At 46.0% G+C, this 144,179-nt stretch overlaps 1 protein-coding gene across 1 annotated transcript; it reads left to right on the plus strand.

The window, feature by feature from the left end:
- The first annotated feature begins 2,163 nt into the window (after nucleotides 1-2,163).
- LOC138657956 (protein S100-A1-like) lies at nucleotides 2,164-98,609 on the plus strand. Its single transcript, XM_069745544.1, has 3 exons — nucleotides 2,164-2,260; nucleotides 3,067-3,240; nucleotides 98,398-98,609. The coding sequence occupies exons 1-3, from the start codon at nucleotides 2,171-2,173 to the stop codon at nucleotides 98,539-98,541; spliced, it is 408 nt and encodes a 135-aa protein (XP_069601645.1). The 5' UTR covers nucleotides 2,164-2,170; the 3' UTR covers nucleotides 98,542-98,609.
- The last annotated feature ends 45,570 nt before the right edge of the window (nucleotides 98,610-144,179 follow it).

The following is a 144,179-nucleotide window of genomic DNA, read 5'->3' on the forward strand; positions in this document are numbered from 1 at the left end:
ACCGCCTGATGTCCTGCAGGCCCAGGCCCGGACCCGCCATCCAAAACGCTGCCATCTGACGTCGCCACCCTAGAGGTTGCAGGCCCAGCCGCCGGTGCTGGAGGAGAATTGTGCCCCCTGGTCGTGTCCAGCAGCCCCGCTAGGTCTGGGGCGCTGCCCGCCGCTGCCGCTGGTATGCTCCCCCGCTGACTCACGGTGCCGCAAGAGGCAGGCCGCCTGGCCTGGTCATCGCCACGGCGACCCGCCGTGACATCGCTCCGGCCGTTAAGAGCTCTGGCGCGCATAGGCCCCGCCCCCCGGTGTGCTGGGGGAGAAGGCCTAACTGCTGCGGCAGGCCTCAGCGCAGCTGGCAGATTCCTCCCAGACCGCGGCCTGCTGGGGCGCTTCTGAGCAGGCACGCAGCCTGGAGGGTCCCCTGAGGGGCTCCTGCGCCGCCGCTGAGACACCGGGGTGACATCGGGGGATAAGCGCTGCGGGGGCCGCACTCGCCTGGACCGCCGCTCACCGGGCCCGACCGCCGGGGGATCCACACCGTCGCTGCCGCTGCCACCACCAAGGATGCCGAACACTTGAGCCTCCAGCCAGCCAGGAGGCTGTGACGCCGCTGCCGCCTGCAGCTGTGACAGGACTACTTCAATGGCTGCCATTGTAAGCTGCTGGTGCTTGGTGCTTCCTGCTCACAGGTCCTCAGAGCGGGAAGTGACCGGCTCCTACCCCCATTCACCCCATACCCTCTCCAGGCCAGCATTAACCCTCCTTTAAGAGTGAAACTCCCTGCCCCCTTTTTCCCTGCTCCAAACCCCCTGTCATGTCGGCTTTCACGTACGCCGCCTGGGGGAGGGGGTGGGGCGGCTCGCTCCAGCCTCATCTGGAGTGATGATCCACGTTCTCTTTCAGCGCTTCTAATGAGAAGCCTGACGTTGGTAATGGCAGGGGATATTACCTGCCGGATGGTGTATTCCTTAGTTTCAATAATATATAACCCTTACTTGGGGTTAGACATCTAAGGATTTGGAATAGACGTAATCTCCTGGATGAGTAATGTGCGTACATCCCAATGCTCAGCCATTATCCATGTAATAACTGTTATTGGTCCAGGGCCTCTGTCCTGCAGGTCTCCTTGTAGTACGGTAAGCTGGTCTATAACCAAGGCTTAACCTGAGCTCAGAAGGACTGATGAAGGAACAGTCCTGTGTTATAAGCACATGCAGCTTATTATTGGTCAGTACAGTCTTCATTGGGTGGTGGCTGTGACTTTCACCATATTTTGCTGGGCAATAAGGTTTTCTAACCCTATTCTGGGGCTGTGATGTCTATAAGTATCTATCACAATAAATAACTTGCTGTGGTTCATTATTGGTATTGGAGTACAATGGGTGTATTTCACTCTCTGCTTCTGATGCTTATTTCGTTTACCACATTGATACTGAAATTGGCCATTATAGATGTATATCAGACACTCACTACGGTGATTTTCTTTGTGGATCTCTTTAGATATCTATGGTTTTTCTGATCTTTCAGATCATTTATATATCTAGTCTGGTTTTTGACTGGGACTTTGATTCCTGGGCTTCTGTACCCACCCTGGGAGAGATGCTTTGGTATTCTCCATGGTGCTGTCCTGAGGGACATAATGGAAAAAGAGAATTAGACCTACCGGTAATTCGGTTTCCAGGTAGTCCCTCAGGACAGCACCCATAGTTCCCTCCCTTATGTTTCTCTTTTTAGGCTTGCACGGGATTAATCTACCGGCAGATCGTTCGTCCTTTGGGTCACCATGGCTCGAATTTAAGATGAAGCCGTTAAATGGTTTATTACACACGTGTTTGTAAGGCACGTTTAGACCATTTATTTCCATCCTTCTGTGGTACTTTGAAAAAACACTGGAGGGTGGAGGTGGAAGGGTCCTTTTAACCACTCTATGATCCTGTCCCGCTATAGGTCAAGGAAGGACGTCCTCCATGGTGCTGTCCTGAGGGACTACCTGGAAACCGAATTACCGGTAGGTTTAATTCCCTTTTTTGCACACATACATATGTAAGGTCTAGTTTCCGTGGTCTCCAGGGTGATACATCTAAGGTCCACAGTGATATATGGAAATGTGACTAATGATACCTGAGAGAAACAGAAGTCTTTGTTTCACATGTAATCAATCTAGTGGAGGCAGGAGATGAAAAGGACACCGACACTGGGAAAACAGACCAGTCTACACGGACCCGCTGTGGAGGAGTTATTGCTGCCACTGAGAGGTCACAGGCTGGTGAGATTCCTCAGTTATACCGAACCATTCCTGTTCTCCTCTTTGCATCATGACTTTCTTCTCAAAACTATTATCTGAGAGGTTATGATATTTTAACTTTCTGATAGCTCATTCTTACAGTTCATGTGCCTTTCCTTTAACCAAGAGACTCCATATCTGACACCCCATCCTACACAGACATAACTATTACTCAACCTTTGAATCAGAGACCATCACCTAACTTTAGCTGGCTAAATACATTAGATAGCAGTTGGTAAATTGCTTGTTCTGCTACGACCTATGCCTCTTGACACCCACCATAGGCTTGCATGCTCAGCAGAGATTAGCATACATTTGTTTAAAAGTGGAAATAGGGGTAAAGAGATGCCAAACCCCTTCAGCAGCAAGATATTTCCTTTGATGAGACATACAAATATCAAACAGTCAGGACAATCCACACACATTATAATGTCAGAGGAAAATATCCAGTTTGGTTGACATTCACCTAATGGCCATTTTCTCTCTTAACCAGCTGACAGAACATAGTAATCTCTTACTGATCTTTCTCTTTTACTTATATTAATTGCCAAGCAATTTTAATTTTTAGCCAAGGCTTTCCCACCCTCACTCATCTTATGCCGTCATAATATCTCCTAGTTAAAATCATGCACCAAGGTGTTTCCTTTGGCACCATCTCTTCTCTCACCTCCACTACCAAAACATTTTTATCGATTATCCATTTTTACTCTGAAGAAATCAGGTGCATTTACCCACCTTCAATCTCACCTGAGTTTCTATACTATTCTGCAATAATGTTCTCTTCTCAGAGTGTGCAGTTCACCAACCAGAATACTTCAGAGATGTCTTCGCAGCTTGAGGTAGCCATGGAGACCCTTATCAATGTTTTCCACACCTACTCTGCCCGGGAAGGTGATAAGTTCAAGTTGAGTCGAAGAGAGCTTAAAGATCTACTACAGAATGAACTTGGGGAGTATCTTGAGGTAAGAGACAACTTATCTTCATATGGAGGGTACATGGTAGTAGGATCAAGTTAGATGATGTCGGTGAAAGAAAAATTAATATTAATAATCTTTATTTATATATTGCCAACAAATTCAGCAGCGCTTTACAATTCAACAGTTCATATGCAAGTCATAATTAACAATTTTAAATACAATACAATACTTAAAGCAAAATAATGACGACTGTAAGAGCTGACAATCAACAATGAGGTGGGGGAGACACAAAGTAAAGGTGCCTTTATTTACAATGATGGCCTAGCTATCTTGAGGGAATGGGGGATAGATAAAGGTTGCATGAGGTAGTCACCAGCCAGTATTTGTGGTGCTTTTGGGTGTGGTGGAATTGGATAGAGAGTTATTTTCAAATAAATAGCGAATAGGCTATATATAAAAGGACTTCGATTAGGGAACGTGATAGGTCACCCTAAAAAAATGTGTTTTTACGGTGCGCCTAAAACTGTGTAAGTTGTGGTTAGTTCTAATTTCTTGGGGTAGATCATTCCAGAGTATTGGCGCAACTCGGGAGAAGTCTTGGAGCCGGGAGTGGGAGGTATGGATTAGTGCAGAGGTTAGTCAAAAGTCACTTGTGGAGCATAACGAGTGGGAAGGCTGATAAACAGAACTGAGAGAAGAGATAGAAGGGGGTCCCTGCACTGTGGAGAGCTTTGTGGGTGAGAACAAGCAGTTTATACTGGATCCTATGATGAATTGGCAGCCCGGAGCGGAGGCATCCGAGTACCAATTAGCCAGATGGACAACCCTGGCTGCTGCATTAAGGATGGAATGGAGAGGGCATTACAGTGGAATGGAATGGAGCATTACAGTAATCAATGTAGGAGTAGATCAGGGCAACAGTGAGGGTTTTTGCTGTTTCCATGGTGAGAAAGGGGCAAATTGTAGAGATGTTCTTTATATATAAGCGGAAAGAGCTGGAAAGAGATTGTATATGGGAGGTGAAAGAAAGATTGGTATCAAACATAACACCCAGACAGCACGCCTGCTGCCTAGCCCTAGCATGCGTACTGGGGGCCTAACCCATGCTTACTTTTTTTGCTATTATCTGCAAAATTACTTAAATTAGAATTTTGAAACTCCAGGTAATCCTCAAGTATGTCGTTGTTGGTAATATCCAGTTGTTCATATAATTTTTTTCATAGGCATTTTGGTGTAACAATGCTTTTTTGGTGAAAACCACATCTGTACGGATTGGGGGCCTTTTAGTGTTTTTGTCTCAAGTTACTTTATTTGTACTCAGTAATGCTGGTGGAGGGGCCAGGGTGTGGATAATGCCATATGAGAATGTCATGTGATTTTTGGAGGGAGAGATAAGGCCATGACATCATCTCAGGTCCTTCTGAACACAGTAATGAGCTGTTTCGAGAGTAATGAGGACAGTAAATGTACGGATGTGGAACACAAGAAGAGTCTGGGGGTGATTACCTTCTCTGCTCTATGCCTGGAACCATTGAGCTGTGCTACAGGTTCCCCAGGGGGCAGACTTAGAGACTGGGACAGGAAGGAAGCCAGGCAGAGAGCGGGAAAGGCACGTGCGCAAGGAGCAGAGCAGCGTGAGCAGCGGTCAGAGCAGGGCGCAGCTGCACTCCGGGAGAGAGAGAGGGCTCCCGGTCAGAGGACAAATGCAGGGAGATTGCCCAGAAAGACTGCATCTTGTCAGTACATGAAAGCGGACTCTGCTGTGACTGGAGAGGGGCGCCTTGACACCCATGCAGAGACAGTGGACCGTACAGAGACAGTGGCCCGTGCAGAGACTGTGAACCCTAGTACCCATGGTATCAGTGCAGAGCCCCTGATTCCTGTTAAGAGACTTAATAATAGACTGAGCATCATTCTCCTCCCGGGATAGGCTGTGCTGTTAAAGCTAAAGACTAAGAGCCCAGGGGACCCTGTTTGCCTAGCATCCCCTCTGACTATCACATTAACTCCTGAAACCCCCAGGCTGCGGGTTCCCAGAGACTACACAGCTCACGGACAACAGAGGGACGACAAGTGCCGCTGGTTCTCGGCGCCTACGTTGGAGAAGATGACCCTTCAAGCAAGTCCTAATCAGACTGATAAGTGTTCTTTTTCTCAAGAAATCCTGCTTCTCTTACACTGTTTGACTCCTATATTTTTGCACTGCTTTATTGTTAGTTATATCCTACTGCTTCCTCCCTGCGAGGAGAACCTGATTCCTGTTATTAAACCCTTCAACAGTTGGCCTGTCTGTTCCGTGGTGACATACTCAACCCTGCACTCTATTACACTTGACGTAGTCTGCAGGATGTCACACAGTAGCGCGGAAAGGGCAGACCAAGCAGTTGGAGGAGGCCCTAGGTCTAGCATCTCCCTGGGAGCCATGTTAGTTAACCTGCCAAAATTTTCGGGGAGCAATGTCATGTTGTGGAGTTGGATAGAGCGCATCCAAAGGATGATGCGGGTGCATCCTATGACGCCGGCTCTGCAGGCAGAAATAGCTGTGATGGCCCTAGAGGGGGATGCACGGGACTCGGTTATGCTCAGACCCCCCCCCAGGCAAGAGATACACTGGACAAAGTATTACGTATACTTGAGGAGATGCATGGGGACCCCACTGACGTAGGGGAGCTGCGCATTCGACTGTTCCACCGGGTACAAAGAGAGGCGGAGACCGTGACGCAATATATGAATGCCCTGCAGGAGCTTCATACTGCCATCATACGGAAGGATGGCGTAGGTGTGGGGTCAATTGACGTTGTGCTGCGAGACCAATTGGTGACAGGCTTGCGAGATGTGTTGATGAAACAGGCCCTGTGAGAGCGCATGCGTGTAAAGCCAGATATGACTTTCTCTGAGGTCGGGAGTGAGGCACGCACGCGCGAGCAAGAGCAAAGGGTGATAGTGCCAGTGGGGAAGGGCGGGAGCAGGGAGGTAACTGCCCCTCAATGGGTAGAAGACTTGAAGAAGGAGGTTAAGCGAGTCCGTGAGGAAGTGACTGAATATAAGAAGACCCCTGCTGCAGAGTACAGCCCTCCGATGCGAGAAAGAGAGACCGGCCCCCAAAGTGAGAATAGTGCCACTCGGCGAAGAAGACTGCCTACATGCTACAATTGCGGAGCACCCAGTCAAAATGAAGAGGAGGCGATGTGGACCAGAAATTCCCAGCTGATGTTAAGAATCTGGGAGGAGATTGAGAGTCTGTGGAAAGCCCTTACTGCCTTTTTGGGGACGAGTGGCATGCCCCGAGGTAACGTGCGGAAGCCACCAGAAAGAGATAGAGGAGAGGTGCATAGCATGAAGAAGGCTTCAGTGGTGGCCCCAGAGTGTAACTCCGTATTCTGGGGTGAAGAGCAACCGCAGATGAGAGATGTCTCCAGCCGAGGTCGACGATCCAGACTGAAGCGCCCTCCAGACAGACGCAGATGTGAGTGCTGGTCATGCAGAAGGGTGGGACACATGTCCAGAAATTGCCCTGCCCGAGAAGAGCGGTAGCAGAAATCCGCTCATCCCTTTGAGGGTCCTGCTAAGTGGAGGGAACATTGCCCCTGGAGAGAATGCGGCAAAACTAAGAAGAATAAGAAAAAGAAGAGGCCAGCAATTGTCGATGAAGTAGAGGAGGCATAGCTCAACCTGACTGATGAACAATTCCTAGACCATTTAGTTTGGCAGTATGTGCAAAGAAAAAAGGCAGTAGGGGATGCAGGAATTGCAGGAATCCGTCTCCCCTCAAAAGAGCAAAGAGAAGCACGAAGAGTTCACGCCTGTGGAATGTCAAGCTTTAAGAGAAGGGGAAGGTAAGGAGGTGGAACACAAGAAGAGTCCGGGGCGGTTACCTTCTCTGCGCTATGCTTGGAACCATTGAGCTCTGCTACAGGTTCCCCAGGGGGCAGACTTAGAGACTGGGACAGGAAGGAAGCCAGGCAGAGAGCGGGAAAGGCGTGCGTGCAAGGAGCAGAGCAGCGTGAGCAGCGGTCAGAGCAGGGTGCAGCTGCGCTCGAGAGAGAGAGAGGGCTCCCGGTCAGAGGACAAATGCAGGGAGATTGCCCAGAAAGACTGCATCTTGTCAGTACATGAAAGCGGACTCTGCTGTGACTGGAGAGGGGCATCTTGACACCCGTGCAGAGACAGTGGACCGTGCAGAGACTGTGACCCCTGGTACCGACGGTATCAGTGCAGAGCCCCTGATTCCTGTTAAGAGACTTAATAATAGACTGAGTATCATTCTCCCAGGATAGACTGTGCTGTTAAAGCTAAAGACTTAGAGCCCAGGGGACCCTGTTTGCCTAGCACCCCCTCTGTCTATCACATTAACTCCCAAAACCCCCAGGCTGCGGGTTCCCAGAGACTACACAGCTCACAGACAACAGGGGGACGACAAATGCCACTGTTTCTTGGCGCCTACATTGGAGAAGATGACCCTTCAAGCAAGTCCTCATCAGACTGATAAGTGTTCTTTCTCTCAAGAAATCCTGCTTACTTCTGTTACACTGTTTGACTCCCATATTTTTGCACTGTTTTATTGTTAGTTATTAGGGTTGAGTGAAACGGATCAAACAAATTCAAAAATCGCAGACTTTCGGCAAAGTCGGGTTTCGTGAAAACCGACCCGATCCTAGTGTGGGATCGGCCATGAGGTCGGCGATCTTCGTGCCAAAGTCGCGTTTCTTATGACGCTTTCAGCGCCATTTTTCAGCCAAAGAAGGAGGACGCAGAGTGTGGGCAGCGTGATTACATAGGTTTCGGTCCCCACCATGTTATTGAAGGGCATGACAGTGATTGGCTTGCTTTCTGCGGCGTCACAGGGGCTATAAAGGGGCGTGCACGCCGACCGCCATCTTACTTCTGCAGATCTTAGCATAGGGAGAGGTTGCTGCAGCTTCATCAGAAGGAGGGATATAGTTAGGGAGGGAAGATTAACCCCCGAAACTGCTTGTGCTGTAGCGATTTCCACTGTCCAACACCACCATTTGTTTGCAGGGACAGTGGAGGCTATATTTTTGTGCATCAGCTCTGTAGCTTATTAGGCTGCCTTATAAGGCTCCCTGATAGCTGCATTGCTGTTTGTACGCTGCTGTGCAAACCAACTGCTTTTTTAAAAGCAAAAATCCTGTTGCTCCTTTCTGCACAGTTATCTAGTTTATTTGTCCACACTTTTGTGTGCAGCAGTCCTTTTTATTAGTGTCATACTTTTCCTGAGATCATTGTAGGGAGATTGAAATTGTACTACAGTCCTTGTATTTTTTCATATATCTTCCAGCCACTTTCTGCCACTTACATTGTGTTGTTATCCCCTTCCCGACCTTTGACGCCACGTAGGCGTCATGAAAGTCGGTGCCAATGCGACCCATGACGCCTATGCGGCGTCATGGAAAGATCGCGTCCCTGCAGATCGGGTGAAAGGGTTAACTCCCATTTCACCCGATCTGCAGGGACAGGGGGAGTGGTAGTTTAGCCCAGGGGGGGTGGCTTCACCCCCTCGTGGCTACGATCGCTCTGATTGGCAGTTTCACTTTCAACAGCCAATCAGAGCGATTTGTAATATTTCACCCATTATAACGGGTGAAATATTACAATCCAGCCATGGCCGATGCTGAAATATCATCGGCCATGGCTGGAAATACTAGTGTGCCCCCACCCCACCCCTCCGATCGCCCCCCCACCCCCCCGATCTGGCCGGTACACTGCTCCGGCTCCCCTCCGCCCTGTGCTCCGCTCCCCCCCGTGCTCGTGTCCGCTCCCCCCGTGCTCCAATCACCCCCCCGTGCTCCAATCACCCCCCCTGCACTCCGATCCACCCCCCCCGTGCTCCGTTCCACCCCCCCGTGCTCCATTCCAGCCCCCCCGTGCTCCGTTCCACGCCCCCCGCGCTCCGTTCCACCCCTCCCGCGCTCCGATTCCCCCCCCCGTGCTCCGATCCCCCCCCCCGTGGTCCCCCCCCACCCTATCATACTTACCGATCCAGCCGTGGTCCCGTCCGCCTTCTCCCGGGCGCCGCCATCTTCCAAAATGGCGGGCGCATACGCAGTGCGCCCGCCGAATCTGCCGGCCGGCAGATTCGTTCCAAAGTGCATTTTGATCACTGAGATATAATCTATCTCAGTGATCAAAATAAAAAAAATAATAAATGACCCCCCCCCTTTGTCACCCCCATAGGTAGGGACAATAAAAAAATAAAGAAATTTTTTTTTTCCACTAATGTTAGAATAGGGTTAGGGTTAGGGGTAGGGTTAGGGTTAGGGGTAGGGTTAGGGGTAGGGTTAGGGGTAGGGCTAGGGGTAGGGTTAGGGTTAGGGGTAGGGTTAGGGGTAGGGTTAGGGTTAGGGGTAGGGTTAGGGCTAGGGTTAGGGGGTAGGGTTAGGGCTAGGGTTAGGGTTAGGAATGTGCACACGTATTCTGGTCCTCTGCGGATTTTTCCGCTGCGGATTTGATAAATCCGCAGTGCTAAACCGCTGCGGATTTATGGCGGATTTACCGCGTTTTTTTCTGCGCATTTCACTGCGGTTTTACAATTGCGATTTTCTATTGGAGCAGTTGTAAAACCGCTGCGGAATCCGCACAAAGAAGTGACATGCTGCGGAATGTAAACCGCTGCGTTTCCGTGCAGTTTTTCCGCAGCATGTGTACAGCGATTTTTGTTTCCCATAGGTTTACATTGAACTGTAAACTCATGGGAAACTGCTGCGGATCCGCAGCGTTTTCCGCAGCGTGTGCACATACCTTTAGAATTAGGCTATGTGCACACGGTGCGGATTTGGCTGCGGATTCGCAGCAGTGTTCAATCAGGTTTACAGTACCATGTAAACATATGAAAAACCAAATCCGCTGTGCCCATGGTGCGGAAAATACCGCGCGGAAACGCTGCGTTGTATTTTCCGCAGCATGTCAATTCTTTGTGCGGATTCCGCAGCGTTTTACACCTGTTCCTCAATAGGAATCCGCAGGTGAAATCCGCACAAAAAACACTGGAAATCCGCGGAAAATCCGCAGGTAAAACACAGTGCCTTTTACCCGCAGATTTTTCAAAAATGGTGCGGAAATATCTCACACGAATCCGCAACGTGGGCACATAGCCTTAGGGTTAGGGTTGGAATTAGGGTTGTGGTTAGGGTTAGGGGTGTGTTGGGGTTAGTGTTGTGGTTAGGGGTGTGTTGGGGTTAGGGTTGTGATTAGGATTATGGCTACAGTTGGGATTAGGGTTAGGGGTGTGTTGGGGTTAGTGTTGGAGTTAGAATTGAGGGGTTACCACTGTTTAGGCACATCAGGGGTCTCCAAACGCAACATGGCGCCACCATTGATTCCAGCCAATCTCGTATTCAAAAAGTCAAATGGTGCTCCCTCACTTCCGAGCCCTGACGTGTGCCCAAACAGTGGTTTACCCCCACATATGGGGTACCAGCATACTCAGGACAAACTGCGCAACAATTACTGGGGTCCAATTTCTCCTGTTACCCTTGTGAATCTAAAAAAATGCTTGCTAAAACATAATTTTTGAGGAAAGAAAAATGATTTTTTATTTTCACGGCTCTGCGTTGTAAACGTCTGTGAAGCACTTGGGGGTTCAAAGTGCTCACCACATATCTAGATAAGTTCCTTGGGGGGTCTAGTTTCTAAAATGGGGTCACTTGTGGGGGGTTTCTACTGTTTAGGCACACCAGGGGCTCTGCAAACGCAACGTGACACCCGCAGACCATTCCATCAAAGTCTGCATTTCAAAAGTCACTACTTCCCTTCTGAGCCCCGACGTGTGCCCAAACAGTGGTTTACCCCCACATATGGGGTATCAGCGTACTCAGGAGAAACTGGACAACAAATATTGGGGTCAAATTTCTCCTGTTACCCTTGGGAAAATTAAAAAATTCTGGGCTAAATAATTATTTTTGAGGAAAGAAAACGTATTTATTATTTTCACGGCTCTGCATTATAAACTTCTATGAAGCACTTGGGGGTTCAAAGTGCTCACCACACATCTAGATAAGTTCCTTTGGGGGTCTAGTTTCCAAAATGGGGTCACTTGTGGGGGGTTTCTACTGTTAAGCCACATCAGGGGCTCTGCAAACGCAACGTGACGCCCACAGAGCATTCCATCAAAGTCTGCATTTCAAAACGTCACTACTTCACTTCCGAGCCCCGGCATGTGCCCAAACAGTGATTTACCCCCACATATGGGGTATCAGCGTACTCAGGAGAAACTGGACAACAACTTTTGGGGTCAAATTTCTCCTGTTACCCTTGGGAAAATAAAAAATTGCAGGCTAAAAGATCATTTTTGAGAAAATAATTTTTTTTTTAATTTTCATGGCTCTGCGTTATAAACTTCTGTGAAGCACTTGGGGGTTCAAAGTCCTCACCACACATCTAGATTAGTTCCTTTGGGGGTCTAGTTTCTAAAATGGTGTCATTTCTGGGGGATCTCCAATGTTTAGGCACACAGGGGCTCTCCAAACGTGACATGGTGTCCGCTAATGATTGGAGCTAATTTTCCATTTAAAAAGCCAAATGGCGTGCCATCCCTTCCGAGCCCTGCCGTGCGCCCAAACAGTGGTTTACCCCCACATATGGGGTATCAGCGTACTCAGGACAAACTGGACAACAATATTTGGGGTCCAATTTCTCCTATTATCCTTGGCAAAATAGGAAATTCCAGGCTAAAAAATCATTTTTGAGGAAAGAAAAATTATTTTTTATTTTCATGGCTCTGCGTTATAAACTTCTGTGAAGCACCTGGGGGTTTAAAGTGCTCAATATGCATCTAGATAAGTTCCTTGGGGGGTCTAGTTTCCAAAATGGGGTCACTTGTGCGGGAGCTCCAATGTTTAGGCACACAGGGGCTCTCCAAACGCGACATGGTGTCCGCTAACAATTGGAGCTAATTTTCCATTCAAAAAGTCAAATGGCGCGCCTTCTCTTCCGAGCCCTGCCGAGTGCCCAAACAGTGGTTTACCCCCACATATGAGGTATCGGCGTACTCGGGAGAAATTGCCCAACAAATTTTATGATCCATTTTATCCTACTGCCCATGTGAAAATGAAAAAATTGAGGCGAAAAGAATTTTTTTGTGAAAAAAAATTACTTTTTCATTTTTACAGATCAATTTGTGAAGCACCTGAGGGTTTAAAGTGCTCACTAGGCATCTAAATTAGTTCCTTGGGGGGTCTAGTTTCCAAAATGGGGTCACTTGTGGGGGAGCGCCAATGTTTAGGCACACAGGAGCTATCCAAACGCGACATGGTGTCCGCTAACGATGGAAATAATTTTTCATTCAAAAAGTCAAATGGCGCTCCTTCCCTTCCGAGCCTTACCATGTGCCCAAACAGTGGTTTACCTCCACATGTGAGGTATTGGTGTACTCAGGAGAAATTGCCCAACACATTTTAGGATCCATTTTATCCTGTTGCCCATGTGAAAATGAAAAAATTGAGGCTAAAAGAATTTTTTTGTGAAAAAAAAGTACTTTTTCATTTTTACGGATCAATTTGTGAAGCACCTGGGGGTTCAAAGTGCTCACTATGCATCTAGATAAGTTCCTTGGGGCGTCTAGTTTCCAAAATGGGGTCACTTGTGGGGGAGCTCCAATTTTTAGGCACACGGGGAGTCTCCAAACGTGACATGGTGTCCGCTAAAGAGTGGAGCCAATTTTTGATTCAAAAAGTCAAATGGCGCTCCTTCCCTTCCAAGCCCTGCCGTGCGCCAAAACAGTGGTTTACCCCCACATATGAGGTATCAGCGTACTCAGGACAAATTGGACAACAACTTTCGTGGTTCAGTTTCTCCTTTTACCATTGGGAAAATAAAAAAATTGTTGCTAAAAGATAATTTTTGTGACTAAAAAGTTAAATGTTCATTTTTTCCTTCCATGTTGCTTCTGCTGCTGTGAAGCACCTGAAGGGTTAATAAACTTCTTGAATGTGGTTTTGAGTACCTTGAGGGGTGCAGTTTTTAGAATGGTGTCACTTTTGGGTATTTTCAGCCATATAGACCCCTCAAACTGACTTCAAATGTGAGGTGGTCCCTAAAAAAAATGGTTTTGTAAATTTCGTTGTAAAAATGACAAATCGCTGGTCGAATTTTAACCCTTATAACTTCCTAACAAAAAAAAATTTTGTTTCCAAAATTGTGCTGATGTAAAGTAAACATGTGGGAAATGTTATTTATTAACTATTTTGTGTCACATATCTCTCTGGTTTAACAGAATAAAAATTCAAAATGTGAAAATTGCGAAATTTTCAAAATTTTCGCTAAATTTCCGTGTGTATCACAAATAAATGCAGAATTTATTGACCTAAATTTACCACTAACATGAAGCCCAATATGTCACGAAAAAACAATCTCAGAACCGCTAGGATCCGTTGAAGCGTTCCTGAGTTATTACCTCATAAAGGGACACTGGTCAGAATTGCAAAAAACGGCAAGGTCTTTAAGGTCAAAATAGGCTGGGTCTTGAAGGGGTTATATACACTGGGCCTGATTTTTTGTTCAGTCTCCCAAAAAAAAGTGAGATTCAAATTCTCACAAAGTGGAAATACTTCAGTCCTGTTAGTTTATCGTATGTCAGCCAGCCACTTTCTGCCACTTAGATTGCATTGTTATATACACTGAGCCTAAGTTTTGGTTCAGTCTCCCCAAAAAAAAGTGAGATTGAAATTCTCACAAAGTGGATATACTTCTGTCCTATTAGTTTGTCGTATATCAGCCAGCCACTTTCTGCCACTTACATTGCATTGTTTTATGCACAGGGCCTGAGTTTTGGTTCAGTCTCTCAAAAAAAAGGGAGATTCAAATTCTCAACACGTTTATATACACCTTCTACCTTGTTTTACAGTACCATATAACGGTTGTTATTTTGGTTAGATTTTCCAAAAAATGAGGAAGTCTCGTGGAAGAGGGTTGTCCTTATTATGTATATATGTTCTCCCTATGTTTGAGGTTAGCAATTTGAGCACTCAATACCGTGTATGTTATATCAAAACTTCTTAAGTGCTGGAGGCTAATCACCTTCAGTGTAGTATTATACATTCTGATAACTCGGGGGACTGATTTTGAATAAGTTTATGTGACATTTGTGTATCCTGTTATTGTTACCATCACTATACTGTTTGTACAGCCCTAGGTTTGCTCTCACTAATATAGCAGGTGTGTGCACACTCATTTGGGATATGTTTCCCTTTAGTACTGCGAGCTGGGCCAGATATAAATTTGACTTCTTAGATTATTAATGTTATGATAGGCCAGCAGAATTATACTTGACCTTTTACCTATGTATTACTGTATTTTTGGCAACTATAGTAGCAGGAATATTTTAGGATACCTATTATTCCTCTACATGTCCAGCGGGTGGTTCCTTATTAGGAACCTTTGATGTCTTACTCTGTTTTTAAATGTTTTTAAGTGTTGTGTGCTGTTTTGTGTTTTTTTGGCTGACAAAATAAAGAATTTAAAAGTGACTTGTATACTATTGGTTTGGTGGTCCCCATTATATATAGTGTGACGTCTTTTTCTTGTCCCTGTGGAAGAGGTCATGGGCGGTGGTTGCCAGCTGGTACTGATGGTGGTGGTGGTGCATCTGGTGGTAGTGGCAAAAGCACAATAGCACCTAAGGCTGGAGGTGTTGAGCCAGCGTCATTGTCTGGCTACACAAGGCCTCGAAGGCTCCCTTATCTGGGAGTAGGAAAACAGCTTTTAAAGCCGGAGCAGCAGGAAAAGTTTTGGCTTTCCTTGCTGACTCAGCCTCCAGCTCTTTCGCCTCCTCTTCAGAAAGTTCCAAATATAAAAGCAGCGAGTCGTCAGTGTATGCTCCCAGTCAGTAACAAGACGTTTCCTTGTGTCCTTCACCCAAACCAAAAGTGAAGGCTGCGTCAGCGACACTACAGGTTACTCCATGGAGCTCTTTACACATAACGTGCCTGGGTTGGAAAGGGAAATTGTTAACTGCCCATTACAAGATGAATCAGACATGGAGTGCACTGATGCACAGCCACAGCTAGATTATTATGCTGTTCCATTGACTCAGATCACTACATTGCCCTCGCAGTGTACTGAGCCAGAATCTGACCCTGATGAGACTATGGTGCCCCGTCCAGAACGCTATAGCACCTTACACGGTGACACAGAGGAAGGTGCACATGACATTGAAGAGGAGGTGATAGATGACCCAGTTGTTGACCCAGATTGGCAGCCATTGGGGGAAGAGGGTGCCACTGCCAGTAGCTCAGAAGCGGAGGAGGATGATCCGCAGCAGCCATCTACATCGCAACAGCTGTCATCTGGCAGGCCCGTATCAGGCCAAAAACGTTTGTCAAAAACAAAACCAGTTTTAGGACAGCGTGGCCATCCGGTGAAAGTAGCACAGCATGCAATGCCTGAAAAGGTATTCCATAGTAGGAAGAGTTTAGTGTGGCAATTTTTTAACCAAGATCCGAATGATCAGTCAAAAGTCTGCAAGACATGCTCAAAGACCTTTAGCAGAGGGAAGAATCTTCAAAATTTAAGTACAACATGCATGCTTAGACATTTAACCAGCATGCACTTGCAAGCCTGGATTAACTACCAAACGTCCCGTACCGTTGGTCCACTTGCTCAGAATGAAGGTAGTCAGCAACGCTACATTTCTTCCCTCACTGTAAGCCCACAGGTTAGCACACCGCCAGCAGCAAATGTGGAGGTATCGTCGCAAGACCAAAGCAGTCAGGGAATCATAAGGTTTTTGGTAGGAAACACTGTATGTAGGCCAACATCAAGAATACCATCACCAACCCTCTCTCAATCTGCCATGTCCACCACCCCCACCGCTAGTTCCACCATATGTAGCTCTCCAGTCCAGTTCACCCTACAAGAGACTCTTGTTAGGAAAATAAATTACTCATCCTCTCATCTGCGTACACAGGGTTTGAACGCCCACATTGCTAGACTAATCTCGTTAGAGATGATGCCCTACCGGTTGGTTGAAAGCGAAGCTTTTAAAGACCTGATGGCCTACGCAATACCACACTATGACCTACCCAGTTGGCACTTCTTTGCCAGAAAAGCCATCCCAGCCCTCCACCAGCATGTCAAAGACCGCATTGTCCATGCACTGAGGCAATCAGTCAGTAGAAAGATGCACCTCACAACAGATGCATGGACCAGTAGGCATGGCCAGGGACATTACGTGTCCATCACGGCGCACTGGGTTAATGTAGTGGATGCAGGGTCCACAGGGGACAGCCATAGTGGGATAGTTCTGCCTAGCTCACAGTCTAGGAAACAGTTGGCTGTAAGCATTTGCCACCCCTTCTCCTCCTCCAAAAGCGAAAGCTCGTCCACAGAGCGCAGTTGCACGACCACTCCATCCCCAGCTGCCAGTGTTGCACACGAGGTGTCCCATTATCGAACAGCTAGTGGTAAGCGTCAGCAGGCTGTGCTACAAATGAAGTGTTTGGGTGACAACAGACACACCGCGGAAGTACTGGCCGAGTACTTGCAGCAACAAACTCAGTCATGGCTGGTCTGTGTACATCTTGAGGCAGGTAAGGTAGTCAGTGATAACGGAAGGAATTTTATGGCTGCCATAGCCCTTTCAGAACTTAAACACATACCTTGCCTGGCTCACACCTTGAACCTGGTGGAGCAGTGCTTCCTTAAAAATTATCCGTAGTTATAGCCCTGCTCCTGAAGGTGCGAAGACTTTGCTCGCACGTCCGCCGGTCGCCCGTACACTCCAGCTGTATGCTGAACCATCAGCGATCGCTGAATCTTCCCCAGCACTGCCTGATAATCGACATTGCAACAAGGTGGAACTCCACACTGCACATGGTTCAGAGGTTGTGCGAACAGAGGCATGCTGTGATTAATTTGTAGGGGGATACACATACACGGGCAGGCACTTTGATGGCAGACATGGAGTTGTCTGGTGTGCAGTGGTCGAAGCTATTTTGTTTTGAGGAATGCACACGGCTGGTAAGTGCAGACGACGCCATCATAACCATGAGCATCCCACATTAAGGAGCTGGTGTCGGCAGCCGAGGAGGAGGGAAGCCTTGATGACAGTCAGCCATTGTCTGCTAAGGGAACTCTCCTGGACGAGGTGGCGGACGAAAAGGAGGAGGAGGATGATGGTGATGAATATTTATGGGAGGAGATTGCTTCTCAGGGGGCAATAGAAACTGTTGGCGTTGCAAGGTCAGGTACAGGGTTTTTGCGGGACGCAAGTGATGTTGATTTGCAAGAAAGTGCTCCTCAACCCAGCACAAGCAGTGAATTCACACCTGGAACATTGGCCCACATGGCTGAGTATGCCATGCGTATCCTAAAAAGGGACCCCCGCATTATCAAAATGATGACCGATGATGATTACTGGATGGCCTGCCTCCTTGATCCACGATATAAAGGAAAATTACAAAATATCATGCCACATAAGAACCTTGAGCAAATATTGGCTACCAAACAAGCAACTCTTGTAGACCGTTTGGTTCAGGCATTCCCAGCACACAGCGGCGGTGATGGTTCTCACACGAGCCGTAGGGGTCATAATGGCAGAGGTGTTAGAGGTGCACAAATCCAAAGTGGCATTGGATAGAGGGGTTTTATGACCAGGTTGTGGAGTGATTTCGCAATGACAGCTGACACGACAGGTACTGCTGCATCGATTCAAAGTGACAGGAGACAGCATTTGTCCAGTATGGTTACGAACTACTTTTCCTCCCTTATCGATGTTCTCCCTCACAGGTCATTCCCCTTTGATTACTGGGCATCTAAAATGGACACCTGGCCTGAATAGGCAGAATATGCACTACAGGAGCTCGCTTGCCCTGCTTCTAGTGTACTATCAGAAAGAGTCTTCAGTGCTGCTGGTTCAATACTGACTGAAAAAAGGACACGTCTGGCTTCCCAAAATGTTGATGATCTAACCTTAATTAAAATTAACCAATCATGGATTTCAAATTATTTTGCCCTGCCTTCCCCTGCTGACACGTAGCTTGCCTGAAAAATTTCATGCTTTTGGCCTCCTCTTAATGATTTCTCTAATTCCTCCATTTGCAGCTGCAGAATGTCCACCATAGGCCATTGTTATACCTCCCTAAATGGGCTGACTCCCCCCCCACAGGGCCGTGGTCACCACCCTTGTGAGTGCCATTTGCCTGGACAGGTGGGTGCGCCCACTCTTGGGCGACGGCACTGGCACAGGGTCCCTCATAGTACAATGAAGTGTCTCTGACGGTGGTGGTGCACAACCAACGTCAGACACACCGTCGTAATATGAGGGGCCCAGTGCCAGTACCGCCGCCCCCGAGAGTGTTCCCCCCCAGCTCGAACAATGCTCTACTACTTACAATACTTACCTCTCCCTGCTCCACCACTGTGTAGTCTGTGCTGTTAAATCCTTCAATGGCACTGCCAATACAAAATTGTTGAAATTATACATGATAGTTAAAATATACAGGGGCCCTGACCTCCATTTAGACCAGTCAATACTTTGCGCCTACTACCACTGTCTGCTACTCAGCAGAGGAGCCAACCCCGGTACCTAGCTATGCAACCTGTTTATTTATCAACTATTTTTTGGCAGACATTTAGCCCACTTTATTATTTGGGCCTACCAACTGTGTCTGCCACTCATTACAGTTGTCCTCCACTGAACAAAGCAATGCCGCCTTTTTAGTCCTGTTACCAATTTTGAACTGCATTTAGCCTACTTTATCATTTGGGCCTACTAACTGTGTCTGTGTGTCTGCCACTCATTACAGTTGTCCTCCACTGAACAAAGCAATGCCGCCTGTTTAGTCCTGTTACCAATTTTGAACTGCATTTATGCATTTAGCCTACTTTATCATTTGGGCCTACCAACTGTGTCTGCCACTCATTACAGTTGTCCTCCACTGAACAAAGCAATGCCGCCTTTTTAGTCCTGTTACCATTTTTTAACTGCATTTAGCCCACTTTATTACTAACTGTGTCTGCCACAAGGTGCAGATGAAAGTGCAGGTACCTTCATCACGTGGGGGGCATACTCGTTGGCACTGGCACAGGGCCCCTCATAGTACGCAAAAATGTCTCTGGCAGTGGGAGGCGCCAGCCGCCGTCAAACACAATGCTGTACTATGAGGGGCCCTGTGCCAGTGCCAATGAGTGGGCCCACCTGCTTTCTCAGGATCACAGCACTTGCAAAGTTGAAATACTTATCTCCCTGCTCCCCCGCCGTGACGTATTACGCGTTTCCTGGGCCCACGCAAATCATGAGCCAGCACTACCCCCCCACAACTTTAGCCAAATGACCCCCAGTTTTCAATGCCTAACTATTATTATAAAGTAAATAAAGATTGACAAGCTTAAGTAATAAGAATTGATGTTTTTGGCATTAAAATGGGCACTGTAGGTGTTTTCCTGTCCTCCACTCACTGCCGACTTTGATTCCCCATTGACTTGCATTGGGTTTCGTGTTTCAGTCGGCCCCCGACTTTTCGCAATAATCGGCCGATTTCACCCGACCCGAGTTTTGACAAAGTCGGGTCTCGCGAAACCTGACCCGATCCTAAAAAAAAGTAAAAGTCGCTCAACTCTATTAGTTATATCCTACTGCTTCCTCCCTGCGAGGAGAACCTGATTCCCTTTATTAAACCCCTCAACAGTTGGTCTGTCTGTTCCTTGGTGACATACTCAACCCTGTACTTTATTACATATACACTGTGAGCTAATTGTGAAGGACCTGAGATAAGATAAGATGTTTCAGTTTCAGTTTCTCTGATTCTAAGAAGCCTGCAAAGAGTAAAGCTGTTGAGCTACAGACTATCTGTTATATCTGGAACATATTTATAATTGCACCAAACTTTACAATCCTAGTACTAATGTTACAGTAGATGAGCAGATTGTACCGTTCAGAGGACGCTGCAAGTTCATACAATACTTGCCCAGCAAGCCAGCCAAATATGGAATCAAAATCTTCTCGATGTGTGATTCTGCAAATTATTATGGCATAAATGGCGTAATCTACTGTGGCAAAGAGGTTGGTGCACCAGTACAGAAGGATCTAGGGTCTGAAATTGTCAAAACTCTTGCTGTTCCAATATTCAATTCAGGTAGAAACATTACCATGGACAATTATTTCACCAATGTTGAACTAGGCAATTTTCTGCTTCAAAAAGCTTACACTTGTTGGTACTATCAAGCCAAACCGATGAGAAATTCCAGAAGCACTGAAACACAATTGTCAGCGAGCACTTCATGAGAGTGTCTTTGGGATTCAATAAAAAAGCGACTTTGGTAACTTACAAAGCGTAGAAGGAGAAATCAGTTGTTAGGGCTGGCGGAACGCACCGAGTTAATTTGAGACATGTTATTTGGTGCGTTCGCAGCCCGGGGTCCACCGTGCAGGAGAGGACCTGCTGCTGGCAAATGGCGGACCTATATGGTGGTAGAAACGCACTCTGTTACATCTCAGAGACGCTGTGCCAGATCTCACTCTGACCCTCGGTGGGTTTTAAGCCCGCGCCAGAGGACGTCCCATGTCAGCAGCTGAGACCTTGGCAACTAAGAAATGCGGAACCCTGTTGACTTCACAGGAGTATCCAGCAACTGCCGAGCTGAAGGCAGTATGTGGCAAAACAAACATACAATCTCCTCACCGGAGGAGCAGGTATTCTAGGAGCTTATTTCAGCCGGGGCCCTAAATCCAAGATCTTACTCTGGGCATGCTCAGAATGAGAAAAGCAGGACTTAGTCCTAGAAGCGTCTGCGCGCCGCTGCCCAACACTGACTTCAATGGCAGAAGCAGGAAAAGCAGCACTAACCCTTTTGTACAGAGTCAGACTGAGCGAGACGCTGGGACTGACATCTCTGCTGAGCAGGTTCCACTGCGGCAGGAGAAGAATGGGAGACCGCAGCGGGGATGGCCTGAGATTCCCCCTGTGCAGATGTGGGAACTCGACCCCTAACATTAGTTATATTACTCAGTACCATGCATCACAATTGCAGTATTGACAGCAATGACAGAAAATTAAAACCAGAGATTCCCCCTGTGCAGAGGCGGGAACTTGACCCCTAACATTACCCCCCTCCTTGGGCCTCGCTACGCTCGAAGGCAGCAATGAGCTGCGGAGCCTGAATGTGCTCAGAAGGCTCCCAGGACCTGTCCTCAGGACCATAACCCTTCCAGTCCACCAAATAAAATTTTTTGCCACGTACCACCTTGCACCCCAAAATAGCGTTCACCTCGTAATCGTCCGTAGATGAACACGATGTCCCGGCAGATGACTCAGAAAACTGGGACATGTATACGGGCTTAAGGAGGGACACATGAAAGGTGTCGGTGATACCTAGGCGTGGAGGAAGGGCCAGACGGTACACCACAGGGTTAACCAAGGACCTTGAAGGGACCCAAGTAGCGAGGTGCAAACTTAGTGGACTCAACACGCAGCCTGATGTTACGGGCGGAGAGCCACACTAAGTCGCCAGGAGCAAAGGTTGGAGCAGGGCGCCGATGTGCATTGGCGGAGGACCTCCTTCTCTCCTTGGAGGCCCGGATGGCATCCTGAGTGCGGTCCCAAATGTCCCGTGCCTCCACTGCCCAGTCTGCCACCCTGGAGTCAGCAGAAGACACAGGCATAGGCACAGGAACCTGTGGATGCTGGCCGTAATTAAGGAGGAAAGGAGTCTGACCGGTGGAGTCGGCTACAGCATTGTTAAGCGCAAACTCTGCCCATGGTAGCAAGGATGCCCAGTCATCCTACCTGGCAGAAACAAAATGTCGTAAATATTTGACCAGGGTCTGATTGGCCCTCTCAACCAACCCATTCGTCTTGGGATGATATGCTGAGGAGAGATTCAACTCAATACTGAGTAGATGACAAAGCTCTCTCCAGAACCGAGACGCAAACTGGGGGCCCCGGTCACTGACAATTTTGTCTGGCATACCGTGTAGGTGAAAGATATGCTTGATGAACAATGCTGCCAGAGCCCGTGCAGAAGGTAGCCGTGGAAGAGGCACCAAGTGAACCATTTTGGAAAAATGGTCGGTGATCACCCAGATAATGGTGCAGCTACGAGACTTGGGTAAGCCCACCACAAAGTCCATCCCGACCATCTCCCAGGGCCTGTCCGCCACCGGCAGGGGGTAAAGCAACCCAGCTGGCCTTTACCGAGGAGACTTGTTCTTGGTGCAAGAGACACACGCCCGAACATAGTCCGCGACATCACGAGCCATATGCGGCCACCAGTATGTCCTCGCCAGTAACTCAGATGTCCTTTTGGAACCAAAATGTCCACCCACCCTGGACGAGTGAGCCCAAGAGAGAACCTCCAGACGCAAACTGGATGGTACAAAAGTCTTGCCCGGAGGCACAGATTCAAGCGAAACCGGGGTCACAGTTCTCAGGCTATCGGTGGGGACAATAAGCTGAGGCTCCTCTTCCTCCTCCTTAGATGATACAACGGAGCGAGAGAGAGCGTCGGCACGAATGTTCTTCTCCCCAGAAAGAAAATGGAGGGTGAAATGAAACCGGGAGAAGAACAAGGACCATCTGGCCTGGCGAGAATTTAACCGCTGGGCTGTCTGCAGGTACACCAAATTTTTGTGATCTGTGAAGACTTGGAAGGGAAAACGAGCTCCCTCCAAGAGATGTCTCCACTCCGAGAAAGCCAACTTCATGGCTAGCAACTCCCTGTCCCCGATGGAATAATTCCTCTCTGCTGGTGAGAAGGTCTTAGAAAAAAAGAAGCAAGGATGCTTCCGACCATGAGCATCCTTTTGGAAAAGGACTGCTCCAGCACCAACAGATGAGGCATCCACCTCTATTATAAATGGCTTATCTACATCGGGGCGATGTAAGATGGGAGCGCTAGCGAAGTGTGACTAAATGGAGTTAAAGGCCTTGGAGACTTCCTCAGACCACACTTTGGGATTTACTCCCTTCTTGGTGAGGGCAACCAAGGGCGCTACCAAAGTTGAGAAGTGTGGAATGAACTGGCGATAATAATTAATGAACCCCATAAAGAGCTGCACCTCTTTGAGAGAATGGGGTTCCTGCCAGTCCATCACAGCCTGTAGTTTGGCAGGATACATAGCCAATCCCTGGGCGGAGATGATATAGCCTAGGAAAGGTAAGGACTCCTGCTCGAACATACACTTCTCCAACTTGGCATAGAGGGAGTTTGCCCGTAGGAGGTCGAAGACTTTACAAACATCTCTCCGGTGGGAGTCAATATCTGTAGTGTAGATGAGAATATCATCCAGATAGTGTCACGCCGTAAGCGGCGTTAAAGGGGCAGGACGGCGTACTGGGACCCGCACCTGTCCCTACCACTTTAATGGGGCCCTGGCTTTCCCTTATCTCGGGGGTACCTATGAAGGTTAGGAGGCCCGAGCCGCCAGCGTATCCCTGTCTCCTGTACAGGCCCTATTAGTGGCCCCCTCTCCCCCCAAAGGAGGTGGACCACACCAGTGTAATTATACAACAAATAACAGGGTAAACAGACAAGGTAACTAAAAGATTCAAACTCACCAAATGCTCACACAACCACAGAGGAAACACAGAGAAGGGAAGAGAAGGAATAAACTTAGGAAGGAAAACAGGTTTAACATGCAACCAAAACTGCAGACACCAATCTCTGTAAATAAACCTCCAACATCAACACCTCTCTCCATCAACCTCCAAGCCAGGCAGTAGAACTGGTCACTGACACTAGCTGAAGTCAGGACTGGGTCTATATAGAGGATCAGATTACAAGATCCATTTCAGCTGAGAGACCCAGCTCTCAGCAACTCAGAAATAAGGGTTAACTCCTGCACTGCTGGCACAAAGCAGCTAGGTCAGAAAACAGATGAAGAGCTTCTGTTCACTGTGTGTGAACAAGGCCCAGAGCGCTGCGGTTCTCTGGAACCTCTCTGTCGCGGTAGCCCCGTGACAGATAGACTACGACTGAGGTGGAGAGCATATCCCGGAAGATGTCATTCACAAAGTCTTGGAAAATGGCTGGGGCATTACAGAGCCCGAAGGGCATCACTAGATATTCATAGTGCCCATCCCTGGTGTTAAAAGCCGTCTTCCATTCGTCCCCCTCATGGATGCGAATCAGGTTCTAAGCACCCCGCAGATCTAATTTAGTAAATACCCTTGCTCCCCGAAGCCTATCAAAGAGCTCAGATATCAGGGGCAAAGGATACTTATTCTTAACGGTGATGGCGTTAAGACCCCTGTAATCTATGCATGGACGTAGTTCCCCACTCTTCTTCTGCACGAAGAAGAACCCAGCCCCAGCAGGTGACACTGACTTTCTGATGAACCCTCTTGCCAGATTCTCTTGAATGTACTGAGACATTGCCTCCGTCTCCGGGAGAGATAACGGACAGACTCGACCCCGGGGAGGCTCAGCACCAGGCAAGAGATCAATAGGATAGTCATAGGGGCAGTAAGGCGGAAGGGTCTCCGCCGCCTTTTTTGGAGAACACGTCCGCATAGGGCCAATATTGCTTGGGGAGAGAGGATAGATCTGTGGGTACCTCAGTAGTAGCAACCTGAACGCATTACCTCTGACACCTACCCCCACAAGATTCACCCCATCCCAGAATTCTGCCTGAGGACCACTCGATATGAGGAGAGTGGTACCGTAGCCAAGGTATCCCCAACAGGACCTCATCAATTCCCTCAGGAATGACGAGCGGAGATATTATCTCCTGATGGGATGGCGACATGGACAGAGTAAAAGGGATGGTCTGGTGTGTTATCTGTGAGGGTAGTGTCGACCCATTCACCAGTCGTACCATTACTGGTTGAGCTAGCATTACCAGGGGTATTGCATGACGTTGGGCGAAAGCAGAAGACAAAATTGCCCTCCGCCCCAGAATCCACGCAGAGCTCTACCGAGTGGGTGAATGAGCCTATAGCAATTGTCCCCTTAAAGGACAATTTGGAGGCAAACTTCGCCGTGTCTAGTGTACCTCCACCTACTACCACTAGACGCTGATGTTTCCTCGACCGCTGGGAACATCTGGTGGCAAGATGTCCTGACTTCTGGCAAACATGACAGACCTTGAGTGCACATGCGGTCCGGGACTTAGATCCCGCTCGTGACACTTCCATGGCCTCATGTGACTCAGGGACCAGGACCGGAGATTCCAGAGGTTTGGCGAAGGTGGGTGCCAGCCGAAACCTCTGCCTACACTGGGCTTGCTCTAACCTCCGCTCGTTAAAAGGGAGGTCAATACGAGTAGAGACAGCTATTATCTCCACCAGTGTGGCGGGAATCTCCCTAGTGGCCAGAGCGTCCTTCACGTGGTCAGCCAGCCCCCTCCAAAATATGGGGATAAGGGCTTTATCCGACCACTCCAGCTCAGATGCTAGTGTACGGAAGTGGACGGCAAAATGGCTGACCAAGGACAAACCCTGAGTCAATGCCAGCAGTTGGAGTGCCGTGTCATGGGTGACTTGAGGTCCTAAAAAGACCTGTTTCAGAGTGCTCAGGAACAGCGGAGCACTCTGCACCACATGATCGCCACGCTCCCACAGCGGCGTAGCCCATTCCAGCACCCTGTCCGACAAGAGAGACACAATAAATCCCACCTTTGCCCGCTCTGTGCAGCCAGGAGCTCAAGGTATATAGAGCACTGACTCACGAAATCCCTACAAGATTTACTTTCTCCAGAAAATTTTTCTGGCAGCGGGAGGCGAGATAATGTCGGAACAGGGGTGGCAGTGGACAAGGTTGCTGCAGCCACGCTAGCAGCCTGAACAGCAACTGCGGTTACATCCACAGCTGAGGTTGTGCGTTCGAGAGCCCCCAAGCTACCCTCCAGCTGCTGGATGTACCACAAGGACTGCTGTATGTCCGCCATTTACTAGCCAGACCCTGGCGCTATTATTATGTTAGGGCTGGCGGAATGCACCGAGTTAATTTGAGAGATGTTATTTGGTGCGTTCGCAGTCCGGGGTCCACCGTGCAGGAGAGGACCTGCTGCTGGCAAATGGCGGACCTATATGGCGGTAGAAACGCACTCTGTTACTTCACAGAGACGCTGTGCCAGATCTCACTCTGACCCTCGGTGGCTTTTAAGCCCGCGCCAGAGGACGCCCCGAGTCAGCAGCTGAGACCTTGGCAACTAAGAAATGCGGAACCCTGTTGACTTCACAGGAGTATCCAGCAACTGCCGAGCTGAAGGCAGTATGTGGCAAAACAAACATACAATCTCCTCACTGGAGGAGCCGGTATTCTAGGGGCTTATTTCAGCCGAGTCCCTGAACACACATAAATGTGACCACACTGGCGCATGCACGTAACTGATTCAATACTAGCGCATGGCCGTGCGGTCATGAGAGCCTTAAATAGCTGCAGCAAGTACAGGACCTTCCAAGAAGGACCAATGAGAGGCTGCTACAGAGCCTGAGCACCTACAGGACCTTCCTAGAAGGACCAATGGATTTAGCTGCAGTATCTGAACAGGTGACCCTCGATCTCCACTGAGAGATCTCACTCTGGGCATGCTCAGAACGAGAAAAGCAGGACTTTGTCCTAGAAGCGTCTGCTCGCCGCTGCCCAACACTGACTTCAATGGCAGAAGCAGGAAAAGCAGCAGTAACCCTTTGTACAGAGTCAGACTGAGCGAGGCGCTAGGACTGACGTCTCTGCTGAGCAGGCTCCACTGCAGCAGGAGAAAAATGGGAGACCGCAGCGGAGATGGCCTGAGATTCCCCCTGTGCAGATGTGGGAACTCGACCCCTAACATTAGTTATATTACTCAGTACCATGCATCACAATTGCAGTATTGACAGCAATGACAGAAAATTAAAACCAGAAATCATACTGCATTACATTAAAACAAAAGGAGGTGTAGACAAAATGGATAAGATGGTGGGAGAATATTCATGCAAGAGGCAAACAAAACGATGGCCTGTAGTACTTTTTTCAAATATGCACTACTTTCAATTAACCTCCCAAGTTACCCCCCTCCCCCTGGGGCCCCTAATGAATTGTGAAATTACCTTCCATTGCAGTTTTCGCCTGTGAGCAGCACTATTCGGGCGGCTGAGTCCGGGTCACGGGACCCCCAGGCTGCAGCCGCCGCTTATTTCCGCCAACGTCACGTCAATTTCCAGACTCTGGAAATTGACGTGACGTCAGCAGCAGGCGTGACCCAGCCTCACAGTCAGCGGTCACTCATCAAGAGTGACTGGGCTGTGGGCGGTGCTGGGGGCTGCCTGCAGGGCTGTGCTTGGGGCGGGGCTGTGTGTGCTCAGTGCTGGGATCTGCATGCAGGCGGGCGGGGCTGTGCTGCGGACGCCGGGGGTCTGCGTGCCGGCGCCGGTATGTTCAGAACGGTGTCGGTGTCAGCGTGCCGGCGCCGGTGTCTGCGGGCCGGCACCGGGGGTCTGCGTGCCGGCGCCGGTGTTTGCCTGCCGGCACCGGTATGTGCTGGCCGGCGCTGGGGTCCGCTGCGGGGGGTGGTCGTGTGTGTGTGTGTGCAGGCATCGTAGCCCCATCGGGCTCTGCCTACTACACTGACAGTGAGTGACACATTAGCCAATGATGGGACAGTAGTAGTCCCATCATCCGGCTAATGTGTTGCATGTAAAGAAAAAACAAAACCACATACACAGTACATACAACACACACCATGTGACATGTGACATCATGCAGCACATGCACCATGCGGCGACATGCACCATGCGGTGACATGCGACATGCACCATGCGGCGACATGCACCATGCGACGACATGCGACATGCACCATGCGCCGACATGCACCATGCGCCGACATGGACCATGCGGCGACAAGCACCATGCGACGACATGCGCCATGCGACGACATGCGCCATGCGACAACATGCAACATGCGACATGCAACATGCACTATGCGGCAGCATGTGACGACATGCACCATGCAACGATATGCACCATGCGACGACATGCACCATGCGACGGCATGCACCATGCGACGGCATGCGACATGCATCATGCGACGACATGCGCCATACATCATTCGACGACATGCACCATACGGCGACATGCACCATGCGACATGCACCATGCGACAACATGCACCATACTACAACATGCACCATGCACCATGCGACGACATGCACCATGCCACGGCATGCACCATGCTATGACATGCACTGTTGTGAATTCTGCTCTTGGGTTCCCTCCAGTGGTTGTAGGTGGGAATGCAGTTGTCTCTGAGTCACAGACCTGGTCAGGTGTATCGGATGATTACAATTCTGACTGGGATATTTAAGTGGGCAGGATCCTTTAGCCCTTGCCAGTAGTCAATGTTCCTTGTGAAGTGTTGGATCACTTTCTGGCTTCTCCTGCTCGCTGCCTATTTCAGCAAAGATAAGTGTTTGGTTTTTGTTTCTGTGGCACACTGCCAGTGTGCTTGTTTCAGTTTTATTCCTGCTCTGATTGCAGGATTCAATGGAGTTGCAGATTTACGCTCCTACATCTTTTAGTAAAGATGTAGGAAGTTTTTGTATATTCTGCTGTGGATGTTTTGAAGGGTTTTTATACTGACCGCACAGAACTCTGTCCTATCCTGTCCTATCTAGCTAGAGTGGCCTCCTGTGCTAATCCTGTTTTTCTGCCTGTGTATGTTTTTTCCTCTTCTACTCACCGCCAATATTTGTGGGGGACTGTCTATCCTTTGGGGATTTTCTCTGAGGCAAGATAGTATTCCTATTTCCATCTTTAGGGGTATTTAGTTCTCCGGCTGTGACGAGGTGTCTAGGTGTGTTAGGTACACTCCACGGCTACTTCTAGTTGCGGTGTTAAGTTCAGGATTGCGGTCAGTACAGTGGCCACTTTCTCCAGTGAATGTTCTCATGCAGCTCCTAGGTCACCGGATCATAACAGTACTACTGGCCAACAATGAGTTAAATGCATCTCAGAAGAAATGAAGGAAGCTCTTGAGCCATTTTTTTTTCTCCAGTCTGTTTTGTCTTCTCCTCCCTCTTTATCTCTGGGTGCCTGAGGAGCCTGGTGCAAGCATGAATGTTCAGGAATTAGTTTCTCGTGTAGACCAGCTTGCTGCTAGGGTGCAAGGTATTTCTGATTATATTGTTCAAACTCCTGCTTTAGAACCGAAGATACCTATTCCTGATTTGTTTTCTGGTGACAGGTCTAAATTTTTGAGTTTTAAAAACAACTGTAAACTGTTTTTTTACCTGAGACCTCGATCCATTCAGCAGTTAAAAATCGTAATCTCCCTGCTGCGTGGCGACCCGCAGGATTGGGCGTTTTCCCTGGAATCTGGGAATCCGGCTTTGCTTAATATTGACTCCTTTTTTCAGGCTTTAGGACTATTATATAATGAACCTAATTCTGTGGATCAAGCTGAGAAAACCTTGTTGGCCCTGTCTCAGGGTCAAGAGGCGGCAGAATTGTATTGTCAGAAATTCAGAAAATGGTCGGTGTTGACTAAATGGAATAATGATGCTTTGGCGGCAATTTTCAGAAGGGGGCTTTCTGAATCCGTTAAAGATGTCATGGTGGGGTTTCCCACGCCTTCCGGTCTGAGTGATTCTATGTCTCTGGCCATTCAGATTGACCGACGCCTGCAGGAGCGCAGAACTGTGCGGGCTGTGGCGTTATCCACAGAGCAAATTTCTGAGCCTATGCAATGTGATAGAATTCTGTCTAGAACGGAACGACAAGGTTTCAGACGTCAAAATAGGTTGTGTTATTATTGTGGCGATGCTTCTCATATCATTTCTGTCTGCCATAAGCGGACAAAGAGGATTGCCAGTTCAATTACCATCAGTACTGTACAACCTAAATTTCTGTTATCTGTGTCCTTGATCTGCTCATTGTCATCATTTTCTGTCATGACGTTTGTGGATTCAGGCGCCGCCTTGAATTTAATGGATATTGAGTTTGCCAAGCGTTGTGGTTTTCCCTTGCAGCCTTTGCAGAACCCTATTCCTTTAAGAGGCATTGATGCTACACCCTTGGCTATAAATAAGCCCCAGTTTTGGACACAGGTGACCATGCATATGGCGCCAGCCCATCAGGAAGATTGTCGATTCCTGGTGTTGCATAACTTGCATGATGCTGTCGTGCTGGGTTTTCCATGGTTGCAGGTACATAATCCTTTGTTGGACTGGAAGTCCATGTCTGTGACTAGTTGGGGTTGTCAGGGGGTTCATAATGATGTTCCTTGATGTCAATCTCCTCTTCTTCACCTTCTGAAATTCCAGAGTATTTGTCTGATTTTCAGGATGTATTCGATGAGCCCAAGTCCAGTTTCCTTCCACCGCACAGGGACTGCGATTGTGCTATTGACTTGATTCCAGGCTGTAAGTATCCTAAGGGTCGACTTTTTAATCTATCTGTGCCTGAACATTCCGCCATGCGGAGCTATATTAAGGAGTCTTTGGAGAAAGGGCATATTCGGCCATCTTCTTCACCGTTGGGAGCGGGGTTCTTTTTTGTTGCTAAAAAAGATGGTTCCTTGAGACCCTGTATAGATTATCGCCTCTTGAATAAAATCACGGTCAAGTTTCAATACCCTTTACCTTTGCTTTCCGATTTGTTTGCTAGGATTAAGGGAGCTAGTTGGTTTACAAAGATTGACCTTCGGGGGGCATATAATCTTGTTCGTATTAAGCAGGGTGATGAATGGAAAACTGCATTTAATACGCCCGAAGGCCATTTTGAATACCTTGTGATGCCATTCAGACTCTCTAATGCTCCATCTGTTTTTCAGTCCTTCATGCATGATATCTTCCGGACTTATCTTGATAAATTCTTGATTGTATATTTGGACGATATTTTTATTTTTTCCGATGATTGGGAGTCTCATGTGCAACAGGTCAGGATGGTATTTCAGATCCTTCGTGACAATGCCCTGATTGTGAAAGGGTCTAAGTGTCTCTTTGGGGTGCAGAAAGTCTCTTTTTTGGGCTTCATTTTTTCTCCTTCGTCTATAGAGATGTATCCGGTTAAGGTTCAGGCCATTCATGATTGGATTCAGCCCACATCTGTGAAGAGCCTTCAGAAATTTTTGGGTTTTGCAAATTTTTATCGCCGTTTCATTGCTAATTTTTCCAGCGTGGTTAAACCCTTGACCGATTTGACGAAGAAAGGCGCTGATGTGGCGAATTGGTCCTCTGCGGCTGTCTCTGCCTTTCAGGAGCTTAAACATCGATTTACTTCTGCTCCAGTGTTGCGCCAACTGGATGTTTCTCTTCCGTTTCAGGTTGAGGTTGACGCTTCTGAGATTGGGGCAGGGGCCGTTTTGTCTCAGAAGGATCCTGTTGGTTCCTTAATGAAACCGTGTGCCTTCTTTTCCCGTAAGTTTTCGTCTGCTGAACACAATTATGATGTCGGCAATCGGGAGTTGTTGGCTATGAAGTGGGCGTTTGAGGAGTGGCGACATTGGCTTGAGGGAGCTAAGCACCGTATTGTGGTCTTGACCGATCATAAGAATTTGATTTACCTCGAGTCTGCTAAACGGCTGAATCCTAGACAGGCTCGATGGTCCTTGTTTTTTTCCCGTTTTGATTTCGTGGTCTCGTACCTTCCGGGTTCTAGGAATATTAAGGCTGATGCCCTCTCTAGGAGTTTTTTGCCTGATTCTCCTGAAATAATAGAACGAGCTCTGAGACGTGGGAACTCTGTAGACCGCAATTCCTGATCCTCTCCAAACACAACTAGAGGCAGCCGTGGATTGCGCCTGACGCTCCCTATGCAACTCGGCACAGCCTGAGAAACTAACTAGCCTGAAGATAGAAAAATAAGCCTACCTTGCCTCAGAGAAATACCCCAAAGGAAAAGGCAGCCCCCCACATATAATGACTGTGAGTAAGATGAAAAGACAAACGTAGGGATGAAATAGATTCAGCAAAGTGAGGCCCGATATTCTCGACAGAACGAGGATAGGAAAGATAACTTTGCGGTCTACACAAAACCCTAAAGAAAACCACGCAAAGGGGGCAAAAAGACCCTCCGTACCGAACTAACGGCACGGAGGTACACCCATTGCGTCCCAGAGCTTCCAGAAAAAATAGCAACAAATAGCAAAGAAGCACTTAGCTATGCAGAGCAGCAGGCCACAGGAATGATCCAGAGAAACACAAGTCCAACACTGGAACATTGACAGGAAGCATGGATCAAAGCATTAGGTGGGGTTAAGTAGAGAAGCAGCTAACGACCTCACCAGATCACCTGAGGGAGGAAACTCAGAAGCTGCAGTACCACTTTCCTCCACAAACGGAAGCTCCCAGAGAGAATCAGCCGAAGTACCACTTGTGACCACAGGAGTGAACTCTGCCACAGAATTCACAACAGTACCCCCCCCTTGAGGAGGGGTCACCGAACCCTCACCAGAGCCCCCAGGCCGACCAGGATGAGCCACATGAAAGGCACGAACAAGATCGGGAGCATGGACATCAGAGGCAAAAACCCAGGAATTATCTTCCTGAGCATAACCCTTCCATTTAACCAGATACTGGAGTTTCCGTCTTGAAACACGAGAATCCAAAATCTTCTCCACAATATACTCCAATTCCCCCTCCACCAAAACCGGGGCAGGAGGCTCAACAGATGGAACCATAGGTGCCACGTATCTCCGCAACAATGACCTATGGAATACGTTATGTATGGAAAAAGAATCTGGGAGGGTCAGACGAAAAGACACAGGATTAAGAACCTCAGAAATCCTATACGGACCAATTAAACGAGGTTCAAACTTAGGAGAGGAAACCTTCATAGGAATATGACGAGAAGATAACCAAACCAGATCCCCAACACGAAGTCGGGGACCCACACGGCGTCTGCGATTAGCGAAACGTTGAGCCTTCTCCTGGGACAAGGTCAAATTGTCCACTACCTGAGTCCAAATCTGCTGCAACCTGTCCACCACAGTATCCACACCAGGACAGTCCGAAGACTCAACCTGTCCTGAAGAGAAACGAGGATGGAACCCAGAATTGCAGAAAAATGGCGAAACCAAGGTAGCCGAGCTGGCCCGATTATTAAGGGCGAACTCAGCCAAAGGCAAAAAGGACACCCAGTCATCCTGATCAGCAGAAACAAAGCATCTCAGATATGTTTCCAAGGTCTGATTGGTTCATTCGGTCTGGCCATTAGTCTGAGGATGGAAAGCCGAGGAAAAAGACAAGTCAATGCCCATCCTACCACAAAAGGCTCGCCAAAACCTCGAAACAAAGTGGGAACCTCTGTCAGAAATAATATTCTCTGGAATGCCATGCAAACGAACCACATGCTGGAAGAACAAAGGCACCAAATCAGAGGAGGAAGGCAATTTAGACAAGGGTACCAGATGGACCATCTTAGAAAAGCGATCACAGACCACCCAAATGACTGACATCTTTTGAGAAACGGGAAGGTCAGAAATAAAATCCATAGAGATATGTGTCCAAGGCCTCTTCGGGACCGGCAAGGGCAAAAGCAACCCACTGGCACGAGAACAGCAGGGCTTAGCCCGAGCACAAATCCCACAGGACTGCACAAAAGTACGCACATCCCGCGACAGAGACGGCCACCAAAAGGATCTAGCCACTAACTCTCTGGTACCAAAGATTCCAGGATGACCAGCCAACACCGAACAATGAAGTTCAGAGATAACTCTATTCGTCCACCTATCAGGGACAAACAGTTTCTCCGCTGGGCAACGATCAGGTTTATTAGCCTGAAATTTTTGCAGCACCCGCCGCAAATCAGGGGAGATGGCAAACACAATTACTCCTTCCTTGAGGATACCCGCCGGCTCAGATAAACCCGGAGAGTCGGGCACAAAACTCCTAGACAGAGCATCCGCCTTCACATTTTTAGAGCCCGGAAGGTACGAAATCACAAAGTCAAAACGGGCAAAAAACAACGACCAACGAGCTTGTCTAGGATTCAAGCGCTTGGCAGACTCGAGATAAGTCAAGTTCTTATGATCAGTCAATACCACCACGCGATGCTTAGCTCCTTCAAGCCAATGACGCCACTCCTCGAATGCCCACTTCATGGCCAGCAACTCTCGGTTGCCCACATCATAATTTCGCTCAGCAGGCGAAAACTTCCTGGAAAAGAAGGCGCATGGTTTCATCACTGAGCAACCAGAACCTCTCTGCGACAAAACAGCCCTGCTCCAATCTCAGAAGCATCAACCTCGACCTGGAACGGAAGAGAAACATCCGGTTGACACAACACAGGGGCAGACGAAAAACGACGCTTCAACTCCTGAAAAGCTTCCACAGCAGCAGAAGACCAATTGACCAAATCAGCACCCTTCTTGGTCAAATCGGTCAATGGTTTGGCAACACTAGAAAAATTGCAGATGAAGCGATGATAAAAATTAGCAAAGCCCAGAAACTTTTGCAGACTTTTCAGAGATGTCGGCTGAGTCCAATCATGGATGGCTTGGACCTTAACCGGATCCATCTCGATAGTAGAAGGGGAAAAGATGAATCCCAAAAATGAAACCTTCTGCACACCAAAGAGACACTTTGATCCCTTCACAAACAAAGAATTAGCACGCAGGACCTGAAAAACCGTTCTGACCTGCTTCACATGAGACTCCCAATCATCCGAGAAGATCAAAATGTCATCCAAGTACACAATCAGGAATTTATCCAGGTACTCACGGAAGATGTCATGCATAAAGGATTGAAACACTGATGGAGCATTGGCAAGCCCGAACGGCATCACTAGATACTCAAAATGACCCTCGGGCGTATTAAATGCAGTTTTCCATTCATCGCCTTGCCTGATTCTCACCAGATTATACGCACCACGAAGATCTATCTTAGTGAACCAACTGGCCCCCTTAATCCGAGCAAACAAATCAGATAACAATGGCAAGAGGTACTGAAATTTAACAGTGATCTTATTAAGAAGGCGGTAATCTATACACGGTCTCAGCGAACCATCCTTCTTGGCTACAAAAAAGAACCCTGCTCCCAATGGCGACGATGACGGGCGAATATGCCCCTTCTCCAGGGATTCCTTCACATAACTGCGCATAGCGGTGTGCTCAGGCACGGATAAATTAAACAGTCGACCTTTTGGGAATTTACTACCAGGAATCAAATTGATAGCACAATCACAATCCCTATGCGGAGGTAGGGCATCGGACTTGGGCTCATCAAATACATCCCGGTAATCAGACAAGAACTCTGGAACCTCAGAAGGGGTGGATGACGAAATTGACAGAAATGGAACATCACCATGTACCCCCTGACAGCCCCAGCTGGACACCAACATGGAATTCCAATCCAATACTGGATTATGGGCTTGTAGCCATGGCAACCCCAACACGACCACATCATGCAGATTATGCAACACCAGAAAGCGAATAACTTCCTGATGTGCAGGAGCCATGCACATGGTCAGCTGGGTCCAGTATTGAGGCTTATTCTTGGCCAAAGGTGTAGCATCAATTCCTCTCAATGGAATAGGACACTGCAAGGGCTCCAAAAAAAACCCACAACGTTTAGCATAATCCAAGTCCATCAAATTCAGGGCAGCGCCTGAATCCACAAACGCCACGACAGAATACGATGACAAGGAGCATATCAAGGTAACGGACAGAAGAAATTTTGACTGTACAGTACCAATGGCGGCAGACCTAGCGAACCGCTTAGTGCGCTTAGGACAATCAGAGATAGCATGAGTGGAATCACCACAGTAGAAACACAGCCCATTCAGACGTCTGTGTTCTTGCCGTTCAACTCTGGTCATAGTCCTATCGCACTGCATAGGCTCAGGTTTAATCTCAGGTAATACCGCCAAATGGTGCACAGATTTACGCTCACGCAAGCGTCGACCGATCTGAATGGCCAAAGACATAGACTCATTCAAACCAGCGGGCATAGGAAATCCCACCATGACATCCTTAATGGCTTCAGAGAGACCCTTTCTGAAAATGGCTGCAAGCGCAGATTCATTCCATTGAGTGAGCACGGACCATTTTCTAAATTTCTGGCAATATAGCTCTATCTCATCCTGAGCCTGACAAAGAGCCAGCAAATTTTTTTCTGCCTGATCTACTGAATTAGGCTCATCATACAGCAATCCAAGCGCCAGGAAAAACGCATCGATATCACCCAATGCAGGATCTCCTGACGCAAGAGAAAATGCCCAGTCCTGAGGGTCGCCACGCAAAAATGAAATGACGATCCTAACCTGTTGCGCTGAGTCACCAGAAGAGCGAGGTTTCAAAGCCAGAAACAGTTTACAATTATTCTTGAAACTCAGAAACTTAGTTCTATCTCCAAAAAACAAATCTGGAATAGGAATTCTCGGTTCTAACAAAGAATTCTGAACCACAAAATCCTGAATATCTTGAACTCTTGCCGTGAGCTGATCTACACATGAAGACAGACCTTTAATGTCCATTGTAACACCTGTGTCCTGAACCACCCAAATGTCTAGGGGAAAAAAAAGACAAATCACAGTGCAAAGGAAAAAAATTGGTCTCAGAACTTCTTTTTTCCCTCTATTGAGAATCATTAGTACTTTTGGCTTCCTGTACTGTTATGATAGGCAATTCAGTAACACAATGTACATAGCGATCAGAGCACATACAGTGATCTGACAATAACCCAAAATAATAGAACGAGCTCTGAGACGTGGGAACTCTGTAGACCGCAATTCCTGATCCTCTCCAAACACAACTAGAGGCAGCCGTGGATTGCGCCTGACACTCCCTATGCAACTCGGCACAGCCTGAGAAACTAACTAGCCTGAAGATAGAAAAATAAGCCTACCTTGCCTCAGAGAAATACCCCAAAGGAAAAGGCAGCCCCCCACATATAATGACTGTGAGTAAGATGAAAAGACAAACGTAAGGATGAAATAGATTCAGCAAAGTGAGGCCCGATATTCTAGACAGAACGAGGATAGGAAAGATAACTTTGCGGTCTACACAAAACCCTAAAGAAAACCAAACAAAGGGGGCAAAAAGACCCTCCGTACCGAACTAACGGCACGAAGGTACTCCCTTTGCGTCCCAGAGCTTCCAGCAAAACAAATAGACAAGCTGGACAGAAAAAATAGCAACAAATAGCAAAGAAACACTTAGCTATGCAGAGCAGCAGGCCACAGGAATGATCCAGAGAAACACAAGTCCAACACTGGAACATTGACAGGAAGCATGGATCAAAGCATTAGGTGGGGTTAAGTAGAGAAGCAGCTAACGACCTCACCAGATCACCTGAGGGAGGAAACTCAGAAGCTGCAGTACCACTTTCCTCCACAAACGGAAGCTCCCAGAGAGAATCAGCCGAAGTACCACTTGTGACCACAGGAGTGAACTCTGCCACAGAATTCACAACACTTACCTAAATTGCCTTCCTCTTCAGATTTGGTTCCGTTGTTCTTTCGGCATGTGATTCGTTTGCATGGTATTCCGGAGAATATTGTGTCCGACAGAGGTTCCCAGTTTGTTTCTAGGTTTTGGCGGGCCTTTTGTGCTAGGCTGGGCATTGATTTGTCTTTTTCTTCTGTGTTTCATCCTCAGACAAATGGCCAGACCGAGCGAACTAATCAGACCTTGGAGACTTATTTGAGATGCTTTGTGTCTGCTGATCAGGATGATTGGGTGGCCTTCTTGCCATTGGCCGAGTTTGCCCTTAATAATCGGGCTAGTTCTGCTACCTTGGTTTCGCCTTTCTTTTGTAATTTTGGTTTTCATCCTCGTTTTTCTTCTGGGCAGGTTGAGCCTTCTGACTGTCCTGGTGTGGATTCTGTGGTGGACAGGTTGCAGCAGATTTGGGCTCATGTGGTGGATAAGTTGGTGTATTCTCAAGAGGAGGCTCAACGTTTTGCTAATCGTCGTCGGTGTGTTGGTTCCCGGCTTCGGGTTGGGGATCTGGTCTGGTTTTCTTCCCGTCATGTTCCTATGAAGGATTCTTCTCCTAAGTTTAAGCCTCGGTTTATTGGTCCTTATAGGATTTCTGAGATTATTAATCCGGTGTCTTTTCGACTGGCGCTTCCGGCCTCTTTTACTATCCATAATGTCTTCCATAGATCCTTGTTGCGGAAATATGTGGAGCCCGTTGTTCCCTCTGTTGATCCTCCGGCCCCTGTGTTGGTTGATGGGGAGTTGGAATATGTTGTTGAGAAGATTTTGGATTCCCGTTTTTCGAGGCGGAAGCTCCAGTACCTGGTCAAATGGAAGGGTTATGGCCAGGAGGATAATTCTTGGGTTTTTGCCTCTGATGTCCATGCTGCTGATTTGGTCCGTGCCTTTCATCTAGCTCGTCCTGATCGTCCTGGGGGCCCTGGTGAGGGTTCGGTGACCCCTCCTCAAGGGGGGGTACTGTTGTGAATTCTGCTCTTGGGTTCCCTCCAGTGGTTGTAGGTGGGAATGCAGTTGTCTCTGAGTCACAGACCTGGCCAGGTGTATCGGATGATTACAATTCTGACTGGGATATTTAAGTGGGCAGGATCCTTTAGCCCTTGCCAGTAGTCAATGTTCCTTGTGAAGTGTTGGATCACTTTCTGGCTTCTCCTGCTCGCTGCCTATTTCAGCAAAGATAAGTGTTTGGTTTTTGTTTCTGTGGCACACTGCCAGTGTGCTTGTTTCAGTTGTATTCCTGCTCTGATTGTAGGATTCACTGGAGTTGCAGATTTACGCTCCTACATCTTTTAGTAAAGATGTAGGAAGTTTTTGTATATTCTGCTGTGGATGTTTTGAAGGGTTTTTATACTGACCGCACAGAACTCTGTCCTATCCTGTCCTATCTAGCTAGAGTGGCCTCCTGTGCTAATCCTGTTTTTCTGCCTGAGTATGTATTTTCCTCTCCTACTCACCGCCAATATTTGTGGGGGGCTGTCTATCCTTTGGGGATTTTCTCTGAGGCAAGATAGTATTCCTATTTCCATCTTTAGGGGTATTTAGTAGGGTTGAGCAACCTTGACCTTTTTAGAGTCGAGCCGTGTTTCGCGAAACCCGACTATCTTAGAAGTCGAGTCGAGTGGAATCGGCCGATTATCGCGAAAAGTCGGGTATCGCCCGAAACACGAAACCCAATGCAAGTCAATGGGGGAGCATAGTCGGCAGTGAGTGGAGGCCAGGAAAACACCTACACTGCCCATTTTAATGGCAAAAACATCCATTCTTGTTAAAGAAGCTTGTCAATCGTAATTTACCTTATAATAATTGGAAGGCATTTGAAATTGGGGGTCATTTGGCTAAAGTTGTGGGGGGTAGGGCTGGTTCAAGTAATTAGTGGGCCCAGTAAATCTGGACCACGTCACGGCAGTGGAGCAGGGAGAGGTAAGTATTTCAACTTTGCAAGTGCTGTGATCCTGAGCAAGCAGGGGGGGCCCACTCGTTGGCATTGGCACTGGCACAGGGCCCCTCAAAGTACAGCGGTGTGTTTGCATGGCGGGGGCGCCTCCCACCGGCAGCAACACTTTTGCGTACTATGAGAGGCCCTGTGCCAGTGACGTCGCCAACTAGTATTCCTCCCCCCACCTGATGAAGGAACCTGCACTTTCATCTGCACCTTCCTCTTTGTCCCCGTGTAAGGTGGTATGGTATGCGGGAAGAGGAACCTGACTTTCAGCAGGGTCACAATCTTGCTGTGTAGCGTGCACGGGGAATTTTGCGTTATGGGTCAATGTACCAGCAGACTCATCTATCACTGGCTGGGCAATGGGCAGGATGAGGAGGAAACACAGATATAGGCCCAAAGAATAAAGTTGGCTAAATGCAGTTCAAAATTGGTAACACAGGACTAACCAGGGGGCATTGCAGTGGAGGACAACTGGAATGAGAGGCTGACACAGAGAGTAGGCCCAAATCAGTAAGTAGTCGAAATGCAGTTCAAAATTGGCAACCGTAGTAAACAGGCGGCACAGCTTTGTTCAGTGGAGGAGAACAGCAAGGAGTGGCAGACACCGATAGTAGGCCCCAACCCAACTAGTAGGCCAAATGCAGTCTAACATTAACAACTACTTAACGAGAGCCTGAAAATGGAATTTCAGGACAGGAAACCAGGAGAACAGCAAGGAGTGGCAGACACCGATAGTAGGCCCCAAACCAACTAGTACGCCAAATGCAGTTGTTCCGTTTAACCACAATTTAATGAGAGCCTGAAGATAGAAGTTCTGGAAAGGCAACCTGGAGAACACCTTGGAGTGGAACACACCATCTCTCTACACCCCATACCCAATTTGTAGGCCTAATGCAGCGTAGTTTCCAACAACTACTAAACGAGAGCCGGAAGATCGAAGCTCAGGAAAGGCAACCTGGAGAACACCTTGGAGTGGAACACACCATCTCTCTACACCCCATACCCAATTTGTAGGCCTAATGCAGTGTAGTTTCCAAGAACTACTAAAGGAGAGCCGGAAGATCGAAGCTCAGGTAAGGCAACCTGGAGAACACCTTGGAGTGGAACACACCATCTCTCTACACCCCATACCCAATTTGTAGGCCTAATGCAGTGTAGTTTCCAAGAACTACTAAACGAGAGCCGGAAGATCGAAGCTCAGGAAAGGCAACCTGGAGAACACCTTGGAGTGGAACACACCATCTCTCTACACCCCATACCCAATTTGTAGGCCTAATGCATTGTAGTTTCCAACAACTACTAAACGAGAGCATGAAGATCGAAGCATAGGCGAGGAAACCTGGGGAACACCTTGGAGTGGAACACACCATCTCTCTACACCCCATACCCAATTTGTAGGCCTAATGCAGCGTAGTTTCCAACAACTACTAAACGAGAGCCGGAAGATCGAAGCTCAGGAAAGGCAACCTGGAGAACACCTTGGAGTGGAACACACCATCTCTCTACACCCCATACCCAATTTGTAGGCCTAATGCAGTGTAGTTTCCAACAACTACTAAACGAGAGCCGGAAGATCGAAGCTCAGGAAAGGCAACCTGGAGAACACCTTGGAGTGGAACACACCATCTCTCTACACCCCATACCCAATTTGTAGGCCTAATGCAGTGTAGTTTCCAACAACTACTAAACGAGAGCATGAAGATCGAAGCATTGGCGAGGAAACCTGGGGAACACCTTGGAGTGGAACACACCATCTCTCTACACCCCATACCCAATTTGTAGGCCTAATGCAGCGTAGTTTCCAACAACTACTAAACGAGAGCCGGAAGATCGAAGCTCAGGAAAGGCAACCTGGAGAACACCTTGGAGTGGAACACACCATCTCTCTACACCCCATACCCAATTTGTAGGCCTAATGCAGTGTAGTTTCCAACAACTACTAAACGAGAGCCGGAAGATCGAAGCTCAGGAAAGGCAACCTGGAGAACACCTTGGAGTGGAACACACCATCTCTCTACACCCCATACCCAATTTGTAGGCCTAATGCAGTGTAGATTCCAACAACTACTAAACGAGAGCCGGAAGATCGAAGCTCAGGAAAGGCAACCTGGAGAACACCTTGGAGTGGAACACACCATCTCTCTACACCCCATACCCAATTTGTAGGCCTAATGCAGTGTAGTTTCCAAGAACTACTAAACGAGAGCCGAAAGATCGAAGCTCAGGAAAGGCAACCTGGAGAACACCTTGGAGTGGAACACACCATCTCTCTACACCCCATACCCAATTTGTAGGCCTAATGCAGTGTAGTTTCCAACAACTACTAAACGAGAGCATGAAGATCGAAGCATTGGCGAGGAAACCTGGGGAACACCTTGGAGTGGAACACACCATCTCTCTACACCCCATACCCAATTTGTAGGCCTAATGCAGCATAGTTTCCAACAACTACTAAACGAGAGCCGGAAGATCGAAGCTCAGGAAAGGCAACCTGGAGAACACCTTGGAGTGGAACACACCATCTCTCTACACCCCATACCCAATTTGTAGGCCTAATGCAGTGTAGTTTCCAACAACTACTAAACGAGAGCCGGAAGATCGAAGCTCAGGAAAGGCAACCTGGAGAACACCTTGGAGTGGAACACACCATCTCTCTACACCCCATACCCAATTTGTAGGCCTAATGCAGTGTAGATTCCAACAACTACTAAACGAGAGCCGGAAGATCGAAGCTCAGGAAAGGCAACCTGGAGAACACCTTGGAGTGGAACACACCATCTCTCTACACCCCGTACCCAATTTGTAGGCCTAATGCAGTGTAGTTTCCAAGAACTACTAAACGAGGGCCGGAAGATCGAAGCTCAGGAAAGGCAACCTGGAGAACACCTTGGAGTGGAACACACCATCTCTCTACACCCCATACCCAATTTGTAGGCCTAATGCAGTGTAGTTTCCAACAACTACTAAACGAGAGCATGAAGATCGAAGCATTGGCGAGGAAACCTGGGGAACACCTTGGAGTGGAACACACCATCTCTCTACACCCCATACCCAATTTGTAGGCCTAATGCAGCGTAGTTTCCAACAACTACTAAACAAGAGCAGGAAGATCGAAGCTCAGGAAAGGCAACCTGGAGAACACCTTGGAGTGGAACACACCATCTCTCTACACCCCATACCCAATTTGGAGGCCTAATGCAGTGTAGTTTCCAACAACTACTAAACGAGAGCATTAAGATCGAAGCAATGGCGAGGAAACCTGGGGCACACCTTGGGGAGGCAGACACCGTTAGTAGGCCCTACCAAAATTGTACCCCCAATGCAGTTTTAAAATTCCTAGAGGCTGTAAACAAGACTATTGACGCTCAGCTTTTTTCAAAGGAACACAGCTGAATTGAGTGGCGCAGACAGACACAGGTAGTAGGACTTAACCCAAAAATGTGGCTCACTGCAGCTTAAAAAAGTTACAGGGGTACACAAGCAGCAGTGCTCTGGGCAGTGGAGGACAATTTCAATAGTGGACCGCAGACAGACTTTGTACGCCTACTATTAAAAAAAGGATGCTCTATGCAATTAAAAATAGGTTCCAGGGGTCCACGGGCAGCAGTGGTGTGGTCAGTGGACGAGTATTGGAAGGAGGGACCGCAGACAGGCGTAGTAGGCCTAACATAACAAAATTAGGCTGTAGACACTGTAAAATTGGTTCCAGGGGTACACGGGCAGCAGTGGTGTGGTCAGCGGAGGAAAATTGGAATTAGGGACTGCAGACAGACTTTGTAGGCTGTCCCCTGTGGACCATGCATCCAACACATTAACCCAGTGCGCCGTAATGGACACGTAACTTTTTGTGGACATGCCTACTGGTCCATGCGTCTCTTGTCAGGTGCACCTTTCTACTGTTTGATTGCCTGAGTGCTATGACAATGCAGACTTTTTCATGCCGGTGGAGGGCTGGGATGGCTTTTCTCGCAAAAGAAATGTCGACTGGGTAGCTTGAACCGTTGCACAGCGTAGTTAATCTGGGCTTTCTAAATATAAAACAAAGAAAAAAAGGAGGCTACATGCACTTTCAGCTGGGTTCCAGGGGTACACGGCCAGCATTGGTCTGGTCAGTGGAGAACTATTGGAAGGAGTGACCGCAAACAGGCATCGAAGGCCTAACATAATAACACATTGCTGTTGGCAATTTTAAATTGGTTCCAGGGGAACACGGGCAGCAGTGGTGTGGTCAGTGGAGGCCTAGTGGAAGGAGTGACCGCAGACAGGCATCGAAGGCCTAAAATAAAAAAATTGGGCTGGCTGTAGGCAATTTTAAATTGGTTCCAGGGGTACACGGGCAGCAGTGGTGTGGTCAGTGGAGGCCTAGTGGAAGGAGTGACCGCAGACAGGCATCGAAGGCCTAAAATAATAACACATGGCTGTAGGCAATTTTAAATTGGTTCCAGGGGTACACGGGCAGCAGTGGCCTGGTCAGTGTAGTAGTAGTAGAAAGAATGGACCGCAGACAGGCCTCGAAGGCCTAAAATAAAAAAATTGGGCTGACTGTAGGCAATTTTAAATTGGTTCCAGGGGTACACGGGCAGCAGTGGTGTGGTCAGTGGAGGCCTAGTGGAAGGAGTGACCGCAGACAGGCATCGAAGGCCTAAAATAATAACACATGGCTGTAGGCAATTTTAAATTGGTTCCAGGGGTACACGGGCAGCAGTGGCCTGGTCAGTGTAGTAGTAGTAGAAAGAATGGACCGCAGACAGGCCTCGAAGGCCTAAAATAAAAAAATTGGGCTGACTGTAGGCAATTTTAAATTGGTTCCAGGGGTACACGGGCAGCAGTGGTGTGGTCAGTGGAGGCATAGTGGAAGGAGTGACCGCAGACAGGCTTCGAAGGCCTAACATAACAAAAATGTCAATACAATGGTATTGTCAGTGGCAGGCATTGAAGGATGTCAGCGCATAGACTAAACATTGGTGGAGCTGTGAGATAATTTTGCAAGTGGTAGAGCACTGTTTGAGCTGGGGGGGGGAACTGTCTTGTGGCCGGCGGTACAGGCCCAGGGCCCCTCATATTACAACGGTGTGTCTGACGTTGCGTGCGCACCACCACCGCCAGAGACACTTTATTGTACTAGGAGGGACCCAGTGGCAGTGCCGTCGACCAAAAGCGGGCACACCCACCTCTTCAGACAAACAGCACTCTCACGGGTGCTGTCGCCAAGTGTCGATACCACGGCCCCGTGTGGGGAGTTTGGCCATTTAGTGAGGTGTAAACATGTCGTATGCTGGACAATCAGGTGCAGAAAATTACGAGATTGGAAAAGGCATTCAGAATAGTCCACAGGCAAGACCTTTTCATAGGAAAGCTAGGTGTCAGCCGGGCAAGGTGGGGCAAAAGATTTCGAAATCCAGTTGTGGTTCATTTTAATGAAGGTTAGATCATCTACATTTTGGGTAGCCAGACGAGTCCTTTTTTCTGTTAGTATTGAACCTGCAGCACTGAATACTCTTTCTGATAGGACACTAGCTGCCGGGCAAGCAAGCTCCTGCAATGCATATTCTGCCAATTCTGGCCAGGTGTCTAATTTGGATGCCCAGTAATCAAATGGGAATGACGGTTGAGGGAGAACATCGATAAGGGATGAAAAATAGTTTGTAACCATACTGGACAAATGTTGTCTCCTGTCACTTTGAATTGATGCTGCAGTACCTGTCCTGTCTGCGGTCATAGCAAAATCACTCCACAACCTGGTCAGAAAACCCCTCTGGCCAACGCCACTTCTGATTTCTGCCCCTCTAACTCCTCTGGTCTGATGGCCCCTGCAGCTCGTGTGAGAACGATCACGGGCGCTGTGTGCAGGGAATGCCAGAAGCAAACGGTCAACAAGAGTTGATTGTTTGGTTGCTAATATTAGTTCCAAGTTCTCATGTGGCATTATATTTTGCAATTTGCCTTTATAGCGAGGATCAAGGAGGCAGGCCAACCAGTAATCGTCATCGTTCATCATTTTAGTTATGCGTGTGTCCCTTTTGAGGATACGTAAGGCATAATCCGCCATGTGGGCCAAAGTTCCAGTTCTCAAATCTGCGGTTGTGCTTGGTTGAGGGGCAGTTTCAGGCAAATCCACGTCACTTGTGTCCCTCCAAAAACCAGAACCCGGCCTTGCCGCGCCACCAATTTCCAGTGGCCCCGGAAAAGCTTCCTCATTAAAAATATAATCATCCCCATCATCCTCCTCGTCCTCCTCCTCCTCTACGCCCGCTAACTCGTCCTGTACACTGCCCTGGCCAGACAATGGCTGACTGTCATCAAGGCTTTCCTCTTCCTCAGCTGCAGACGCCTGATCCTTTATGTGCATCAAACTTTGCATCAGCAGACGCATTAGGGGGATGCTCATGCTTATTATGGCGTTGTCTGCACTAACCAGCCGTGTGCATTCCTCAAAACACTGAAGGACTTGACACATGTCTTGAATCTTCGACCACTGCACACCTGACAACTCCATGTCTGCCATCCTACTGCCTGCCCGTGTATGTGTATCCTCCCACAAAAACATAACAGCCCGCCTCTGTTCGCACAGTCTCTGAAGCATGTGCAGTGTTGAGTTCCACCTTGTTGCAACGTCTATGATTAGGCGATGCTGGGGAAGGTTCAAAGAACGCTGATAGGTCTGCATACGGCTGGAGTGTACGGGCGAACGGCGCATATGTGAGCAAAGTCCACGCACTTTGAGGAGCAGGTCGGATAACCCCGGATAACTTTTCAGGAAGCACTGCACCACCAGGTTTAAGGTGTGAGCCAGGCAAGGAATGTGTTTCAGTTGGGAAAGGGAGATGGCAGCCATGAAATTCCTTCCGTTATCACTCACTACCTTGCCTGCCTCAAGATCTACTGTGCCCAGCCACGACTGCGTTTCTTGCTGCAAGAACTCGGACAGAACTTCCGCGGTGTGTCTGTTGTCGCCCAAACACTTCATAGCCAATACAGCCTGCTGACGTTTGCCAGTAGCTGCCCCATAATGGGAGACCTGGTGTGCAACAGTGGCAGCTGCGGATGGAGTGGTTGTGCGACTGCGGTCTGTGGACGAGCTCTCGCTTCTGCAGGAGGACGAAGAGGAGGAGGAGGGGGTGCGAACGGCTACAGCCAACTGTTTCCTAGACCGTGGGCTAGGCAGAACTGTCCCAAACTTGCTGTCCCCTGTGGACCCTGCATCCACAACATTCACCCAGTGTGCCGTGATGGACACGTAACGTCCCTGGCCATGCCTACTGGTCCATGCATCTGTTGTCAGGTGCACCTTTGTGCTCACAGATTGCCTGAGTGCATGGACGATGCGCTCTTTAGCATGCTGGTGGAGGGCTGGGATGGCTTTTCTGGAAAAAAAAGTGTCGACTGGGTAGCTCGTAGCATGGTACAGCGTAGTCCGTCAGGGCTTTGAAAGCTTCGCTTTCAACTAACCGGTAGGGCATCATCTCTAACGAGATTAGTCTAGCTATGTGGGCGTTCAAACCCTGTGTATGCGGATGCGAGGCTAAGTACTTCCTTTTTCTAACCATAATCTCATGTAGGGTGAGCTGGACTGGAGAGCTGGAGATCGTGGAACTAGCGGGGGTGCCAGGGACATGGCAGACTGAGAGACGGTGGGAGATGGTATTGTTGCCGCCGGTGCCCTAGATGCAGTGTTTCCTACTACGAAACTGGTGATTCCCTGACCCTGACTGCTTTGGCCTGGCAAAGAAACCTGCACAGATACTGCAGGTGGTGCGGAAAATGGTGGCCCTACACTGCCGGAAGGGATGTTGCGTTGCTGACTAGCTTCATTGACCGAGGGTGCTACAACCTTAAGGGACGTTTGGTAGTTAGTCCAGGCTTGCAAATGCATGGTGGTTAAATGTCTATGCATGCAACTTGTATTGAGACTTTTCAGATTCTGACCTCTGCTTAAGGTAGTTGAACATTTTTGACAGATGACTTTGCGCTGATCAATTGGATGTTGTTTAAAAAAATGCCAGACTGCACTCTTTCTAGCATCGGATACCTTTTCAGGCATTTCAGACTGAGCTTTAACCGGATGGCCACGCTGTCCTCCAACAGGTTTTGGCTTTGCCACGCGTTTTGGGCAAGATACGGGCCCGGCAGATGGAACCTGTTGCGATGTTGATGCCTGCTGCGGCCCCTCGTCCTCCGCTTCAGAACTGCTGCCGCCTGCACCCCTTTCCCCCAATGGCTGCCAATCGTGGTCAAGAACTGGGTCATCTATTACCTCTTCTTGTAGCTCGTGTGCAACTTCGTCTGTGTCACCGTGTCGGTCGGTGGTATAGCGTTCGTGATGGGGCAACATAGTCTCATCAGGGTCTGATTCTTGATCATTACCCTGCGAGGGCAATGTTGTGGTCTGAGTCAAAGGACCAGCATAGTAGTCTGGCTGTGGCTGTGCATCAGTGCACTCCATGTCAGATTCAACTTGTAATGGGCATGGACTGTTAACTGCTTCACTTTCTAAGCCAGGGACGGTATGTGTAAAGAGCTCCATGGAGTAACCCGTTGTGTCGCCTGCTGCATTCTTCTCTGTTGTTGTTTTTGCTGAAGAGGACAAGGAAGCGACTTGTCCCTGACCGTGAACATCCACTAACGACGCGCTGCTTTGACATTTACCAGTTTCACGAGAGGAGGCAAAAGAGCTAGAGGCTGAGTCATCAAGATAAGCCAAAACTTGCTCTTGCTGCTCCGGCTTTAAAAGCGGTTTTCCTACTCCCAGAAAAGGGAGCGTTCGAGGCCTTGTGTAGCCAGACGACGAACCTGGCTCCACAGCTCCAGACTTAGGTGCAATATTTTTTTTCCCACGACCAGCTGATGCTCCACCACTACCACTACCCTCATTACTAGCTGACAATGAACGCCCCCGGCCACGACCTCTTCCACCAGACTTCCTCATTGTTTTAAAAACGTAAACAAACTAACGGTATTTGTTGCTGTCACACAACTTACACGGTGAGCTATAACTTCAGTATGATTTAGCTACCCCTTTACAGGTGAGTGAGACCACAACGAAAATCAGGCACAATGTTACACACTCTGTTGTTGGTGGCAACAAATGAGAGAGATGCCACACACGCTGGACTGTCACTGAAGCACAAATGTAAATATTAATCTCCCACTGATTTTTTTTTTTTTTTCAGGGAGACTTTAGGGAAAAAAAATAATAGAATAAAATGATTTTTTCAGGAAGAATTTAGAAACCAAATAAAATAAAATGATTTTTTCAGGGAGAATTTAGAAAACAAATAAAACAAAAAAAGGCTTTCTATGGCCCACTGAGTGAGAGATGACGCACACAGGAGTCAGGAGTGGCACACAAGCCCAGAGGCCAATATTTATCTCCCACTGATTGATGTAGTGATTTTTTCAGGTAGATTTTGGAACCCAAATCAAGCTAAAAAAATATTAGGCTTTCTATGGCCCACAATTGGAGAGAGAGAGAGAGAGAGATGGCACACCCAGGAGTCAAAACTGGCACACAAGCAGAAAGGGCAATATTAATCTCCCACTGATTTGTTTTTTGTTTTTTTTTCAGGGAGACTTTAGGAAAAAAAAATAATAGAATAAAATGATTTTTTCAGGAAGAATTTAGAAACCAAATAAAATAAAATGATTTTTTCAGGGAGAATTTAGAAAACAAATAAAACAAAAAAAGGCTTTCTATGGCCCACTGAGTGAGAGATGACGCACACAGGAGTCAGGAGTGGCACACAAGCCCAGAGGCCAATATTTATCTCCCACTGATTGATGTAGTGATTTTTTCAGGTAGATTTTGGAACCCAAATCAAGCTAAAAAAATATTAGGCTTTCTATGGCCCACAATTGGAGAGAGAGAGAGAGATGGCACACCCAGGAGTCAAGACTGGCACACAAGCAGAAAGGGCAATCTTAATCTCCCACTGATTTTTTTTTTTTTTTTTTTTCAGGGAGACTTTAGGAAAAAAAAATAATAGAATAAAATGATTAATTTTTCAGGAAGAATTTAGAAATCAAATAAAATAAAATGATTTTTTCAGGGAGAATTTAGAAAACAAATAAAACAAAAAAAGGCTTTCTATGGCCCACTGAGTGAGAGATGACGCACACAGGAGTCAGGAGTGGCACACAAGCCCAAAGGCCAATATTTATCTCCCACTGATTGATTTATTGATTTTTTCAGGTAGAATTTAGAACCCAAATCAACCAAAAACATAAATAGGCTTTCTAGGGCCCACTATTTGTGAGAGAGATGGCACGCTCAGGACTGGCACACAAGCCCAGAGGCCAATATTAATCTCTCACTTTTTATTTTTTTTCAGGGAAAATTTATAAACCCAATAAAAAAATAAATAAATAGGCTTTCTATGGCCCACTATCTGAGAGAGAGAGATGGCACGCTTAGGACTGGCACACAAGCCCAAAGGCCAATATTAATCTCCCTTTTTTTTTTCAGGGAGAATTTATAAAACCAAAAAAAAATAAATAAATAGGCTTTCTATGGCCCACTATTTGTGAGTGAGATGGCACGCTCAGGACTGGCACACAAGCCCAGAGGCCAATATTAATCTCCCACTTTTTTTTTTTTGTTCCAGGGAAAATTTATAAACCCAATAAAAAAAATAATAAATAGGCTTTCTATGGCCCACTATCTGAGAGAGAGAGATGGCACGCTTAGGACTGGCACACAAGCCCAAAGGCCAATATTAATCTCCCTTTTTTTTTTCAGGGAGAATTTATAAAACCAAAAAAAAATAAATAAATAGGCTTTCTATGGCCCACTATTTGTGAGAGAGATGGCACGCTCAGGACTGGCACACAAGCCCAGAGGCCAATATTAATCTCCCACTTTTTTTTTTTTTGTTCCAGGGAAAATTTATAAACCCAATAAAAAAAATAATAAATAGGCTTTGTATGGCCCACTATCTGAGAGAGAGAGATGGCACGCTTAGGACTGGCACACAAGCCCAAAGGCCAATATTAATCTCCCACTGATTGATTTATTGATTTTTTCAGGTAGAATTTAGAACCCAAATAAAGCAAAAAAAAAAAAAAAAGGGCTTTCTATGGCCCACTGAGTGAGTGATGATGCACACAGGAGTCAGGAGTGGCACACAAGCCCTGAGGCCAATATTTTTCTCCCACTGATTGATGTAGTGATTTTTTCAGGTAGATTTTAGAACCCAAATCAAGCAAAAAAATAAATAGGCTTTCTATGGCCCACTGAGTGAGAGATGGCACACACAGGGATGGCACTCTAGCAGAAATGTCAATCTTAATCTCCCACAAAAAAAAAACAAAAAAAACAGGGAGTGTCCAACAATTACTATCTCCCTGCAGTAATCTCAGCCAGGTATGGCAGGCAGCAATAAGGAGTGGACTGATGCACAAATTAAATAAAAAGTGTGGACAAACAAAAAAGATAGCTGTGCAGAAAGGAAGGAACAAGCGGATTTGTGCTTTGAAAAAAGCAGTTGGTTTGCACAGCGGCGTACACACAGCAATGCAGCTATCAGGGAGCCTTCTAGGGCAGCCCAATGAGCTACAGCGCTGAGGGGAAAAAAAAAAAATGTAGCTTCCACTGTCCCTGCACACCGAAGGTGGTGTTGGGCAGTGGAAATCGCTACAGCACAAGCGGTTTGGTGGTTAATGGACCCTGCCTAACGCTATCCCTGCTTCTGACGAAGCGGCAGCAACCTCTCCCTAAGCTCAGATCAGCAGCAGTAACATGGCGGTCGGCGGGAACGCCCCTTTATAGCCCCTGTGACGCCGCAGACAGCAAGCCAATCACTGCAATGCCCTTCTCTAAGATGGTGGGGACCAGGACCTATGTCATCACGCTGCCCACACTCTGCGTTTACCTTCATTGGCTGAGAAATGGCGCTTTTCGCGTCATTGAAACGCGACTTTGGCGCGAAAGTCGCGTACCACATGGCCGACCCCGCACAGGGGTCGGATCGGGTTTCATGAAACCCGACTTTGCCAAAAGTCGGCGACTTTTGAAAATGAACGACCCGTTTCGCTCAACCCTAGTATTTAGTTCTCCAGCTGTGACGAGGTGTCTAGGTGTGTTAGGTACACTCCACAGCTACGTCAGGTTGCGGTGTTAAGTTCAGGATTGCGGTCAGTGCAGTGGCCACTTTCTCCAGTGAATGTTCTCATGCAGCTCCTAGGTCACCGGATCATAACAATGCACCATGCGACGACATGCGACATACAGTACATACATACATACTACAAACATACAGTACATATAACATAGAGTACATACTCACCATCACTTGTCACTTTGTTCCCCGAAGCCATTGTCACCTGTAAAAAATATTAAAATAATAAACAAACATTATACTCCCTGATCCGCAGAAATCTAATTAAAACGAGTGTCCCACGATGATCTCCCGTGGAGAGCAGGAGCATCAGCTGATGCGACCGCTCTCCAGGGGTCCAGGAACACATTGATGGAAGGTATCCTTCCATCATGTATTCCTCACAAGGTATTCCTACGCCCCTGTGAGAAAATAGTCCCTAGTCTCACTATTGGCATTGCTGGGTGAGACATTTTCCCACGCAGCAAATGCCATAAAGTGAGACCAGTGGACTATAGTAACCTCAGTGATGCACTGCAGGAGCCATTGTCTCCTGTCAGTGTGTCACTGAGGGTCCTGTAGAGCAGTGACATCGCCCGATGTCACTGTTCTATAGGGGAGATCATAGTTACATAGTTATTAAGGTTGAAGGAAGACTATAAGTCCATCTAGTTCAACCCATAGCCTAACCTAACATGCCCTAACATGTTGATCCAGAGGAAGGCAAAAAAAAACCGTGTGGCAAGAGTAAGCTCCACATTGGGGAAAAAAATTCCTTCCTGACTCCACATATGGCAATCAGACTAGTTCCTTGGATCAACGCCCTATCAAGGAATCTAGTGTATGTACCCTGTAACATTATACTTTTCCAGAAAGGTATCCAGTCCCCTCTTAAATTTAAGTAATGAATCACTCATTACAACATCATACGGCAGAGAGTTCCATAGTCTCACTGCTCTTACAGTAAAGAATCTGCGTCTGTTATTATGCTTAAACCTTTTTTCCTCCAAATGCAGAGGATGCCCCCTTGTCCCTGTTTCAGGTCTATGATTAAAAAGATCATCAGAAAGGTCTTTGTACTGTCCCCTCATATATTTATACATTAACATAAGATCACCCCTTAGTCTTCGTTTTTCCAAACTAAATAGCCCCAAGTGTAATAACCTATCTTGGTACTGCAGACCCCCCAGTCCTCTAATAACCTTGGTCGCTCTTCTCTGCACCCACTCCAGTTCAGCTATGTCTTTCTTATACACCGGAGACCAGAACTGTGCACAGTATTCTAAGTGTGGTCAAACTAGTGACTTGTATAGAGGTAAAATTATGTTCTCCTCATGAGCATCTATGCCTCTTTTAATGCATCCCATTATTTTATTTGCCTTTGTAGCAGCTGCCTGACACTGGCCACTGAATATGAGTTTGTCATCCACCCATACACCCAGGTCTTTTTCATTGACGGTTTTGCCCAGAGTTTTAGAATTAAGCACATAATTATACATCTTATTACTTCTACCCAAGTGCATGACCTTACATTTATTCCCGTTAAAGCTCATTTGCCATTTATCAGCCCAAGCTTCTAGTTTACATAAATCATCCTGTAATATAAAATTGTCCTCCTCTGTATTGATTACCCTGCAGAGTTAAGTGTCATCTGCAAATATTGAAATTCTACTCTGAATGCCCCCTACAAGGTCATTAATAAATATGTTAAAAAGAAGAGGGCCCAATACTGACCCCTGTGGTACCCCACTGCTAACCACTACCCAGTCCGAGTGTGCTCCATTAATAACCACCCTTTGTTTCCTATCCCTGAGCCAGCTCTCAACCCACTTGCACATATTTTCCCTATCCCCATTGTTCTCATTTTATGTATCAACCTTTTGTGTGGCACCGTATCAAAAGCTTTTGAAAAGTCCATATACACTACGTCCACTGGGGTCCCTTGGTCCAATCCGGAACTTACCTCTTCATAGAAACTGATCAAATTAGTCTGACATGAACGGTCCCTAGTAAACCCGTGCAGATACTGGGTCATGAGGTTATTCCTCTTCAGATACTCCAGTATAGCATCCCTTAGAATGCCCTCCAGGATTTTTCCCACAGTAGAGGTTAAGCTTACTGGCCTATAATTTCCGAGTTCAGTTTTTGTCCCCTTTTTGAATATTGGCACCACATTTGCTATACGCCAGTCCTGTGGTACAGACCCTGTTATTATGGAGTCTTTGAAGATTAAAAATAATGGTCTATCAATGACTGTACTTAATTCCTGCAGTACTCGAGGGTGTATCCCATCCGGGCCCGGAGATTTATCAATTTTAGTGATTTTCAGACGACGACGCACTTCCTGCTGGGTTAAGCAGGTGACATTTAATTGGGAATTTATATCACTAGTCATTTTGTCTGCCATGGGATTTTCTTGTGTAAATACTGATGAAAAAAAGTCATTTAGCATATTGGCTTTTTCCTCATCCTCATCCACCATTTCACCCACACTATTTTTTAGGGGGCCAACACTATCATTTTTTAGTTTCTTACTATTTATGTAGTTAAAGAATATTTTAGGATTATTTTTACTCTCTATAGCAATGAATCTCTCTGTCTCAATCTTTGCTGCCTTGATTTGCTTTTTACAAAATTTATTTAATTCTTTGTATTTATTTAATGCCTCCTCACTACCTACTTCCTTTAATTCTCTAAATGCTATTTAGCCATATTTAGCCTATTTCTAGTATGTTTATTCCCATTCGGTATATACTGTGCACAGGTCCTATCCAGGATGCTAATAAATGTCTCCCATTTTCTTTGTGTATTTTTATGTCTCAGGATATCGTCCCAGTTAATTGCACCAAGATCCTCTCTCATCCGTTGGAAATTTGCCCTCCTGAAGTTTAGTGTCCTTGTAACCCCTCTATTACACATCTTATTAAAGGATACATGAAAACTTATTATTTTGTGATCGCTATTTCCCAAGTGACCCCCAACCCTTATATTTGATATGCGGTCTGGCCTGTTGGTTAATATTAGGTCTAGCAGTGCCCACCTTCTTGTTGGGTCCTGAACCAGTTGTGAAAGGTAATTGTCTCTCACAGTTGTCAAAAACCGATTACCTTTGCTGGAACTGCAGGTTTATGTTCCCCAATCTATTTCAGGGTAGTTGAAGTTCCCCATAATAATGACTTCTCCTTGAGTCGTAGCTTCATCTATTTGCTTTACCAGGATATTCTCCATTGCTTCCATTATTTTTGGAGATTTATAACAAACCCCTATCAATAATTTATTATTTTTCCTCCTCCCCTTATCTCCACCCACAGGGATTCTACATTTTCATTAAATTCACCTATATTATTACGCAGGATGGGTTTTAAGGATGATTTTACATATAGACACACCCCTCCCCCTCGCTTATCTGTACGGTCATTTCTGAACAGACTATAACCCTGCAAGTTAACAGCCCAGTCATGGCTCTCATCCAGCCACGTTTCAGATATCCCCACCATGTCATAATTATGCTCCAACAACATTAGTTCTAATTCGTCCATTTTGTTGGCGAAGCTTCTGGCATTAGTATACATGCACTTGATGTTCCTCTCTGTACCTCTATTTCTTAAATTATTAACTGTTCTAACCCCACCCCCCATGCCACCGCCACCCTTTTTTTTTTTTTTTTTTATCCAGGTTTCTGTCTGGTCTTAGAAAGAAGGGGAGTAAGGGGAGGGGTACTGTCATGGCCACTCCTTCCGCTCATTCTTACCCGCTGCGGTGCGCTCCTCCTGCAGGTGCGCGTCCTCTCCTTCATTCTCTGCTCTCTGCTTCTCGTCGGGTGCACGTGCGCACCACCCACTCCAGCACTTGCTCTTTCTGATTTGCAGGCGCTCTGTATCTCCTCTCTGTGATCCTGGAGGACCGTGACCTGGAAGTCCTCCAGCACTCCATGTATATAAGGTGATTCCTTCCTCTGCTCCTTGCCTGTCTGTCATTTGTGCTTCTGTGACTCAGGTCTACCATTGTCTTTGCTCTGCCTGTTCTGAGTCTCCGCTCTGTCCAGCTAGTTCAGCTTCTCTGCCTTCCCAGGCTTCCTTGTCTCCTCGTCCAGTCCAGTCCTCCCAGTGTCCTCTCTGTACTATGTAGTCTGGAGTTTCTGTCCTGTCCCGCTTCCTTTGTGTCTTCCCCTTCGCAGTTCTCCCTTGGTCTCACCGGTTCCCAGCTGTTACCTAACTGTACTTCATCTTGTCTCACTCTGTCCGTCCTGCGCCTAGCTTCTCTATCTTGTACTTCCTACTACCTGTCTCCGGGTTCCAGCTTCTGCGGCAATAGTCTCCCTTGGGTCTGCCCCTAACGCTCCCTGTATAGGGGTTGGTCTACCTGGTCAGCTCACCCTTGGGAGGTTCGTTGCTGTGGATCTGCGGGTCCACCCCAGGTATTCCAATAGGACTGCACTCGGATGACATCTGAGTGCAGTCTTATTCTCACACCTGCATCTCAATATGCAGATTCGATATTTAGAAAGCTAATCCAACACAACTGTTTTCCCAAAAGTGAATCATCAGACCGCAGCAGTGTTTGTGCATCCAAGCCTGCAGAGGAATATGCAGATTTTGGTGACAAATATGTCAGCTCAACAAAGCTCGTGCACTCCAGCGTTGCTGATAATAAAGATTGCCAAACACAAATATTAGGCTGCGGAAACTAGTCAATACATATTACCTGAATGCGTGGTGCTCCCTATTTTACAGCCGCATGGCATGCTAATCCTTGCCAGACCCCGACACGTGTTTTGCGACAGCTTCCTCCTGGGGGTGTGTCCATAGTGAGGCATCAGAGTTTTTAACCACCCCTAAACCAATCAAATCATAGTGGTGCGGGACTTGCTGTCATTACGTCATCTAGTACAGCCCACTGGTCTCCATAGTAACGATAGAAGCTAGCGCTATGTCGCAATATGCAGCTACAGGCTTATTACACTAGTAACGGGCAGCCTTATTTTCTTATCAGCATGCAAATTCAGTGAAATTACTGCTATTAATCTTGCAATACACCGCTACTCACATTTTAAGGCAAGTAATTGCAATTCAGTGCCGCTCTATCACCAGTCAGGACTAAATCAAATTATAATGGGGCGGGATTCACTGCCAAACAGTCATCTAATACAACTCATTAGTCTCCATAATAACCCTGAAAAGTAGCGCTGCATCGCATAAATACAAATACAGATTACTTACATGGGAAATAAGCCGCTCTTAACAGAGTGTAAACTCAGCGAAATGAATGCTGCTAACCTCATAATAAACAGCTATTTATGTCTTGAGGCAAATATACATATCCTTAAATGCCGTTAAATTTTACTTTTTTGTATGTATCATAATTTGCAATTCAATGCAACTCTGTCATCAGTAACGACTAAATGCCTCTACATCATTGAATAATAATTGTCTGATAATTTCATTAGTTTGTAGTGCCGGCTGTTCATACAACCTGAACTAGGTTGTATGAACAGCCGGCACTACAAACTAATGAAATAAGAGAATTTTTAAAAAAAAATTATCAATCACACATGATATAAATTTATGAATTCTGTGTTGAAAAAGTGCAGAGAAACACCCATGTGCAGAGTGCAACTAGCTGTTTTGAAATACGCGTGAATTAAGAAACTAATCTATTAATACCAAAGTCAGGACAGTAGGGAATGACTGGGGACTCTCCTGTAGGATGGGGTAACCAGCCAAAACCATAACTTCCCGCTAGGTAAAGTGAAATAACTAGAAAAGGACTCTTAAGTCCTGATAAAAGAAGACAAAGAGAAGTGATAACTATAAAAAGTGCCGGACATACAAATTATCCAATTACTTAGAAAAGAGGAAGTGAATAGAAAAGTAAAAATCTACTATATAAAGCTGAATGTGTGTGTGTGTGTATGTATGTGTGTGTGTGTGTGTGTGTATGTGTGTGTGTGTGTGTGTGTATGTCCGGGATTGGCATCTGTACCGTCGCAGCTACAGCCACAAAATTTTGGACAGTCACACGTCTGGACCCCAAGAGCGTCATAGGCTATATTGTGAGGCGAAATTTTAACCCCGCGCGTTCCAATTCACCAAACAATTTTGCCCCTATCTACATAATGGGGAAAAAAGTGAAAGGAAAAGTGTTGAAAGCGTCGCAGCTACAGCAACAAAATTTTGCACAGTCACACGTCTGGACCCTGAGAGCGTCATAGCCTACGTTGTGAGGTGAAATTTTAACCCCGCGCTTTCCAATTCACCAAACAATTTTGCCCCTATCTACATAATGGGGAAAAAGTGAAATGAAAAGTGTTGGAGGCGTCGCAGCTACAGCCACAAAATTTTGCACAGTCACACGTCTGGACCCTGAGAGCGTCATAGGCTATGTTGTGAGGTGAAATTTTAACTCCGCGCTTTCCAATTCACCAAACTATTTTTCCCCTATCTACATAATGGGGAAAAGTGAAAGGAAAAGTGTTGGAGGCAAATTGACAGCTGCCAGATGTGAACAAGGGGTACTTAAAGAGTGAGAGCGATGGCGCCAAAAAGTATATACCATACAGTTGCTAAGGTGGGACCCCGACATGGGATACTCACCACACACGGGGATATGAACACACACACAAAATGCGCCACACACTACCACGTGCTTGAACACATATACCACCCTCAGCACACATTTCACCACACATACACCAACCTCGCCACATAAAAGTCGAAACACAAAAGTCGCCGCTCAAAACTCACCACGCGCAAAACTCGCCACATGCAAAAAATAGGCTCACGCAAAACTCGCCACAAGTGCAAAACTCACCTCATGGAAAACTCGCCACACACAAAACTTGCACATGCGGAAAAATTGCCACATGCACAAAATTTGCAACACATGCAAAAGTTGCCTCACACAAAACTTGCACATACTCAAAAGGCACCAGACATAAAACTCACCATGCGCAAAACTCGCCATGCGCAAAACTTGCTGCACACAACTTGCTACACTAACCTGTCACATGCAACTCGACACACAAAAAGTTGCTACACGCATGTTGCCACACAAAACTCATCTCACAAAATTCGCTACATGCATGTCGCCACACACAACTCAACACACACAACTTGACAAACGAAACTCGCCCTAAAACACACACAAGTCTGGTATTAGCCTTCAAAAATAAAAATCTGATTAATAAGCAGACAAACTACAAGAGCAACACATGTACCATATAGGAAATATGGCAGCTGTCAGTCACATGACCTGTCTATTATGTGTATGTGTGAGCTAATATATACTGCCAGGGGGAGGGCTTCCTGTTGGCTAGGGATTTATCAGGCTGCCAATTTATCTTACAAATACTGAGGTAAAAATACTGAGCAAATAACGTGTGAACGATGTGTAATACAGGAGATCACACAGGTATATACTATATACAGGGGAGATGACACACAGATATATACTATATACAGGAGAGATGACACACAGGTATATACTATATAAAGGAGGAGATGACATACAGGTACATACTATATACAGGAGGAGATGACATACAGGTATATACTATATACAGGAGGAGATGACACACAGGTATATACTATATACAGGAGCAGATTACCTACAGGTATATACTATATACAGGAGGAGATGACATACAGGTATATGCTATATATAGAAGATGACATACAGTTATATACTATATACAGGAGGAGATGACACACAGATATATACTATATACAGGGGAGATGACACACAGGTATATACTATATACAGGAAGAGATGACATACAGGTATATACTATATATAGAAGGAGATGACATACAGGTATATACTATATATAGGAGGAGATGACATACAGGTATATACTATATATAGGAGGAGATGACATACAGGTATATACTATATATAGGAGGAGATGACATACAGGTATATACTATATACAGGGGAGATGACACACAGCAGGTATATACTATATACAGGGGAGATGACATACAGGGATATACTATATACAGGAGATGACATACAGGTGTATACTATATATAAGGGAGATGACAAACATGTGTATACTGAGGTGAAAATGAGAGGTGTGAGGTGAAAATGAAAAGGTGTTAGTGCAAAATGAGAGGAGTGAGGGAAAATAGTGTAGTGATCGGAAAATGACAGATGTGAGGTCGAAATGACAAGTGTTAGGCGGGAATGAGAGGAGTGAGGGAGAAAATGAGAGGTGTGAGGGAGAAAATGAGAGATGTGAGGGGGAAAATTAAAGATGTGATTGGGAAAATGAGAGGCATAATGGGAAAATAAGAGAAGTAACGTGCTATAACTAACCACAGATATTTACTATGCCCAGGGCACGCCGGGCTCTTCAGCTAGTTATGTATAAGATCGCAACAGAACAGCGAGGACCGACTGAGGGCTCACCTGCAGAATGAGGTCCCCGGTCGCTACCATCGCCACCGGCGCGATAGGAATAATAAGTGTACAGTGAAAGGCCTAATGAAGAGCCAAAATAAGAACCAAAACACCAGAAGACTGAATAAGTGCAAAATACTCATCATTAATTATATATATATATATATATATATATATATATATATATATATACGAAATAGTCACTTGAAGAGTGTTCACACTGCCCATATCGGACCATCAACCATCAGGTGTGAACTAACCACCAATCATATCTCTGGAAAGCCCTAATTTAAAAAACCCTACTTCATGATTGATATTATTTAAATTTGTTTTGGCTGATCTATTACAACAAACCTCATAAGCCTCATTTCCTGTTAACTTGAATCTAACATATCCAAGCGTTGGCTTTATAATTATTGCCCAAGAAGTCCAATTTGTATATGCACATATTTATATAGCATGGAATCCATGTTAGATCCATATTAATCCACTCAAAGAGTCACTCAAATGGGTTGTCCGAATCCAGTAATATTCCATTTTAATATTCTAATGGAAATAGTCCAATCTGTATATGTAGATCAAGGTAGATGACTCGAAATCCAGTTCATAATAAACTATACCATGTTCTAATATAAACTTTTCGAACATTCTGGTCCAATCTGTATATGTAGATCCAGGTAGATGGCTTATATTCATTACCAAGAGGAACCAGAATCCCAATTATAGGCAGATAAACGTATAACACGCGTTTGCCTGATGCAAACAAATCCCACGTGATAAAGCAATTTTCCAGATCCACAGTTAAAGATTGGTTTTTGCCTTATATCCATTACCAACACAAACCGGAATCCCGATGGTGAGCAGATAGACGCATGACACACATCACCCCATGATTTGGATGGAATAAAAACTCTATGAAAAAATAAAACTGAATTAAAACAAGCATAAAAAAATTAATTAAAACAACCTCAAAGACACAAAAATTAAAAAACATGACCGATGAAAAGCAAACAATAAGTACTTAAAGGAGAATCATATAAGTCATAGAAAAGCCCAAAGCCCAAATTCTCATTAAGGCCCTGAGGTGCTAAAGTCCCCAGGCGGTAGATCCATCTACTTTCGACTTGAGCCAATGCCATGGCCAAGTCCCTCCCTCTAGGTCCCATGTTGACAAGATCTATGGCTTTTACTTTCATAAATCTAGGGTCACAATTGTGGATTTTTTTATAATGCCTTGGAAGAGTTTTGAGGCTAGCAATATCTTTCACCATCTTTGCCTTTTCTATGTCTAAGAAATGCTCGCGAACTCGTATCCTCAGCTCTCTCGTCATGAGACCTATATAGAACTTACCATATGGACATGTTGAGTGATAAATCACTCCTTTTGATGTACAAGAAATACATTTTCTAATTTCATAGCTTTTTGATCCATCAAAATTGGTGAACTTTTTAGCTTTGACACAATTAGCGCAAGCCTTGCATCGACCACAAGGGAAGAATCCAATTAGGTCCTGATTTAACCCTTTGTTCTTTTTTGTCGGTTCATAATGGCTATGCACCAAAATATCACGGATATTTCTGGATCTTTTGGCCACTATAGATGGTTTCGAAGGCAAAATTTGTTTAAGGACCGGATCAGTCTGTAAAACAGACCAATGCTTTTCTATGATCTGTCTGAATTGGTACCATTTATTGTGGTACCCAGTGATCAATCGAACTTGATCTTTATTATCCTTATTCATCCAAGTGGCATTGTTATACAATAGAGCATTCCTCTGTGTCTTTTTTTGCCATCATCAAGCCTCTGTGTATTGTTTTTTCATTGTAACCTCGTTGCAAGAACCTTTCAGTCAGATCATCGGCCTGGGTCTTAAAATCATCATCCCTTGAACATATGCGTCTAACCCGCAGGAATTGCCCGATAGGTATCCCTCTGATTGTAGATGGCAGGTGAGCGGATTCTGCATGGAGCAGCGAATTGTTGGCTGTGGATTTGCGGAATACATTGGTAACTAAGTAACCTTCAGGCAGGGCACGTATCTGCAAGTCAAGAAAATCTACAGACCTACCATATTTGAAGGTCAATTTGATGTTTAAATCATTGTGATTAAGAGCAGCCATGAGGGCATCGAGATTTTCAATGCTCCCCTTCCATACAAACCAAATGTCATCAATATATCTCATCCTTACCTGGATGAGATGACTCTGGGGGATGGGGTTGCTCATAAAGATCTCCCTCTCCCAAGCCCCCAGACACAGGTTTGCATAGGAAGGGGCGCAACAAGCCCCCATCGCAGTACCCTGTAATTGCAGATACGTGCCCTGCCCAAATACGAAAACATTATGTGAAAGTACAAATTCCAATAGCAGCAAAACCAATTTCTTGTCTAGATTGCTTGACTTCAAATACCACGCCACAGCCTGAATCCCGTCCACATGTCTGATTGAGGTGTAGAGTGCTTCTACATCTGCAGTGACCATTATGCTATTAGGGCTCAATTGAAGATTGTCCAACCTCTGCAGAGCAGCAGTAGTGTCTTTTATAAATGATGGTAACTGACTTACCAGAGGTTTAAGATAAAAATCAAGGACTTGTGTAACTACCTCACACAGACCACCATTGCCTGACACTATAAGTCTACCAGGAGGATCAATGGGGTCTTTGTGTATTTTTGGAATGAGGTATAATGTCAGCATCCTGGGATGCATATTCCTGATAAGTTCCAACAATCTCTTTGGAATGATACCATCCAAGAAGGCCCTTTCTAAAATCTCACTTAATTCATCTTGGTAGGAATCCATGGGATTGGTACTTAATTTCTTGTAGCAGATTCTATTGTCCAACAATTTGTGTGCTTGTTTCTCATATAATGTACAAGGCCATATGACCAAGTTTCCGCCTTTATCAGCTGCTTTGAACACCACATCATCCCATTCTTTCAAGGATTCCAAAGCTTGTTTTTCAGATTGTCTAATATTAGAGGAACCAATGCCTTTAGATGAGAGTTCCTCAATATCTTTGGTCACCAACTTGGTGAACACCTCCACAGCAGGACACAAATTTAATGCTGGAAATTTCTTGGATTTACCTACCAAATGATTAGGGAATCCACTCACCTCAACCGGATTACTTTCAAGTGCTAATGCCTCCAAATTGGCTAAGGCCTCTCTCTCTTCATCTGTATCAAACATGTCATCTTTTTGTCCCGTATGGTGTAGTCTTTTTAAAATTAGTTTTCTTGAAAATAAATGCAAATCCTTCACTGATGTGAATGCATCTAAAGAATAGGAGGGACAAAAAGTGAGACCTTTTACAAGAATTGACGTCTGCTCATGAGACAATGTATAAACCAACAAATTAATCACCTTCATTTTGTCATTTCTTTGATATATCCTCTTCTTGAAAAAATCATTGGATTTAGAGTTTCCTCCATATCTGGTACGCTTGTTCCACGGAGTGACTTCAGTACCCTGATTAGATGTGCCTGCATCAGACATTGAAGATGCTGAGCTAAAGGATGCAGACCTAGCTTTGCGCTTCTCATCATTGGATCGTGGATTCTGGCATTTATAAACTTTATTGTTATCATAGTCTGTAACATCTCTCAAGTATTTTTTCGTTTTCATGGAACAAATATCTTTTTCCCATTTTTCAAGATCGTTGTCTATCTCTTTCAAAAACATTTCCAGTTGCTCCTTTTTATCATCTTTTTTGAAGGAAACTTCTAATCTATTAATTTCCTCTTCAATTTTCATTATGGACAGAATGTTACTTTCTAGAATTATTTGTAGAAATTCTAAGGAGCAAGCAGAAGCGGCTGTCATCCAACGGTCAACCAAATGTTGTTCCCCTAAATCAAAAGTAGGGTAAAGCTGAACCCGTAAGCCTCGTGGGATTATTTTCTGACTTACATAATTCTCCAGTGTTGTCTTAGTCCACCAAACTTTAGTTTTTTTGTGTATACAATTCTTATATTGTTTCATCACATCTCTCTCTGTATTTGAAGCATCGGTCATCGGTTGAGAGCCACTAGAGCAAAAAATACTTGAAGCTTTTTGTCGCCAGCTTAATTCTCTGGCTGAAAAATCCATTATTGGAAATTGGGTATACTGCCTATAGACAGAAACGCAATATGTAAACATATAACCCAGACCCATTACCTCACACTTGGGATGGGTAACACTCTACTAAATATATAAACATACTGACCAACAATGCAATTATTAAACTGCACGCTGAATCAAAGAAGTGTTGTTTCTTTTTTTGTTTAAAAAGTTATAACTTTATTGACACAAACATCATACATGTAATTAAAATAGTGCCTCTGAACCGCAAAAATCACAAACCGCCTCACTATGGACACGCCCCCAGGAGGAAGCTGTCGCGAAATGCGCGTCGGGGTCTGGCAAGGATTAGCGTGCCATTCGGCTGTAAAATAGGGAGCACCACGCATTCAGGTAATATGTATTGACTAGTTTCCGCAGCCTAATATTTGTGTTTGGCAATCTTTATTATCAGCAACGCTGGAGTGCACGAGCCTTGTTGAGCTGACATATTTGCCACCAAAATCTGCATATTCCAGTGCAGGCTTGGATGCACAAACATTGCTGCGGTCTGATGATTCACTTTTGGGAAAACATTTGTGTTGGATTAGCTTTCTAAATATCGAATCTGCATATTGAGATGCAGGTAGTATTACTAGACACGTTTTATTTAGTTAGCATTTAATTGTCTTTCGGATAAAGTGTATAGGATTGTTTATATTGAAATACCAGCATAGTCTATACTTGTAGATTGGATGCAGCTTTTTGTACATTTCACGGATTACTCTTGGGTACCAGTAATCTCTGATGTCTCTTTCTTGGTAGCAATTAAAAAATATAAAGATCAATAATTAAATGTTTTGCAAATAATCTAAGATAGCTGACCGGGTATAAGGATTGAGATATCCTCTTAGCATACTCCATTATTTTTTGGTATAAATTTATAAATATTAACAACCAAATGTTATGCAACCTTCTTGTTTGTGTTAGCTAGCGCTTTCCTGCCATTATTGTGATTTTTAGGCCATGTTCACACAGTGCGTTTTTTACTGCGGAACCGCAGCGGTATTGCCGCTGCGGTTCCGCAGCAGTTTTCCATGCAGGGTACATAACAATGTAACCCTATGGAAAACAGTCACTGCTGTGCACATGGTCCGTAATTTCGTTTAAAAAGCCGCGCAGAATAGCTGCGGCAAAAAAGAAGGAGCATGTCACTTCTTTTTCCTGAACCGCAGCGGTTCTGCACCCATAGACCTCCATTGTGAGGTCAAAATCGCAGTAAAACCCGCAGATCAAAAATATATCTGCGGGTTTTACTGCGATTTGATGTGCAGAACCGCTGCAGCAGGAAGTGCGGGGGAGCGGGCGGAAGTGCGTGGGCGGAGTGTGGCTGCCCCCCCGTGCTCCGATCCCGCCCCCCCGTGCTCCGATGCCCCCCCCCCCGTGCTCCGATGCCCCCCCCCCAGTGCTCCGATGCCCCCCCGTGCCCTAATCTCCCCCCCTTATACTTACCCGGCGTCCGTCCGGCCGTCTTCTCCCTGGGCGCCGCCATCTTGCAAAATGGCGGGCGCATGCGCAGTGCGCCCGCCGAATCTGCCGGCCGGCAGATTCGCTCCAAAGTGCATTTTGATCACTGAGATATAACCTATCTCAGTGATCAAAATAAAAAAATAGTAAATGACACCCCCCCCACTTTGTCACCCCCATTGGTAGGGACAATAAAAAAATTAAGAATTTTTTTTTTTTTTCACTAAGGTTAGAATATGGGTAGGGGTAGTTTTAGGGGTAGGGTTAGGGTTAGGGGTAGGGTTAGGGGTAGGGTTAGGGTTAGGGGTAGGGTTAGGGTTAGGGTTAGGGGTAGGGGTAGGGGTAGGGTTAGGGTTAGGGTTAGGGTTAGGGGTAGGGTTAGGGGTAGGGTTAGGGTTAGGGGTAGGGTTAGGGGTAGGGTTAGGGTTAGGGGTAGGGTTAGGGGTAGGGTTAGGGGTAGGGTTAGGGTTAGGGGTAGGGTTAGGGTATTTTCAGCCATTTTAGCCCTAAAAAGCTTCCTAGGAAACACACAGTCTCTGCATAGAAAACTGCATAAAAAAAGGATAAAAAAACGCATCAAAAAACGCATCAAAAAAGGACCAAAAAAGGACCAAAAAAAGGACCTGCGTTTTCTGCCAAGAGCTGCAGTTTTTTAAAAAAACTGTCCTGAAAAAAAAAGGATGGAAATCCTGAACGTGTGAACATACCCTTATGGTTCACAGGCACTATTTTAATTACATGTATGATGTTTGTGTCAATAAAGTTATAACTTTTTAAACAAAAAAAGAAACAACACTTCTTTGATTCAGCGCGCAGTTTAATAATTGCATTGTTGGTCAGTATGTTTCTTTACATAAATCATCCTGTAATATAAAATTGTCCTCCTCTGTATTGATTACCCTGCAGAGTTTAGTAACATAGTTATTAAGGTTGAAAGAAGACTTTAAGTCCATCTAGTTCAACCCATAGGCTAACCTAACATACTCTAACATGTTGATCCAGAGGAAGGCAAAAAACCCATGTGGCAAAGAGTAAGCTCCACATTGGGGAACAAAATGTCTTCCCGACTCTACATTCGGCAATCGGACTAGTTCCCTGGATCAACGCCCTATCAAGGATTCTAGTATATATACCCTGTAACATTATACTTTTAAAGAACGGTATCCAGTCGCCTCTTAAATTTAAGTTATGAATCACTCATTACAACATCATACGGCAGAGAGTTCCATAGTCTTACTGCTCTTACATTAAAGAATCCGCGTCTGTTATTATGCTTAAACCTTCTTTCCTCCAGACGTAGAGGATGCCCCCTTGTCCCTGTCTCAGGTCTATGATTGAAAAGATCATCAGAAAGGTCTTTGTACTGTCCCCTCATATATTTATACATTAATATAAGATCACCCCTTAGCCTTCGTTTTTCCAAACTAAATAGCCCCAAGTGTAATAACCTATCTTGGTATTGCAGACCCCCCCAGTCCTCTAATAACCTTGGTCGCTCTTCTCTGCACCCGCTCCAGTTCAGCTATGTCTTTCTTACACACCGGAGACCAGAACTGTGCACAGTATTCTAAGTGTGGTCGAACTAGTGACTTGTATAGAGGTAAAATTATGTTCTCCTCATGAGCATCTATGCCTCTTTTAATGCATCCCATTATTTTATTTGCCTTTGTAGCAGCTGCCTGACGCTGGCCACTGAATATGAGTTTGTCATCCACCCAGGTCTTTTTCATTGACGGTTTTGCCCAGAGTTTTAGAATTAAGCGCATAGTTATACATCTTATTACTTCTACCCAAGTGCATGACCTTACATTTATCCCCATAAAAGCTCATTTGCCATTTGTCAGCCCAAGCTTCTAGTTTATATAAATCGTCCTGTAATGTAAAATTGTCCTCCTCTGTATTGATAACCCTGCAGAGTTTAGTGTAATCTGCAAATATTGAAATTCCACTCTGTATGCCCCCTACAAGATCATTAATAAATATGTTAAAAAGAAGAGGGCCTAATACTGACCCCTGTGGTACCCCACTGCTAACCGCTACCCAGTCCGAGTGTGCTCTATTAATAACCACCCTTTGTTTCCTATGCCTGAGCCAGCTCTTAACCCACTTACACATATTTTCCCCTATCCCCATTATTCTCATTTTATGTATCAACCTTTTGTGTGGCACCATATCAAAAGCTTTTGAAAAGTCTTCAACTTACCTCTTCATAGAAATTGATGAGATTAGTCTGACATGAACGGTCCCTAGTAAACCCGTGCTGATACTGGTTCATGAGGTTATTCCTCTTCAGATACTCCAGTATAGCATCCCTTAGAATGCCCTCCAGGATTTTACCCACAGTAGAGGTTAAGCTTACTGGCCTATAATTTTCGAGTTCAGTTTTTGTCCCCTTTTTGAATATTGGCACCACATTTGCTATACGCCAGTCCTGTGGTACAGACCCTGTTATTATGGAGTCTTTAAAGATTACAAATAATAGTCTATCAATAACTGTACTTAGTTCCTGCTGTACTCGGGGGTGTATCCCATCTGGGCTTGGAGATTTGTAAATTTTAGTGATTTTTAGACGCCGCCGTACTTCCTGCTGGGTTAAGCAGGTGACATTTAATGGGGAATTTTTGTTATGCAAAAAAAAAGGGAAGAAGCCAGCACTGCTTATGGTCAGAACGCAATAACTGAAGTGCAATTGCACATAAATTCTAACTGTATTTCAAATATGAGACATTTAGCAAACAATTGATCAATTCTTTGAGCTACCCCGCCACTTCACGGCATTCTCATAATGGGGCAGTCCTAATCTACGTATTTTATTTACGTTGTGCCATTATGGCCTCCTGAATGTATAAAGAGTATTAAAAAAAAAAAAAAAAAAAAGGACCACATAACATGCGAACTGTACCTGGAGCATTTTCAGAATCACTCCCTTGGTGCCAGGAATTGCAAGCGCAGGTGAAGGCCGATTAGGTCCAGTGCGGACATTTCAGATCAGGCAATTGCACTTCAGTTATTGCGTTCTGACCGTAAGCAGTGCTGGCTTCTTCCCTTTTTTTTGCTTTGCATTGGTATGTGGCTGACCACCACTGTTGCCGTGCACGCTGGGTTATGTGCGCCATTCTTTCTGTTCTTTCTGTGTTCACTGTGATTGATAGGCTGCTGTACACACACACAGCAGCCCTGCCCTGCCTCAGGCTCCAGTTAATTGTGCACCTGTGTCTCAGCCTGTCTCACCCTTCATCTTTGGTGTGGGTTTGGCAGTGTGGAAGCCAGATCTGAAATGTCCGCACTGGACCTAATCGGCCTTCACCTGCGCTTGCCTTTCCTGGCACCAAGGGAGTGATTCTGAAAATGCTCCACGTACAGTTCGCATGTAATGTGGTCCTTTTTTTTTTTTTTTTTTTTAATACTCTTTATACATTCAGGAGGCCATAATGGCACAACGTAAATAAAATACGTAGATTAGGACTGCCCCATTATGAGAATGCCGTCAAGTGGCGGGGTAACTCAAAGAATTGATCAATTGTTTGCTAAATGTCTCATATTTGAAATACAGTTAGAATGTATGTGCAATTGCACTTCAGTTATTGCGTTCTGACCATAAGCAGTGCTGGCTTCTTCCCTTTTTTTTGCTTTGCATTGGAATTTTTGTTATCACTAATCATATTGTCTGCCATTGAATTTTCTTGTGTAAATACTGATGAAAAAAAGTCATTTAGCATATTGGCTTTTTCCTCATCCTCATCCACCATTTCACCCAGACTATTTTTAAGGGGGCCAACACTATCATTTTTTAGTTTCTTACTATTTACGTAGTTACAGTAAAGAATATTTTGGGATTATTTTTACTCTCTCTGGCAATGAGTTTCTCTGTCTCAATCTTTGCTGCCTTGATTTGCGTTTTACAGACTTTATTTCATTTTCTGTATTTATTTAATGCCTCATCACTACCTACTTCCTTTAATTCTCTAAATACTTTATTTTTATTACTTATTGCGCCCCTTACAGCTCTATTTAACCATATTGGTTTCCTCCTATTCCTAGTATGTTTATTCCCATACGGTATATGCTGTGCACATGTCTAATCCAAGATGCAGTGTCAACTGCAAAAATTGAAATTCTGCTCTGAATGCCCCCTACAAGGTCATTAAATATGTTAAAAAGAAGCTGTCCTAATACTGACCCCTGTGGTACCCCACTGCTAACCGCTACCCAGTCCGAGTTTGCTCCATTAATAACCACCCTTTGTTTCCTATCCCTGAGCCAGTTCTTAACCCATTAACCCCTTGAGCTTTTTTGTTTTTTTCATTTTTGTTTTTCGTTCCTCTTCTTTCCAGAGCCATAACTTTTTTATTTTTCTGTCAATATGGCCATATGGGGGCTTATTTTTTGCGGGACGAGTTGTACAGTACCATTTGTTTTACGATGTCATGTAACAGAGAACAGGAGAAAAATTCCAAGTGCGATGAAATTGCAAAAAAAAGTGCAATCCCAAACTTCTTTTTTGTTTGGCTTTTTTGCCTAGGTTCTCTTATCGAAGTGGTAGAAAAAAATTCCAAACTTTGCTAAAAAAAAAAAATTGCGCAATTTTTCCGATACCCGTAGCGTCTCCAATTTTTATGATCTAGGGTTGGGTGAGGGCTTATGTTTTGGGTGCTAAGCTTACGTTTTTAATTATACCACTTTTGTGCATATATGTTCTTTTGATGGCCCGTTATTGCATTTTAATTCAATGTCGCAGAGACAAAAAAATAATAATTTTGGTGTTTTTTTTTTTTTCTTGCTATGCCATTTAGCGATCAGGTTAATGCGTTTTTTATTGAAAGTTTGCGCAATTCTAAACACAGCGATACCAAATATGTGTAGGTTTTATTTTTTTTATTTTTTTTTATTTTGATTGGGGCAAAAGGGGTGTGATTTGAACTTTTATATTTGTTTTATATTTTTAAATCATTTTTTTTTTAATTTTGGCATTCTTCACTAGCCTCCATGGGAGGCTATAAGCATCCACTACTTGATCGCCTCTCCTACATAGAGGTAATGCACAGATCACCTCTATGTAGCTGAATTGCAGCATTGCTATGAGAGCTGACCACATGGTGGTGCTCATAGCAATCTATCACCAACAACAATAGAGGTCTTCAGGAGACCTCTTGTTGTGGTGGCAATGCACCGATGACCACCGTTCATGTGATGGGTGTCAGCGGTGCGCCTACTTCCGGCCGCACGGCAGGAAGCGCTTGTTAAAAGCCACTGTAAGAGTTTGACAGCGGCATTTAACTAGATAATGGGCATGGGCGGATTGTGATTCCGCTTTCGCCCATTGTGGGCACATGTCAGCTACTGAAAACAGCTGAAATGTCATGGCTTTGAGGTGGGCTCACCGCCGAAGCCCACCTCAAAGCGGGGGATACTGCTAGCTGATGTACTATTCTGTCAGCTGGCAGAAAGGGGTTAACTCTCTTACACCTACAGTGGGTACAGAAAGTATTCAGACCCCTTTAAATTTTTCACTCTTTGTTTCATTGCAGCCATTTGATAAATACAAAAACAGCTCATTTTTTTCTCACTAATGTACACTCTGCACCCCATCTTGACAAAAAAAAAAAACAAATGTAGAAATTTTTGCAAATGTATTAAAAAAGGTAGACTGAAATATCACAGGGTTATAAGTATTCAGATTCTTCGCCCAGTACTGAGTAGAAGCATCTGTGGCACCCTAGGAGTTCAGGTACCACAGTGGTAATGCCTTCCTCTTGGGGAGGGTGATGCTATGCCTGAAAATAAGGAGGATCCCTTTGACAGGTAATCTTACATGCAACACTTTCTGACTCCAGGCCAGAAGGGGGAGCTCTGAACCCAGTTTTCAGGGGAGCTTCCCTAGATAATATAAATTCTTGTCTGGAGGAGGAGTTAGTTAGTTTGGTGCAGACAAAGAATAGAGCAGGAGCACAGGAGAAGTCAGGACAGCTGCAAGTGGGCTCCCTCTAAGCTAGAGCACAGAAACCGGGCACCGGGAGCCCAAGGCTGTGTGGAACTACAAGTCCTACAGCAGAACTGGAGGGCAGGAAATTGGAAGTGACTTGTCCACATTGCACCTGTACAGCAACATCTAGAGCCCAGAGTCACCGTGGATAGAGACCCCAAGGAAGCGGCTCGAGTTTCCTACCGTGCAGGTTGTTGTGAATTCTGTTGTCGAACTCCCTCCTGTGGTCGTGAGTGGTACTTCGGCGAGTTCTGTCTATGGGCTTCCTCTGGTGGCTATGAGTGAAGCTGCTGCTTCTGAGGTTCCTTACACAGGTGACGTGGGTTGTCCTTTGGTTGGCTGCTCTATTTAACTCCTCAGATCGTTACTCCATGCAAGCTGTCAATGTTTTTGCATTTGTTCAGTTCGCTCCTGGATCTCTCTGGTGACCTGCCTTCTCCTGCAGAAGCTAAGTTCCTGATAGTCATTATTTGTTCACTGTTTTCTTGTCCAGCTGGTTTTCATGATTTTGTCTTGCTAGCTGGAAGCTCTGGGATGCAGAGTGGTCCCTCCGCACCGTGAGTCGGTGCGGAGGTCTTTTTTGCACACTCTGCGTCGTCTTTTGTAGGTTTTTGTGCTGATCGCAAAGTTACCTTTCCTATCCTCTGTCTATTTAGTAAGTCTGGCCTCCCTTTGTTGAAACCTGTTTCATCTCTGCGTTTGTGACTTTCATCTTTACTCACAGTCAATATATGTGGGGGGCTTCCTTTACCTTTGGGGAGTTTCTCTGAGGGAAGGTAGGCTTTATTTTCTATCTCTAGGGCTAGATAGTTCTTAGGCTGTGACGAGGCGCCTAGGTCTGGTCAGGAGCGCTCCACGGCTATTTTTAGTGTGTGTGAGGGCTTGCGGTCAGCAGAGCTCCCACATCCCAGAGCTCGTCCTGTATGAGGTTTAACTATCAGATCATTCCGGATGCTCCTAACCACCAGGTCATAACAGCAGGTACTGTCCCATGACAGGAGAGAAAGAGGACCTTGTCAGGAAGCCGCATGCAGCAAGGGACTAATATTCAGTGCAAAGTGGAAGGCTCCCAAGCTGACCTGACCAAGGGGGTTCAATTTGTTTCCAGGCTGCCTGGTCTCCACTGTCACCTGTTGCCGGTACCCTGGACTGAGACTGTCTACCAGCAGTAAACCAGGTAAAGAGACTGCAGCCATGTGTCCTCTGTTTATTTCTGGCACCACACCATCTTTGCCGAAACACATCGGGAGCCCTGCAGACCCAACTTCACCTGTGGGAAGCGATACCATCTTTGCTGCAGTGCTATCACCCCCAGAGGACCCCTTTAAGCAGTGTCGGTCACTCCTGACCGAGTACCACAGGTGGCATCACAAACTTTTTATTACTTTACAAATCCCTTTAAGGACTATCCCTTTTACTTCGGCTCTCAGGGCCATGGACCGGGTCGCTGCCACCGTAACCACCCGTTTAATAATGACCAGACCCAGTACCGAGTACCCCACGGACTTGGTGAGCGTTCCACATCATTTTGAGCTACCGTGTTTCCCCGATAGTAAGACACCCCCGAAAGTAAGACGTAGTGGGGGTTTTAGCGGGGTCAGCTAATGTAAGACGTACCCCGAAAGTAAGACGTAGTAAATAGTGTTGAGCATTCCGATACCGAGTTCCGATACTTTTGTGGTATCGTGAATCGGTATCGGGATCCATATTCATGTGTAAAATAAAGAATTAAAATAAAAAATATGGATATACTCACCTCTCCAGCGCCCCTGGACCTTACCGCTGTAACCGGCAGCCTCCGTTCCTAAGAATGAGGAGTTTAGGACCTTTGATGACGTCACGGCTGACGTCGCGGCTTGTGATTGGTCGCGTGAGCGGTCACATGAGCGCTCACGCGACCAATCACAAGCCGCGACGTCAGCCGCGACGTCATCAAAGGTCCTAAACTCCTCATTCTTAGGAACGGAGGCTGCCGGTTACAGCGCTAAGGTCCAGGGGCGCCGGAGAGGTGACTATATCCATATTTTTTATTTTAATTCTTTATTTTTTACATGAATATGGATCCCAGGGCCTGAAGGAGAGTTTCCTCTGCTTCAGATCCTGGGAACCATCCAGGGATACCTTCCGATACTTGTGTCCCATTGACTTGTATTGGTATCGGTATCGGCGATATCCGATATTTTTCGGGTATCGGCCGATACTATCCGATACCGATACTTTCAAGTATCGGATGGTATCGCTCAACACTAGTAGTAAACTGTACGTTGGGAAAAAAAACGCAGCTTTTTTTTTCCAATGTAAGACATACCCCGAAAGTAAGACATAGTGGGACTTTTGAGTGGTAAAAGAATGTAAGACACTGTCTTACTTTCGGGGAAACACGGTAGTACAGCCATGAGTCTTCTTGGGAATGATGCAACCAGTTTTTCACACCTGGATTTGATGATCCTCTACCATTCTTTCTTGCAGATTCTCTCCATTTTCATCAGGTTGGATGATGAATGTTGGTGGACAGCCATTTTCAGGTCTCTTCAGTGATGCTTAGTTGGGTTTAGGTCAGGGCTCTAGCTGAGCCAGTCAAGAATGGTAACAGAGTTGTTCTGAAGCCACTCTGTTATTTTAGCTGTGTGCTTAGGGTCATTGTCTTGTTGGAAGGTGAACCTTCGGCCAAGTCTGAGATCCAGAACACTCTGTAAGAGGTTTTCATCCAGGATATCTCTATACTTGGCTGCTTTCATGTTTCCTTCAGTGGAAAACAGTCATCCTATCCCTGCAGCTGAAAAACACCCCCATAGCATGATACTGCCACCACCATGTTTTATTGTTCGGATTGTATTGGGCAGGTTATGAACAGTGTCTGGTTTTCTCCACACATACCGCTTAGAATTATCACCAAAAAGGTCTATCTTCATCTCACCAGAACAGAGAATCTTATTTCTCATAGTCCGGGAGTCCTTCATATTTTTTTTTAGCAAACTCTATATGGGCTTTCATATGTCTTGCACTGAGGAGAGGCTTCAGTCGGGCCTCTCTGCTATAAAGGCCCGACTGAAAGAGGGTTGCAGTGATAGTTGACTTTGGGAAACTTTCTCCCATCTCCCTACTGCATTTGTGGAGCTCAGCCACAGTGATCTTGGGGTTCTTCTTCACCTTTCTCACCAAGGCTCTTCTTCCACTATTGCTCAGTTTGGCTGGATGGCCAAGTCTAGGAAGACTTCTGGTGGTCCCAAACTTCTTCCATTTAAGGATTAAGGAGGTTGCTGTGCTCTTAGGAACCTTGAATATTGCAGAAATTATTTTATAACACTGGCCAGATGTGTGCCTTGCCACAATTCTGTCTCTGAGCTCTTGGCCAGTTCATTTGACCTCATGATTGTCATTTGGTCTGAAATGCACTGTGAGCTGTGAGGTCTTATATAGACAGGTATTTGCCTTTACAAATCAAGTCCTATCAGTTTAATTTAACACAGCTGGATTCCAATGAAGGAGTAGAACCAGCTCAGGTAGGATGACAAGGAAATGGATAGCATGTGACTTAAATATGAGTGTCTGAGCAAAAGGGTCTGAATACTTATGACCATATGATATTTCAGTTTTTCTTTTTTAATACATTTGCAAAAATGTCCACAATTCTGTTTTTTTCAGTGAAGATGGGGTGTATATTTCTTAAATTATTAACTGCTCTAACCCTACCCCCCATGCCACCCTCAATTTCTTTATTTGTGCCCAGGTCACTATCTGCACTATCTTCCCCTCCTATAAAATGAATACACTCCCGCCCATCCCTAGTATAAACACTCCTCCAACCTTCTAGCCAATTTCTCCCCCAGCACAGCTGCACCTTCCCGATTGAGGCCCAGACTGTTCGTAGCATAGAACCTGTAGCTAAATGAGAAGTCGGCCCAATTATCCAGGAATTCAAACCCCTCCTTCCTACAACAATTCCTGACCCACTTATTTATTTCACTAATCTTCTGTTGCCTCTCTGGCGTGGCCCTTGGTACAGTCAGTATTTCAAAGAATACCACCTTTAAGGTCCTTGTTTTAAGCTTGCAGCCTAATTCCCTGAATCATCTTTAAGGACCCTCCACCTACCTCTAACTTTGTCATTTGTGCCAATGTGCACCATGACCGCTGGGTCCTCACCAGCCCCTCCCAGTAATCTGTCAATCTGATCAGTGATGTGCCGGACTCGCGCGCCAGGTAGGCAGTAAACTATTCGATGATCCCTGTCTTTGTGACAGATTGCCCTATCTGTTCCCCTAATAATTGAGTTCCCCACTACCAGCACCTGTCTGGCCTGTCCTGCTCTCCCATTTCACCCCTTACTGGAGCAGACACTCCTCCAGCTTTCAGAGGACATGCCTTGCTGCAGCAGTGCTACCTCTGTACTGGCACCCCGGTCATCTGTCAACTTGGCAAACTTATTTGGGTGTGCCAGATTAGGGCTAACCTCCCTGGCACTCTTCCCTCTACCCCACCTTCTAAATGTCACTCAGCTAGCTGCCTCACTTTCTTGCAGCTCCTAATTACCATCCTCCCCCACATCTATCCCATTGAGTGTCTATTCATTGAGCAGCAGATTCATTTCCATATTGTCAATGGATCTCAGTGTTGCCAGCTGCACATTTAGATCCAGAACCTGGGCTTCCAAATGCACAACAACGTGCTCACATCTCGCACAGCTCACCCTCGACCGACTGTTCATGGATTGCCTACATGTGGCAAGATGTGCACTGGATGGCATTGTCAATTATGGAGCTCATTTCCTAATGGGGATTGCACCAGAAAGAAAAGTTAAGCAAAAAGAAATGTATTAATGAAATGCAAACAGCAATTTGGTAATTCCTTCCTTGTAAACTCCATGAATCCAAAGTCACCAAATCACAAGTCACACACTTACTTCCATTCGCACTTATGCTTCGTTCACACTCGCTAAGGAAGAAGGTGACCCACAAACTTTATTTTTAACACAGAAAAAATAACCTTGATTTTTCATTCCTTCTCTGCAGCGAACGCTGTTGGGGATAAGGAATGAATGCCGGCTTCAGCACCACACGCAGGGGGGACAGCGCTTACTGTAGCGCTGTCTCTCCTGCAGGCGGTACATGCACACGGAGGAGAGTGCACACTGTTCTCCGTGTGCACGTGTGCGGGACATATTGCGGTACGTGCTGCCGGAGAAAAGCGGACATGTCTCCATGTTTTGCACACGGACACACGGTCCGTGAAAACACAGAGACATGTGCATAGACCCATTCATTTGAATGGGTCTACGTGTGTCAGTGTCTCCGGTACGTGAGAAAACTGTCAGTACACGTTATCGAAGACACTGACGTGTGAAAGAGGCCTAATAAACCCTTAATTATGAATCCCCACCCTTAATTAACCCCTTGTAAGTAGTGCTACACCTCAGTATTTAAGTGCAATGTAGTTAACCCTTAACCACACAGTAAAATAAGAAACAGGTATGAAAACACACAGCAATTCACACAGGTATTTGCTACAGGATTCCCATATACCTCTTCACCAAATCACAAGTCACACACTTACTTCCATTCGCACTTACGCTACGGTCACACGCAGCTCGTTCATACTCACTAAAGTAACAAGATTTAGGCTGTGTGCACACATTGCTGATTTTTCACTTTTTTTTGCGGATTTTCGCTATAAAAACGCTATAAAACCACAAAAAAAAAAACAGGATACATTTTGCATCTCATCATTTAAAATGAATTCCGCAATTTTTGTGCACATGATGCATTTTTTTCCGCAAAAAAAAAAGCATCGCGGTAAAAAACGCAGCATGTGCATTAATTTTGCGGATTTCCCACTATATAATGCATTGGGAAATGTCCGGAAAAATCTGCAAAAAAAAAAACGCACCAAAAACGCGGTAAAAAAGCGCAAAAAACGCATGCAGATTTCTTGCAGAAAATTTCAGGTTTTTCTCAGGAAATTTCTGCACGAAATCCTGAATGTGTGCACATAGCCTTAAAGAGATTTTTTTTTTTACTTTAGCACCAACCCAACCAACAGCTCAATGCATTTCCAAAAAACTCAAGTGGTCACTTGCAATCCGGTATCAACTAGACAGCAAACAGCTCGTCCATTCATCTCAGCCCATATGAGGGGACTCATGGAAGTTAAACTTCCGGGAGTACCTTCTCTCCTTCTTGGCCTCTCAGGCTCCGGGCGCCGTCCCACAGAAACGGAGCCCACTAGTTTAATAGACATTATTACTATCTTATTGTTATTTTATTATTTTTTTTTATTATTTTGAGTTTGGACAATTGACTATATAGGAGATACTTAGGGTTGGATAGCCAGCAAGAAATCGGAACCACACTTTTGGTGGTAAGTTGGCCCATTCCTCCATGCAGATCTCCTCTAGAGCAGTGATGTTTTCGGCCTGTAGCTGGGCAACACAGACTTTCTACTCCCTCCCAATGTTTTCTATGGGGCTGAGATCTGGAGATTGGCTAGGCCACTCCAGGACCTTCATATGCTTTAACTTTTTTGTTAAGTATATAATTCTGCATGTGTTAATTCATAGTTTTGATGCGTTCAGTGTGAATGTACAATTTTCATAGTCATGAAAATACAGAAAAATCTTTAAATAAGAAGGTGTGTCCAAACTTTTAGTCTGTACTGTATATGGTTTAAATATTGAACCAAAAATAGTTATCTCCCTGCTGAACGGACATTTCAACTTCTGTGGCATTTCCAATGCTTGCTTCACGATATGTGAGGGTAATCCTATTTGACATGATTTTTGGATGTATATTATTATGTCAATACAGTGGGGAAAAAGTATTTAGTCAGCGACCAATTGTGCAAGTTCTCCCTCTTAAAAATATGAGAGACCTGTAATGGACATCATAAGTAGACCACAACTATGAGAGTCAAAATGAGAAAACAAATCCAGAAAATCACCGTCTGATTTGACAAGATTTATTTGGCAAATTATGGTGGAAAATAAGTATTTGGTCACCTAAAAACACGCAAGATTTCTGGTTCTCACAGACCTGTAACTTCTTCTTTAAGAGGCTCCTCTGTCCTCCACTCATTACCAGTAGTAATGGCACCTGTTTGAACTTGTTATCAGTATAAAAGACACCTGTCCATAACCTTAAACAGTCACACTCCAAACTCCACTATGTGAAGACCAAAGAGCTGTCAAATGACACCAGAAACAAAATTGTAGCTTTCCACCAGGCTGGGAAGACTGAATCTGCGATAGGCAAGAAGCTTGGTGTGATGAAATCGACTGGGGAGCAATAATAAGAAAATGGAAGACATAAAACTGATAATCTCCCCCGATCTGGGGCTCCACGCCAGATCTCACCCCGTGGACTCAAAATGATCACAAGAACGGTGAGCAAAAATCCCAGAAATTACACAGGGGGCCTAGTGAATGACCTGCATAGAGCTGGGACCATCGTAACAAAGGCTACCATTAGTAGCACACTACGCCGCCAGGGACTCAGATACTGCAGTGCCAGACGTGTCTCCCTTCTTACGCCAGTACATGTCCGGGCTCGTCTAAAGTTTGCTAGAGAGCATTTGGATTATCCAGAAGAGTATTGGGAGAATGTCATATGGTCTGATGAAACCAAAGTAGAACTGTTTGGTAGAAACAAAACTCGTCGTATTTGGAGGAGACAGAATGCTGCATCCAAAGAACATCATACCTACTGTGAAGCATGGGGTGGCAACATCATGCTTTGGGGCTGTTTCTCTGCAAAGGAACCAGGATGACTGATCTGTGTACATAAAAGAGTGAATGGGGCCATGTATTGTGAGATTTTGAGTGCAAACCTCTTTCAATCAGCATGGGCATTGAAGATGAAACGTGGCTGGGTCTTTCAGCATGATAATGATCCCAAGCACACCGCCAGGGCAACGAAGGAGTGGCTTTGTAAGAAGCATATGAAGGTCCTGGAGTGGCCTAGCCAGTCTCCAGATCTCAACCCCATAGAAAACCTTTGGAGGGAGTTGAAAGTCTGTGTTGCCCAGCGACAGGCCGAAAACATCACTGCTCTAGAGGAGATCTTCATGGACGAATGGGCCAACATACCACCAACAGTGTGTGCTAACCTTGTGAAGACTTACAGAAAATGTTTGACCTTTGTCAATGCCAACAAAAGATATATAACTTTTGTTAGTGACCAAATACTTATTTTCCACCATAATTTGCCAAATAAATCTTGCCAAATCAGACGAGGTGATTTTCCGGATTTGTTTTCTCATTTTGACTCTCATGGTTGTGGTCTACCTATGATGTGAATTACAGGCCTCTCATCTTTTTAAGTGGGAGAACTTGCCCAGTTGGTGGCTGTCTAAATACTTTTTTCCCTCATTGTATATACCACAAACAAATAAGTATTCTCCTCCTTTTAAGTTGTCAATGAAGGTCTCATATTCTATCCCCTTTCCCTCATTCTTGTTGGGCAACTCAGACTCTTCCCCCAATTAATACCCTGTGTCATTTACGTATACTGTTGCCATCATGAATGACTGCAACGATTTTTGGAGCTATCTTTTGCACACCTTGAATATATGTAAATCTCCTGGTGCTTGAACTATGGTGGACCCTCCCAAATGAATAGATAACACTATTGATAGATTGATAGGACCTTGAAAATATCTACCAGTTACCTTTTTTACCCTCTGGTGTAAGCCTCACTCTCCTATTTTTAACACCACTATCCTTATAATTATTTGCATTAATGTTTGTATCTAGGTTTGTAAATACCGGTATGCTTTTCCCATCCTCCTCATATGGGAATATAAAATGATTAATATATCCCGAGTGCTCAATATTTGATTACATAGCACGGATGATTTCTATCTACTATATAAAGCTGAATGTGTGTGTGTGTGTGTATGTGTGTGTGTATGTCCGGGATTGGCATCTGCACCGTCGCAGCTACAGCCACAAAATTTTGCACAGTCACACGTCTGGACCCTGCGAGCGTCATAGGCTACGTTGTGAGGTGAAATTTTAACCCCGCGCTTTCCAATTCACCAAACAATTTTGCCCCTATCTACATAATGGGGAAAAAAGTGAAAGGAAAAGTGTTGGAGGCGTCGCAGCTACAGAAACAAAATTTTGCACAGTCACACGTCTGGACCCCGAGAGCGTCATAGGCTATATTGTGAGGCGAAATTTTAACCCCGCGCGTTCCAATTCACCAAACAATTTTGCCCCTATCTACATAATGGGGAAAAAAGTGAAATGAAAAGTGTTGGAGGCGTCGCAGCTACAGCCACAAAATTTTGCACAGTCACACGTCTGGACCCCAAGAGCGTCATAGGCTATATTGTGAGGCGAAATTTTAACTCCACGCTTTCCAATTCACCAAACAATTTTGCCCCTATCTACATAATGGGGAAAAGTGAAAGGAAAAGTGTAGGAGGCAAATTGACAGCTGCCAGATGTGAACAAGGGGGACTTAAAGAATGAGAGCGATGGCGCCAAAGAGTATATACCGTACAGTTGCTAAGGTGGGGCCCCGACATGAGATACTCACCACACATGGGGATATGAACACACACACAAAATGCGCCACACACTACCATGTGCTTGAACACATATACCACCCTCAGCACACATTTCACCACACATACACCAACCTCGCCACATAAAAGTCGAAACACAAAAGTCGCCGCTCAAAACTCACCACGCGCAAAACTCGCCACATGCAAAAACTAGGCTCACGCAAAACGCTCCACAAGTGCAAAACTCACCTCATGGAAAACTCGCCACACGCAAAACTTGCACACGCGGAAAAATTGCCACATGCACAAAATTTGCAACACATGCAAAAGTTGCCTCACACAAAACTTGCACATACTCAAAAGGCACCAGACATAAAACTCACCACGCGCAAAACTCGCCATGCGCAAAAATTGCTGCACACAACTTGCTACACTAACCTGTCACATGCAACTCGACACTCAAAAAGTTGCTACACGCATGTTGCCACACAAAACTCATCTCACAAAAGTCGCTACATGCATGTCGCCACACACAACTCAACACACACAACTTGACAAACGAAACTCGCCCTAAAACAAACACAAGTCTGGTATTAGCCTTCAAAAATAAAAATCTGATTAATAAGCAGACAAACTACAAGAGCAACAAATGTACCATATAGGAAATACGGCAGCTGTCAGTCACATGACCTGTCTATTATGTGTATGTGTGAGCTAATATATACTGCCAGGGGGGAGGGCTTCCTGTTGGCTGGGGATCAGGCTGCCAATTTATCTTACAAATACTGAGGTAAAAATACTGAGCAAATAACGTGTGAACGAGGTCTAACACAGGAGATCACACAGGTATATACTATATACAGGGGAGATGACACACAGATATATACTATATACAGGAGAGATGACACACAGGTATATACTATATAGAGGAGGAGATGACATACAGGTACATACTATATACAGGAGGAGATGACATACAGGTATATACTATATACAGGAGGAGATGACACACAGGTATATACTATATACAGGAGCAGATTACCTACAGGTATATACTATATACAGGAGGAGATGACATACAGGTATATGCTATATATAGAAGATGACATACAGGTATATACTATATACAGGAGGAGATGACACACATATATACTATATACAGGGGAGATGACACACAGGTATATACTATATACAGGAGGAGATGACATACAGGTATATACTATATATAGAAGGAGATGACATACAGGTATATACTATATATAGGAGGAGATGACATTCAGGTATATACTATATATAGGAGGAGATGACATACAGGTATATACTATATATAGGAGGAGATGACATACAGGTATATACTATATACAGGGGAGATGACACACAGCAGGTATATACTATATACAGGGGAGATGACATACAGGTATATACTATATACAGGAGATGACATACAGGTGTATACTATATATAAGGGAGATGACAAACATGTATATACTGAGGTGAAAATGACAGGGTGTGAGGTGAAAATGAAAAGGTGTGAGTGCAAAATGAGAGGAGTGAGGGAAAATAGTGTAGTGATCGGAAAATGACAGATGTGAGGTCGAAATGACAAGTGTTAGGCGGGAATGAGAGGAGTGAGGGAGAAAATGAGAGGTGTGAGGGAGAAAATGAGAGATGTGAGGGGGAAAATTAAAGATGTGATTGGGAAAATGAGAGGCGTGATGGGAAAATAAGAGAAGTGACGTGCTATAACTAACCACAGATATTTACTATGCCCAGGCAACGCCGGGCTCTTCAGCTAGTTGCTAATAAAATTGTTGTGATTCTTATACCCAGAATCTGGAAATTTTGACTTTCAATTCTTGCTTCATTTAGGATTCTGGAAAACAAGAACTAGAGCGGCATCAAATTCTTATCAGTTATATCCTTTTACATTGATCTTCATGAACCCACTTCTCCATATCCCTCCTTTCCATGCATTTGACACCTTTGTTGTCTACTCTTTTGACTATTACCAACTGCTCACTCAGCGTCATTGTTACCATGTAAGGTCTTGTCCAATTTGAATCCCATGATGATTTTGGTATGAAGTTTTTTACCATCACCCTGTCCCCTAGTTGTAGTTTTATTGGGCGCTTGCCAGATTCTTCCTTTGCTTTTGGAGTCATATTGCCAGCTGCAAAGTGCAATTATTTCTGTACCTGGTCCTGTAACTGTTAAGAATTTTTACTTCTCTGCACTTTCTCTCATGGGTGAACTAAGTTTGGTATCTGCAGGACAGCAAAGGTTCATTACTCTACCAGTTATTAATTGATATGGGGTGATTGCCATGTCCTTTGCATCTGTTCCCCTTATTGCCATTAGAATTGCTGTCAGGTGACATAGCCAACTGTTTGCGAATTGCAAGACCATTTTCTTTAGTTTCTCCTTTAAAAGTCCTGTTCATTCTTTCTACTATCCCAGATGACTGAGCATGATAAGGGACATTAAATTTCTGTTCTACGGTCAACATTTCACACATATCAGTCATGACTTTTCCTTTGAAATGTGTGCCTCTGTCTGATTCAATAACCTTTGGAAATCCCCACCTTGAGATAACCCCCTGTTATGATCTGGTGGCCTTGGAGCAGCATGAGACTTAATCTGGAGCATGTAGTACCTGTACTGACCGCAAACCCTGAACTAGCAGCGCAACTAGAAGTAGCCGTGGGGGGTACCTAACACTCCCTAGACCCCTCGACACAGCCTAAGAACTAACTACCCCTAAAGACAGAAACAGGAAACCTATCTTGCCTCAGAGAAAATCCCCAAAGGATAGACAGCCCCCCACAAATATTGACTGTGAGAGGAGAGGGAAATAACATACGCAGACATGAAATCAGGATTTAGCATAGGAGGCCATACTAGCTAAAAAGAAAGAATAGAACAGAGTACTATGCGGTCAGTATTAAAACACTAGAAAATATCCACCACAGAAAATACAAATCACCACATCTGACTAAAGACATGGAGGGTATATCTGCATCACTCAACTGAGTCTGCCCTGACCAAAATCACTAACGACCTACGTGCCGCCAAAGCTACTGGACAATACTCTGTACTCCTCCTTCTAGACCTGTCCTCTGCTTTCGACACAGTTGACCACTGCCTCCTACTACAGATCCTCTCCTCCTTTGGCATCAAAGACCTCGCCCTATCCTGGATCGCCTCGTACCTTTCCAACCGCACATTCAGCGTTTCCCACTCCCATACTACCTCCTCATCCCACCCTCTCTCTGTTGGAGTCCCCCAAGCCTCTGTTCTAGGACCCCTACTCTTCTCAATCTATACACTTGGCTTGGGACAACTCATAAAGTCCCATGGATTCCAGTACCACCTCTATGCTGACGACACTCAGATCTACCTCTCTGGCCCAGACATCACCGCTCTGCTGTCCAGAATCCCAGAGTGCCTATCAGCCATATCCTCCTTCTTCTCCTCTCGCTTCCTCAAACGCAATGTGGACAAATCTGAACTCATCATCTTTCCTCCATCCCACAAATCTTCCTTACTTGACCTATCTATCGCAGTCAATGACATCATGCTTTCCCCTGTACCCGAAGTCCGCTGCCTCGGAGTAACCTTCGACTCTGCCCTGTCCTTCAAACCACACATCCAAGCTCTTTCCACCTCCTGTCGCCTCCAGCTCAAAAATATCTCCAGGATCCGTCCTTTCCTCAACCCCCAATCTACTAAAATGCTTGTGCACGCCCTCATCATTTCCCGCCTTGACTACTGCAACATCCTTTTCTGTGGCCTCCCTGCTAACACCCTTGCACCTCTCCAGTCCATCCTTAACTCTGCTGCCCGACTAATCCATCTCTCTCCTCGCTACTCCTCCGCTTCCCCCCTCTGCACATCTCTTCACTGGCTCCCATTCCCTCAGCGTATCCAGTTCAAATTGCTAATACTGACCTACAAAGCCATCCACAACCTGTCTCCTCCATATATCTCTGAACTAATCTCTCGATATCTTCCCTCACGTGACCTCCGGTCCTCCCAAGACCTCCTTCTCTCCTCCACACTTATTCACTCCTCATCCAATCGCCTCCAAGACTTCTCCCGAATATCCCCCATCCTCTGGAACTCTCTGCCCCAACACGTCCGACTAACAACCACAGTCGGATCCTTCAGACGGAACCTGAAAACTCATCTCTTCAGGAAAGCCTACAGCCTGCACTGACACCGCTGCTGCCTCATCACCAACGAAGCTACGGCCTCACCAACACCGGAGCTACCGCCTCACCAACACCGGAGCTCCTGCAACCCTCAACCTACTGTCTCCTTCCCCATAATCCTGTAGAATGTAAGCCCGCAAGGGCAGGGTCCTCGCCCCTCTGTATCAGTCCGTCATTGTTAGTTTGTTTACTGTATGTGATATTTGTAACTTGTATGTAACCCCTTCTCATGTACAGCACCATGGAATCAATGGTGCTATATAAATAAATAATAATAATAATAATAATAATCTCCAGAGACACAGCTTGGCTGCAAAAAATCCTTCACAGACAAAGCTGGACAAGACAAAACATGAAAATGCACAGGACTATAAGGTCCACAGCAGGTGGACAGCAAACACAAAGCCAGGACTTATCTTTGAAGGAAAGCACAGCAAACAGGAGAGACCAGAAGGGATGTGAATCCTCCAAAACAATGGACAACTGGCAATGGCTAAAGGATCAAGCAGGACTAAATAGCTGAGTCCAAATTGAACACACCTGATAAATTCTGCGATCCACAGACAGCAGCACTACCACTCATAACCACCAGAGGGAGCCCAAGAGCAGAATTCACAACAACCCCCCTCCATAATGCTGCTGCGGTCCTTCTTTATGGGCAAGGCTTCTACCCATTTGGAAAAAATATCAACTGCCACAAGCAGGTACCGATAACCTCCTGGAGCACTTGGTACGGGACCAAGAAAGTCAATTTGTAATCGCTCCCATGGCCTTTCAGCCAAAGGTATCCGGGAAAGCACAAGGATTTTGACCCTTTGGCCTAGGATTCATTTGGGCACATATCAAACATTCTTAGATGATTTCTGCAATGGTATTTTTCATGTTCTCCCACCAATATTTTGTCTGAATAAACTTAAAGTACCCTCAATGCCCATGTGTCCTGCATGTATATGATTTTCTTTAGATATGTCCTTTTGGTATTGATATGGCACTTCAAATTTAAGGCCTTCTAAAGTTTCTCTTAGCAATAGATCATCCTACAGAATATATTTTAGGGGCTTTTCTGTTGATTTCTCCCTAATTCTGCATTTAATTTGAAGCAAAATGTAGTTCTTACTACTGCTGCCAAACATGGTGTAGGTACTTTAACAACAGGGACACATTCTAGTTCAAGTTCTTTTTTGTTGTTGTCATTAACCCCTTTCTGACATCCGACATACTATCCCGTCCATGTGGGCTGGGCCCGTATGACCATGGACTGGATAGTACATCGAAGCCGATCGATGCCGGGTGTCAGCTGATTCTCACAGCTGATACCCGGTACTAAATGCCAGGAGCAGTCACGGACTGCTCCGGGCACTTCAACCCCTAAGAACCCTGCGATCAAACAAGATTGCAGCGTTCCGGTGGCATAGAGAAGCATCGTGCTTGGAGGGGGCTCCCTGCGTGCTTCTCTGAGACCCTCAGAACAACGCGATGAGATTGCGTTGTTCCGAGGGTCTCCTCCCTGCAGGCCCCCCGGATGCAAGATGGCTGCAGGGTCCTTCCATGTCCTGCAGGGAGGTGGCTTCTCAGTGCCTGCTAAGAGCAAGCCAGTGCTGTGCAAAGTGTCAGATCAGCGATCTGACTTTATACAGTGATGTCCCATCCTGGGACAATATTAAAAAGGAAAAAAAAATATTATACTGTGTAAAAATATTTTTAAAAACATTCCTAAATAAAGAAAATAAATAAATAAATATTGTTCAAATAAATACATTTCTTTATGTAAATAAAAAAACAATAAAAGTACACATATTTAGTATTGCTGCGTCTGTAACAACCCGACATATAAAACTATCCCACTAGTTAATCCTTTCAGTAAGCACCATAAAAAAAAGAGGCAAAAAACAATGCTTTATCATCATACCACCGAACAAAAAGTGGAATAACTTGCGATCAAAAAGACGGATATAAATAAACATGGTACTACTGAAAACATCATCTTGTCCCACAAAAAACGAGCCACCATACAGCATCATCATCAAAAAAATAAAAGTTATAGCTCTCAGAATAAAGCGATGCAAAAACAATTATTTTTTATATAAAATTGTTTTTATTATATAAAAGTGCCAAAATATTAAAAAATGATATAATTGAGGTATCAGGAACACGTGGGCTACTTGCACAGTGAACAAGTCTGTAGGAACATGCTCACACACCACCAAGAAACTTGAAGACACAAAAGAGCATAGTAGAACCAAAAATACTCAGTTTCAAAAAATCACAGTAATCCGCAAGTGCTAGTAAAAAGATGTAAAAAGAGTGTATTTGGTTGATACATTTTTTGCAAAAAATGTATACTAAGCTGCTCCACCAAACGTCAAGGTATACCCATATCAGAGCAGTCCTAACTGATGTATGCAATCCCTATCTGAGTCCATGTGGACATGCTGAGTGGAACAGCTTTTGTGCACCCTGTTTACACAGGTAATATACAGATGATCAGGTTTTTAAATAGCAGCTTAGTATACATTTTTTGCAAAAAACGTATCAACCAAATACCCTCTTTTACATCTTTTTACTAGCACTTGCGGATTACTGTGATTTTTTGAAACTGAGTGTTTTTGGTTCTACTATGCTCTTTTGTGTCTTATAATTGAGGTATCTCTGTAATTGTACTGACCCAAACAATAAAACTCCTTTATCAATTTTACCACATGCAGAATGGTGTAAGCGCCCCACCCAAAAGAAATTCATGAATTGCTGGTTTTTGTTCATTCTGCCCTCCCAAAATTGTAATAAAAAGCGATCAAAAAATGTCATGTGCTCAAAAATGGTACTAATAAAAACGTCAACTCGTCCTGCAAAAAACAAGACCTCGCATGACTCTGTGGGCCAAAATATGGAAAAATTATAGCTCTTAAAATGTGGTGATGCAAAAATTATCTTTTACAATAAAAAGCATCTTTTAGTGTGTGACAGCTGACAAACATAAAAACCCGATATAAAAACCTGCTATAAATAGTAAAGCAAACCCCCCATTTATCACCCCCTTAGTTAGAGTAAAATAATAAAATTAAAATTTTTTATTTATTTCCATTTTCCTATTAGAGTTAGGGTTGGGGCTAAAGTTAGAGCTAGGATTGGGGCTAAAGTTAGGGATAGGGTTTTGGCTAAAGTTAGGGTTGGAGTTAGAATTGGGGGCTTCCACTGTTTAGGCACATTAGGGGTTCTCCAAGCGTGACATGGCATCCAATCTCAATTTCAGCCAATTCTGCAATGAAAAAGTGAAACGGTGCTCCTTTCCTTCCGAGCTCTGCTGTGCACCCAAACAGTGATTTACCCCCACATATAGGGTATCAGCGTACTCGGGACAAATTGGAAAACAACTATTAGGGTCCAATTTCTTCTGTTACCCTTGTTAAAATAAAAAATTGGGGGCAAAGAGATTATTTTTGTGAAAAAATATGATTTTTTATTTTTAAGGCTCTACGTTATAAGCTGCTGTGAAGCACTAGGGGGTTCAAAGTGCTCACAACACATTTATATAATTTCCTTAGGGTGTCTAGTTTCCAAAATAGGGTCACTTGTGGGGGATTCCCACAGTTTAGGCATATCAAGGGCTCACCAAACGCGACATGGCATCCGATCTCAGTTCCAGCCAATTTTAGTTTGAAAAAGTCAAACACCGCTCCTTCCCTTCCGAGCGCTGCTGTGCGCCCAAATAGTGGTTCCCCCCACATATGCAGTATCAGAGTACTCAGGACAACAACTTTTGGGGTCCATTATCTCCTTTTACCCTTGGGAAAATAAAAAAAATTGTTGCTGAAAGATTATTTTTGTAACTGAAAAGTTAAATGTTCAGTTTTTCCTTCCACGTTGCTTCTGCTCCTGTGAAACACCAGAAGGGTTAATAAACTTCTTGAATGTGGTTTTGAGTACTTTGAGGGGTGCAGTTTTTATAATGGTGTCACTTTTGGGTATTTTCTGTCATATAGACCCTTCAAAGTGACTTCAAATGTGAAGTGGTCCCTAAAAAAATTGTTTTGTAAATGTTGTAAAAATGAGAAATCACTGGTTAACTTTTAACCCTTATAACTTCCTAACAAAAAAAATTTTGTTTCAAAATTGTTCTGATGTAAAGTAGACATGTGGGAAATGTTATTTCATAACTATTTTCATGGATTCGGGAGTGCCAGCCCACCTCATCTCTGGGCCTCTGTAATATTTCGAGTCTAAACCTCGGTAATTTTTTCCCCCACACAAGATCCCTAAATATAGAATTGATTGTACGGAACCAACGTTTAGATAACCATATGGCAGCCTGGGGTAACAGCACCATTTTAATGGTACTGCAGGTAGCAGGCGCTGGGCCTCTCTGACCCTTCCCTGCACCTGCGCACTGCAGTACTTTGCTCTGCCCTCAACAGGTACGCCTGCATCGGAGCTGCGGTGTGAAGACAAGAAGAGGACGTCATCGTAAGAAGATAGGTTGCCCCGGACCGGACCGCGACGTCCATTGGACCCGGACCGCAGTTGGACCGTCCCTGGGTGAGTATAATCTAACCTCTTTTTCTCATCTTTCAGGATACATCGGAGGCTTATCTACAGCATTTCACAGACAAAAATATTTGGGGTAAATCAGACTTAGCTCACAGAAAAAATCCCCAAAAGAGAATTTCAAGGATACCATAAAATGTAACCTTTATTTCAAGTATTATTAAAACCATATGTGTGCACTTGCAAAACCATCACCAGAAAACAAGCATACTACAGGAAAGGCCGGGACAGTGCCAAGCCCTACACTCACTGGATGCACCCTACCTGCCTGCGGAGGTTGGCACCCTGTGTCCTGCACCGTGGCGCCCCCGCTCCTCGTCGGCTCTCCCTACTATTCCTGTATAGCCCTGCTGGGATAGGGGACAGAAATATTCATATATACAGTGCGTAGATAGAGATAACTTGAGGAAATAGAGATAAATCAGTATGACTATCTAACTAAAACTAGTGTTCTAAACTAACTTGGTAAACTGTGTCCCTAGTTTCTCATGGTGGAGTGCTAGCCTTACTAATCACGATAATTACACAAAAAAAGACTAAAGTAGGCAAAGGTGCTCTAGTGTATCTTTGTAAGACTCTAGGACTAGATGTATACATTATCTCGGTTGGTTTTGCATATACTGGGGATATCTCTAAGGGTGCTGTTATAACAATAGAGAAGGGTACCTACTGTGATATCCAGTCATACATCACGTTGCCATACAATGTTTTAATATCAAGCCGCAACGTAAATACATTAGTAGGTACTTAGAACAGCCACACACTGCACCATTTGTAGGTGTAATAATAATATATTTACAACCCCTGTGTTGACCAAACCGTTAAACCACATTGCTCAAAATGTCCTATATCAAAAACCATATCCCCTTGGACTCAACGCGTTTCTCCTCTTCCAATTCTAAGAGGTTCATCAGGAGTACATCCAGATATCAAAGGGTTACTTAGCTTATCAATGTTTCCAGCATATCAGCGATGTAGACAGCTGCACCACCGGGCCGATCCCCTATCCATGTAGCGCTTTCCTGTAGTGCGCTTGTTTTTTGGTGATGGTTTTGCAAGTGCACACATATGGTTTTAATAATACTTGAAATAAAGGTTAAATTTTATCTACAGCATTACAGAATGCTGTAGATAAGCCCCTGATGCCGGTGGCCGCAGTTCATCTTTGATTTTTGGGGTGACAGGTTCCCTTTAATGCACCCCATCATCCTGTTTGCCTTGGCAGCCGCTGCCTGGCACTGGCTGCTCCAGGTAAGTTTATCATTAACTAGGATCCCCAAGTCCTTCTCCCTGTCAGATTTACCCAGTGTTTTCCCGTTCAGTGTGTAATGGTGATATTGATTCCTTCCTCCCATGTATATAACCTTACATTTATCATTGTTAAACCACATCTGCCACCTCTCGGCCCAAGTTTCCAACTTATCCAGATCCATCTGTAGCAGAATACTATCTTCTCTTGTATTGACTGCTTTACATAGTTTTGTATTGCAACACCCGCTAGGGCCGTGGGGTACTCGGAACCAGATTGCACGGCTCTTAAAGGGGTAGTCACGGCAGCAGTGACCCAGTCCGTAGCCCTGGGTGTGCAATAAAAATAAGAAAGGGGAAGTTCATAGGGCATTGTACGTGACGTCACCTGTGATGGTTGGCTATAAATGGCCGACGCAGCTTAAGGGGAGCCCTGGGGCCGATGGTGATGCAGCTGGGATGGTTCTGCTCCCCACAGGTGGAGCGGGGCCCCAGGGCTACTGGTACAGTTTTCTAAGGGACTTGTGACATTGGGGTGCAGGACTGAGGGTTCAGGAATAACTAGAGGACACAAGGGTTGCAGTTTCCTTTACCTTTAATCCCAGGCTGCAGGTGCAGTCTGGAGCACAATTTACAGCTGGTGTTGGAGATCCAGGCAGCCTGGAAGCAATTCAGAGCCCACCTAGCCAGGTGGGGTTGGAGGCCTTCCTGCTGCGCTATTCTCTGGGCACTTGGTGCTTTTAGTTCTCCTCCAGTCCCTGTCTTAGTCTGTCCACTAAGTGAAACACTATCCATATGGCAGGCAGCTTGAGCCTGTTCCAGGTGTCACTCCCTCGTGATTCCGGGCTCTAGTATGCTGCTGTACCTCCAGGTGTCGGCTGTGGCCAGGAGACCTGCAATCTCCTGTCCTCCAGATTTGGTTGCCGGGCCTGCAGTTCCCACACAACCATGAACTCCAGTGTCCAATCTTTGGCCCTCAGTCCTGGGGTGAGCTCAGTCACAGCTCCAATCCATCAGGTTCTCCTCATGTATTGCCTCCTTCTTTGTCTGCTCCCTCACACACATTAAGACTCACTAACTCCGCTTCCAGACCAGAACTTATGGAGGAAGCTCTCTTGAAAACCCAGGTTAGAGGTCAACCCTTCTGGTCTGAAGTCAGGAAAGGTGTTGGATGCGGACATCAGCTGGTAGAGGGACCCCTCTTTGCTTCCAGGCATGGCTTCACCCCCTGTGAGGAAGGCAATGCCACTGTGGCAACCGGACTCCTGGGGTGCCACAGTATCATCTGCAAATATCGATATTTTACTGTATAAACCTTCTACCAGATCATTAATAAATATGTTGAAGAGAATAGGTCACAACACCAATCCCTGCGGTACCCCACTGGTCACAGCTACCCAGTTAGAGAATATACCATTTATAACCACCCTCTGCTTTCTATCACTAAGTCATTTACTTACCCATTTACACACATTTTCACCCAGACCCAGCATTCTCATTTTGTGTACCAACCTCTTGTGTGATACGGTATCAAACGCTTTGGAAAAATCAAGATATAACACGTCCAATAAACCCATGCTGATATGGAGTTAAACAGTTATTCTCATTGAGATAATGCGTAATAATATCCCTCAGAAACCTTTCAAATATTTTACCAACAATAGAGGTTAGACTTATTGGCCTTTAGTTTCCAGGTTCACTTTTAGAGCCCTTCTTGAATATTGGTACCACATTTGCTATGTGCCAGTCCTGTGGAACAGACCCCATCGCTATAGAGTCCATAAATATAAGAAATAATTGTTTGTCTATTACATTACTTAGTTCTCTTAGTACTATCTATAGATTTATCTATTTTAATCTTATTTAGCTGGTTTTTCACCTAGTATTTTATTTTCCACCGTGAATACCGTAGAGAAGAAGGTGTTAAATATATTCGCTTTTTCCTCGTCATCTACATCCATTCTTTCCTCACAATTTTTTAAGGGGCCTACACTTTAAATTTTGGAAAATCCTACTATGTACTCTGCGGATAGTATTGTCCAATGCACTGCCAACAGATTCCTAAAGGTACCTTCACACTGAGCAACTTTACAACGAGAACGACAATGATCCGTGACGTTGCAGCGTCCTGAATAGCGATCTCGTTGTGTTTGACGCGCAGCAGCGATCAGGATCCTGCTGTGACATCGCTGGTCGTAGCTGAAAGTCCAGAACTTTATTTGGTCGTCAGGTCGGCGTGATTCGTCATGTTTGACAGCAAAAGCAACGATGCCTGCAATGTTTTTTCACAGAGCTAACAACCAGCGAGAACGATAAGTACGTCACTGGATCGCTCCTGCATCGTTCTGGAGTTGCTGTGTTTGGCATCTCTACAGCGACCTAACAGTGACGCTCCAGCGATCTAGTTTAGGTCGGATCGTTGTCTATATCGCTGGAGCGTCGCTAAATGTGACGGTACCTTAACACAATCGTCAAATCTTATTTCCACAGGGCTTAATAATCTTGATAGGTAACCAACAGGAACCCATTTTCCTTGCCTCTCCTGTAGCAACACAGCCGTTATTGCTATCACAGAAGCATGAACCTGTAACACAAAAGGTAGGTCTGGGTCTGGATTGCTTAGAGCAGGTGCTTGAGAGAGGCTGGTTTTTAGCCTGCTGAAAGCTCCTTCATGCTCTTCCATCCATTCCAGTGGGTCAGCTTCTCTTTTATCACCTTTTAGAAGTTCATAGAGGGGTTTTGCTTTCTCAGCTAATCCCTCAATGAAATCTCTCCTTATAGTTTCAAATACATCGTTATGTTGTCACAAAATATCAGCCAATGTTTCATCATCCGTTCTCAATAACATTGCAGGATCTAAGGATTCCGCACCCTTGATTGAATCAATGCCATAAATGTCAGTAACTTTTAAACAGCCTCTATACCTTGATCCTTTCCACAACAACCAGTTGCACAAATCAAAAAGGCCGGGTTCACATTAGCATATCTGTGCCTTGCTTACCTATCTGTAACATTGTGTACGCAGGGACATGTGTTGGCATCACTTTGGGTGCAGATGAGTCGCATGCTTTGCTTCACCGCACCCGCTGAACGCAACATGTTGCATTTTTTGTCACGTCAAATATCCGAAGGCATGCGCTTGCGGATGAGTGCATCAAAACAACGCATTACTGTCTATGGCAACGCATTGGTACGCAAGGACATGCGTATGCATGCGTTCGATGCACTTGCGTACTTCAGACTGCGCATGTCCAGGAACTGATTTAGTCCGCGCTGCTACAATACGGATTCGAATGTAATGAAAAACTCTGGTGGTTTATTCAACGTGCTTCAAGGTCTATCTGACCCCTTCATCAGGAAATTACCACAAAGATGTTTTCCTTAGCTCTTTCAAAAGTGGGCCAAATAATGTAACTTCAGGAAGAACTTGTTCCCCATTCATTGCATTATTTGGCTTTTAGTTTTGGTTTTGCATCCTAGTAATAAAAAGTCTACTATTGACAAATTTCTTATTACTTCTGTGTCCTTTCATAGAGTGGCACATTTAGGGTATGTTCACACGATGCTGATTTGCCTGTGGAATGTTCTGCATTGATTCTTCCTCTCTTGGCAGAAAACGCAGTTGAAAATCCACGTGGATTTGATGTGTTTTTATGTGGATTTGGTGCAGATTTTCATGCGTTTTTTTCATGTGGATTTGTGTGCATTTTTGAAAGCTAAATAAAGATCTATTATTTAACAAAAAAAAACGAATTGTGATATAATTTCTTTGTCCAACCTGTTACATATTCCATTGAATACCATAATATCATAACATACCATCTTCAAATATAATGTTTACACACACAAAAACAAATATAAGTGAATATCTATAGATAGATGGACAGATAGATAGCAAAGGTCCACATCCTGGACTGAAACATTGCACATGCGCCAATAAATTACACATATTTTTTCTATTGGAGTGCTGCCTTAGTTTTTCTGGATAATAGCATGAGGTTTTGTACATACCTGGAAGGATTTTTTGCATCCTTTGTTTTCTTTTGGTGCTGCTTTTTGTTTTCTTTTTCTAGATAGATAGATAGACTTAAGAATCCATACAGTCTGTTTACTGATAAGCGAATGAAGTGCTGGAATCCACACAGCATCATACGTGAATTAAGGCAGAACAGCCAGGGTCACACTTGAGAGAAACTCGCATGAGTCTCGCACCTCAGTACCTGGCACTGCCATCAGCATTCTGGCCAGAGCGTTCAGCTGCATAGTAATACATGCAACCGCAAGCTCTGGTTCCGAGTGCCAATCGCAGTGTCGGATACTGAGGTGCGAGACTCTTGCAAGTTTCTCGCAAGTGTGTCCCGGTCTTAAACGCAATAACGGTTTATTTATTTTTTAAAAAAAGGGAAAAAAATTATGTGGGCTCCTGTGCAATTTTCAAAACCAGAACAGGGAAAGCCAGCAACTGGGGTCCAATGTTTATAGCCTGGGAAGAGGGTAATACCCATGGTGTATTCTAGATTGTGAGCCCCATCGGGGACAGTGATGATAATGTGTGCAAAACTGTAAAGCGCTGCAGAATATGTTAGCGCTATATAAAAATAAAGATTATTATTATGGTGCTTCCCAGGCTATTAATATCAGCTCACAGCTATATATTCAGTCTTTACCAGGGCCGGACTGGCCATCAGGCATTGCTGGCAAATGCCAGAAGGGCCGGTCCCTGTAGTGGGCCGCTCGATCTGTCGCCCCCTTCACGTTGTCAGCCGGCGTTCTGATTTCTGCAGCCAGTACACTATTCAGCATCAGCTTGCCTTGTGCACAGGATCGCGCTTCACTTCTAAAATCACAGTGGCCACCATGCTAGACAGGATGAAGTTGATGGCCGCGTTCTGATGTTCTGAACACCAGCTGTGATGAGGTAACATAGACACGGGGCAGGGTGAAAGGCGCGCTCTGCTCTTCTGTGCTGCTAGGACCCTGCCACTTACTGCAGCCTGGGGTCAGGAATCAGGAAATCAGACGCCCACTTCCTCCTGTCCAGCGGCGGCAGGGACAGAAGGGATTTACGAGCTGCTAATAACTTTACCCTGAGTGCATGGAGCAGAAGCACAGAAAGCCCGGAGTTGTACCTGGAGCTAGCTAAGAGGCAAGCTCTAATAGAATTAAGAAAAAAAAGCTGTGTCCAATCTTCTTCCATGGCACTAGCTCAAAAAATCACCACACCTGTGGTGAACTATACTTCCAGCATGCCATAGCAGCTGCTGTACATGCTGAGAGTTATAGTTCTCAAAAGCAGGGAAAAAGTTATGTGCACACGTAGTTTTGATGGCTGCGGATTTCAGAAATCCCCAGGTAAAAGGCACTGCGTTTTACCTGCGGATTTACCGCGGATTTATCGCGGTTTTTATGCGGATTTTGTGCGGATTCCACCAGCGGAGGGTCGAAACGTTGGGTTTCTATCTGCACGTACCTTTGGTGGCAACTTTGTTTGTTAACACAATAAACTCATGTTATAATTTTTTGCATCATGCCAATTCTGAGTGTGTGGTAATTTTCTGGTATATGGCTGATATTAATAGACTAAGAAGGGCTCATAGTTATTGCCCACCCCCCGGCTACAAACACCAGCTGTCAGCAGCCCCAGAAATGGCGCATCTCTAAGATGCGACAATTTTGGCGCTTAGTATCTCTCTCTTCCCACTTGCCCTGTAGCAGTGGCAAGTGGGGTAATAGTTGTGGGGTATTTGTATTGTAAGGTGACATCAAGCTCATGGCTTAGTAATGGAGAAGCATCTATAAGACACATATCTATTACTCATCCCATAGTTGTTACATCTTAACTAGAGACACAGACAGAATAAAGTCTTTTAATGAAATAAAACACAACACAGTTTGCCATATTCATTATACGCCTAATTCCTGCGACGCCCTCGTTCTCTTGCAAAAAAAAGTAAAATAATAAACCAACTCAAATACTCCCTGTTCTGATGTAATCCATTTAATAATGAGTGTCCCACGACGATCTCCCATTTAGAGCTGTCACATTAGGAGATGTGACTGTTCTACAGGGCCTCCGATGACATAGTGACATGAGATAATACTCCTGCAGTGTAGTTTGTGCTCTCACTTTACGGTGCTACAGCTGCATGAGAATTTTCTCATGCAGCAGTGCCGCAAGTGACAGGATGAACTCTGGTGACCTCTAGGCAGCAGAGTGATAGTGTTGGAGGATACCTCCTGTCACTGTATTACCAGAGCCCCTGTAGAGCGGTCACATCTCCTGATGTGACAGCTCTAAATGGGAGATCATCATGGGACACTCGTTATTAAATGGATTACATCAGAACAGGGAGTATTTGTGTTATTTTACTATTTTGTAGGCGATCGAGGGCGTCGGGGATTAGCTGTTTGGTGAGTATGTACTGTATGTGTATATGTGTTGTTTTTTTTTACTATTCAACACAGTAGTTGGAATGATGGGACTACTCTCCCATCATTGGCTAATGCTGTCACTGTTCTTTGTGATAGCAGACATAGCCGGATGGGACTAGTAGTCCCATCGGACGATGCCCGGCAACACACAGACCCGCACACACACACAACCGTGCACACACCCGCAGACACACGCACACACACACAGATACACACAGACACGCACATCTTCTCTGCTCACACATAGTCTCCGCCTACACACTTTTCCTCCTTCTAACATCATTTCCTTTCTGCAGTGTTTTTCGCACGCAACTCCACAGCAAAACCGCAAATCTTTCTACACCTGCGGTTTTGCTGCAGATTTGACTCACTCAATGGAAGTCAATGGGTGCAGAAAACCTGCAGATCCGCAAAAAGAATTGACATGTTGCGAAAAATAGAACGCTGCGAATCCGAGCGGATTGTTCTGCAGCATGTGCACACCAATTCTGGATTTCCCATTGACTTACTTTGGTTGTGCACTACACTGCGGATTTGATGCAATTCCGTGCGTCCAAAAATGATCCGCATGAAAATCCGCAACGTGTGCATTTCCTGACAAATCTTACTTTGCCTTCTTTTTTGACTACCTCTGAGATTCTCTTTTGAGGTTTGTTGTCATGACTCATATTGTTAATCCAATCTTTTAATATATTTACAAAGGCTTGATAGGAGCTTGTGTTCCTCAAAGCAACCTTTGTTGGATAGTCAACAAAAATGCATTTGCTAGCCATTAAACATAGAAAGCTACTATCATCAGGAGACATGTCATGGCAGTTGTAGGTAGAATAAAATAGTGTCAAATACTCACTGCAAAAGATATTTGGATCATCATCTGTATTTAGTTTTGCATTTTTTAAGGAATTTGAACCTCTAGTATCCAACAATTACCATATCATTCTATTAACCACCCCTTGTTTTTTTTATAGACTCAGAAAGATGCAGGCACGGTGGACAAGATCATGAAGGAATTAGATGAAAATGGAGACGGGGAAGTGGACTTTCAAGAATTTGTCATTTTGGTGGCATCTTTGACCGTAGCATGTAACACCTTCTTCTGTGAGAGCAGTTGAACTTTCTGAAGTTAATCACTTGTTGTGTCAGATGTATAAACGTTTGTCTGATTAAACTTGTGAACTAAGTTCCACATAAGTCTATGTTCTTGTTAAATCAAATAAGTTGTCTTGGGGAAATTACTGTGATCTGGACTTCACACAATTTATCAAATAGATGTCATAAAATCAGATTCTTAAGTACAGATGAGCGAACCTTTCAAGGTTCAGTGAACGTCCCGATGTTCGCAGAACAGTTTGTAGAATGTACCCGACCCCATTAAATTCAAAGGGGGGGGGGGGGCAAAACCAAACATATACACAACACTGTTATGGACCTGGTGGTTAGGAGCACCCGGAACGACCTGATAGTTTAACTCACACAGGACAAGCTCTGGGAAGTGGGAGCTCTGCTGACCACAACCCCTAATCCTATCACAACAACTAGAAATAGCCGTGGAGCGTACCTGACTCTGCCTAGACGCCTCTTCACAGCCTGAGAGCTAACTAGCCCTAAAGAAAGAAAATAAAGCCTACCTTGCCTCAGAGAAATTCCCCAAAGGAAAAGGCAGCCCCCCACATATATTAACTGTGAGTTAAGATGAAAGTCACAAACACAGAAATGAAACAGGTTTCAGCAAAGGGAGGCCAGACTTACTAAACAGACAGAGGATAGGAAAGGTATCTTTGCGGTCAGCACAAAAAACTACAAAAAGACCACGCAGAGTGTGCAAAAAGACCTCCGCACCGACTCACGGTGCGGAGGTGCCACTCTGCATCCCAGAGCTTCCAGCTAGCAAGGCAAAATCATGATAGCAAGCTGGACAAGGAAACAATGAACAAATAATAAACTAGCAGGGACTTAGCTTCTGCTGGAGTAGACAGGTCACCAGAAAGATCCAAGAGCGAACTGAACCAGTACAAGAACATTGACAGCTGGCATGGAGTAACGATCTGAGTGGAGTTAAATAGAGCAGCCAGCCAAAGAACAAACTACGTCACCTGTGGAAGGAACCTCAGAAGCAGCAGCTCCACTCACAGCCACCAGAGGGAGTCCATGGACAGAACTCGCCGAAGTACCATTCATGACCACAGGGGGGAGTTCGATAACAGAATTCACAACACAACACCATATGACATGACAAAAAGCTACACAAACAGATCAAATTAGGGGCAGACACCATGAAAAGTGGCATCAATTGACCAACAGTAGAAATTTGCTAATGGTACAGCAGCCGTCAGCCATGGTCCATGCATGAGGTATCAGGGTCTGGGCCGGTATTTACAGCTTTGAAATAACATTTCAATTAAAACGTGATGGGTAATTGGGCAGTGTAAGCCATCTTTGCTGGGAAATCTGATACCTCATGGAACAGCTCATTTTTTTTCCCAGCCACACTCAGGTGGCACAATCATCAGTTTTGTAGACTACTATTAATAGAAAATGTGAGGATGGTGACATAGGTAGTTGATCCACAGTATAATATTTTATAATGGCACATAAGCAGTCAGCCATGGTGTGTGCATGAGGTATCCGGGTCTGGGCAAGCATTTACAGCTTTGAATTGAAGTTGCAGTTAAGACATGTGGGTAAGGGAGCCGTGTAATCTTTCTTTGCTGGAAGCCCTGATACCACATGCAACAGCTCAATTGTTTTCCCCAGCCACACTTTGGTGGCACAACAAACGTATCCCATACATTTCTTTTTGGACTTCCCTGGCTAAGGAATCATGAACCTACTCTAAACTGGCGAACTGGGGACGTTCTAAGTTGGGGACAGTCTTGTCTGAATAGATGCCTACTTCCCGTCAAGCCTGCTTGTTCCTCTCCGTCTGCACCTGAACTAGCGAATCTGCCCTCGGTTTATTCCTCATTTTCAGACGTCTTTAACAAGGAGGCAGAGGTTCTACCACCGCATTGCCCTTACGATTGCCCGATTGATCTTGTTCCTGGCTCTACTCCTCCCAGAGGTCACAAAAGAGCACAATGAGGCCAAAAATACACTGTTGTAAAAAAAATATCACAGTAATAAGCAAGTGCTAGTCAAAAGATGGAAAAAACAGGGTATTTAGTTGATACTATTTTTTGCAAAAAAAATGTATACTAGGCTGCTCCACCAATCGTCAAGGTATACCCATATAGAGCAGTCCTAACTAATGTATATAATCCCTATCTGATGTATTTAAAAACCTGATCATCTGTATAGTACCTGTATAAGCAGAGTTCAGAGAGGGAATATCCATGTGGACATGCTGGATGGAACAGCTTTAGTGCAAATGACCCATATGGAGTGGTGGACTCCCCAGTCTTGTAGAAACAAGAGAACAATTATAGAACCAGAAACAGAGGGGCTACTTGCACATTGGACAAGTCTGTAGGAACATGTTCACACACCACCAAGAAACTTGAAGCCACAAAAGAGCACAATGAGGCCAAAAATTCTCTGTTGTAAAAAAATCACAGTAATAAGCAAGTGCTAGTCAAAAGATGGAAAAAAAACAGGGTATTTAGTTGATACTTTTTTTTGCAAAACAATGTATACTAAGTTGCTCCACCAATCGTCAAGGGATACCCATATAGAGCAGTCCAAACTAATGTATGTAATCCCTATCTGATGTATTTTCACTTCCTCTTCCTCTTCTCCTCCCAGAGGTCACATATATCCTCTGTCTCCCTCTGAGACTCAAGCCATGTCCAAATATGTCTAGGAGAATTTGGCCAGAGGCTTTATTCGGAAGTCCTCCTCACCTGCAGGGGCTGGTTTTTCTTCGTCAAGAAGAAGGATGGTTCCCTTCATCCCTGCATTGATTATTGTAACAACTCTGCTGGCATCACGGCATGGCCTCATCTCTCACACTATCTTACCCACTGCTCCAGGTCATGTTGCGGTTTCTGTTTCTAGCCAGCGCCATATTCTGTGCCTCTGCCCACTGCATGCTTCCTGGCTGTGTGTATAGGGGGGCGGCGCCTGAACTGTCTGGTTCTTATAGGAATCAGGTGCACCTGTCTAATCTGTCCCTAACCAATTACCAAGAGGCCTCCAGTATTTAGTGCAGCTCCACCCTGTGGACTGGGCCTGTGCAATGTGTTAGCTCAGTTTGTGCTTAGCTTCTGAGTTTGCCAGGCCTTGCTCTGTGTTACTCCCTCTCTGGAGGCTTTTCTCCTTGCCTTGCCTTGATCTTGTTGTCCGCCCTCCAGGAGGCAGAATATCCTGATCCCTGTGTCTTTGTCCTTGTGTCTTGTTCCATTGCCTTGTCTGTACTTAAGGTATCATCACACTGAACGATATCATTAACGATATCGTTGCTTTTTGTGACGTAGAAACGATATTGTTAACTAAATCGTTCTGTGTGACAGCGACCAACGATCAGGCCCCTGCTGGGAGATCGTTGGTCACTGGGGAAAGTCCAGGACTTTATTTCGTCGCTGGATCTCCCGCTGACATCGCTGAATCGGCGTGTGTGACGCCGATTCAACGATGTCGTCACTGGTAACCAGGGTAAATATCGGGTTACTAAGCGCAGGGCCGCGCTTAGTAACCCGATGTTTACCCTGGTTACCATTGTAAATGTAAAAAAACCAACAGTACATACTTACATTCCCGGTGTCTGGTCATGTTCCTCGCTTTCAGCTTCCCGCACTGACTGGTGAGCGCCGGCCAGCCGTAAAGCACAGCACAGCGGTGACGTCACCGCTGTACTTTACGGCCGGTGCTCAGTCAGTGCTGGAAGCTGAAGGCGAGGGACCTGATCATACACCGGGAATGTAAGTATGTAGTGTTTGTTTTTTTACATTTACAATGGTAACCAGTGTAAACATCGGGTTACTAAGTGCGGCCCTGCGCTTAGTAACCCAAAGGTTACCCTGGTTACCCGGGGACTTCAGGATCGTTGGTCGCTGGAGAGCTGTCTGTGTGACAGCTCTCCAGCGACCAAACAGCGACGCTGCAGCGATCGACATCGTTGTCGGTATCGCTGCAGCGTCGCTTAGTGTGACGGTACCTTTAGTCTTATCTCGGTCTCCTTGTCTGTGGCTTCCTTCCTTGCTGTGTCTTTCCTTGTGTTCTCAGTCTGCTTTTGCTCCGCACTCTTGCGGCTCTGCCTGCTCTGTAGCCTTGTGGCTTTGCCTCTGCTCCGCACTCCTGCGGTTCTGCTCTGCTGCTGCAGTAATCTCTTGCTGCAACTCCTCTCCATATTTCTTGTGGTTCTGCTCTGCTTAGCTTTTATTGCTGCACTATCTCTTGCTGCTATACCGCTCCTGTCCGCAGCCTTGCGGTTCTCTTCCTGTGTGAACAGGTACCAACCTGTTCCTTCATTCTCCTTTCCTTCTGGCTTGTTTCCTTTCCTGCACCTCCTGTGTGAACAGGTTTCTACCTGTTCATTCATACTACATATCCATACCTGCACAGAGGCGTAGCTAGAGCTTTTGCCGCCCGGGGCTGTTCCCGAGTTTGGCGCCCCCCCCGGCTCAATACACACAAAGGTTACCAAAAACGGTTTTCCTGTTTTGTAGAACTTAAACTGGGCCTAATGGTGTCACCCCCACATGCTACACCTGTGACTTAATACCACCACACCATGACCAGGCCACATAGTGACCGAATAATACTACATACAAGGGACAAATACCACAACACCATTTCCAGACCACATATTACCACCACATAGTGACTGAATACTACAATACTGATCAGTAAAAAAAAAAAAACCACAATACTATCACCATAAGTGCCAGTATTCACAGGAGATCTGTACTTTGTATGCAGTGTCTGTGTAGAGGTAATACAGAGATCACTGGTGACATTATACACAGGACCTCTATATAGTATACAGTGTATAGTGTCAGTGTATAGGTAACACTGACTCACCAGTGACGTCTCTAGGTGAAGTCCTTCATCTTTCATCCAGCACAGACCGCCATCATTCCTTCCAGCCAGGAGTCGTTTCTGCAGGAAATAACACAGTTATCTCGAGCTCCGCTTGCAGAACACATTACTTAATTTTTCACAACTTCTACATTACATCACATGAAGAAAAAAAGGTGATATAGTGTCACTCTGCACAGTAACAGGACCGCCCCCCCATTTAAAACAGTATACTCAAAAAATAAAATAAATACATCACTGCAGTAATAATATCCCTTAATTAGCCCCTATGGTAATAATATTCCCCACCCTGGCCCCGTTTCTCATTCCTGGCTCCAGCCATATGTTCTCGCATCCTGCCCTCATGAGTATCCATTCTACCCCATATGATCTCCACATCCTGCCCCACCAGCCTCCATCGTATCCGTCCTGCCCCATGATCCAATCCTGCCCCGTGTCTCCAATCATGCCCCGTATCTACATTCTGCCCATGCCTCAAGTCCTGCCCCCAGTGTGTCCAGCATATTACCCCCATGTTGTCCAGCAATCTGCCCCAGTGTGTCCAGCATATTACCCCCATGTTGTCCAGCAATCTGCCCCAGTGTGTCCAGCATATTACCCCCAGTGTGTCCAGCAATCTGCCCCAGTATGTCCAGCACTGCCCCCAGTGTGTCCAGCAATCTGCCCCAGTGTCCAGCCTTTCCCCAGTGTGTCCAGCAGTCTGCCCCAGTGTGTCCAGCATATTACCCCCAGTGTCCAGCATTGCCCCAGTGTGTCCAGCATATTACCCCCAGTGTGTCCAGCAATCTGCCCCAGTGTCCAGCATTGCCCCAGTGTGTCCAGAAGTCTGCCCCAGGGTCTCCAGCATTGCCTCAATGTGTCCAGAAATCTGCCCCAGGGTCTCCAGTATTGCCCCAGTGTGTCCAGCAATCTGCCCCATGGTCTCCTGTATTGCCCCAGTGTGTCCAGCATTCTGCCCCATGGTCTCCAGTATTGCCCTGGTGTATCCAGCAATCTGCCCCATGGTCTCCTGTATTGCCCCAGTGTGTCCAGCATTCTGCCCCATGGTCTCCAGTATTGCCCCGGTGTGTCCAGCAATCTGCCCCATAGTCTCCAGTATTGCCCCAGTATGTCCAGAAGTCTGCCCAGGGTCTCCAGCATTGCCTCAATGTGTCCTGAAATCTGCCCCATGGTCTCCAGTATTCAGTGTGTCCAGCAATCTGCCCCATAGTCTCCTGTATTGCCCCAGTGTGTCCAGCATTCTGCCCCATGGTCTCCAGTATTTCCCCAGTGTGTCCAGCATTCTGCCCCATGGTCTCCAGTATTGCCCCAGTGTGTCCAGCAATCTGCCCCATGGTCTCCTGAATTGCCCCAGTGTGTCCAGCATTCTGCCCCATGGTCTCCTGTATTGCCCCAGTGTGTCCAGCAATCTGCCCCATGGTCTCCTGTATTGCCCCAGTGTGTCCAGCAATCTGCCCCATGGTCTCCTGTATTGCCCCAGTGTGTCCAGCAATCTGCCCCATGGTCTCCTGTATTGCCCCAGTGTGTCCAGCATTCTGCCACATGGTCTCCTGTATTGCCCCAGTGTGTCCAGCAATCTGCCCCATGGTCTCCTGTATTGCCCCAGTGTGTCCAGCAATCTGCCCCATGGTCTCCTGTATTGCCCCAGTGTGTCCAGCATTCTGCCACATGGTCTCCTGTATTGCCCCAGTGTGTCCAGCAATCTGCCCCATGGTCTCCTGTATTGCCCCAGTGTGTCCAGCAATCTGCCCCATGGTCTCCTGTATTGCCCCAGTGTGTCCAGCATTCTGCCCCATGGTCTCCAGTATTGCCCCAGTGTGTCCAGCAATCTGCCCCATGGTCTCCTGTATTGCCCCAGTGTGTCCAGCAATCTGCCCCATGGTCTCCTGTATTGCCCCAGTGTGTCCAGCATTCTGCCACATGGTCTCCTGTATTGCCCCAGTGTGTCCAGCAATCTGCCCCATGGTCTCCTGTATTGCCCCAGTGTGTCCAGCAATCTGCCCCATGGTCTCCTGTATTGCCCCAGTGTGTCCAGCATTCTGCCCCATGGTCTCCAGTATTGCCCCAGTGTGTCCAGCAATCTGCCCCATGGTCTCCTGTATTGCCCCAGTGTATCCAGCAATCTGCCCCATGGTCTCCTGTATTGCCCCAGTGTGTCCAGCATTCTGCCACATGGTCTCCTGTATTGCCCCAGTGTGTCCAGCAATCTGCCCCATGGTCTCCAGTATTGCCCCAGTGTGTCCAGCAATCTGCCCCATGGTCTCCAGTATTGCCCCAGTGTGTCCAGCAATCTGCCCCATAGTCTCCTGTATTGCCCCAGTGTGTCCAGCAATCTGCCCCATGGTCTCATGTATTGCCCCAGTGTGTCCAGCAATCTGCCCCATGGTCTCATGTATTGCCCCAGTGTGTCCAGCAATCTGCCCCATGGTCTCCAGTATTGCCCCAGTGTGTCCAGCATTCTGCCCCATGGTCTCCAGCATTGCCCCAGTGTGTCCAGCATTGCCCCAGCCCCAGACAGTCAGACATAAAGAAAAAAAAAAAAAGTAAAATCCTCACCTCTCCCGTTCCTAGCGCAGGTCCGGTGCAGTCAGCGTCTCTCCGGCTCTGCGACGCTCAGGACAGAGAGGCAGAGCGGCGCGCACAGTAGTGACGTCATCGCGCCCTCTGCTCTGAGACGTCGCAGAGTCAGAGGACGCTGCAGCTGCCGGCGCCGCAGGAACCAGGAGAGGTGAGTATAGAGCGGGGGGCGGGGTCCGGTGGTGGGGGGAGCTGGCCCTGGTCGTGGCGGCGGACGGCGCCGCCCGAAGATTTAAAGGGGCGTCTTTTTTTTTTTTTTTTCTTCTCCTGCAGCGCCGGCCGCCCCCCGCATTGTGCCGCCCGGGGCGGACCGCCCCCCCCGCACCCCCCTTCCTACGCCACTGTACCTGCACCTCCTGTGTGAACAGGTCCCTACCTGTTCCTTCATACACCACACCTTCATACACCGTTCCTGCCAGTCCTGTGTTCCTGCCGACCCTGCCAGCCCTGTGTTCTCTGACGTGTTCCTGCCAGCCCTGTGTTCTCTGCAGTGTTCCTGCCAGCCCTGTGTTCTCTGCCGTGTTCCTGCCAGCCCTGTGTTCTCTGCCATGTTCCTGCCAGTCCTGTGTTTTTTGCCGTGCCTGCCAGCCCTGAATTCTCTGCCAGCTCTGTGTCACAGCCGTGCCAGCCTACTCGTCTGAATCTCATTCGTGCTCATCTGCTAGTCCTGCCTGATGCCCGCACCAATCCTAGTGTTCCTGTCTCCCAAGTGGGATCAGCAGCCACAGCCAGACACCACCCTGGAGTAGCACCTGGCAGCTGCCTGCTGCACAAGCCTGACCTCACCATCAGAGGCTCCAGTGAAAACCCAGGCAGCTGTCAAAGTCACGCCCCTTCCAGGGTAGTCTGGTTTGTGGCACAGTGGGGCCACAAACCCCGAGAGCTCACGCCCACCAGTCAGGGCGTGAGCGTGACAATTATCATGGCCTCAATAATATCACGATTAAAAATAAGTATCCACTTCCTCTCATCCCGGAACTCTTCGATCGTCTACGGGGAGCACGCATCTTCACTAAACTGGATCTTAGAGGAGCTTATAATTTCATCCGAATTCGCTCGGGAGATGAATGGAAGACTGCGTTTAACACCTGAGACGGCCATTATGAGTATTTGGTGATGCCCTTCGGCTTATGTAATGCTCCTGCAGTCTTTCAAGAGTTGGTGAATGATGTTTTTCGGGACCTACTTTACACCTGTTTTGTGGTATATTTGGACAATATCCTTGTGTTTTCACTGGATCTGCTTTCTCATCGAAGAGATGTTCGGCAAGTTCTTCTACGTCTGAGAATTGTCTGTATGCAAAACTTGAAAAGTGTGCCTTTGAACAGTCGTCACTCCCATTCTTGGGTTTCATCATCTCCAATTCTGGTCTGCGTATGGATCCGGGTAAAGTTTTTGCCATACTCAATTGGCCACGTCCACTTGGAGTGAAGGCAATTCAGAGTTTTCTAGGATTCGCAAATTATTATCCTCCTTGTCGGCTCCCATCTCTTCTTTGATTAAAAAAGGTGCCAACCCTCATCATTGGCCAGCAGAGGCCGAAGAGGCTTTCCTGTCCCCCAAAGAAGCGTTCGCCTCTGTTCCTGTACTTCATCGCCCTGAAGCAAATAAACCTTTGTTACTAGAGGTTGACACCTCTGCTATCGGAGCTGGAGCTGTGCTTTCTCAGAGGTCCCCTTCTGGTCGCCTTGTGCCTTGTGGCTTCTTCTCCAAGATCTTCTCATCTTCTGAAAGAAATTATTCCATTGGCGACAGAGAACTTTTGGCCATCAAATTGGCACTGGAGGAGTGGAGGTATCTACCGGAGGGAGCCTGTGTCTACTACTCCGTGGCAACATATTGCAGTAGATTTTATTACTGATCTGCCTCGTTCTTCTGGTTGCACAGTCATTCTCGAGGTCATGGACCGTTTTTTTTAAAATAGCTCATTTCATTGCTCTTGGTTTACCTTTGGCTCCTGTGTTGGCGATTTTTGTTCAACATATTTTCCGCATTCATGGTCTACCACAGCATATCATTTCTGACCTAGAAGTCCAGTTCACTGCTCGATTCTGGAGGTCTCTCTGTAAGTTGATAAACATCTCACTTGACTTTTCTTTGGCCTATCATCCACAGTCCAACGGCCAAGTGGAGTGTACTAGTCAAATTCTGGTGACTTATCTCTGGCATTTCTCCAACGCTCATCAGAATGATTGGTCTGACTTACTACCGTGGGCCGAATTTTCTTATAATAATCATACCAGCAAAGCCTCTACCAAGTCTCCATTTTTTGTCATTTATGGACAACATCCTGGGCTTCCTCTACCGGTTACTCCTGTCTCTTCTATGCCAGTGGCAGATCTTCTGTCTAGGGAATTCTCCAGGGTCTGGCAGGAGACCAAGTCTGCTCTCGAACTTGCTAAGCATAGGATGAAGAGACATGCGGATAAAAGGCGTCTCAATTCTCCTGTATTCCATCCTGGGGATAAGGTCTGGCTTTCTTCTAAATTTATTCACCTTAAAATCCGTTTGCATAAACTGAGTCCTCGCTACATTGGTCCTTTCAAGGTTTTGGCACGTATTAACAATGTTTCTTACAAGCTTAAGTTACCTGCCTCTCTTCGTATTCCCAATTCCTTTCATGTTTCTTAAACCTGTAGTTTTTAATCAGTTTCATGACTCGATCTTGTGTTCACTTTCGCCTGTTTTTGCAGATAATGTTTTTGAGATAAAGGATATTTTGGCCATGAAAAGACTTAGAGGTAGAACTTTGTTTTTGGTGGACTGGAAGGGTTTCGGTCCTGAAGAGAAGTCCTGGGAGCCTCGAGAAAACATTTAGGCTCCTCAAATTTTAGCTAGGTTTCTTTCCAGCCTTAAGAGAAGGGAGGGACGTAAGGATGGGGGTACTGTTATGCCGCTGCCGCCTCCCATGCCCTGTCATACTCACCTAAAACCTGACTGGCACATCCAAACATAGACTAAGTGTGAACAGGTGCTGAACCTAGAGTCGCCAACTCGTATATAGTTAAGTAAATAAGGTAGCACACTGCAGAGCTAGAACATGCAAACTTGAAATACGAAATTTGAACTGCATTACTGCACTAGAAATATGAAAAATGAGAGCGTTTAGCACATAAAAACAGCCAATTTTATGTGTACCTGGTAGCCCCTTTACGGCATCTCTCTTATACCAGGTCCTACACTTGCCTTACCTCGCTGAGAATAACCGTCTCCATCTGAATGGGTGCATGTGAAACCTCTTCCTAGACTAAAATTCTCTCTCTCTGTGGAGGGGTATTGGACCTGCTGTAATAAAACACCTGTGGCTAGGAGGCGGAGTGCACGATCAGAAGGCTAAAGAATACATTTCAAAAACCTGACCGGCACATCCAAACATAGACTAAGTGTGAACAGGTGCTGATCCTAGAGTCACCAACTCGTATATAGTTAAGTAAATAAGGCAGCACACTGCAGCGCTAGAACATGCAAACTTGAAATACGAAATTTGAACTGCATTACTGCACTAGAAATATGAAAAATGAGAGCGTTTAGCGCATAAAAATGGCCAATTTTATGTGTACCTGGTAGCCCCTTTACGGCATCTCTCTTATACCAGGTCCTACACTTGCCTTACCTCGCTGAGAATAACCGTCTCCATCTGAATGGGTGCATGTGAAACCTCTTCCTAGACTAAAATTCTCTCTCTCTGTGGAGGGGTATTGGACCTGCTGTAATAAAACACCTGTGGCTAGGAGGCGGAGTGCACGATCAGAAGGCTAAAGAATACATTTCAAAAACCTGACCGGCACATCCAAACATAGACTAAGTGTGAACAGGTGCTGAACCTAGAGTCGCCAACTCGTATAGAGTTAAGTAAATAAGGCAGCACACTGCAGCGCTAGAACATGCAAACTTGAAATACGAAATTTGAACTGCATTACTGCACTAGAAATATGAAAAATGAGAGCGTTTAGAGCATAAAAATGGCCAATTTTATGTGTACCTGGTAGCCCCTTTACGGCATCTCTCTCATACCAGGTCCTACACTTGCCTTACCTCGCTGAGAATAACCGTCTCCATCTGAATGGGTGCATGTGAAACCTCTTCCTAGACTAAAATTCTCTCTCTCTGTGGAGGGGTATTGGACCTGCTGTAATAAAACACCTGTGGCTAGGAGGCGGAGTGCACGATCAGAAGGCTAAAGAATACATTTCAAAAACCTGACCGGCACATCCAAACATAGACTAAGTGTGAACAGGTGCTGAACCTAGAGTCGCCAACTCGTATATAGTTAAGTAAATAAGGCAGCACACTGCAGCGCTAGAACATGCAAACTTGAAATACGAAATTTGAACTGCATTACTGCACTAGAAATATGAAAAATGAGAGCGTTTAGCGCATAAAAATGGTCAATTTTATGTGTACCTGGTAGCCCCTTTATGGCATCTCTCTTATACCAGGTCCTACACTTGCCTTACCTCGCTGAGAATAACCGTCTCAATCTGAATGGGTACCTGTGAAACCTCTTCTTAGACTAAAATTCTCTCTCTCTGTGGAGGGGTATTGGACCTGCTGTAATTAAAACACCTGTGGCTAGGAGTCGGAGTGCTCGATCAGAAGGCTAAAGAATACATTTCAAAAACCTGACCGGCACATCCAAATATAGACTAAGTGTGAAACAAGTCAACACAAGCCTCAGAAGCAAACAGGAAGAATTCTGGAAAGACAACTGGACAGCAAGTGAGATAACTCACCTCCTGGAGATAAAAAGGGAAGGAGACATTACAGAAATCCTCAGACAACTACTCCCCTCATCATCTCACATACATAATCCTTCAAACAAACGAAGACAACAGGAAACATGTCTGCTGCTTCAGGGAGTAGAATATTGGGGATATCATTATGAGGGATGTGGGTACATGTACCTTATACACCTATGCAGTAGCTGATCTTGTGTATATATATATATATAGGATCATTATATCCTGGGAGATCTTTGTCCTCAGGGATTTCTATATGTTACTTGCTGCAAGGCAGATCCTCACCTGTGTCTCTGAGGCCTGGCTGCAGACATGGGTACATATATAGTAATAATAATATTATAGACTATGCTGTTACATTACAACCCCTAGCAAAAATTATGGATTCACCGGCCTTGGAGGATGTTAATTCAGTTGTTTTAATCTTGTAGAAAAAAGCAGATCACAGACATGGCACAAAACTAAACACTAAAAGAAATCAAGAACAAAAATGTGGTAGTCAGTAATGGTTACTTTTTTAACCAAGCATAGGGAAAAAATTATGGAGTCACTCAATTTTGAGGAAAAAATTATGGAATCATGAAAAACAAACAAACAAAAAAACTCCAAAACATCACTAGTATTTTGTTGCACCACCTCTGGCTTTTATAACAGCTTGCAGTCTCTGAGGCATGGACTTAGGCTACGTTCATATTAGCGTTTCCCGACGCAGTGTCGGGAAACGCTGCGGCGATGCATGCGTCATGCGCCCCTATATTTAACATGGGGGACGCATGGACATGCGTTGTGCTGCGTTGTGCGACGCATGTGTTTTTTTTGCCGCAAGCGTCGGGCGCAGAAAACGCAACAAGTTGCATTTTTCTTGGGTCCAAATTTCAGCAAAAAACGACGCATGCGTCGCAAAACGCAGCGTTTTTGCATGCGTTTTGGTGCGTTTTTATTTGCGTTGTGCGTTGCGTCACCAACGCAGCGGCGCACAACGCTAATGTGAACGTAGCCTTAATTAGTGTCAAATCGTACTGTTCGTCAATCTGGCTCTAACTCTCTGATTGCTGTTGCCAGATCAGCTTTGCAGGTTGGAGCCTTGTCATGGACCATTTTCTTCAACTTCCACCAAAGATTTTCAGTTGGATTGAGATCCGGACAATTTGCAGGCCATGACATTGACCTTATGTGTCTTTTTTCAAGGAACGTTGCACAGTTTTTGCTCTATGGCAGGATGCATTATCATCTTGAAAAATGATTTCATCATCCCCAAACATCTTTTCAATTGATGGGATAAGAAAAGTGTCCAAAATAACAACATAAACTTGTGCATTTATTGAAGATGTAATGACAGTCATCTCCCCAGTGCCTTTACCTGACATGCAGCCCCATATCGTCAATGACTGTGGAAATCTGCATGTTCTCTTCAGGCAGTCATCTTTATAAATCCCATTGGAACAGCACCAAATAAAAGTTCCAGCATCATCAACTTGCCTGTTATGATCTGGTGATTCAGAACCACAATGGGTCTAGTGGTCTAGCACACAAGGTGACCTGACAGTTACCAATAACAAGGACGAGCTCTGAGACGTAGGAACTCTGCTGACCGCAATCCCTAATCCTATCATACCACACTAGAGGTAGCCGTGGAGCGCTCCTGTCCAGGCCTAGGCGCCTCGAGCACAGCCTGAGAAACTAGCTAGCCCTAAGAGAGGAAAATAAGCCTACCTTGCCTCAGAGAAATTCCCCAAAGGAAAAGGCAGCCCCCCACATATAATGACTGTGAGTTGAGATGAAAGTACAAACACAGAGATGAAATAGATTTTAGCAAAGTGAGGCCCGACTGACTGAACAGACCGAAGAGAGGAAAGATTGCTTTGCGGTCAACACAAAACCCTACAAACAACCACGCAGAGGGCGCAAAAAGACCCTCCGCACCGACTAACGGTACGGAGGTACCCCCTCTGCGTCCCAGAGCTTCCAGCAAGCAAGAAAAACCAATATCGCAAGCTGGACAGAAAATATAGCAACAAAAGTAACACCAGCAAAACTTAGCTTATGCACGAAAGACAGGCCACAGGAACGATCCAGGAGAGAGCAAGATCCACACTAGAACATTGACTGGAGGCAATGAGCAAAGCACTAGGTGGAGTTAAATAGAGCAGCACCTAACGATTTCACCTCATCACCTGAGGAAGGAAACTTAGAAGCCGCAGTACCACTCACATCCACCAACGGAAGATCATAGACAGAATCAGCCAAAGTACCACTTGTGACCACAGGAGGGAGCTCGACCACAGAATTCACAACAGTACACCCCCCTTGAGGAGGGGTCACCGAACCCTCACCAGAGCCCCCGGACGAGCAGGATGAGCCATATGAAAGGCACGAACAAGATCGGCAGCATGGACATCAGAGGCAAAGACCCAGGAATTATCTTCCTGACCATAACCCTTCCACTTAACCAGATACTGGAGTTTCCGTCTCGAAACACGAGAATCCAAAATCTTCTCCACTATATACTCCAACTCCCCCTCCACCAAAACCGGGGCAGGAGGATCAACAGATGGAACCATAGGTGCCACGTATCTCCGCAACAATGACCTATGGAATACGTTATGGATGGAAAAAGAATCTGGAAGGGTCAAACGAAAAGACACAGGATTAAGAACCTCAGAAATCCTATACGGACCAATGAAACGAGGCTTAAACTTAGGAGAGGAAACCTTCATAGGAATATAACGAGATGACAACCAAACCAAATCCCCAACACGAAGTCGGGGACCCACACAGCGTCTGCGGTTAGCGAAATGTTGAGCCTTCTCCTGGGACAAGGTCAAATTGTCCACTACATGAGTCCAAATCTGCTGCAACCTGTCCACCACAGTATCCACACCAGGACAGTCCGAAGACTCAACCTGCCCTGAAGAGAAACGAGGATGGAACCCAGAATTGCAGAAAAACGGCGAAACCAAGGTAGCCGAGCTGGCCCGATTATTAAGGGCGAACTCAGCCAACGGCAAAAAGGACACCCAATCATCCTGATCAGCAGAAACAAAGCATCTCAGATATGTTTCCAAGGTCTGATTGGTTCGTTCAGTCTGGCCATTTGTCTGAGGATGGAAAGCCGAGGAAAAAGACAAATCAATGCCCATCCTAGCACAAAAGGCTCGCCAAAACCTCGAAACAAACTGGGAACCTCTGTCAGAAACGATGTTCTCTGGAATGCCATGTAAACGAACCACATGCTGGAAGAACAATGGCACCAAATCAGAGGAGGAAGGTAATTTAGACAAGGGTACCAAATGGATCATCTTAGAGAAGCGATCACAAACCACCCAAATGACCGACATTTTTTGAGAGACGGGGAGATCCGAAATAAAATCCATAGAGATATGTGTCCAAGGCCTCTTCGGGACCGGCAAGGGCAAAAGCAACCCACTGGCACGAGAACAGCAGGGCTTAGCCCGAGCACAAATCCCACAGGACTGCACAAAAGAACGCACATCCCGCGACAGAGACGGCCACCAAAAGGACCTAGCCACTAAATCTCTAGTACCAAAGATTCCAGGATGACCAGCCAACACCGAACCATGAACCTCAGAGATAACTCTATTCGTCCACCTATCAGGGACAAACAGTTTCTCCGCTGGGCAACGATCAGGTTTATTAGCCTGAAATTTTTGCAGCACCCGCCGCAAATCAGGGGAGATGGCAGACAAAATTACTCTCTCTTTGAGAATACCCGCCGGCTCAGGAAAACCCGGAGAGTCGGGCACAAAACTCCTAGACAGGGCATCCGCCTTCACATTTTTAGAGCCCGGAAGGTACGAAACCACAAAGTCAAAACGGGAGAAAAACAGCGACCAACGAGCCTGTCTAGGATTCAACCGTTTGGCAGACTCGAGATAAGTCAAGTTCTTGTGATCAGTCAATACCACCACGCGATGCTTAGCTCCTTCAAGCCAATGACGCCACTCCTCGAATGCCCACTTCATGGCCAGCAACTCTCGATTGCCAACATCATAATTTCGCTCAGCAGGCGAAAACTTCCTGGAAAAGAAGGCGCATGGCTTCATCACCGAGCAATCAGAACCTCTTTGCGACAAAACAGCCCCCGCTCCAATTTCAGAAGCATCAACCTCGACCTGGAACGGAAGCGAAACATCTGGTTGACACAACACAGGGGCAGAAGAAAAACGACGCTTTAACTCTTGAAAAGCTTCCACAGCAGCAGAAGACCAATTGACCACATCAGCACCCTTCTTGGTCAAATCGGTCAATGGTTTAGCAATACTAGAGAAATTACAGATGAAGCGACGATAAAAATTAGCAAAGCCCAGGAACTTTTGCAGACTCTTCAGAGATATCGGCTGAGTCCAATCATAAATGGCCTGGACCTTAACAGGGTCCATCTCGATAGTAGAAGGGGAAAAAATGAACCCCAAAAATGAAACCTTCTGAACACCAAAGAGACACTTTGATCCCTTCACAAACAAAGAATTAGCACGCAGGACCTGGAACACCATTCTGACCTGCTTCACATGAGACTCCCAATCATCCGAGAAGACCAAAATATCATCCAAGTAAACAATCAGGAATTTATCCAGGTACTCTCGGAAGATGTCATGCATAAAGGACTGACATACTGATGGAGCATTGGCAAGTCCGAATGGCATAACCAGGTACTCAAAATGGCCCTCGGGCGTATTAAATGCAGTTTTCCATTCATCGCCCCGTTTAATATGCACAAGATTATACGCACCACGAAGATCTATCTTGGTGAACGAACTAGCCCCCTTAATCCGAGCAAACAAATCAGATAGCAGCGGCAAGGGGTACTGAAATTTGACCGTGATTTTATTTAGAAGGCGGTAATCAATACAAGGTCTCAGCGAACCATCCTTCTTGGCCACAAAAAAGAACCCCGCTCCCAATGGCGATGATGACGGGCGAATATGACCCTTCTCCAAGGATTCTTTTACGTAACTCCGCATAGCGGCGTGCTCAGGCACAGATAAATTAAACAGTCGACCTTTAGGAAACTTACCACCAGGAATCAAATCGATAGCACAATCACAATCCCTATGCGGAGGTAGGGCATTGGACTTGGGCTCATCAAATACATCCCGGTAATCTGACAAGAACTCTGGGACCTCAGAAGGGGTGGATGACGAAATAGACAGAAATGGGACATCGCCATGAACCCCCTGGCAACCCCAGCTGGACACAGACATTGATTTCCAATCCAATACTGGGTTATGGACTTGTAGCCATGGCAACCCCAACACGACCACATCATGCAGATTATGCAACACCAGAAAGCGAATATCCTCCTGATGTGCAGGAGCCATGCACATGGTCAGCTGGATCCAGTACTGAGGCTTATTCTTGGCCAAAGGCGTAGCATCAATTCCTCTCAATGGAATAGGACACTGCAAGGGCTCCAAGAAAAACCCACAACGCCTAGCATACTCCAAGTCCATCAAATTCAGGGCAGCGCCTGAATCCACAAATGCCATGACAGAATAAGATGACAAAGAGCAGATCAAAGTAACGGACAAAAGAAATTTTGACTGTACCGTACCAATGGTGGCAGACCTAGCGAACCGCTTAGTGCGCTTAGGACAATCAGAGATAGCATGAGTGGAATCACCACAGTAGAAACACAGCCCATTCTGACGTCTGTGTTCTTGCCGTTCAGCTCTGGTCAAAGTCCTATCGCACTGCATAGGCTCAGGTTTATGCTCGGATAATACCGCCAAATGGTGCACAGATTTACGCTCACGCAAGCGTCGACCGATCTGAATGGCCAAAGACATAGACTCATTCAAACCAGCAGGCATAGGAAATCCCACCATGACATCTTTAAGGGCTTCAGAGAGACCCTTTCTGAAAATCGCTGCCAGCGCACATTCATTCCACTGAGTGAGCACAGACCACTTCCTAAACCTCTGACAATATACCTCTACCTCATCCTGACCCTGACACAGAGCCAGCAAATTTTTCTCTGCCTGATCAATTGAATTAGGTTCATCATAGAGCAAACCGAGCGCCAGAAAAAACGCATCAATATTACATAATGCAGGATCTCCTGGCGCAAGAGAGAATGCCCAGTCCTGAGGGTCGCCTCGTAATAAAGAAATGATCTTAATGATCTTAACTTGTTGAACTGGGTCACCAGTGGAGCGAGGTTTCAAAGCCAGAAACAGTTTACAATTATTTTTGAAACTCAGAAATTTAGCTCTATCTCCAGAAAACAAATCAGGAATAGGAATTCTTGGTTCTAACATAGAATTCTGAACCACAAAGTCTTGAATATTTTGTACTCTTGCAGTGAGATGATCCACACATGAAGACAGACCTTTAATGTCCATCACTACACCTGTGTCCTGAACCACCCAAATGTCTAGGGGAAAAAAAAAGCAAAACACACTGCAAAGAAAAAAAAATGGTCTCAGAATTTCTTTTTTCCCTCTATTGAGAAGCATTAGTACTTTGGTCCTCCAGTACTGTTATGATCTGGTGATTCAGAACCACAATGGGTCTAGTGGTTAAGAGCACACAAGGTGACCTGACAGTTACCAATAACAAGGACGAGCTCTGAGACGTGGGAACTCTGCTGACCGCAATCCCTAATCCTATCATACCACACTAGAGGTAGCCGTGGAGCGCTCCTGTCCAGGCCTAGGCGCCTCGAGCATAGCCTGAGAAACTAGCTAGCCCTAAGAGAGGAAAATAAGCCTACCTTGCCTCAGAGAAATTCCCCAAAGGAAAAGGCAGCCCCCCACATATAATGACTGTGAGTTGAGATGAAAGTACAAACACAGAGATGAAATAGATTTTAGCAAAGTGAGGCCCGACTGACTGAACAGACCGAAGATAGGAAAGATTGCTTTGCGGTCAACACAAAACCCTACAAACAACCACGCAGAGGGCGCAAAAAGACCCTCCGCACCGAATTAACAGTACGGAGGTACCCCCTCTGCGTCCCAGAGCTTCCAGCAAGCAAGAAAAACCAATATCGCAAGCTGGACAGAAAATATAGCAACAAAAGTAATACCAGCAAAACTTAGCTTATGCAGGAAAGACAGGCCACAGGAACGATCCAGGAGAGAGCAAGATCCACACTAGAACATTGACTGGAGGCAATGAGCAAAGCACTAGGTGGAGTTAAATAGAGGAGCACCTAACGACTTCACCTCATCACCTGAGGAAGGAAACTTAGAAGCCGCAATACCACTCACATCCACCAACGGAAGCTCATAGACAGAATCAGCCAAAGTACCACTTGTGACCACAGGAGGGAGCTCGACCACAGAATTCACAACACTTGCCCAATGCAGATTCAGGATTCATCACTGAATATGACTTTCATCCAGTCATCCACAGTCCAAGATTGCTTTTCCTGAGCCCATTGTAACCTTGTTTTTTTCTGTTTAGGTGTTAATGATGGTTTTCGTTTACCTTTTCTGCATGTAAATCCCATTTCTTTTCAGTTTCCACCCATTCGTTCCCCAGTTGTTTTGTTTTGCATTTCCTGTTTTGGAGATATATTGCTTTAAGTTTCCGGTCTTGATGCTTTGATGTCTTCCTTGTTCTACCAGTATGTTTGCCTTTAACAACCTTCCCATGTTGTTTGTATTTGGTCCAGATTTTAGATACAGCTGACTGTGAACAACCAACATCTTTTGCAACATTGCGTGATGATTTACCATCTATTAAGAGTTTGATAATCCTCTCCTTTGTTTCAATTGACATCTCATGTTGGAGCCATGATTCATGTCAGTCCACTTGGTGCAACAGCTCTCCAAGGTGTGATCACTCCTTTTTAGATGCAGACGAACAAGCAGATCTAATTTGATGCAGGTGTTATTTTTGGGTATGGAAATTTACAGGGTGATTCCATAATTTTTTCATCAGAATTGAGTGATTCCATAATTTTTCCCCTATGCTTGGTTAAAAAAAATAACCATTACTAACTACGACATTTTTTGTTCTTGATTTCATTTAGTGTTTCTTAAAGCCAGAAATTTGCCATTTAAAATTACTTTAGTTTTTTGCCATGTCCGTGATCTGCTTTTTTTTCTACAAAATTAAACAGCTGAATGAACATTCTCCAAGGCCGGTAATTCCATAATTTTTGCCAAGGGTTGTGTGTACTGCATGGCTGTTATGCCATGGATTGCTGCCCAATTAATCATAGCAGATATATATATATATATCTCTATAATATAATGCTGGGAGCGTCACTCTGTCCGAAGCCTTTATAGACTGCGCAAGCACAAGCGCCGGCGCAGTCTGGGCCTCAGAGAGTGACGCTCCCAGGAGATTGCGGTATGCGTAAGCACTGAACGCACACCGCGATCTCCACCGGAGGGTCAGGGACCGCCAGGAGGGTGAGTATATTCACCTGTCCCCCGTTCCAGTGCTGCGTGCGTCTCCGTCTCCCGTGTCCTCTGCTGTGACGTTCCCAGTTCAGAGGGCGCGATGACGCGATTAATGCGCACCGGCGCCGCCCTCTGACTGAACAGTCACAGCCAGAGGAGCCGGAAGATGACGGCGCGCAGCGGTGGAACAGGACAAACAGGTGAGTATAGCAGGTGCTGGGGGCCTGAGCTAGCGGTGACTCCAGCACCTGACCCCCACACAGAGGCGTAGCTAGAGCTTTTGCCGCCCGGGGCTGATCCCGAGTTTGGCGCCCCCCCCCGCCCCCATCCCCCCCCCAGCTCAATACACACAAAGGTTACCAAAAATGGTTTTCCTGTTTTGTAGAACTTAAACTGGGCCTAATGGTGTCACCCCCACATGCCACACCTGTGACTTAATACCACCACACCATGACCAGGCCACATAGTGACCGAATAATACTACATACAAGGGACAAATACCACCGCACCATTTCCAGACCACATATTACCACCACATAGTGACTGAATACTACAATACTGATCAGTAATAAAAAAAAAACCACAATACTATCACCATAAGTGCCAGTATTCACAGGAGATCTGTACTTAGTATGCAGTGTCTGTGTAGAGGTAATACAGAGATCACTGGTGACATTATACACAGGACCTCTATATAGTATACAGTGTATAGTGTCAGTGTATAGGTAACACTGACTCACCAGTGACGTCTCTAGGTGAAGTCCTTCATCTTTCATCCAGCACAGACCGCCATCATTCCTTCCAGCCAGGACTCGTTTCTGCAGGAAATAACACAGTTATCTCGAGCTCCGCTTGCAGAACACATTACTTAATTTTTCACAACTTCTACATTACACCACATGAAGAAAAAAAGGTGATATAGTGTCACTCTGCACAGTAACAGGACCGCCCCCCCATTTAAAACAGTATACTCAAAAAATAAAATAAATACATCACTGCAGTAACAATATCCCTTAATTATCCCCTATGGTAATAATATTCCCCACCCTGGCCCCGTTTATCTCATTCCTGGCTCCAGCCATATGTTGTCGTATCCTGCCCTCATGAGTATCCATTCTACCCCATATGATCTCCCCATCCTGCCCCACCAGCCTCCATCGTATCCGTCCTGCCCCATGATCCAATCCTGCCCTGTGTCTCCAATCATGCCCCGTATCTACATTCTGCCCATGCCTCAAGTCCTGCCCCCAGTGTGTCCAGCATATTACCCCCATGTTGTCCAGCAATCTGCCCCAGTGTGTCCAGCATATTACCCCCATGTTGTCCAGCAATCTGCCCCAGTGTGTCCAGCATATTACCCCCAGTGTGTCCAGCAATCTGCCCCAGTATGTCCAGCATATTACCCCCAGTGTGTCCAGCAATCTGCCCTCAGTGTGTCCAGCAATCTGCCCCAGTGTCCAGCCTTTCCCCAGTGTGTCCAGCAGTCTGCCCCAGTGTGTCCAGCATATTACCCCCAGTGTCCAGCATTGCCCCAGTGTGTCCAGTATATTACCCCCAGTGTGTCCAGCAATCTGTCCCAGTGTCCAGCATTGCCCCAGTGTGTCCAGAAGTCTGCCCCAGGGTCTCCAGCATTGCCTCAATGTGTCCAGAAATCTGCCCCAGGGTCTCCAGTATTGCCCCAGTGTGTCCAGCGATCTGCCCCAGGGTCTCCAGTATTGCCCCAGTGTGTCCAGCAATCTGCCCCATGGTCTCCTGTATTGCCCCAGTGTGTCCAGCATTCTGCCCCATGGTCTCCAGTATTGCCCCGGTGTGTCCAGCAATCTGCCCCATGGTCTCCAGTATTGCCCCAGTATGTCCAGAAGTCTGCCCCAGGGTCACCAGCATTGCCTCAATGTGTCCTGAAATCTGCCCCATGGTCTCCAGTATTCAGTGTGTCCAGCATTCTGCCCCATAGTCTCCTGTACTGCCCCAGTGTGTCCAGCATTCTGCCCCATGGTCTCCAGTATTGCCCCAGTGTGTCCAGCAATCTGCCCCATGGTCTCCTGTATTGCCCCAGTGTGTCCAGCATTCTGCCCCATGGTCTCCAGTATTGCCCCGGTGTGTCCAGCAATCTGCCCCATGGTCTCCAGTATTGCCCCAGTATGTCCAGCATTCTGCCCCATGGTCTCCAGTATTGCCCCAGTGTGTCCAGCATTCTGCCCCATGGTCTCCAGTATTGCCCCAGTGTGTCCAGCAATCTGCCCCATGGTCTCCTGTATTGCCCCAGTGTGTCCAGCATTCTGCCCCATGGTCTCCAGTATTGCCCCGGTGTGTCCAGCAATCTGCCCCATGGTCTCCAGTATTGCCCCAGTATGTCCAGCATTCTGCCCCATGGTCTCCAGTATTGCCCCAGTGTGTCCAGCATTCTGCCCCATGGTCTCCAGTATTGCCCCAGTGTGTCCAGCATTCTGTCCCATGGTCTCCAGTATTGCCCCAGTGTGTCCAGCATTCTGCCCCATGGTCTCCAGTATTGCCCCAGTGTGTCCAGCAATCTGCCCCATAGTCTCCTGTATTGCCCCAGTGTGTCCAGCAATCTGCCCCATGGTCTCCTGTATTGCCCCAGTGTGTCCAGCAATCTGCCCCATGGTCTCCTGTATTGCCCCAGTGTGTCCAGCAATCTGCCCCATAGTCTCCTGTATTGCCCCAGTGTGTCCAGCAATCTGCCCCATGGTCTCCTGTATTGCCCCAGTGTGTCCAGCATTCTGCCCCATGGTCTCCAGTACTGCCCCAGTGTGTCCAGCAATCTGCCCCATGGTCTCCAGCATTGCCCCAGCCCCAGACAGTCAGACATAAAGAAAAAAAAAAAAAAAGTAAAATCCTCACCTCTCCCGTTCCCAGCGCAGGTCCGGTGCAGTCAGCGTCTCTCCGGCTCTGCGACGCTCAGGACAGAGAGGCAGAGCGGCGCGCACAGTAGTGACGTCATCGCGCCCTCTGCTCTGAGACGTCGCAGAGTCAGAGGACGCTGCAGCTGCCGGCGCCGCAGGAACCAGGAGAGGTGAGTATAGAGCGGGGGGCGGGGGCGGGGGCGGGGGCGGGACCCGGGGGTGGGGGGAGCTGGCCCTGGTCGTGGCGGCGGACGGCGCCGCCCGAAGATTTAAAGGGGCGTCTTTTTTTTTTTTTTTTTTTTTTTTATCTTCTTCTCCTGCAGCGCCGGCCGCCCCCAGCATTGTGCCGCCCGGGGCGGACCGCCCCCCCCGCACCCCCCTTCCTACGCCACTGCCCCCACAGCGTGTCGGTGTCCCTGCCTGCTCAGGCCCCCAGCACTCGGCGCCCAGCGACGATAGGTGAGTATGGTATTTTTTTTTAATATATATATGGCAGCAGCATACGGGGCATATATAATGGAGCATCTTATGGGGGGCATATAATACAATGGTGGCGCAGGATGGGAGCAGCACATGACAGAACGGGCGCAGGATGGCAGCAGCACATGACAGAACGGGCGCAGGATGGCAGCAGCACATGACAGAACGGGCGCAGGATGGAAGCAGCACATAACAGAATGGGGGCGCAAGATGGGAGCAGCACATGACAGAACAGGGGCGCTGGATGGGAGCAGCACATGACAGAATGGCGGCGCAAGATGGGAGCAGCACATGACAGAACGGGGGCACAGGATGGCAGCAGTACATGACAGAACGGGCGCAGGATGGGAGCAGCACATGACAGAATGGGGGCGCAGGATGGGAGCAGCACATGACCGAACGGGGGCACAGGATGGGAGCAGCACATGACAGAACGGGGGCACAGGATGGGAACAGCACATGACAGAATGGGCGCACGATGGCAGCAGCACATGACAAAACGGGCGCAGGATGGGAGCAACACATGACAGAACGGGGGCGCAGGATGGCAGCAGCACATGACAGAACGGGCGCAGGATGGGAGCAGCACATGACAGAACGGGGGCGCAGGATGGGAGCAGCACATGACAGAATGGGGGCGCAGGATGGCAGCAGCACATGACAGAACGGGCGCAGGATGGGAGCAGCACATGACAGAACAGGGGCGCAGGAAGGGAGCAGCACATGAAAGAACAAGGGCACAGGATGGGAGCAGCACATGACAGAACGGGGGCACAGGATGGGAGCAGCACATGACAGGATGGGAGGAGCAAATGACAGAATGGAGGCGCAGGATGGGTGCAGAACATGTCAGAATGGAGGCGCAGGATGGGTGCAGCACATGTCACAATGGGGGTGCAGGATGGGAGCAGCACATGACAGAATGGGGGCGCAGGATGGGTGCAACACATGACAGAATGGGGGCGCAAGATGGGTGCAGAACATGTCAGAATGGAGGCGCAGGATGGGTGTAGAACATGTCAGAATGGGGGCGCAGGATGGGAGCAGCACATGTCACAATGGGGCGCAGGATGGAAGCAGCACATGACAGAATGGGGGTGCAGGATGGGTGTAACACATGACAGGATGGGGACGCAGGATGGAGCAGCACATGTCAGAATGGGGGTGCAGGATGGGAGCAGCACATGTCAGAATGGGGGTGCAGGATGGGTGCAGCACATGTCAGGATGAGGACGCAGGATGGAGCAGCTTATGACAGGATGGGGACACAGGATGGAGCAGCACATACCAGGATGAAGACCATATACCAATATAGATGCTATCCACCCGGGCGTAGAACGGGTTCAATAGCTAGTATATATATATTGCTATAGGGGTTATATATAGGTACTGGGGGTATTTATAGATACTGTAGTAATTTGGTGTATGACGAAGAGATATACGTATTGCAAATTAGTGCATGGTGAATATACGGGATTATGCAATATAATGCATGGCATATACAGTGCAGACCAAAAGTTTGGACACACCTTCTCATTTAAAGGTTTTTCTGTATTTTCATGATTATGAAAATTGTACATTCACACAGAAGGCATCAAAGCTATGAATTAACACATGTGGAATTATATACTTAACAAAAAAGTGTGAAACAACTGAAATTATGTCTTATATTCTAGGTTCTTCAAAGTAGCCACCTTTTGCTTTGATGACTGCTTTGCACACTCATGGCATTCTCTTGATGAGCTTCAAGAGGTAGTCACTGGAAATGGTCTTCCAACAATCTTGAAGTAGTTCCCAGAGATGCTTAGCACTTGTTTGCCCTTTTGCCTTCACTCTGCCGTCCAGCTCACCCCAAACCATCTCGATTGGGTTCAGGTCTGGTGACAGTAGAGGCCAGGTCATCTGGTGTAGCACCCCATCACTTTCCTTCTTGGTCAACTAGCCCTTACACAGACTGGAGGTGTGTTTGGGGTCATTGTCCTGTTGAAAAATAAAGGATGGTCCAACTAAACGCAAACCGGATGGAATAGCATGCAGCTGCAAGATGCTGTGGTAGCCATGCTGGTTCAGTATGCCTTCAATTTTGAATAAATCCCCAACAGTGTCACCAGCAAAGCACTCCCACACCATCACACCTCCTCCTCCATGCTTCACGGTGGGAACTGTTGTGATAGGCAATTCAGTAACACAATGTACATAGCGATCAGAGCACATACAGTGATCTGACAATAACCCAAAATAATAGAACGAGCTCTGAGACGTGGGAACTCTGTAGACCGCAATTCCTGATCCTCTCCAAACACAACTAGAGGCAGCTGTGGATTGCGCCTAACGCTCCCTATGCAACTCGGCACAGCCTGAGAAACTAACTAGCCTGAAGATAGAAAAATAAGCCTACCTTGCCTCAGAGAAATACCCCAAAGGAAAAGGCAGCCCCCCACATATAATGACTGTGAGTAAGATGAAAAGACAAACGTAGGGATGAAATAGATTCAGCAAAGTGAGGCCCGATATTCTAGACAGAACGAGGATAGGAAAGATAACTTTGTGGTCTACACAAAACCCTAAAGAAAACCACGCAAAGGGGGCAAAAAGACCCTCCGTACCGAACTAACGGCACAGAGGTACACCCCTTGCGTCCCAGAGCTTCCAGCAAAACAAAAAGACAAGCTGGACAGAAAAAATAGCAACAAATAGCAAAGAAGCACTTAGCTATGCAGAGCAGCAGGCCACAGGAATGATCCAGAGATACACAAGTCCAACACTGGAACATTGACAGGAAGCATGGAACAAAGCATTAGGTGGAGTTAAGTAGAGAAGCAGCTAACGAGCTCACCAGTTCACCTGAGGGAGGAAACTTAGAAGCTGCAGTACCAGTTTCCTCCACAAACGGAAGCTCCCAGAGAGAATCAGCCGAAGTACCACTTGTGACCACAGGAGTGAACTCTGCCACAGAATTCACAACAGTACCCCCCCCTTGAGGAGGGGTCACCGAACTCTCACCAGAGCCCCCAGGCCGACCAGGATGAGCCACATGAAAGGCACGAACAAGATCGGGAGCATGGACATCAGAGGCAAAAACCCAGGAATTATCTTCCTGAGCATAACCCTTCCATTTAACCAGATACTGGAGTTTCCGTCTTGAAACACGAGAATCCAAAATCTTCTCCACAATATACTCCAATTCCCCCTCCACCAAAACCGGGGCAGGAGGCTCAACAGATGGAACCATAGGTGCCACGTATCTCCGCAACAATGACCTATGGAATACGTTATGTATGGAAAAAGAATCTGGGAGGGTCAGACGAAAAGACACAGGATTAAGAACCTCAGAAATCCTATACGGACCAATAAAACGAGGTTTAAACTTAGGAGGGGAAACCTTCATAGGAATATGATGAGAAGATAACCAAACCAGATCCCCCACACGAAGTCGGGGACCCACACGGCGTCTGCGATTAGCGAAAAGTTGAGCCTTCTCCTGGGACAAGGTCAAATTGTCCACTACCTGAGTCCAAATCTGCTGCAACCTGTCCACCACAGTATCCACACCAGGACAGTCCGAAGACTCAACCTGTCCTGAAGAGAAACGAGGATGGAACCCAGAATTGCAAAAAAAAAACGGCGAAACCAAGGTAGCCGAGCTGGCCCGATTATTAAGGGCGAACTCAGCCAAAGGCAAAAAGGACACCCAGTCATCCTGATCAGCCGAAACAAAGCATCTCAGATATGTTTCCAAGGTCTGATTGGTTCGTTCGGTCTGGCCATTAGTCTGAGGATGGAAAGCCGAGGAAAAAGACAAGTCAATGCCCATCCTACCACAAAAGGCTCGCCAAAACCTCGAAACAAACTGGGAACCTCTGTCAGAAACGATGTTCTCTGGAATGCCATGCAAACGAACCACATGCTGGAAGAACAAAGGCACCAAATCAGAGGAGGAAGGCAATTTAGACAAGGGTACCAGATGGACCATCTTAGAAAAGCGATCACAGACCACCCAAATGACTGACATCTTTTGAGAAACGGGAAGGTCAGAAATAAAATCCATAGAGATATGTGTCCAAGGCCTCTTCGGGACCGGCAAGGGCAAAAGCAACCCACTGGCACGAGAACAGCAGGGCTTAGCCCGAGCACAAATCCCACAGGACTGCACAAAAGTACGCACATCCCGCGACAGAGACAGCCACCAAAAGGATCTAGCCACTAACTCTCTGGTACCAAAGATTCCAGGATGACCAGCCAACACCGAACAATGAAGTTCAGAGATAACTCTATTCGTCCACCTATCAGGGACAAACAGTTTCTCCGCTGGGCAACGATCAGGTTTATTAGCCTGAAATTTCTGCAGCACCCGCCGCAAATCAGGGGAGATGGCAGACACAATTACTCCTTCCTTGAGGATACCCGCAAGCTCAGATAAACCCGGAGAGTCGGGCACAAAACTCCTAGACAGAGCATCCGCCTTCACATTTTTAGAGCCCGGAAGGTACGAAATCACAAAGTTAAAACGGGCAAAAAACAACGACCAACGAGCTTGTCTAGGATTCAAGCGTTTGGCAGACTCGAGATAAGTCAAGTTTTTATGATCAGTCAATACCACCACGCGATGCTTAGCTCCTTCAAGCCAATGACGCCACTCCTCGAATGCCCACTTCATGGCCAGCAACTCTCGGTTGCCCACATCATAATTTCGCTCAGCAGGCGAAAACTTCCTGGAAAAGAAAGCGCATGGTTTCATCACTGAGCAACCAGGACCTCTCTGTGACAAAACAGCCCCTGCTCCAATCTCAGAAGCATCAACCTCGACCTGGAACGGAAGAGAAACATCTGGTTGACACAACACAGGGGCAGAAGAAAAACGACGCTTCAACTCTTGAAAAGCCTCCACAGCAGCAGAAGACCAATTGACCAAATCAGCACCCTTCTTGGTCAAATCGGTCAATGGTTTGGCAACACTAGAAAAATTGCAGATGAAGCGACGATAAAAATTAGCAAAGCCCAGGAACTTTTGCAGACTTTTCAGAGATGTCGGCTGAGTCCAATCATGGATGGCTTGGACCTTAACCGGATCCATCTCGATAGTAGAAGGGGAAAAGATGAACCCCAAAAATGAAACCTTCTGCACACCAAAGAGACACTTTGATCCCTTCACAAACAAAGAATTAGCACGCAGGACCTGAAAAACCGTTCTGACCTGCTTCACATGAGACTCCCAATCATCCGAGAAGATCAAAACGTCATCCAAGTACACAATCAGGAATTTATCCAGGTACTCACGGAAGATGTCATGCATAAAGGATTGAAACACCGATGGAGCATTGGCAAGTCCGAACGGCATCACTAGATACTCAAAATGACCCTCGGGCGTATTAAATGCAGTTTTCCATTCATCGCCTTGCCTGATTCTCACCAGATTATACGCACCACGAAGATCTATCTTAGTGAACCAACTAGCCCCCTTAATCCGAGCAAACAAATCAGATAACAATGGCAAGGGGTACTGAAATTTAACAGTGATCTTATTAAGAAGGCGCTAATCTATACACGGTCTCAGCGAACCATCCTTCTTGGCTACAAAAAAGAACCCTGCTCCTAATGGCGACGATGACGGGCGAATATGCCCCTTCTCCAGGGATTCCTTCACATAACTGCGCATAGCGGTGTGCTCAGGTACGGATAAATTAAACAGTCGACCTCTTGGGAATTTACTACCAGGAATCAAATTGATAGTACAATCACAATCTCTATGCGGAGGTAGGGCATCGGACTTGGGCTCATCAAATACATCCTGGTAATCAGACAAGAACTCTGGAACCTCAGAAGGGGTGGATGACGAAATTGACAGAAATGGAACATCACCATGTACCCCCTGACAACCCCAGCTGGACACCAACATGGAATTCCAATCCAATACTGGATTATGGGCTTGTAGCCATGGCAACCCCAACACGACCACATCATGCAGATTATGCAACACCAGAAAGCGAATAACTTCCTGATGTGCAGGAGCCATGCACATGGTCAGCTGGGTCCAGTATTGAGGCTTATTCTTGGCCAAAGGTGTAGCATCAATTCCTCTCAATGGAATAGGACACTGCAAGGGCTCCAAGAAAAACCCACAACGTTTAGCATAATCCAAATCCATCAAATTCAGGGCAGCGCCTGAATCCACAAACGCCATGACAGAATACGACGACAAGGAGCATATCAAGGTAACGGACAGAAGAAATTTTGACTGTACAATATCAATGGCGGCAGACCTAGCGAACCGCTTAGTGCGCTTAGGACAATCAGAGATAGCATGAGTGGAATCACCACAGTAGAAACACAGCCCATTCAGACGTCTGTGTTCTTGCCGTTCAACTCTGGTCATAGTCCTATCGCACTGCATAGGCTCAGGTTTATGCTCAGGTAATACCGCCAAATGGTGCACAGATTTACGCTCACGCAAGCGTTGACCGATCTGAATGGCCAAAGACATAGACTCATTCAAACCAGCGGGCATAGGAAATCCCACCATGACATCCTTAATGGCTTCAGAGAGACCCTTTCTGAAAATGGCTGCAAGCGCAGATTCATTCCATTGAGTGAGCACGGACCATTTTCTAATTTTCTGGCAATATAGCTCTATCTCATCCTGAGCCTGACAAAGAGCCAGCAAATTCTTTTCTGCCTGATCTACTGAATTAGGCTCATCGTACAGCAATCCAAGCGCCAGGAAAAACGCATCGATATTACTTAATGCAGGATCTCCTGACGCAAGAGAAAATGCCCAGTCCTGAGGGTCGCCACGCAAAAAAGAAAATGACGATCCTAACCTGTTGCGCTGGGTCACCAGAGGAGCGAGGTTTCAAAGCCAGAAACAGTTTACAATTATTCTTGAAACTCAGAAATTTAGTTCTATCTCCAAAAAACAAATCTGGAATAGGAATTCTCGGTTCTAACAAAGAATTCTGAACCACAAAATTTTGAATATCTTGAACTCTTGCCGTGAGCTGATCTACACATGAAGACAGACCTTTAATGTCCATTGTAACACCTGTGTCCTGAACCACCCAAATGTCTAGGGAAAAAAAAAGACAAATCACAGTGCAAAGGAAAAAAATGGTCTCAGAACTTATTTTTTCCCTCTATTGAGAATCATTAGTACTTTTGGCTTCCTGTACTGTTGTGATAGGCAATTCAGTAACACAATGTACATAGCGATCAGAGCACATACAGTGATCTGACAATAACCCAAAATAATAGAACGAGCTCTGAGATGTGGGAACTCTGTAGACCGCAATTCCTGATCCTCTCCAAACACAACTAGAGGCAGCTGTGGATTGCGCCTAACGCTCCCTATGCAACTCGGCACAGCCTGAGAAACTAACTAGCCTGAAGATAGAAAAATAAGCCTACCTTGCCTCAGAGAAATACCCCAAAGGAAAAGGCAGCCCCCCACATATAATGACTGTGAGTAAGATGAAAAGACAAACGTAGGGATGAAATAGATTCAGCAAAGTGAGGCCCGATATTCTAGACAGAACGAGGATAGGAAAGATAACTTTGCGGTCTACACAAAACCCTAAAGAAAACCACGCAAAGGGGGCAAAAAGACCCTCCGTACCGAACTAACGGCACAGAGGTACACCCCTTGCGTCCCAGAGCTTCCAGCAAAACAAAAAAACAAGCTGGACAGAAAAAATAGCAACAAATAGCAAAGAAGCACTTAGCTATGCAGAGCAGCAGGCCACAGGAATGATCCAGAGATACACAAGTCCAACACTGGAACATTGACAGGAAGCATGGAACAAAGCATTAGGTGGAGTTAAGTAGAGAAGCAGCTAACGAGCTCACCAGTTCACCTGAGGGAGGAAACTTAGAAGCTGCAGTACCAGTTTCCTCCACAAATGGAAGCTCCCAGAGAGAATCAGCCGAAGTACCACTTGTGACCACAGGAGTGAACTCTGCCACAGAATTCACAACAGGGAACCAGGCATGTAGTGTCCATACTTCCACCTTTTCTGCATTGCACAAAGACACGGTGGTTGGAACCAGAGATCTCAAATTTGGACTCATCAGACAAAAGCACAGATTTCCACTGGTCTAATGTCCATTCCTTGTGTTCTTTAGCCCAAACAAGTCTCTTCTGCTTGTTGCCTGTCCTTAGCAGTGGTCTCCTAGCAGCTATTTTACCATGAAGGCCTGCTGCACAAAGTCTCCTCTTAACAGTTGTTGTAGAGATGTGTCTGAGCTAGAACTCTGTGTGGCATTGACCTGGTCTCTAAACTGAGCTGCTGTTAACCTGCGATTTCTGAGGCTGGTGACTCGGATAAACTTATCCTCAGAAGCAGAGGTGACTCTTGGTATTCTTTTCCTGGGGCGGTCCTCATGTGAGCCAGTTTATTTGTAGCGCTTGATGGTTTTTGCCACTGCACTTGGGGACATTTTCAAAGTTTGCCCAATTTTTCGGACTGTCTGACCTTCATTTCTTAAAGTAATGATGGCCACTCGTTTTTCTTTACTTAGCTGCTTTTTTCTTGCCAAAATACAAATTCTAACAGTCTATTCAGTAGGACTATCAGCTGTGTATCCACCAGACTTCTGCACAACACAACTGATGGTTCCAACCCCATTTATGAGGCAAGAAATCCCACTTATTAAAGCAGAGAGGGCACACCTGTGAATTGAAAACCATTCCCGGTGACTACCTCTTGAAGCTCATCAAGAGAATGCCAAGAGTGTGCAAAGCAGTCATCAAAGCAAAAGGTGGCTACTTTGAAGAACCTAGAATATAAGACATAATTTCAGTTGTTTCACACTTTTTTGTTAAGTATATAATTCCACATGTGTTAATTCATAGTTTTGATGCCTTCAGTGTTAATGTACAATTTTCATAGTCATGAAAATACAGAAAAATCTTTAAATGAGAAGGTGTGTCCAAACTTATGGTCTGTACTGTATGTATATACTGCAATTTAGTCCAGGGTTATATATAGATACCACATTACAGTGCATGACGCTTGTATGGATATTTTTTTATATAACCTCCCCAATACAACATAGATAATATTTTTCTATTATGGGTGATGTATAGACACTGCTGTGTGATATATTGCAGACGTATCACAAATACTACTAGGCAGATACATACATGGTGCATTATAACCATCCTATATATGGGTCCTGGTTTATATATTTCTATAGTATTATTATTATTTCTTTATATAGCGCCATTAATTTCACGGTGCTTTACAGGAAAAGGGGTTGCATCAATATTGCTCTCTATTAATATCGTTATATATTATTATTATCTAATATCAAAGACACTGGGTATAAGACATGATGGTATAAACATATGAGTCACCCGCCAGGGCTGTGGGGTACTCGGTACTGGTCTAGTACTTAAGGGGATGTGTCACGGCGGCAACACAGGTCCATGGCCCTGGGCGCCAATGTAAAAGGAAATTGAATAAAGTTTGTTTTTGTGACGCCACCTGTGGTATTCAGGTGTGAGGGTGATCCCTTAAAGTGAGATCTATATGATTGCTTGTACCTGACCAAATATAAGCTGAGTGCTAGCTTAGAGGCAAAGAATGTATCAGATACAGAGACAGATACACACTTCCTCTCTCAGCCAAAGATGGTGCACAACTGAGCTTTATTTTCAGAACAAAGGAAGATACTACAAGCAGCAAATGGGGGGGGGGGGGAGTCACACAACTTCTGAACAGCTAGTCACTTTGCAATTGGTCCATTCCAACTTCTTTTCCAACTTCACTTCCATATATGGTATTCAGTCCAATGTCCAGTGTCCAATGTTCAATGTCCAGTGACTTCTTCACATTCCAAAAGTTCCAGTGTGCTGCTACTCAGAAAATAGACTCCATCTTGCTACACTTTATCTGAACTGACTTATATAATAATTGATTTCATTAGCCAGTCTTTCCGTCACACAGGCAGTAGGGACCGACGCTGCTTAAAGGGGTCCTCTGGGGTAATGTTATGGAAGTTGGGTCTCCAGGGCTCCCGGTGTGTTGATGAAGATGGTGGGTGATGCGGTAAGAAATGGAGGACACAGGTTTGCAGACTCTTTACCTGGCTTACTGTAGGCTTCAGGCAACCGCAGTCTAGGGCACCAGATAACAGGTACAGACAGGGTCCTGCCGGCTTGGAAGCGAATCCAGAGTCCCCTTTACCAGTTGGAGATGAAAGCCTTCCTCAAAGCACGGTGGTGTTGTAGTCCCTTACTGCCTATGGCTTCTGATAAGGTCCTCACAATTCTTCTCTGTCCCAATGTAGGTTAGGACACAAATCCGTATGACAGGTGGCTCGAGCTTTTTTATAGGGTCTCTATCACGACCCAGGCTCTATATGCCACTGTGCCTCTTGGGCATGAAGGCGGACAGGTAACTTAAAGTCCAGCTGTCCTGCCAGTTTCTACTATGCCTCCTACAGTCCAACACAGCCTCGGTCTTTCGCCTACCAAATTCTGCGCTCAGCCAGGGAGGTAGCCAAATCACTGCTCTGCTCCCCTGGTGTCACTCTCCTGTGGTTTATACTCCTGCACACTTTCCACAAGCTGTCCTTTCCTTCTCAGTTCTCTTTCTCCAGGAGCTGTAGCAACTCTGGCTACATGGTCCCTTCAGTCTTTCTAACACTCACTGTCCGACTGCCCTCGTCTCTGTCCTCTGACAGACTAACTCACTTCCTTCCCCTCAAGCCAGAATATATATCAGGGTAGTTCCCCTTAATCTGGGTTCAGAGCTCCCCCTTCTGGCCTGGAGTACGAACATGTGTGTACGTGATTACCTGATAAAAGAGATCTTTCAATGCTTCCAAGCGTGACATCACTCTCTCCGTGAGGAAAGCAATGCCACTGTGATGACCAGGACCCTGGGGCATCACACAAATTGCTGTAAGATTCATAGCTGATATATAGATATTACATGTCCGATTGTGGGACCTAGCCAGTATATACAGGGTGGTCCAAAAGTAGGTGGTCAGAAAACAATAACATTTCTTTTGATTTATATATAAAATTATATTTATTAACACAAGCATAACATTGACAATTAAATTTTATTCTGAACAATAATACAAAAGCCCTTAAATTTTATCAACACAGGTGCTCAAACTGTTTTCCATCACAATTTGCACAGCTTTGAAGTCTGCCTCTTACGCTTCGACAAACATTTTTTGCCCAAGTCTCTTTGGGTATTAATTTCTTGAAATGCATCTCTTATGTAATTTTTCAAATCACTGACACTTTTTGGTTTTCAACTATAAACTTTGTCCTTGAGTACTCCCCAAAAGAAAAAATCCATTGGGGTCAAGTCTGGTGAACGTGCCGGCCAATCAAGTGGGCCTCTTTGGCCAATCCATTTATTAGGAAGTGTTTCCTCAAGATACTCGAGGACTACTCTTGAATAATATGCAGGGGCCCCATGTTGGAAGCTCGTGAAATCCCCAATTCTGAATAATATGCAGGGGCCCCATGTTGGAAGCTCTTGAAATCCCCAATTCTAAAGAGACTCTTCTGGTGGACTTTTTTGGACTCTGATCAAATGTTTCAGCAACAAGCTGTTTATTATTTTCTGTACAGGCTGTTTTGGGTCGACCAGTTTTTGGAGCATTAAGGATTGAGCCAGTGGCATTGAATTTGTCACAAATGCAGTAAATGGTTTGTCTCTTTGGAGCTTGAGTACCAAATGTTTCAACCCAATTAGTTCTAACTGTTTCAGGATTTTGAGATTTCCAATACTCTTAAAATCCATTTTCTTTGATCTGTATATAAATTATTTGCCATTATGGGTTAGCTGAATTATCTGAAAAGAAAACAGATTTGGGGGAGATTTATCTGTGAAAACTGGATCTGTGAAACTGACTCAGTTGCCCTTAGTAACCAATCAGATTCCACCTTTCATTTTCCAAAGAGTCTGTGAAGAATGAAGGTGGAATCTGATTGGTTGCTAAGGGCAACTAAGTCAGTTTCACTTTACACCATGTTTGATAAATCTCCCCCTTCATAACCCTATTACACATACTGTCCACCTACTTTTGGACCACCCTGTATATATGCTTTTGTATAGTACGTGTGAAGGATCTACAGAATTTTGGCATAATATATTGCTAATATTTCAGATAATTCAGTATAGCGTATGGCGCATAGTCATGTATATACTACAACGTAACACTATTACCACGTGCCCTAACCTGTACTTTCAGTTTTATAATACATTACACTAGGCTGTATGCTGGGGGAGGGGTGAGGGGAATTGCACACACATTCCCAAGGGAGGGGGGAGGAAGCCTGCCCTGTGCTATATACTTAACATGCAGTGTATATGGATTCTATCTATCAATGTATTGATATATATTCACTTCACTTATATATGTTGTATGTTATGAACAGGTGATTTAGAACCACAATGGACCTTGAAGTTCAGAGCACACAAAGTGACCTGACAATTACCAAAAACATAGGACGAGCTCTGAGACGTGGGAACTCTGCTGACCGCAATCCCTAATCCTATCCAACCACACTAAAGGTAGCCGTGGAGCGCTCCTGACCAGTCCTATGCGCCTCGAGCACAGCCTGAGAAACTAGCTAGCCCTAAGAAAGAAAAATAAGCCTACCTTGCCTCAGAGAAATACCCCAAAGGAAAAGGCAGCCCCCCACATATAATGACTGTGAATTGAGATGAAAATACAAACGCAGAGATGAAATAGATTTAGCAAAGTGAGGCCCAACTTACTGAACAGACCGAAGATAGGAAAGATTGCTTTGCGGTCAACACAAAACCCTACAAACAACCACGCAGAGGGGGCAAAAAGACCCTCCGCACCAACTAACGGTACGGAGGTGCTCCCTCTGCGTCCCAGAGCTTCCAGCAAGCAAGAAAAACCAATATAGCAAGCTGGACAGAAAAAATAGCAAACAAAAATAACACAAGCAAAACTTAGCTTATGCAGGATAGACAGGCCACAGGAACGATCCAGGAGAAAGCAAGACCAATACTAGAACATTTACTGGAGGCCAGGATCAAAGCACTAGGTGGAGTTAAATAGAGCAGCACCTAACGACTTAACCTCATCACCTGAGGAAGGAAACTCAGAAGCCGCAGTACCACTCTCATCCACCAAAGGAAGCTCATAGACAGAACCAGCCGATGTACCACTCATGACCACAGGAGGGAGCTTGGCCACAGAATTCACAACAGTACCCACCCCTTGAGGAGGGGTCACCGAACCCTCACCAGAGCCCCCAGGCTGACCAGCATGAGCCACATGAAAGGCACGAACCAGATTGGCAGCATGGACATCAGAGGCAAAGACCCAGGAATTATCTTCCTGACCATAACCTTTCCAGTTAACCAGATACTGGAGTTTCCGTCTCGAAACACGAGAATCCAAAATCTTCTCCACTATATACTCCAACTCCCCTTCAACCAAGACCGGAGCAGGAGGATCAATAGATGGAACCACAGGTGCCACGTATCTCCGCAACAATGACCTATGGAACACGTTATGGATGGAAAAAGAAGCTGGAAGAGTCAAACGAAAAGACACAGGATTAAGAACCTCAGAAATCCTATATGGACCAATGAAACGAGGCTTAAACTTAGGAGAGGAAACCTTCATAAAAATATAACGAGATGACAACCAAACCAAATCCCCAACACGAAGTCGGGGACCCACACAGCGCCTGCAGTTAGCGAAACGTTGAGCCTTCTCCTGGGACAAAGTCAAATTGCCCACTACATGAGTCCAAATCTGCTGCAACCTATCCACCACAGTATCCACACCAGGACAGTCCGAAGACTCAACCTGCCCTGAAGAGAAACGAGGGTGGAACCCAGAATTGCAGAAAAACGGCGAAACCAAAGTAGCCGAGCTGGCCCGATTATTAAGGGCGAACTCAGCCAAAGGCAAAAAGGACACCCAATCATCCTGATCAGCAGAAACAAAACATCTCAGATATGTTTCCAAGGTCTGATTGGTTCATTCAGTCTGGCCATTTGTCTGAGGATGGAAAGCCGAGGAAAAAGACAAATCAATGCCCATCCTAGCACAAAAGGCTCGCCAAAACCTCGAAACAAACTGGGAACCTCTGTCAGAAACGATGTTCTCTGGAATGCCATGTATATGAACCACATGCTGGAAAAACAATGGCACCAAATCAGAGGAGGAAGGCAATTTAGACAAGGGCACCAAATGGACAATCTTAGAGAAGCGATCACAAACCACCCAAATGACCGACATTCTTTGAGAGATGGGGAGATCCGAAATAAAATCCATAGAGATATGTGTCCAAGGCCTCTTCGGGACCGGCAAGGGCAAAAGCAACCCACTGGCACGAGAACAGCAGGGCTTAGCCCGAGCACAAATCCCACAGGACTGCACAAAAGAACGCACATCCCGCGACAGAGACGGCCACCAAAAGGATCTAGCCACCAAATCTCTGGTACCAAAGATTCCAGGATGACCAGCCAACACCGAACAATGAACCTCAGAGATAACTTTATTCGTCCACCTATCAGGGACAAACAGTTTCTCCGCTGGGCAACGGTCAGGTCTATTAGCCTGAAATTTTTGCAGCACCCGCCGCAAATCAGGGGAGATGGCAGACAAAATTACCCCCTCTTTGAGAATACCCGCCGGCTCAGGCAAACCCGGAGAATCGGGCACAAAACTCCTAGACAGGGCATCCGCCTTCACATTTTTAGAGCCCGGAAGGTACGAAACCACAAAGTCAAAACGGGAGAAAAACAGCGACCAACGAGCCTGTCTAGGATTCAACCGTTTGGCAGACTCGAGATAAGTCAAGTTCTTGTGATCAGTCAAGACCACCACGCGATGCTTAGCTCCTTCAAGCCAATGACGCCACTCCTCGAATGCCCACTTCATGGCTAGCAACTCTCGATTGCCAACATCATAATTTCGCTCAGCAGGCGAAAATTTCCTGGAAAAGAAGGTGCATGGTTTCATCACCGAGCAATCAGAACTTCTCTGCGACAAAACAGCCCCTGCTCCAATTTCAGAAGCATCAACCTCGACCTGGAACGGAAGCGAAACATCTGGTTGGCACAACACAGGGGCAGAAGAAAAACGACGCTTCAACTCCTGAAAAGCTTCCACAGCAGCAGAAGACCAATTGACCACATCAGCACCCTTCTTGGTTAAATCAGTCAACGGTTTAGCAATACTAGAAAAATTATTGATGAAGCGACGATAAAAATTAGCAAAGCCCAGGAACTTCTGCAGACTCTTCAGAGATGTTGGCTGAGTCCAATCATAAATGGCCTGAACTTTAACAGGGTCCATCTCGATAGTAGAAGGAGAAAAAATGAACCCCAAAAATGAAACCTTCTGAACACCAAAGAGACACTTTGACCCCTTCACAAACAAAGAATTAGCACGCAGGACCTGGAACACCATTCTGACCTGCTTCACATGAGACTCCCAATCATCCGAGAAGACCAAAATATCATCCAAGTATATAATCAGGAATTTATCCAGGTACTCTTGGAAGATGTCATGCATAAAGGACTGAAACACTGATGGAGCATTAGAAAGCCCGAATGGCATAACCAGGTACTCAAAATGGCCTTCAGGCGTATTAAATGCTGTTTTCCATTCATCGCCCCGTTTAATACGCACAAGATTATATGCACCACGAAGATCTATCTTGGTAAACCAACTAGCCCCCTTAATCCGAGCAAACAAATCAGACAGCAGCGGCAAGGGGTACTGAAATTTGACCGTAATTTTATTTAGAAGGCGGTAATCAATACAAGGTCTCAGCGAACCATCCTTCTTGGCCACAAAAAAGAACCCCGCTCCCAATGGCGACGATGACGGGCGAATACGACCCTTCTCCAAAGACTCCTTCACGTAACTCCGCATAGCGGCGTGCTCAGGTACAGATAAATTAAACAGTCGACCCTTAGGAAACTTACCACCAGGAATCAAATCGATAGCACAATCACAATCCCTATGCGGAGGTAGGGCATTGGACTTGGGCTCATCGAATACATCCCGGTAATCAGACAAGAACTCTGGGACCTCAGAAGGGGTGGATGATGAGATAGACAGAAATGGAACATCACCATGTACCCCCTGACAACACATTGATTTCCAATCTAATACTTGGTTATGGACTTGTAGCCATGGCAACCCCAACACGACCACATCATGCAGATTATGCAACACCAGAAAGCGAATATCCTCCTGGTGCGCAGGAGCCATGCACATGGTCAGCTGGGTCCAATACTGAGGCTTATTCTTGGCCAAAGGCGTAGCATCAATTCGTCTCAATGGAATAGGACACTGCAAGGGCTCCAAGACAAACCCACAGCGCCTAGCAAACTCCAAGTCCGTCAAATTCAGGGCAGCGCCTGAATCCACAAATGCCATGACAGAATAAGATGACAAAGAGCAGATCAAAGTAACGGACAAAAGAAATTTCGACTGTACCGTACCAATGGTGGCAGACCTAGCGAACCGCTTAGTGCGCTTAGGACAATCGGAGATAGCATGAGTGGAATCACCACAGTAGAAACACAGCCCATTCTGACGTCTGTGTTCTTGCCTTTCAGCTCTGGTCAAAGTCCTATCGCACTGCATAGGCTCAGGTTTATGCTCAGATAATACCGCCAAATGGTGCACAGATTTACGCTCACGTAAGCGTCGACTGATCTGAATGGCCAAAGACATAGACTCATTCAGACCAGCAGGCATAGGAAATCCCACCATGACATCCTTAAGGGCTTCAGAGAGACCCTTTCTGAAAATAGCTGCCAGCGCACATTCATTCCATTGAGTGAGCACGGACCACTTTCTAAACTTCTGACAATAAATCTCTATCTCATCCTGACCCTGACACAGAGCCAGCAAATTTTTCTCTGCCTGATCCACTGAATTAGGTTCATCATACAGCAATCCGAGCGCCAGAAAAAACGCATCAATATTGCATAATGCAGGATCTCCTGGCTCAAGGGAAAATGCCCAGTCTTGAGGGTCGCCACGTAATAAAGAAATAATGATCTTAACTTGTTGAATTGGGTCACCAGAGGAGCGGGGTTTCAAAGCCAGAAATAGTTTACAATTATTTTTAAAATTCAAAAACTTAGCTCTATCTCCAGAAAATAACTCAGGAATAGGAATTTTAGGTTCTAACATAGGATTCTGAACCACTAAATCTTGAATATTCTGTACATTTATAGCGAGATTATCCATCAAAGAGAACAGACCCTGAATGTCCATGTCCACACCTGTGTTCTGAACCACCCTGATGTAAAGGGGAAAGAAAGACAGAACACAGTGCAAAGGAAAAAAAATGGTCTCAGAACTTCTCTTTTCCCTCTATTGAGAAGCATTAGTACTTTGGGCCTCCAGTACTGTTATGAACAGGTGATTCAGAACCACAATGGACCTTGAAGTTCAGAGCACACAAAGTGACCTGACAATTACCAAAAACATAGGACGAGCTCTGAGACGTGGGAACTCTGCTGACCGCAATCCCTAATCCTATCCAACCACACTAAAGGTAGCCGTGGAGCGCTCCTGACCAGTCCTATGCGCCTCGAGCAGAGCCTGAGAAACTAGCTAGCCCTAAGAAAGAAAAATAAGCCTACCTTGCCTCAAAGAAATACCCCAAAGGAAAAGGCAGCCCCCCACATATAATGACTGTGAATTGAGATGAAAATACAAACGCAGAGATGAAATAGATTTAGCAAAGTGAGGCCCAACTTACTGAACAGACCGAAGATAGGAAAGATTGCTTTGCGGTCAACACAAAACCCTACAAACAACTACGCAGAGGGGGCAAAAAGACCCTCCGCACCGAATAACGGTACGGAGGTGCTCCCTCTGCGTCCCAGAGCTTCCAGCAAGCAAGAAAAACCAATATAGCAAGCTGGACAGAAAAAATAGCAAACAAAAATAACACAAGCAAAACTTAGCTTATGCAGGATAGACAGGCCACAGGAACGATCCAGGAGAAAGCAAGACCAATACTAGAACATTGACTGGAGGCCAGGATCAAAGCACTAGGTGGAGTTAAATAGAGCAGCACCTAACGACTTAACCTCATCACCTGAGGAAACTCAGAAGCCGCAGTACCACTCTCATCCACCAAAGGAAGCTCATAGACAGAACCAGCCGAAGTACCACTCACGACCACAGGAGGGAGCTTGGCCACAGAATTCACAACAGTTGTACCCCTGAGTATAGCTGCACCTCAGTATATATATGGGTACACCCTGGCATATATTACTATTATAATTATTATTATTTATTTATATAGCGCCATTAATTCCATGGTGCTGTACATGAGAAAGAGTTATAGATATAATTTACAGTAAACAAATTTACAATGACAGACTGATACAGAGGGGAGAGGACCCTGTACTTGCGGGCTTACATTCTACTTATATTCTTACATTCTAAATATAGCATTCACCCTATATATGTTGTACCTCCTGAGCTATAGCAGTACCCCAGTATATACGGGTGTACCCCGGGATGTATGACACTCTATATGTATACTTGTACCCCAGTATTATTGCAGTCCCACAGTTTGTGGGTGGACTTCAGTATATATGGCACTTCCTCTATATGTATAGTCGGACCTCGGAATTATAATGCTACCCTGGTATATACATGATATATCTATACTCCGGAAGCCCAGTATATATGGCTATAAACCTCTTGGATCATATAGTGCTGTCTCCTGCATATATGGCGACATTTAGTTTTTTATATTGTGCCCGGCTTGAGGGCTCCACCTACTGGTGCTACATTATCATTACATTGGGTTGATTGCCATGCTATATACCCACCATTTGCTTATCTACATTGCCTATGATGGTGCATAGTGTTGTGGGGAATAGTTTACCTGGAGCCTTACCCTATATGTAATCACATAAGATAAAGATTAAGATGGGTATGTAATTGGTTGGAAAAAGGCTTGTTGTTTAATGGGTATAGACAGAGCGGCAGCCAGGAGGCAGAGCCATAAACACATGTGCCATCATTACTAAGGGCAGGCAGAGCCATGGACACAATAGTGCTGGCCATTACTAAGGGCTAGCAGAGACAGAAACACAACTGTGTAGGTCATAACTTAGGGCAGGCAGAGTAACACATACCAAAGCTCGCAAAATCAACAGACAGACCTGGGACACCAGCCTGACCAAAGAACTGAGGCGAGCTTCCAGGGCTGCTGAGCGGAGATGGAAAAGATCCCTCTCCATCGAGCACTTCATCGCATTCAAACAGTCCCTCACTACTTTCAAGACCACGCTCGCCACAGCAAAACAAACCTACTTCTCCTCTCTCATATCCTCCCTGTCTCACAACCCTAAACAGTTATTCAACATCTTCAATTCTCTCCTCCACCCCCAGCACCTCCTTTCTCCCCACTCATCTCAGCTGAAGACTTTGCCTCATTTTTCAAGCAGAAGATTGAGAACATCAGAGACAGTTTTAGTCGACAACCCCCAGAGCCCTTCCTCCCAACTACCTAGCCCTCCACCTCCAAAACCAACTTCTCCACCATTACAGAAGATCGACTCTCCACTCTACTCTCAAGATCACATCTCACCACCTGTGCACTTGACCCGATCCCTTCCCACTTCATCCCAAACCTCGCTACAGCCTTCATCCCAACCCTAACCCATCTCTTCAATCTATCACTCACAACTGGTGTTTTCCCCTCCAGCTTTAAACATGCCTGTAACAACTCTGCTGGCATCACAGCATGGCCTCACATCTCTCACACAACCTTACCCACTGCTCCAGGCCAGGATGTGCTTTCTCTTTAATGCCAGCTCCATGTTCTGTGTCTCTGCTCTCTGCATGCCTCATGGCTATGTGTATAGGGGGCCGGCGCCTGAACTCTCTGGTTCTTACAGGAATCAGGTGCACCTGTCCAATCAGTTCCTGACCAATTACCAAGAGGCCTCCTGTATATAGTGCAGCTCCACCCTGTGGTCTGGGCCTGTGCAATGTGTTAGCTCAGTTAGTGTTTAGCTGCTGAGTTTGCCTGGCCTTGCTCTGAGTTACTCCCTCTGAGCTTTTCTCTGTGCTATTGCCTTGATCTTGTAGTCCGCCCTCCAGGAGGCAAAATATCCTGGTCCCTGTGTCTTTGTCCTTGTGTCTTGTTCTATTGCCTTGTCTGTACTTTGTCTTTTCTCGGTCTCCTTGTCGGTGGCTTTCTTCCCTGCTTTCTTTCCTTGTGTTTTCTGTCTGCTTTCACTCCGCACTCTTGCGGCTCTGCACTCAGCCCTTGCTTCGCACTCTCTGGCTTTGCTCTGTGGCTCCGCTCTTTGCGGTTCTATCTGGCCCCGCTCTTTGCGGTACTATCTGGCTCCGCCTCCTGTGTTTCTGCACTTGGCTCCGTCTCTGCTCTTGGCGTTACCTCCAGCATCTCCGCTCTTGGCTCCGCCTCCAGGGTCTCCGCTCTTGGCTCCGCCTCCAGCATCTCCGCTCTTGGCTCCGCCTCCAGCATCTCCGCTCTTGGCTCCGCCTCCAGCGTCTCCGCTCTTGGCTCCGCCTCCAACGTCTCCGCTCTTGGCTCCACCTCCAGCGTCTCCGCTCTTGGCTCCGCCTCCAGCGTCTCCGCTCTTGGCTCTGCCTCCAGCGTCTCCGTCCTTGGCTCCGCCTCTTGCGGCTCCGTCCTTGGCTCTGCCTTCTCCTTCTCTTCTCTTAGTTCTACCTTCTACTTGTTACTTGGTCCTCCTGTGTGAACAGGTCCCTACCTGTTCCTTCATTCTCCTTTCCTTCTGGCTTGTTTCCATACCTGCATCTTCTGTGTGTACAGGCCCCTACCTGTTCCTTCATCACACTCACAATGGGACTGCACTCGGGTGTCATCAGAGTGCAGCCTGATTCATACACCACATCAACCCGTCCTGTGTATCCTGTGTTCCTGCCAGTCCTGCCGTTCCTGCCCTGCCTTCCAGTCCTGTGTTCTCTGCAGTGCCTCCCAATCCTGTGTTCCTACCAGTCCTGCCGTTCCTGCCCTGCCTTCCAGTCCTGTGTTCCTGCTGTCCTAGCCAGTCCTGTTTCCTGCCGTGTCTCTGCCAGCCCTGTCTCAGCCGTGCCAGCCTACTCGTCTGTGTTCCAGCCGTGCTCTTCTGCCAGTCCTGCCTAATGCCCGCACCAATCCAGGTGTTCCTGTCTCCCAAGTGGGATCAGCAGCCACAGCCAGACACCACCCTGGAGTAGCACCTGGCAGCTGCCTGCTGCACAAGCCTGACCTCACCATCAGAGACTCCAGTGAAAACCCAGGCAGCTGTCATAGTCACGCCCCTTCCAGGGTAGTCTGGTTTGTGGCACAGTGGGGCCACAAACCCCCCGAGCTCACGCCCAAAAGTCAGGGTGTGAGCGTGACAGTTTGCACAGGCCATGGCCTCCGCTGTATCCCATGTCCTACTGCTCTCAGAGCATGATGAACTTTCTCTCTACCAGTATGAGCAAGCTGAAGAATTTGTGTCGTTCCAATTGAGGAGACCTCGGGCCCAATCATAATTTCAAACACTCTCTACGATCAACTCCGGGCCTGTGAGGAGGAGCACGACCCAGCTGACCCACCTAGGTTCTATGGGAATCCAGAGGAATGCCAAAGCTTCCTGGAACAGTGCTTGCGCTACATCCTGCAGAATGCAGCTTGTTTTCCCTCTGACCGGATTAAGGTGGCCTACATCATGTCCTACCTAGCAGGAGATGCTTTATTATGGATTTGTCCCCT

This window comes from Ranitomeya imitator, chromosome 1, assembly GCF_032444005.1.
Source record: "Ranitomeya imitator isolate aRanImi1 chromosome 1, aRanImi1.pri, whole genome shotgun sequence".
In the NCBI taxonomy this organism is placed as follows: domain Eukaryota; kingdom Metazoa; phylum Chordata; class Amphibia; order Anura; family Dendrobatidae; genus Ranitomeya; species Ranitomeya imitator.

Bases quoted from the DNA above. Each gene is read 5' to 3' on its own strand.
- LOC138657956 (XM_069745544.1), top strand. From the start codon at position 2,171: ATGAAAAGGACACCGACACTGGGAAAACAGACCAGTCTACACGGACCC. The intron at 2,261-3,066 runs GTGAGATTCCTC...TTCTCTTCTCAG, and splicing joins CACTGAGAGGTCACAGGCTG to AGTGTGCAGTTCACCAACCA. The intron at 3,241-98,397 runs GTAAGAGACAAC...TTTTTTTTATAG, and splicing joins AACTTGGGGAGTATCTTGAG to ACTCAGAAAGATGCAGGCAC.